This window comes from Schistocerca serialis, chromosome 3 (genome assembly GCF_023864345.2).
Source record: "Schistocerca serialis cubense isolate TAMUIC-IGC-003099 chromosome 3, iqSchSeri2.2, whole genome shotgun sequence".
NCBI classification, from domain to species: Eukaryota; Metazoa; Arthropoda; class Insecta; order Orthoptera; family Acrididae; genus Schistocerca; species Schistocerca serialis.
The window spans coordinates 389,048,161-389,192,339 of NC_064640.1; the positions used below are offsets into that span (position 1 = coordinate 389,048,161).

A 144,179-nucleotide genomic window follows, 5' to 3' on the forward strand; every position below is an offset into this window, starting at 1 on the left:
GAAGAGTGGGACAATCTGGACCAACAGTGCCTTGAAGAACTTGTGGATAAATTTGTGGTAAGGACTATAGGACCAAACTGCTGAAGTCATCGGTCCCTAGGCTTACGCACTACGTAATATAACTTAAACTAACTTACACTAAGCGCAACACACAACACACACCACACACACTCATGCCCGAGGGAGGACTCGAACCTCCGACGGGGAGGGGGGGACCACGCGAACCGTGACAAGGTGCCTGAGACCGCACGACTACCGTGCGCGGCTGAACTTGTGGATAGTATGCCACGACGAATACTGGCATGCATCAATGCAAGAGGACGTGCTACTGGGTATTAGAGGTACCGGTGTGTACAGAAATCTGGACCACCATCTCTGAAGGTCTCGCTGTTATGGTGGTACGACATGCAATGTGTGATTTTCATTAGCAATAAAAAGGGCAGAACTGTTGTTTATGTTGATCTCTATTCCAATTTTCTGTACAGGTTCCGGAACCCTCGGAACCGAGGTGATGCAAAACTTTTTTTGATGTGTGTATTTGGTGAAAAAATGTTCAAATGTGGGTGAAATCTTATGGGACTTAACTGCTAAGGTCATCAGTCCCTAAGCTTACACACTACTTAACCTAAATTATCCTAAGGACAAACAAACACACCCATGCCCGAGGGAGGACTCGAACCTCCGCCGGGATCAGCCGCACTGTTCGTGACTGCAGCGCCAAGATCGCTCGGCTAATCCCGCGCGGCTGTATTTGGTGAGTTTGACTTGACTTTCCTCTTTCTTTCCCCTTACAGAGAGACGTTTCACTACATTTTCGGAAATTACTTCATTCTGGCAATACTCTGAATGCCAATAACGCTATTTCAACATTCAGTGCACGCAAGATGTTAAGTTTATTAAATAAGAAGGGTTGCATGCTCGTATATATTGATGTACTCACAGTCCAAACATTAAAATTGGTTTTGCTCGAGTTTTATAAAAATTTACTTACTTATAAAAATTGACTTACTTGACTCTTTCCCTTGACCCTTCAAGTGTCAGTGGTGGTCAGAAAGTTTTTTGTGTATTTATTAGAGCATTATGTCGGTGCTAAGTGAACTGGGACATAGGCAAGTTGTTGATGCCTTGTAAACTATTTATGCTGCATACAGCGAAAACGGAAAAAAACATCATAACGTAAGTCACAACGCGGACGAAAGTGTGTGTTGAGTGATCGTGACAGACGGTCATTGAAGAGGATTGGGACGAAAAATAAAAGGACGACACCTGCAAAAGTCACTGCAGAAGTGAATGTTGTACTCAGGAACCTGTCACATAGAGGGAGCTTCACAAGCAGTGAATTGCCCGGCGAGCTGGAATTCCGAAACCACTCATCAGTGGCGCACAAGCCCGTAACACGGCAGCGTGATGCCGAAGTCATAAAAACTGGACTACGAAGCAATGGAAGATAGTTATTTAGTAGGCTGATTCTTAATGCATACTATTTTCAACTTCTGGTCGCGTTTACGTCCCAAGAGTGAAACATCGCGAGGGTTCGGTGATGATTCGGGAAGTCATATGGTGGTATTCCTTGGGCCCTATGAATGATTTTCAAGGCTTAATTACTGCCAAGGATTATGTGACAATTTTGACTGATCAGGGCCATCGCAAGGTACAATGTTTGTTCCCCAATGGTGATGATGTGTTCCAATACGGCCGGCCCCGGTGGCCGAGCGGTTCTAGGCGCTTCAGTCCGGAACCGCGCTACTGCTACGGTCGCAGGTTCGAATCCTGCCTCGGGCATGGATGTGTGCCATGTCCTTAGGTTAGTTAGGTTTAAGTAGATCTAAGTTCTGGGGGACTCATGACCTCAGATCTTACGTACCATAGTGCTCAGAGCCATTTTGTTCCAATACGGAAGGGCCCCTCACACAGCTCACGTCCCCCAGGACTGGTTTTGTGAGCAAGAGGGTGAACGTTCGCATCTACCCTGGTCTCTGCAGTCACCAGATGCAATATTATTGAGCTTTTGTGGTCTACTTTGGAGAGAAGGGTGCGTATTGCTATCCACTTCCATCACCGTTACCTGATCTTGACACTATTTTGCTGGAAGAATGGCATAAGATCCCTTGAAAATCATACAGAAACTGTATTTACCCATTTCTAGACGACCGGAATCTGTTTTTAATGCCAACAGGTTTCCTACACCGTATTAAGCATGACAATATGTTGTGTTTTTGGTGTTTCCATATATTTTTCCTGCCCCTGTACAATAAGTATAGTGTACATCCTGTCAAATGGGTTCAAATGGCTCTGAACACTATGGGACTTAACTTCTGAGGTCATCAGTCCCCTAGAACTTAGAACTACTTAAACCTAACTAACCTAAGGACATCACACACATCCATGCCCGAGGCAGGATTCGAACCTGCGACCGTAGCGGTCGCGCGGTTCCAGACTGAAGCGCCTAGAACCGCTAGGCCACAGCGGCCGGCCGTACATCCTGTCAAATTCAGTTCTTGGGGCATGATAAGTCTTAAGACTCAACTAATCTGGTATATTATAAATGACAAATTTAAAAACTTTCCCCGTATTGGATAAACATCTGCGAACGCCTGCCGTATGTATTCCCTCTGTCACTGAGCCATTCGCAAATGGTGCGTGAGAGGGACGACTATCGGTAAGTCTTTGTGTGACCTTGATTATCTCCTACTCTACCGTGATTGTCATTTCGTGAGTTAAACGTGAGAGAAAATAATTTGCTGCTTTGTCCGTATTGGAACGTATACTCTCGGAATTTTAACAGTAAATTTCTCCAGCATGTACGACACCTCCCGTGATATAACTGCTGTTGAAATTGGATGGCTCCTTCGCACGTTTTCAAGCTCATTAAATGAAACCTGTTGCTCTTTCTGGATCATCTCTATCTTCTAAAATTATGCTATCAGGTAAGGTTCCTAGACAAAGAACACTCAACAATCCGCCGGATGACGGATTTATAAACCTATTTCGTGAATGAATTACATTTACTTAGCATTCTCCGAAGGAGGCTCAGTGTAGCACGTGCGCAACCGCAACACAACAGTTTCTTCGCTTGGCACAGAAAATGTAAAACAGCATTTACTTATCGCTGATTGTAGAATGATGTTTAAGGTGTCATAACAGTTTAAAGTTACAAGTAAACATAACATTCTGTCATCTAACAATATACCGAAAAATGTGTCATTACCTTTTATAGAAGAAAAACAACGTTGAAACAAAATGTATCCTTACCTCAGAAAAAATGGCGTGCGAAAACTCTGTTCTTCTATAATGGGCGATCAAAACGTTTTCGTTTGAGGGCGTTGCTGCAGCGTATATGCAATGTAGCACGACTCCGATGCGGGTATATAAGCACCGACATGTAGGAAATGGATTAGTGCCCCATTCGTGCCTTTCCGAAATGCGTGCGGTAAATGCGGACGTTATTACCGAATGTGTCCAAACACGACCAGTGTGCTATTTTTCAAATGTGTGAATTCCTAAGGGAGGAACTGCTGAGGTCATCGGTCCCTAGACTTACACACTACTTAAACTAACTTATGCTAAGAACAACACACACACCTATGCCCGACGAAGGACTCGAACCTCCGGCGGAAGGGCCGCACAATCCGGGACATGGCGCCTCTAACCGCGCCTCAATCCGCACGGCTGCTTTTATTCATTTCTTGGCTGGCGAAAGATAAACACCGGTAGACATTCATCGGATAGTGAAAAATATGTATAAGGCAGTATGTCTGTCAAAAGCCACTGTTGCGACATGGTGTGTGACAAGGGATGATGCTGCCTCGTGACAACTCACGTCCCCATATGGCAATCGTCTTAACGCGGAAGTTACGCCGGTGGGATGATTGCCTAAGTGTTCATGGCTATCTTGTCTGATTGGCATACCGATTCTGGACTGTATGGCCTTCGAAGGGAAACGATAACTACCTTTGTAGGACTTACTTCGCAAAGAGAAATATATGAGAAATTAAAACTTCGGTAGGAAACTAGGCTGCTCAAAATCATGCTAATGTTTCGTGTCCCTATAAATAGTCAAACAAGTAATTTTTCGGTAGTGTTAAGAAGAAGCGCTGTTCAAAAGATCAAGTGCGTTCAACGGCTCTCCCGGAACTAGTAACGCACAGTCTGAACGCTCAACGAAAAGTCAGGAAACTAACAAAATTATTCTGACAAATATTAAGCTACAAGGGCAGAAATTTGGGTGAAATTGAAACCGATAATTTTCAGTACGTTAGAAGTAGAAAACACTTTCAGCTACTGGGCAGATTTTAATAGTTTTAGAGACTGGATTAAGCTTACAGCTGTCAACTGAGGTGGCTACAATGGACTGCGGCGTAAAATCCTACGACTGTGAGTTCAAAGCAGCCGAGCGTTGCACAAAGGAAGCCACTTACTCCGTATCTCCTAAAATGTGCTTCTTTATGCTGCTGACCGAAAAAATCGAACCTTTAAACGTTAAAGTCCCAGTCTCTCCCCAAATAAAACGCGTGTGTTATTTTCCCAGCATTGTGAGGCCTGTGTTCTCCTCGTGGTAACAGCGCAGTTACTGTTCCTCTGATAGCCTCATCCATTCTTCTAAGCAACCAGATGTGACAAATTTGAAGCTTCTATTATCTGATGAGCGCTATAAAAGCCACATCCCCTTCTGCCTGAGCTCGCGCTCGTACGCAGAAACACACACACACACACACACACACAGCGCACATTGGCTGGCCTCAGCTATATCGCAAGAGTTGTGACGTAGCGACTTTTGTGAATCACTGTTGATACAAATATTAATTAACTATCACAATCACTGCACACACTATACACACATTGTTTCATAACACTTCACTCACTACACGCACAAACACACGCACACGCTGATGATCTCTGGGCCATTTTCTGTACCGCAGCTTCCCATTTGTTATCCGGAAAAACTGAGTCAGCATTCCTCTATAATGAGTGAGATTTTGAGCTCAGAAAAAGGAAGAGGTGCTACATCCACATCTACATCTACATGGATACTCTGCAAATAACATTTAAGTGCCTGACAGAGGGTTCATCGAACCACCTTCACAATTCTCTATTATTCCAATCTCGTATAGCGCGTATTCTAACGAACGATTACAGTTTCGGAAAAAATGTATGGTACATTCAAGAGAAAGAGCTTCACAAACTGAGCAAGTGAATAATGCGTTGATCCACCTCTGGCCCTTATGCTAGCAGCTATTTGGCTTGGTATCCCACCACTATCCAGGGCGTCTCCAGACACATCTTCGCTGGTCATCGAGACTCAGTTCGAAACGGGACTCATCACTGAAGACAATTGCACTCCAGTCAATGACATTCCAGGCCAAAGAGTGTCTGGAGATGGCCCGGACAGCGGTTGGATACCAACCTGACTGTCGTCCGCCATACAGCCTGACAACCAGGAGTGATGGTCTGGAATACCATTTCTTTTCACAGCAAGACTCCTTTAGTTGTCATCCGTGTCACCGTTGCAGCACAGCAGTACGTCGACGATATTCTACGCCCCTCTTTGTTACTCTTCATGGCAAGCTATCCGGAGCTCTCATTCCAACAAGATAATGTCTGCTCGCACACGGCGAGAGTTTCTACTGATTGTCTTCATGCTTGCCAAACCCTACTTTAACCAGCAACGTCACCGGATCCCTCCGCAGTTGAGAACGCTTGGATCATTATGGGTAGAGCCCTTCAACCACATCGGGATTTTGACAATCTGACGCGACAGTTGGACAGAATTTGGCACGATATCCCTCAGGAGGACATCCAACAGCTGCTCAGTCAATGTCAAGCGCAATAACTGCTTGTCATGGGCAGACTAATGCGTAATTGAGTTGCTCAATCTGTGCAACTCTTTCTCTTGAATTAATCATCCAACTTATCTGAAGTTGTAATCATTTGTTTGTCTGTATATGTACATCACATCTACAATTTATATCCCATTTTGATAATTCCTGTGTGGTGCACTGTTTTTTTGTCTCATAGTGTATCTATGAGCAACTTGAAAACATAATTACGGTACAATCTTCTTCCTGTCAATGTACTACAGCTTTTCACTTAAGGGCGGTCTTTCATGCTTTATGAGGCGCCATAGGTATTACGGCGAGACAGTAAATTAGGAGCATCTTGCCACAATGATATACCATCTGAGAGGAAAGACATGTCAGCAACCAAAAGAAGGAATTTAGTTTTTCCCGAAGACAAGAATTTCTTCATCGAAAAGGGTCCAGTAAGAGAGGAACTCCGAGGCAGTGAAGCAGAAAGTGTCACGGGTGTCGCACACCTAACACAGCATGGCCGCACCTGCTCATTCCGGACACTTTCAGGCCTTTGGGGTATCGTACGTCAGTCTGCAACGCACTAGGGTCGGCCACATTAAAGCAAGGCGCCGATTCCTACAGTGCATTCGTATTAATTTTTCTTTATTTTATTAATGTTACATCTGTTAGTTGATCAAAAGAAGTAATTTAAGTTGCCCAAGTGATTCAGTTTTCAATCATTTATTTCATACCTGTTCGTTACTGTGGGTATGAGGCGTCAGCGAGTGAGGTGTCTCTGTGGTTAGCACACTGGACGCGCATTCGGGAGGACAACGATTCAAACACACGTACGGCAATCCTGATTTCCCTAAATCACTTCAGGTAATTGGCGGGATGGTTCCTTAGAAAGGGCACGGCCAACTTCCTTCCCCATCCTTCCCTAATCCGATGGGACCGATGATCCCGCTGTTTGGTCCCCTCCCCCCGAATCAACCAACCAACCATTTAGGTAAAATCAGTTTTTATTGAAATTTAGTAGTTGATTGTTGTCTGTTTGCTGAATAAATCGAGGTAACAGTGACTGAGTTGAAAATTCAATATTGTCATTAAATGGTGGGCGAGTTTATTTGTCTCGAAAAGGTTTAAAAGCACTTGTGCGACATAGAAACGAGTTTTCTTTTCATTACACAACATATCCTAAATTGGCTTTTGTGAATATTAAGTTCATTCATGTTTCTAAAGTAACTCTTAAGGAAGTTTACGATTGGTCAATAAGCAATAAAGTGACATTGACATTGAACATGAAGAAAACTGATGCCATGAATTTCAGTTTCAAGAGGGGAAAATGACAATGTTAAATTAAATATAGATGGTACCTCTATAGATTGTGTAGCAAAAATGCAAAATTTCTGGGAATGAATATTGATTCTCAGTTGAAGTGGTGTGAACTCACAAAAGTATCTGCAAACAGAATGTAATCAGCATGTCATGCCCTTATAATCCTATCATCAGTGTGTAACATGCAGTGATTTTTAGTTACATACTATTCATATGTACACTCAATTCTTAGCTATGGTATTCTTTTTTGGGGAACAAATGCACAGAATATGAACACAATTTTCAAACACCAGAAAAGAGCCATAAGAATAATAACCAAAAATAGTAGTCGAGCTCATTGTAAAAATCTCTTCAAAACACTGGGGATTTTAACTACTCCGTGTGAATACATTTACCAGTCAGTAGTACACATCAAAAATAACATTGGTAATCACTGCACAAACAGCACTGTCCATGACCATGGAACAAGAGCTAGACTCAACTCACATTTACTAAGAAACAATAAACATAAAACTCAAAACAGCATTTTCTACCAAGGAATAAAATTGAACAATAAATTACCAAAAGAGAGTAAATAAATTGCAAAAATACACTTATTTACCGGCGGAGGTTCGAGTCCTCCCTTGGGCATGGGTGTGTGTGTGTGTGTGTGTGTGTGTGTGTGTGTGTGTGTGTGTGTGTTTGTGCTTAGGATAATTTAGGTTAAGTAGTGTGTAAGCTTAGGGACTGATGACCTTAGCAGCTAAGTCCCATAGGATTTCACACACATTTGAACATTTTTGAACACTTATTTATAAAGGCAGCTAAAAAGTACCTGTTATGCAATACATTTTATACTTTGAAGTATTACTTAGATAAAACAGAGTAGAGGTTTGGTAAAAAAATTTATACAAATAAATAATAATAATGATTATAAAATATCCAACATTCCACATAACACCTTCACACTATGTTTTTTCCTTCTTTTTTCCTTTACTAGAAAAACTCACCCCCAAGCTATGCATAGCACAATACTAGCACGATTTGGGAGACAATCTGAGCAGCCGTCTTAGGTTGTTTGCAGATGACGCTAACGTTTATCGACTAATAAAGTCATCAGAAGATCAAAACAAACTGCAAAACGATTTAGAAAAGATATCTGAATGGTGTGAAAAGTGGCAGTTGACTCTAAATAACGAAAAGTGTGAGGTTATCCACATGAGTGTTAAGGAACTCGTTAAACTCCGGTTACACGATAAATCAGTCTAATCTAAAAGCAGCCGTAAAATCAACTAAATACCTAGGTATTACAATTACGAACAACTTAAATTGGAAAGAACACATAGAAAAGGTTGTGGCGAAGGCAAACCAAAGCCTGCGTTTTATTGGCAGGACACTTAGAAAATGTAACAGACCTACTAAGCAGACTGACTACACTCCGCTTGGCCGTCCTCTTTTAGAATACTGCTGCGCGGTGTGGATCCTTACCACATAGGTCTGACGGAGTACATCGAAAAGTTCAAAGAAGGGCAGCACGTTTTCTATTATCGCTAAATATGGAATAGAGTGTCACAGAAATGATACAGGATTTGGGCTGGACATCATCAAAACAAAGGCATTTTTCGTTGCGACGGAATATTCTCACGAAATTCCAATCACCAACTTTCTCCTCCGAATGCGAAAATATTTTGTTGACACCGACCTACATAGGGAAATCAGAGCTCGTACGGAAAGATATAGGTGTTCGTTCATTCAGCGCGCTATACGAGATTGGAATAATAGAGAGTTGTGAAGGTGGTTCGATGAACCCTCTGCCAGGCACTTAAATGTGATTTGCAGAGTATCCATGTAGATGTAGATGTGGTCTGTACAGGTACATCATATCTACCGATTTCCGTCCCTTTCGGATAATTCCTTCATGGTGAGTCTTACGTTTATCAAACTATAGAGCATTATTTCATGTACAGCATCTCAAAGAACATTGCTGCTTAGAAGTCTTTGGGAAACATTAATTACAAGTAAAGTTAATTTGCATGGCACTGACTGCGAGACCCGAAGAAAAAAATTAGTCGCCTACCTTCCTTCCATGACACGCTGGAGCTTAACACGGGGCATTGGAGCGAAGTGTGGTGATCAGGATCCTTACGCTACCAATTCTTGTACACTTACCGGACAAATAAAAGTGGTAAAAATTTCTTGTGTCTCTAGGTCACTGATGAAGTGTACGTTACCTGTCAAGATTACGAAATCGAGTTTAGTGTCCAGTACTCATATGAAGGGGTTGTGATAGCCAAAGATCGAAATTTTGGCGAACTTCCAGGCCTGCATTTCGGGGATGGAATCTACTGACTGAAAAAAATTTGGAAAAAGTTCATTGACCTAAAAGGGGACTACATACAAAAAGTAACTCAATGCTTTATCTAAGAAAAACTGTCTTTCACCGCCATGATAAAGATGTTCTCCTTGCCCTCGAAAGAAGCAAAACAGACACTGAGAGTCTTCCTTAAAATAACGCCATTCTTTACTTTTCTGAATGACATATATAGCAAATGGACGGCCAGATGCCATGAATTTAAATAAGTAGTACAGTTCTTCAAACACGGAACGAAGTGACGCACTAGTTAACATCTTGGCTTAACATAATAGATGTTCCCACTGCCATCCAGAGTTACCTGTTTCCCTACATCACTTCAATGAATGTTGAGGTTCTTTCTTCGGTTGGTCAATCACCGTTTTCGTTTATCATTCTTTTTCAATTGAGATAGTAACAGGCCTATAAAATATAATCTTCATTCTTATTGAGCCTCACGTTGTAATCATGATACAAGACTACTATAAATGATACATTCGATGTCAAACCTCTATATTTTCAAAATTATTACGTGTACAAATATGGTTGATGCATAAATAGAACTGTACACTCAACAAGTTTTCGGTTTTGCGCTTTGCAGGTGTTCTATGAGTGCCCCTCTGGCCGCACGACACACGTCCAAGAGTCCGTCAAGTTCGTTTCATACCTTAAGTAGTGACATTTTGTCAGTGGTCATGGGCCAGCGCAGGAGGGTTGTCTCTTTTACGTAACGTACGAGTGTGTGTGAAACACCATGCGATCCTCGAAATTCGCAGCTATCGTAGCACGAAAAGTAGTTCTTCGGCCCCCGCCTCGCTCCAAGTAAGTGGGCGGGTCCTTGAATTGATATCGCAGCATTGTGTTTCGTCGTGTTTCGATTTGTCATGACAACTGCTTGGTGCGTTCTCTGAGTTGTTCCAGTGTTCTTGGCAGTGGTTGTACCTAAACACGATCCTTCATGCACCTCAAAAGGAAAAAGTCAGAAGGTGTTAGGTCAGGCGACCTGGGGGGCCGAGGGAACAGAGCCAAATCTTCACCTCTACGCCCAATCCATAGATGTGGATGGTGGTGGTGGTTAGTGTTTAACGTCCCGTCGACAACGAGGTCATTAGAGACGGAGCGCAAGCTCGGGTTAGGGAAGGATTGGGAAGGAAATCGGCAGTGCCCTTTCAAAGGAACCATCCCGGCATTTGCCTGAAACGATTTAGGGAAATCACGGAAAACCTAAATCAGGATGGCTGGAGACGGGATTGAACCGTCGTCCTCCCGAATGCGAGTCCAGTGTGCTAACCACTGCGCCACCTCGCTCGGTCATAAATGCGGAAATTCGTCTTTTAGGTAACTATGAACATCGATGCTCGAAAGATGATGCCCCGTCTTTTTGGAAGACAAAATTCTCGGAATCAGCAGTCAGTTGTTGAAACAACCACAACTGCGACATTTCAAGATAAGAGTTATCCGTCAGAGTTTTCTGAAAGAAAAAAAACGGCCCATAAAGCTTCGTCAGTGACATTATACAGAAAACATTAAACTCCGGTGAATTTCGTAAATGTGCCACAATCAATGAGGCTTTTCACTGCCCCCCACTCTCACATTGTGGATATTAACCCTTTCAGACCCGAAACTTTTCTGGAGGAAGAAAAATTTTTCTTTATGTGGCAGAGGTCTTAGGTGATTTTTTAATGATTTTAGGAGCAACATTTATACAAAAATATGTACCCGTTTCCAAAACATACTTTGTTCACTTGACTTCACTTTAAGGACCAAAACAACTAATTATGAAATATTCTCTATTGTAATAAATAGTAAAATCATCATTCAATAATTTCCATGTAAAATAATAATAACATATTCAATTATATACTGGACTATAGCGAACCATGTATTCTGGTGGTCACGAGTTGCTGCGCACTGCTACATTGACTTGCTGATATTTTTATAGTGATGCCCAACGGTTGGCAGCACTTGAGCGTGATGAAAAGGTTGAACATTTACAAGTGTGTAGCTCACGTTCACCCAGGGAAGAAATACTTTTGTTGCAGCTAACAGACTGTAAAAGTTAATGTACACAATTGTAGCCAGAGGGTCTGAAAGGGTTAACCATTCCAGGTAACGGGAAGCTTGCTTCGTCGCTGAATATCATCTTGAAGGGAAATGTTCATACTCAAGTGCTTCCTGCATTGTTACATAAAATTGAAGGCTTGGATCATAATCTTCCTTTTTTAAGTGTTGCATGAGCTGCAGAAGGTACGGTTTGAAATGTAAACTACGTAAGACGAACGGTAACGGAAATACACTGCGCAACAGAATTAAAGGATCTCTTTTTCGAAACCCTGAAATTCTCTCCCACTGTCACGCAGAAGTCTGAAATTTGGCTCAAACGTACCTAAAATCTTCCTCTGTAATGTAAAAAATCGTGGCACCCTGTGACCTCACCGCCTGGCTCCATGACGTTTCAAATAGCAAGGTCGACATTTGCGAAGAAATGCCCACATCTCAGACGTTCTGTGACGTGTAATGTCACATTGGCACCGAATTTCACCACAGTTCTGCCCAAAGCCCCCGTGGACGTGTTACACGATGGGACGAACGCCACAGCCTCTCTTACCCATATTTCACTCCATTCTTCTGATGCCCCCGAGTGGCCGAGAAATACATTTCAAACACATCGCCGCTCTCAATAGACACGAAAAGCCTCAGGAGGTTTCATGAAGAGCGTCAATGAAACCAACTTCTTCCTTGGGCGTTGATTCCCATACATTTCGCGGTTGAAAACGATAGTTCGCAGATCAGTGACCAGCAGGGCGTCGTTCTTGACAAACTTCGACACTGCTGACACCGCTGGACGTTTCACCTCTTTTGTAAGAACTTTATCACACCAGTATGGAGTGCAGCGTGGCCACCATTTTTGCTCTTGGGTACAGGTTATAACCACTCGGAACCATTCAAAACCATTAGACGAAATATGAATGTGATCTGAAGCAGCAAAGGATGCTTCTGCTTTTTTAACCCTGCTGTTTCATGTCCTCCTCCAGCCTGATCACAGGGGAAAGGGGCCGGGGGAGGGGGGTTGCGAAAGTCACACATGAGTAAATAAAATGGTGAAGGTTCCCTCTCCATCCCCCCAGTTCGGGAAAGCTCTCGGTGGCACCCGCCCACCTTCATTGAGAATTTTTTAAATGAACCTGTACAGAGTCAGTAACCCTGGGCGCCTACAGGCAGGTAATCTCGTGACATCCTTCCAGTTCCAGTTGCCCGACACTAGATAACTACTCCGTTGCCTCTTTTTTCTGTTCGTATGTGAAGGCTAATCTCAGAAACTACTGTAGGGACTTTGATATGGTTTTCATTAATAGACAGACTGATTCATCAGGAAGTTTTATGAATGTAATTAATCGCTCCTATCCAAACAAACCGTCTGGTCATAGATACTGAATGCTACATGTGTGAAGTTGGTACAGGTTGCTGACCTTCTGCAAAGAGCAGTTCTCTGTTAACAAGGAGAACTTTTGTGTCAGGTTTCTAAACGTTTTCCTTGACAGTCTTATTTGGGCTACCATTTCCAGGACACTTTTTAATTTGGCCACCTTGTAGGATGCTGGAAAATCGCAATTAGTCTACAAAATCGTAAGCATACGACACATTTTTACTGCACTTACTTAAATATTACTCAACTATAATGACCCTATCAGATTGAACCAAAAGTTGACATTGAACATATGCAAAGAAGGGTGGTGGAAATGCTAAGAGTTTGTTCGAACGGCGATAGGGTGTAACAGATATGTTGAAAACTTTAACTTTCAGACATCCTGATGAATGACTGCGTACACTGCACGAGAACCTGCCTAGAAAACTCGAAGGAACACTTTTCATGACAGAAACTACGCGTAATTTTCAGCATCCTGTGGAAGTATTTGTAGTGATAATGCAAATAACAGCACACATAGAGGTGTGCAAGAAACCATTGTTCCATCTGTGAATGGATCGGGAAGAATACCAGATATATAGTATTATAAGAAGTACCATCAGCCGCGCACTTCACAGAGATCTGCAAGGTTTAGATGTAGATGTGGGGTGGCTTCTAGGCTATCGTTATTAATATGGAAGAGAAGGAAAGGACTGGAAGGGAGAACTGATGAAGGTCGTGAGTTAGATGTAATTGGAAGGAAAACAGTCAGGATAGATTTTATCACCTGGAAGTGGGAAACTTATGCTTTCTCCTTCTTTTTCCTGGCCTTCATCTTTACGGAGTCGGCATGTTAATTACTGGATTTGGTAATCTCAGTGGTAGAGGATGGCTAGATACCCATCCTCTGTATGTCCATTTTTCAGAGATGGTTGAGGGACTCGGCTGTTCAGTACAGAATGTCAAATCAAACGCGTTTCAGCCTTAAAATTTCCAAACTGTTATTTTGTTTGGCAACCAGTTTCTACAATTTACTGCGCCATCATCAGGCCCCTGTGTACAGACGACAATGGTAACAGTATGAAACAGACACCAAAAAGTGGGATGGTACACGTCTTGTATGCATATTACCACTGTATATAAGACTTGCAACACCTCCTTTTTGTGTCTTATTTTACACTATTACCATTGTTCTCTGTATACAGGGGCCTGAAGATGGCGTAGTAAATCGTCGAAACTGGTAGCCAAATAGAATAATAGTTTGGAATTTATGCGGCTAAAGGTGTTTCATTTCACAAATACCCTCCGTGTCGCCACTGGGACACAGCTTGTGTGCCTTAACTGTATGCACTTAGTGTTATCCCATATGAAAGTGTGTCAGTGGTTTTTAAATGTTTGTGAATCGTGTAACTGACGCGGAAAGTGTGTACCAGCTACATATTCACCTACTTTGAAGTGGGAAACATCACATTACAACATTCAGGCTAGCCAGCACACCGTCCCTCGTCATTAATCCGCCGGGCAGATTAGATCCGTGACCGGCGCTCCTTCACTAATGTGTGTTGCGTTCTGTAGATCGGGATGGCCAATTTAGCCCTCAAGCCATCTATTATGTGTGACGGGGGGTACAGAGTGATTTTCGTCTCCCCATTCATTCGCGGGCAGTACGCAAGAACAAACACTGTCGAGAGCCTTTTATATGAGCCCAAATTGCTGGAATCGTATCGTTGTGATGATCACGAGAAAGCCGGCCGAAGTGGCCGTGCGGTTAAAGGCGCTGCAGTCGGGAACCGCAAGACCGCTACGGTCGCAGGTTCGAATCCTGCCTCGGGCATGGATGTTTGTGATGTCCTTAGGTTAGTTAGGTTTGACTAGTTCTAAGTTCTAGGGGACTAATGACCTCAGCAGTTGAGTCCCATAGTGCTCAGAGCCATTTGAACCATTTTTTTGATCACGAGAAATGTATGCTGGAGAAGGCAGTGTGCTCCTGATGTTGTTTTAGAATGTGGGCTCTCGAAATTTGTAGGTCTCCCTGCGATACACGCTGTCTCTCATGTAACACGGCACACTGCAGTTTGCTGAGTATTTTCTTCATACTCTCACACTGACTGAACAAATCTATGGCGAAATCACCACAAAAAATACCTAGGTTCGTTGTCATCATGATCAACGCATTTTACACGATGCGTTGATTAGTTCTTTCACCTGTGTGTTTTGTATTCAATCAGATCCCAAGAAAAAAAAGTTCGACTTGGAGCTGTCTTTAAGCTGTAAGCTGTTGGCATGTATTAGATTATGTAGAATACATCGCAGAACTTCCAGAAGCTCTATGATAAACGTCGCTGATAATGTTTTTTCCACTTAGTTAAGTATTTTATCTTATTGGCACAAAAATTCCTGTGGAAAGAAATAACCGTTGGTGTTACGCGAAATACTGCTTGCGAACAAGACCTCAACCTGTCCTCCATTTCCGGCGCAGTGTAAGACGTCTCCATAACCCCGGCTGGCAGCCACACGCTTACATACCTCCGACGTTGATACGATAAGGTGTGGAACTGAACAAACTTTGTATTTAATCCAGAATTAAAGTTGCGCGCACTTGCAAGTTATATACTCCTGCCAACAAATATTTTGAAACGGCGGCATCTGGAGGCTTGGGCCGTACCGTTAATTTTATGTCTGTGACCAATCAGGTTCTCGGGCACACAGAAATGTGGAATGGAACCACATCTGGGGAAAATAACATTGGTCGTGTGGCTATCATATACTGCTAACCTCAGATAACTATCTCTGCCAACAGGGGTAACATATCGAGCAACGCATACCACATACCAACATGCCGGCAAAATGAGGCGTCATCCATTGTAACTAATTGTCCTGTGATAAAATAATAGAGAAAGCTTCTCGTGGAAAATCGGTGTTCTGGTGAAAATTTCCAGCGTTGCTGGTTGATGAGCATGCAAACGCCAGCTCTGCTGACACCTGTCGGACAGTCAAACTATTTATCCTACTGATACTGTTTCAAGGTCGCTCACAATCGCTCCGTTACGATTCAGCAGTTGCTTCCAGTACTATCTGGCGTTGACCTTCGAAGAGGGCAAATCGTTTTCATTTAAATGCGCCATTTTGCTGCAGAGTGCAAGATACACTCCTGGAAATTGAAATAAGAACACCGTGAATTCATTGTCCCAGGAAGGGGAAACTTTATTGACACATTCCTGGGGTCAGATACATCACATGATCACACTGACAGAACCACAGGCACATAGACACAGGCAACAGAGCATGCACAATGTCGGCACTAGTACAGTGTATATCCACCTTTCGCAGCAATGCAGGCTGCTATTCTCCCATGGAGACGATCGTAGAGATGCTGGATGTAGTCCTGTGGAACGGCTTGCCATGCCATTTCCACCTGGCGCCTCAGTTGGACCAACGTTCGTGCTGGACGTGCAGACCGCGTGAGACGACGCTTCATCCAGTCCCAAACATGCTCAATGGGGGACAGATCCGGAGATATTGCTGGCCAGGGTAGTTGACTTACACCTTCTAGAGCACGTTGGGTGGCACGGGATACATGCGGACGTGCATTGTCCTGTTGGAACAGCAAGTTCCCTTGCCGGTTTAGGAATGGTAGAACGATGGGTTCGATGACGGTTTGGATGTACCGTGCACTATTCAGTGTCTCCTCGACGATCACCAGTGGTGTACGGCCAGTGTAGGAGATCGCTCCCCACACCATGATGCCGGGTGTTGGCCCTGTGTGCCTCGGTCGTATGCAGTCCTGATTGTGGCGCTCACCTGCACGGCGGCAAACACGCATACGACCATCATTGGCACCAAGGCAGAAGCAACTCTCATCGCTGAAGACGACACGTCTCCATTCGTCCCTCCATTCACGCCTGTCGCGACACCACTGGAGGCGGGCTGCACGATGTTGGGGCGTGAGCAGAAGACGGCCTAACGGTGTGCGGGACCGTAGCCCAGCTTCATGGAGACGGTTGCGAATGGCCCTCGCCGATACCCCAGGAGCAACAGTGTCCCTAATTTGCTGGGAAGTGGCGGTGCGGTCCCCTACGGCACTGCGTAGCATCCTACGGTCTTGGCGTGCATCCGTGCGTCGCTGCGGTCCGGTTCCAGGTCGACGGGCACGTGCACCTTCCGCCGACCACTGGCGACAACATCGATGTACTGTGGAGACCTCACGCCCCACGTGTTGAGCAATTCGGCGGTACGTCCACCCGGCCTCCCGCATGCCCACTATACGCCCTCGCTCAAAGTCCGTCAACTGCACATACGGTTCACGTCCACGCTGTCGCGGCATGCTACCAGTGTTAAAGACTGCGATGGAGCTCCGTATGCCACGGCAAACTGGCTGACACTGACGGCGGCGGTGCACAAATGCTGCGCAGCTAGCGCCATTCGACGGCCAACACCGCGGTTCCTGGTGTGTCCGCTGTGCCGTGCGTGTGATCATTGCTTGTACAGCCCTCTCGCAGTGTCCGGAGCAAGTATGGTGGGTCTGACACACCGGTATCAATGTGTTCTTTTTTCCATTTCCAGGAGTGTACTTCAAAACACTATTAATTGCTCCCTTTTGTAATGTTTTTCGTGCCTATAATTAAAAGTAATATTAGAACGTATATTTTCTCATGACGAACACTCTTCACAAGAGCAAGCAGCACAGTAAGTGAATTTTTTTCTGGCGACTAAGTTGTTGCTCGAAATAAAACAATTGTTTCACACAGTTTTAAACTCAGTTTATGTTATTCAACAAATATTTATCTGATCTTAGTTTCAAACTGTTTTTACAGCCATCCGACTGCCAAGCAGTCTCTAAAGACCAAAGACCTCGTCGACGGGACAAGGGTTAGCTTCCTTCCTTCCCTCTTACGACAGCTTAGCGACCCAAACATGATGACGTCTCCCCGGTAGTTACCTCTCTGTCGGGGCTAGCAACTTACGAGGGTAATCCCGAAAGTAAGGTCTCCTATTTTTTTTATAAGTACAGAACTCTGTTTGTGTGGCAGTTGATCATATTGTTATGAAGAGTGCTTCACGCGCTGTGTGTAAACATGCGCACGCCGCGCTGAGGCGCTCAGCAGCCGTTGAGAATGGAGCTACCATTGGATGTTACTGCCAAGTGCGAATTGCGCGCAGTTATTCGGTTTTTGAACGCAAAGGGCACTGCGCCGATTGAAATCCATCGCCAATTGACGGAAGTGTATGGTGAGTCGTGCATGGATATCAAAAATGTTCGTAAGTGGTTTAGAGAGTTTGCAGCTGGTCGGACCGAAATTCGCGACGAACAAAGGAGCGGGATAGGTTGAGCAAAGCATGCGTGAAGACCACGATTAACGCTGACAGGTACTATGAGACTCTGAAAAAACTCAAACGTGCAATTCAGAACCGGAGAAGAGGAATGTTGAGCAAGGGCGTACACATTCTCCATGACAACGCTCGCCCACACATCGCCCGGCAAACCGTTGCTCTCCTGCAACAATTTCAGTGGAACATAATCACCCACCCACCCTATAGTCATGACTTGGCGCCCAGTGACTATCACCTGTTCCTTAGGTTAAAAAACATTTAGCCGGAAAGCGATTCAGCCCCAACGACGAGGTGAAAGAATAGGCTCATAACTATCTGAATAGCATGGCGGCGAGCTGGTATGACATGGGCATACAAAAACTGCCACAGCGTCTACAAAAATTCATCGAAGCAATGGTGATTATGTCGAAAAATAGCTAAATGTTCAAGCTGTAAACTGATGTAAACCATTTTAGAAATAAACAGGACTATGTACTTATAAAAAAATAGGAGACCATGCTTTTGGGATTACCCTCGTAAAAAGAATTAACTGCTACACATTGGAGCCAAAGCCATATTAGCTTCCTGCATTTCTTACTACCTTAAATCAACACGGTCTGCCGCTACTCTCTATGAGCACAGCCCCTTTATGACTTGCCTACGCTAGACAGGTGAAAGCCTTGAAATATACGCATTAAAATTATTTTTGTACAATATATACAATCTTTGCAGCGTAACATTAGAAAATATCTTAAATACACTACTGGCCATTAAAATTGCTACACCACGAAGATGACGTGCTACAGACGCGAAATTTAACCGGCAGGAAGAAGATGCTGTGATATGCAAATGATTAGCTTGTCAGACCATTTACACAAGGTTGGCGCCGGTAGCGACACCTACAACGTGCTGACACGAGGAAAGTTTCCAAACGATTTCTCATACACAAACAGCAGTTGACCGGCGTTGCCTGGTGAAACGTTGTTGTGATGCCTCGTGTGAGGAGGAGAAATGCGTACCATCACGTTTCCGACTTTGATAAAGGTCGGATTGTAGCCTATCGCGATTGCGGTGTATCGTATCGCGACATTGCTGCTCGCGTTGGTCGAGATCCGATGACTGTTAGAAGAATATGGAATGGGTGGGTTCAGGAGGGTAATATGGAACGGCGTGCTGGATCCCAACGGCCATGTTTCACTAGCAGTCAACATGACAGGCATCTTATCCGCATGGCTGTAACGGATCGTGCAGCCACGTCTCGATCCCTGAGTCAACAGATGGGGACGTTTGCAAGACAACAACCACCTGCACGAACAGTTCGACGACGTTTGCAGCAGCATGGACTATCAGCTCGGAGACCATGGCTGCGGTTACACTTGACGCTGCATCACAGACAGGAACGCCTGCGATGGTGTACTCAACGACGAACCTGTGTGCACGAATGGCAAAACGTCATTTTTTCGGATGAATCCAGGTTCTGTTTACAGCATCATGATGGTCGCATCCGTGTTTGGCGACATCGCGGTGAACGCACATTGGAAGCGTGTATTCGTCATCGCCATACTGGCGTATCACCCGGCGTGATGGTATGGGATGCCATTGGTTACACGTCTCGGTCACCTCTTGTTCGCATTGACGGCACTTTGAACAGTGGACGTTACATTTCAGATGTGTTACGGCCGGTCGCTGTACCCTTCATTCGATCCCTGCGAAACCCTACATTTGAGTAGGATAATGCACGACCGCATGTTGCAGGTCCTGTACGGGCCTTTCTGGATACAGAAAATGTTCGACTGCTGCCCTGGCCAGCACACTCTCCAGATCTCTCACCAACTGAAAACGTCTGCTCAATGGTGGCCGAGCAACTGGCTCGTCACAATACGCCAGTCACTACTCTTGATGAACTGTGGTATCATGTTGAAGCTGCATGGGCAGCTGTACCTGTACACGCGATCCAAGCTCTGTTTGACTCAATGCCCAGGCGTATCAGGTGGTTGTTCTGGGCACTGATTTCTTAGGATCTATGCACCCAAATTGGGTGAAAATGTAATCACATTTTAGTTGTAGTATAATATATTTGTCCAATGATTACCCATTTATCATCTGCGTTTCTTCTTGGTTTAGCAATTTTAATGGCCAGTAGTGTATATTACCTTTTCCTGTTTTCCATATATCCAGTACTTTACTTGTTTGTCAGTATCAGTTCAAAGTGCACACAAATCTCCAGTATTGCATAATATCTACCGAGCGAGGTGACGCACACTGGACTCGCATTCGGGAGGAAGACGGTTCAGACCTGCGTCCGGCCATCTTGATTCAGATTTCCCGTGATTTCCTCAACCGGCTTCAGGCAAATGCCGGGATGGTTCCTTTGAACTGGCACAATCGATTTCGTTCCCCATCCTTCCCTAATCCGATGGGACCGCTAACCTCCCTGTTTGGTCCCCTCCTCCAAACCAGCCAACCAACCACTTAGCGTGATGCTTCTGTACTCTGCATTTATTATATTGCTTGCAACTACTCTGGAAGTTCTCAGTATCGATCGGTCCAAATTTTCTTGTGCAATGTGGAAGAAAGAACAGGAAATAAAATAGTGTGCAATGTGAAACTAAGACTCTGCAAGATAGTGTTCAAATAACACGTTTAACAAAATTAAAATTAACTTCTAAATAACGAAACCATTTTAAAAAGCACCATAGGCTGTCAGTTTTGTTACGCATGATGCCTTTATTGCGCTATGTATATATACATAGTGCAATAAAGGCACCTATTATAGTTTAGCACCATGTATAGTGTACCGTAAGGCATATTGCATAATAAAACTGACAGCCTACGCTGGTTTTTCAAAACTGTTTCATCATTCAGAAATTACATTGAGACTGTGGACTAACACAAGAAATTAATATAAACTTTCTCCTGCTAATATTATTCAGAAACGACATCCAGTTTTCGGAATCGAGATTGCCTTTGAGTGGTCTTACATTTCTAAATTTTATAAGTAATTTAAATTTGATGGTTAACTTACTTTTTCTATTACGGTACTGTGTTTATTTCCCGCTGATGTAATTATCAAGCGAAGAAAAATAAGCTGTATTCTCCCGCCGCTGCAACAGCACTCGAAGTGCAGGTCGTATAGTCCAGTGGCGTTACACGGCGTTCAGCAGCTAGGCTCTTGTTTCCACAGGTGCTGCTTCTCACTCCTTGGCTGTTGCTGCTCCGATGGGTGTGAAATATTGCAGCAGATGCAGGCGAGCGCTGTCCAGGACAGCGTGACGGTGAGATCAAAGCAAGCCAGGAGAACGTGGCCGTTGAAAACCCAGAAGCATCCTGCAGCACGAGGTATGCCTGCCTTCACCCTGACTCTTCGCGACGGGCGTTATACGTACCTAGACCAGGGTTTCCCAAATTTTTCCTCTGACGGGATTCTGAGAAACTTGGTACGCTGATGGAACACCCTATTTACTTTGAAGGTTAATAAAATTCTTAAAAATGAGAAGAACTTATTTTATTCGGGGATTACATCAATTCTAAATAATAAATAATAAGACAGGAAACATAGAAAATTTTTTAAAAAACAGTATCGTCAAAAAGTCGAAGAAACCGCCATGTTATTAACATTTCCGCGGAGCATTTATTCACTTCCCGCAGAGAACACGGTTTGGGAAATGACGACATGCGATGACCAGCGGCAACTTATGTCCTATTGCGTCACAAACGATTGGATCTGAGTCGTATTTGCAGCATTTGATGTGCGAGTATTTACCTTAAATTTCAGGTATATTAACTACTCTAGAAGAATCTGTGCAGCATTGGATTTCTGTTGGGGGTGACATTATCTAGATATTTGCAAGCAGGAGATATTATTCCATGTCATTCGTAGAATCCTGCATGAAAACAGAGGTATTCCAATTTGGACGCAAGGAAGGATTGCGTGGTAATGGACCAAATTTGAACCACATTCGTTTTGAGGAAGTCATTAAACTGAGCCAGTTATAACAAGACTAAAATAATTTACAATTAACACGTCGAAGAGAAAATACCTAAATTCAAGGCATAGCACCTACAGTCGAAGAATTTGTACATCGTTCTATTTCTACTAGGGTAAATACTACCTTGCCCAAAAGTTTTCAAGTTAAAGATATTTTAGTTCGAGGAGTTTTTCCATCTTGTCTGAAAGATCTTACATGAAAACAAAGACATTTAAGTTTTGTTATGAAAAAGGGATGCGTGTTAATGGGATCTGCAGATGTGCAGAAGACACTGAACAGTATCAGTTATAATGAAACTAAAATAATTAACAATGAGCATGTCGAAGAGAAAACATCTACATGCAAGGCATACTAACTACTGTCGAAGACTGTGCTTTCCATTCTGTTTCTACTAGGCTAAAACCTGCCGATAATTCTCCAGTTTGGCGCTTTTCCCATCTTGTGTAGAATCATAGATGTAAAGAGAAATGCGTGTACGTGGAACATATCTGAAACACATTCCTTTTGTGGGTGGCACTGACCTAAATCAGTTACAACTGAAATAAAATAATTTACAATGAACACGTCAAAAAAATAATTAACAGTAAAAATGATCTGGTATGCATATGAAAAACTAAATATACAAGCTCTAGTCACATTAAAGTGACCACCTGAGGCCGGCCGGAGTGGCCGAGAGGTTCTAGGCGCTACAGTTTGGAGCCGTGCGACCGCTACGGTCGCAGGTTCGAATCCTGCCTCGGGCATGGATGTGTGTGAAGTCCTTAGGTTAGTTAGGTTTAAGTAGTTCTAAGTTCTAGGGGACTGATGACCTCAGGAGTTAAGTCCCATAGTGCTCAGAGCCATTTTTTTTTACCACCTGTCAGATTCCTTAATAACTACCCTTTGCAGTGTCAACGTGCAGGAAGGAAGTCAGTGGCGTTCTGGAAGGTACAGACATGAATGGGGAGACATGTCGACTCCAAAGCCGCGGCCAGCTGCGCTACTTTTCTCGGTTGAGGATCCTTAGCGCGAACAGCCCGATCGAGGTTGTACCATAGATTGAGTTTAAATCCGGGGAGTTTAGCCGCCAGGGGAGTACGGTAAACTCATACTGGTGATCTTCGAACCACGCAAGTATATTTCCAGCTGAGACACGTTGCATTGTCGTGCTGGTAGATGCCATCGTGCCGAGTAGAAAACCAACTGCCTGTAGGGAACAGCCCGATCGAGGTTGTACCATAGATTGAGTTTAAATCCGGGGAGTTTAGCCGCCAGGGGAGTACGGTAAACTCATACTGGTGATCTTCGAACCACGCAAGTATATTTCCAGCTGAGACACGTTGCATTGTCCTGCTGGTAGATGCCATCGTGCCGAGTAGAAAACCAACTGCCTGTAGGGATGGACACGGTCCTCAGTGAAAGATGTATACTTGTGTTGATCCAGTGTGCCTTCAAGAATGACAAGATCACTCAGGGAATGCCTCGAAAACATTTCCCAGACGCAACGCTCACTCCTCCGGCCTGAACACTTGTTACACGGCCGTGAAAGCCAACGGCCATCTGCCCGATGGAGCATAGAACGTGATTCATCTGACAGGGCCACCTGTCAACACTCAGTGGACGTCCAGTTGGGGTACTGGCGTGCAAATTCCAGCCATCGTCGCTGATGAACAGTTGTTAGCATAGGAGCATGAACCAGGCGCCTGCAACGTTCGCTGAACGGTCGTTGAGGTGACACTATTCGTAGGCCCTTGATTCATCTGGGTTGTCAGTTGCTCAACAGTTGAACGTCTGTTCGCCAGTACACATTTTCACAGGTATTATTCACCCCTGTCATATATGGCCCGTGGTGCATCACAGATGGTTCGGCGTTGGTTCTGGATAGCGCTATTTTGCCATGCATGGTGTAATTTAACCAGGGCGGCAGGCGAACGGTTTACTTACTTAGACGTTTCAGAAATGCTTCCATTCTTGGCCCGCAAGCCAGTGATCATGCCGTTTTGGACGTCAGATAAATCGCTTCTTTTCCAGATTCCGACAACACCTGCACTGTTTTCCGCGTCTCCTGGGCCCGTTTTACACACCCTACACTGCTAGTGCTGCCACCTGCCGTCTGTCATTGGTTATTGCACGTTGACTTCGAAGACGTGAGGCAGCCACATTAATGTGACTGCACCGTGTAGTTTTGAAAACTATATAAAACGAAGGAATCGGAAAGGAAATCGGCGTTGCCCTTTGATGGAAACCATCGCGGCATTCACCTACTACTGGATGATCGGACGTAAATTTGAAACTTAGATTACAGTGTGTTTGGAATGACTTGTAGCAGTCAGACACAGACGTTCTGTGGGAAAACCATTGCAAAAATTAAGTCAGTGAGTAATGGAGTGATGTACGACGGGAATTATTAAAGGAGGCAGGAAAACAAACCAATGGCTCAGGGAATAGATTCCAACGGGAGACTTATTATAGCTGTAATTAAAATCAAATAGGAGTGAGTGGAACAGAAAAATATAAGGTGCAGTCAAATGAAAATAAGACAGATGGAAAAAAATGAGTAAACTGCTTATAACTTCAAAAGTAATCACCATAACTGTTAATACATTTATCACACTGTGAGACAAGACCGTCAGTGCTTTCATGGAAAAATGTTTGCGCTTGCCTACGAAACCATGATTGTACCCAATCTAATCGACGGCCAGAATGTCTTTCTTCAGAGCTCCAAAACTATGGAAATCGAATGGGGGAGAGATCGAGACTGTATGGAGGATATGTAAGGCTTCCCAGCGAAACTTCTCTAGCGTACTCAATACAACCTTGGCAGCATGTTTACATTTGGCTGTCCCTTATAGATGGTAGATGGACCATGTAAACGCTCTCTTGACTTCAATGGATGAGGAAGACCAAGGACAAAACGTAATCAAACGTAGATAGATGTCATTAGGAAACATTAAGGAGCAATATGAGTGCCTTCAGCTGATTATAGAAGGCCGTTATCCAGCAGAGGATGTCGAAGGACTGGTGATGATGGTGATGATCATGATAAAACGCAATGATCTGAAACATCGATTGTACTGTATCTGATACTGGTTAGACAGCTAGGGAAACATACAGTTTTAAGTATGCTTAAGGAAGACGGAATTTGATGTGGTCCACGAAGAATATGACAGATTTTAATTTTTCCTATTGTCCTCAACGAACAAATAATTACATTTAATTATTCCGTTTACAGATTCAGTTTTGTGCCTTCATACCACTATTGCCTGGTGAGACAGACAATTAGTAAAACGACCACATTTTACGGTCATAATTTCATCAAAAACATAAGATCTCAAATAGCGGATGCGCCCTGGAGATCGAAGTCATTTCAGACGAAAAACCCAGTTGCACAGTGTGGGGAAGGAACTGGACCGTAGCCTTGTTGAACAAAACAACTCGACATTTGCCTGAAGTCAATCAGGGAAACGACTACTCGATTTCCAGGTATCAGATCACCTATCCGTATGCATTCACAGAACTCTCCAAAACTCACATGGACACACAGATGAGCTTAGTAATATCTGTATTATATCGCGTGTTCAAATAGACCCGTCTAGACGTGAGACACATTCGAAAGAACAGTACTGTAAAATTAAATCTATGAAAAGTATGTCAGCTCTCCCTAGACGGTAAATTTGGTGAAGTTTATGAATGTGACGACGACAGATGTGAATATTACCGAAATATCAGTTTAATAATTCATAGTTGCAAAATATCAATTCAAATTATCTACAGAAGAATAGAACGACTGGTACAAGCCGACCCATGGGAAAATTAGTTTGTATTCCAGGGAAACGTAGGGACAAGCAAGGCAATGCTGACTCTAGAAATTATCGTAGAAGGTAGGTTTAAGAAAGACTAATCTGCACTTATAGAATTTGTATATTTAGAAAAAGCTTCCAAAATTGTTGACTTGAATATATTGTTTGATATGTCTAACTTATCAGGGACTAGCGATGTGACCGACTTCGTATCCACTAGACTTATCTGGCATAGCGGTAATAAATTATATTCACAAACCTTCCTAGGGAATCAGTCTGTCTACACTTGTGTCCAAACCTTAAGGACAAAACAAATTTTCACATGATGTGCCACTGCCAAGTAACACAGATCAATTAAACCTGGACCATACATAGAAAGAACTGCTGAAATATAGTACGGTGCGAAAGGTGATTGAAATAAGCATGTGATAAAACGGAAACAATTAACAATTCTATATATAGACAAGAATTACAAAGTCACGACGATTCGTGATGGTTCCCTGGACATTAGAAAAGGCGAGACATGGTTCTTAATAGGATACGTGATCACCAGAACGGTATGCATGCTGTGCCCAGCCCTCCCACGCCGGCCACAGGGTAGGTAAGGAGTTCTTGTGGTGGGGCTTTCCAAATGTCTCTGAGCACTATGGGACTTAACTTCTGAGGTCATCAGTCCCCTAGAACTCAGAACTACTTAAACCTAACTAACCTAAGGACATCACACACATCCATGCCCGAGGCAGGATTCGAACCTGCGACCGTAGCGGTCGCGCGGTTCCAGACTGTAGCCCCTAGAACCGCTCGGTCACTCCGGCCGGCGGGGGATTTCCATTTCTCCACCATCGTAATTGACAACAGCTTGATGGTCGTTGGTGCATGTGGACGTCCTGTAATACGTCTCTGTACGTAATATATCGCCGAAACTCGTAGCCCAATAAAGTAACACTGAAAATTAGACGGCTGAAAGGTGTTTGATTGATATTCTGTCTCGTAATACGTGTCCCCAACGCTTCCCACACGCGCTCGATGGGATTTAAGTCAGGGAAACAGGGATGCCAATCTATTCACCGAATATACTCCAGTTCCGAGAGCTCCTCCACCTGCGCTGTTCGATGCGGTCGCGCAATGCCATCCATAAAAATGACATCAAGGACGGATGCACTTCGGGAAAGAAGTACATGGGGAAGGAGCAGAGTGACACAATAATGTCGACTGGTCAGTGTAACGTGTTCAAAGATTTGGAAGTCAGTACGTCCGTGCAACATTATGTCTCCCACCACCATCCTCACCATATGATGGTACGTCCATCATAGCCGAACACGATTGTTTTGCTGGTCCAGGTGTCACAGCTTGTGAAGGCATAACGTTGTATGAGCGTAATGACTTCCAAATCTTTAACCATCTTTAAACACGAAACAATCACCATTCAATGCGTGTGTGAAATCTTATGGGACTTAACTGCTAAGGTCATCAGTCCCTAAGCTTACAGACCACTTAACCTAAATCATCCTAAGGACAAACACACCCACCCACGCCCGAGGGAGGACTCGAACCTCCGCCGGGACCAGCCGCACAGTCCATGACTGCAGCGCCTTTAGACCGCTCGCTAATCAAATGGTTCAAATGGCTCTGAGCACTATGGGACTTAACATCTGTGGTCATCAGTCCCCTAGAACTTAGAACTACTTAAACCTAACTAACCTAAGGACATCACAAACATCCATGCCCGAGGCAGGATTCGAGCCTGCGACCGTAGCAGTCGCGCGGCTCCGGACTGCGCGCCTAGAACCGCTAGACCACCGCGGCCGGCGCTCGTCTAATCCCGCGCGGCACCAGGCAATGTTACTGTGACACTGTACTCCTTTCCCTGTTATCTGCATCGATTAAAAATCCTAAAAAGTTTTCTTTGTATTTTACATCCGAATGTAAACGCTTTTCCCCATCTCTTTTCCTAAAAGCTAAAGCTCCACATCCATATAAGATTACCAGTATTAGCGTAGACTAATATATTCGAATTCTGGATTTTTTTTCATTCAGGATTTTGGTAAAACTGTAAAGTGTTTCTTTGACAGCTGTCAAGCAATTATTTACGAGAGAGTGCTAAAAAGTAATGCCTCCGAATTTTTTATGTAAAAATTCTTACTGTTTTTTCAATAAAAAACGCCATTAACATTCTACATCTTTATTGTTCACGTATACGTATTTATAGCCCTCTGCCACTAGAGAGTTCCGAATTGTAGCGAGTACCATGGCACTTTGTAACGTAACATGAGAAACAGCGCGCTGCAATCGAGTTTCGAATTCGAAGAGCTGGTGTCGCAGGGAACACCCTCTCCTTCAGCACGACAATGTCAGACAGCAAACGAGCGGTGCCACATCTGCATCAATCTGACGCCTTGGTATCGCGTCATCTAATACACTCCATACGAATCCCGACTTGGCACCATCCGATTTGCACCTGTTTCTAAAACTTAACGAACAGCTTCGAGTACTTCAAGTCAAATTGGTCTTTTGTTGGGAGAAATGTGTGCGTCGGATGATGGATGAGAGTGAACCCAAGGCGTCAGATTGTTGCAGATGTCGCAGTTCTCTTGTGTGGTCAGGCATTGTTATGCTGCAGGAGAGGGTGCTCCATGAGTGAACGAACTCTTCAAATTCGAAACTCGATTACAGCGTGCTGTTTCTCATCCAGCGACATATTTAAGTTACACGCTGCCATGTTATAGGTTACAATTTGGGGCCCTCTAGCGTCAGAGAGCTGCAAATATGTAGATATGAAGAACAGAGACGTAGACTGTTAATAACGTTTGTTTTATTTAAAAAGTTCTAAGAGTTTTTACATAAAAAATTCAGAGTGTAATACCAGAGCTCCATAGATCTACTGATATAAATTTTTCTGTTTTTGTCTGTTCTACCTTCTATAATTAAGATATTGTAAATATTCTTTGATTACATTAATAGCACAAAAGTGTTCGCTCTTTCCTTTGCAAAAACTTTGATGTCATGGTTTGATTCTATGCAATGTAGTGTATCTATCATCTAAATTCTTTATCTCATTTGGAGGGAGACAAAACTTACTGTATGTATTTGGAATTTGGGTGAATAATTTTTTGTAGAAATGTCAATATGTGCAAATGTACTGTTTTATTTAATATGTTTGATTGCTGTTATGTAAACTGCTGACCTTCACTTAGGGTTCTTAGTTATTTTGTATGTAAAAGGCGGTGTGGTTCCCCTCGGGAACGGAACCGTGTAGCGCGCGCAAAATGTGGTTGGCATGGACAGAAAGGTGGAACAAAGAGTCAATCGGGGACGAGCTACCAAACTGTCAACTGCTCATGTAAAAGTTATATATTGTGCTGCTGCCTAGAGAGGCTTTCGGTGCCGCTTTCCAATGCCTCGGATGGATGGTTATAGAGCTGGAACTATTCAGGAATTGATATCTATCATCGCCACCAAGAAATGACAGAGTCCAGCAGTTCTATACGCAAATCCATCTACCAACATGCAATCGCCACCACATTATGCAATCACTGAAAAGGAATAGTAGAAATGTATGGTGAAGGATCAGCTCATTGGATGTTTTAGTGTGCGCAAATATAAGGTAACTTATACTGGAACTCTTGTACCTACCTTTATTTTTTATCCCTAGTCACACAACCACTTAGGGTCCTTCCCATGTCAAAATTGCTTACCGAGTGTCCATGTTGTGAAAATAGGAAATCCCAGTGTTTTACTAATTAATGCCACTTGAACAAAGTAAAAAGGAAGTGAAAGTTTATGTAGCAGAATTGAGTAATATAGTAAATAATGCTTGTTGAACATAATTTTCTATTAAAACTGCGTATTAATATTTGTTGCCAACTCCTAAAGTGAATGTTTTCAAAACTGTGGCTTATAAAGTTTTGTTTAGTGAGTGATCATAGTGCTGCCTGTCGTAAATTGTAAAAGGTGAGTCCGTTTTTTACAAATATGTCAATATTGTGTCTCACTGCAGTAAAAGTCATGAACTGCATTTGTGGAAAGTTATATACTCATGTTTGTTAAGTGCTTGTCTCTCTTGTGTATTGGAAGAGCATATTAATTGTGTAACAGGATCCACAGTTTGTCTATTGTGCTTACGCTATGTAACAAGTAACAGAAAAACCACTATCTATGAAAACAGTAACTTCTTTATTAAAAAGACAGTGAGAGGTAATTTGTTAGTGAACTCTATTTAATTTTCATTCTAAGTAGAAAGGTGTTTGGTAGTGAGAGAATTAATCTATGGGCAGTAACTGAATTTGCTGTGAACCATATCCATATTTTATGTCAGATAAGAATTTGTCTGAAAAGTAATACTAAACCTATGTCCAATTTACGATTCTACAGTGAATATTAATAGTAACGTTATTGAGACCATTCAGTTTGACTAAGTCCTCAAGGTAATAGTGTGTTTTGTTATCTGTTATATTTATGCAAATAGTTTGTTCTGCTCTAGCTGTCAGCTCCAACCTCAACGTTAACATATGCAGGTGTCAGAGTTCATTGCACTCGCGTGTGGCAAAGTATAGGTTGGGTCTGTTCGTTTAAGTTACTCATACCTATTTTCTTGAACAAGAATGTCAATCATTCTCTGGCCTAATTAGGCTGGCGACCGTTTTCTTTATTCTTTGAACAGTGTAGATAGGTAAAATATTGTTTGTTACCTTTTAAATATTTACGTAATTCTGACTTTCACTTCCGATAAGCCACCTCCGTTAGGTACAACACGGTCAACATAACGAAATTCCTCTCAGGGGGTAACACTGCTTTGATGTTTTAAACCATAATTGCTTTAACCAGATAGTTTTATTTCACAACCTGCCTCCAACTTTAAGGTTATGGCATAGCAGACGGTACTGTTATACGTGGCTTTTTCGCGACAGGACTATTTGTTCTGTTGGGGCATACTACGTAATAAACCAAATTTTGTATTTGATTGCACAAGCTACGTAAATGCAGTTGCAGTGTTATAAAAGGTTTTTCTTTTCATCATATCTTGCACTTCTACACATGTTCTAGCGTTCTTTCTGAAGAGACACCATGAAAAATTGAAATATTCAGCTCCCTTGAAGATTAATCTGTTAACAACAAAGTTTGCATCAGTTCCGTTATTTTATTTACTTCCGGATTTTTGTCCGTTCACCAATAACACTAATTTCATCGTGTAATTGCTTGTCAACGCTACACTATCCGCATATGCGAGTTTAGTAATTGTTATTTCCTATACTAGGATTCCTCTGGGATCAGTTCTAGTAAATTCTCTATAATCCTTAAGAGGAAATTAAGTAATATCTTGTCTCAGTCCAGTGTGCGCCTCAACATTTTTCGTTTTTCCTACCAGAGACCTGACTCGGACGTGATTCAGCACACTGTTTCCTCTATACACTGAGAGAACTGTGATTCTCGAAGGCATTTTCTGTATGGGACTTTTGGATCTGTCCCCCTGTGTTTAGTGCAGTAGCTGTAGTCACTTTAAGAATCCTCGAGCTGTTGAAATTTGATCCTCCCTTCGCCTTCAGTGGTTGTTTCGTATGTGACGAAACAATATGTGTAGAATACCGACTTCTCAGACCATGCTGTTTATGGACTACAGCAGGTAATCTGGCCGAGGAACCTCGTCCTGGAAGTCATTTGTTTGCCGGAGGGCAAGAGAGTCTGTGATAACAGGCTGGCCACATGGAGGTAATGCTGGTGCTTAGTCGCAGAGAGCGACCCCGCCCTCGCGATACTCGCAAAACAGCCATTGAAAGGTCACGCAGTTACGAAAGCACACAAGCATATAAGCACGCATACGAGATACGAGAGGAAACACACATACGCTCAACAGGCCGTGATCGGCATGACTGCACGCGTATGCAGCCACATACATAGCTTTGAAATTCAATTTAAAATTTGCTTTGATACCTGACAGATAGTGTAGGTTATTGGGTAGGTAATCAAATATGTTTGGACTCCACATAGAACTCTTTTCTGATCCATTGACTTAGTAATCAGTGATGAACAATTTGGTTTCTTCTAATGTAACAAATGTGGACAGTATTATTCTCTTCAAACTGTATTGAATCATTTGTTATGGGTTTCATTAACGTTTGCCTGCATTTTGAAGGTTTGGTTACAGGGTCTAATTCCTTGAGGAGGCGCTTCCAAAATGGCTATCTACCTAAAAGAAGAATTACCCCACAAAATTATGACATTATTGAGTAAGAGTAAAAATGCAAAACTGTTAATTGTGAGAAACACTCTCACCATTTAGACCCTTCGTTGACTACCTTCTTTACGCAAAATAGATGCACTAACACATTTAAATGTATGCAGTGTAGAAAACCGGATTAAAAAAGAAACGAGTCGCTAATTCTAAAGTTGGTTTGTAATGTGAGAACTTCACCAGGTATGGTCTTACTGAAAAGTAATATGCTCTCGCCATGCTATGCCACGAAATCTAAGTCTACAAGCTCATTACTGGCGGAACTAAAAATGTACCTAGAACCTGAGCTACAGCTCTAATTAGAATTTTTTACCCGTACTACGTTTCACCAGACATGAAGTCTGGATTGCCTGACACAAGAAAATATTGTAGTTTTATATAAGCGTGGACCATTATTCGCATTTTCAATTAATTCTTTAACATTTAACTGTCTTTGAAACCACAGATTATAAGGGACAAAGTAAAGTCGGTGAGCGGAGTTAAATTACTCTCGCTTTCAAAATCATTCAGAAATAATTGGATAGTGTCAGAATGGGACATAGTGTGTCCGCAGCTCGTGATCGTGCGGTAGCGTTCTCGCTTCCCGCGCCCGGGTTCCCGGGTTCGATTCCCGGCGGGGTCAGGGATTTTCTCTGCCTCGTAATGACTGGGTGTTGTGTGCTGGCCTTAGGTTAGTTACGTTTAAGTAGTTCGAAGTTCTAGGGGACTGATGACTATAGATGTTAAGTCCCATAGTGCTCAGAGCCATTTGAACCATTTGGGACATAGTGTGCTCTACAATGCCGAGCTTTGTAAGGCTGACATGATATGGTTAACGTTAATAAATGGTAGATCGTTTGATTAAGCTTTCTTCCCGGTGTACTGTATAAGATAGTTATTTGGGCAATAAGGCGCCGATAAATACATTTTTTTAAAAAAGAATTCGAATTTCGGAACGATAATCTATCAGTTCTGATTAAGACTTTCTTGACATGGAAAATATTGCTGAGGTGCTCAGATTATGAGCTAAACACTATCAGAAATCTATTTCCTGAAGAGTTGGGTCATTATGAAGTATCAGAGATACTACTGCATGCGTCACACTAAAAACAAATTTTCGTTTTATCTTGGCATAATCCAACTATGTAAATATCGCCTGCCTAACTGTTCCATGTGGTTCATTCTTTCTGACGCTAAAGTCGAAAGTAATGTTAGAGTTTAGCCTCTTGTTGACGTAGTAGTCTAGAGAGAGAAAGAAAGAGAGAGAGAGAGAGAGGATGCAGGGACAGTGTGTGAGAGTGAGAGGGTGAAGGGAGGGAGAGTGTGAGAGAGAGAACACTGGCTCATTTGAAGAAGGACAGAACAGAGAATCGTCGCGACATTCACTTAAATTACGAGAGGCGTTCACTAAGTAGCTTAACACTTTTTTTCTGAAAGCAGGTTGCTTTTACACTACTGGCCATTAAAATTGCTACACCACGAAGATGACGAGCTACATAACGCGAAATTTAACCGACAGAAAGAAGATGCTGTGATATGCAAATGATTAGCTTTCCCTCGTGATGACTGGGTGTTGTGTGCTGTCCCTAGGTTAGTTAGGTTTAAGTAGTTCTAAGTTCTAGGGGACTGATGACCTCAGATGTTAAGTCCCGTAGTGCTCAGAGCCATTTGATTAGGTTTTGAGAGCATTCACACAAGATTGGCGCCGGTGGCGACACCTACAACGTGCTGACATGAGGAAAGTTTCCAACCAATTTCTCATACACAAACAGCAGTTGACCGGCGTTGCCTGGTGAAACGTTGTTATGATGCCTCGTGTAAGTAGGAGAAATGCGTACCATCACGTTTCCGACTTTGATAAAGGTCGGATTGTAGCCTATCGCGATTGTGGTTTATCCTATCACGACATTGCTGCTCGCGTTGGTCGAGGTCCAATGACTGTTAGAAGAATATGGAATCGGTGAGTTCAGGAGGGTAATACGGAACGCCGTGCTTGATCCCAACGGCCTCGTATCACTAGCAGTCGAGATAACAGGCATCTTATCCGCATGGCTGTAACGGATCGTACAGCCAAGTCTTGATACCTGAGTCAACAGATGGGGACGTCTGCAAGACAACAACCATCTGCACGAACAGTTCGACGACGTTTGCAGCAGCATGGACTATCAGCTCGGAGACCATGGCTGTGGTTACACTTGACGCTGCATCACAGACAGGAGCGCCTGCGATGGTGTACTCAACGACGAACCTGGGTGCACGAATGGCAAAACGTCATTTTTTCGGATGAATCCAGGTTCTGTTTACAGCATCATGATGGTCGCATCTGTGTTTGGCGACATCGCGGTGAACGCACATTGGAAGCGTGTATTCGTCATCGCCATACTGGCGTATCACCCGGCGTTATGGTATGGGGCGCCATTCGTTACACGTCTCGGTCACCTCATGTTCGCATTGATGGCACTTTGAACAGTGGACGTTACATCTCAGATGTGTTACGACCCGTGGCTCTACCCTTCATTCGATCCCTGCGAAACCCTACATTTTGTCGAATGAATACCCGTTTATCATCTGCATTTCTTCTTGGTGTAGCAATTTTAATGGCCAGTAGTGTATTCAGTATTCCAATAAACCATATTACTCCCCACTCTTTTGCCTACAAAACCCTAGTTTTCAACATAATCTCCGTTTTCGCGACGGCCTTACGCCACCATACTGGAAGGGCCCGTATGCCCGCACTGGTCGACGTCGGAGCCAACGTCTTGCGTCATCAATAACCTCCCCATCATTCAGTTACTGTTTCTCGCATAGTGCGTCCTTCATTGGGCCAAACGGATGGAAGTCGGGAGGTACGAGATCCGGGTTTTGGGGCGGATGAGGAAGAACAGTCCAGTGGAGTTTCGTGAGAGCTCCGCTCGGGAGCGCAGACTTGCGTGAAGCCTTGCCTTGTCATGGCGAGGGAGAAGCTCGGTTGCATCCGTCGAGCACCTCGAATGAGAGTGTCCGCACGTTCCTACAATACAGGAGTCACAGTTGCTTGCGGCTGGCCGGCACGCGGGAGATCGGACAGGTTTGCGAGACCTTATTGCGATGTTGATAGACGCCTCGCGCAACGACTCACCGTGCTTTTGTACAGTGCCAGGTGTCCAAAGACATTCTGCAAACGCCTGTGAATATTTGAGATGCTCTGGTTTTCCGCCAAAAGAAATTCAATGACAGCTCTCTGCTTGGAATACGCTTCTGTTATAGACGCCACTTTTAATGCTACAGATAGCGCCGCCACCTCTCAGAACTTCATGAAACCATAGTAGCTGAAGCGGGAATATTCCATGACGTACTATAATAAAGTCCACAATTTTTTCAAACGAAACTGACCGAGAAAAAAAAAAGTGTTGCGTTTCGTGTGAACGCTCGTCGTAGTTTGAGAAATGGTACATACTCTATTTAAGCATGGCCAGAGAGGGGACTTTCTGGTGATAACGGACCCAAGTGTGTTGACCACAGCGTCATTTTAGTGCAAAGAGGCACACTGCTCTGTATCATCGTTTTCAATCTTAAGGCTTCACCTCAGCAATTTTGCCTCGTGTCATCTACTTACTATCTGCAGCTCTAATGATCCAATCTACGGGCGCAATGCGAAGTTGATCCGTTATCATTTTATACCCACCACATTTGATCTTTGCGGTGACTCCACCGACATTCCACTAGTGCTGCGAAATCCATGAGCTGAGCGGGGTGAATAATTTCTCTAACAGAACAGCGGTGCGTTTATTATTTTAGTACGTACATCACAATTTTTTCTTACAGTTTCTCAAAAGTGTAATAACTGTTCGAATAGCCGGCCGGAATAGCCGAGCGGTTCTAGGCGCTACAGCCTGGAGCCGCGCGACCGCTACGGTCGCAGGTTCGTATCCTGCCTCGGACATGGATGTGTGTGATGTCCTTAGGTTAGTTAGGTTTAAGTAGTTCTAAGTTCTAGGGGACTGATGGCCTCAGAAGTTAAGTCCCATAGTGCTCAGAGTCATTTGAACAATTTTTAACTGTTCGAATATTTAAAAATATCTCAGAATGGAAATTAAGAAGTGTCCTCAATTTTAATGTGTTTTTGTGCATAGTCATTATTGCTATTTGCGTGTCAACACGCAGATGGCACTACTGTTTCCGCATGTGAAATGTTCTCATTACTCAGGTGATTTTTGCGTCACTCTCTACCTGTTCACTTGTTCGAAAGAACAACACGCTGTTTCATAGGGTTTTAGCACATTTTGTGGACAGTTTTGCATTACGGAAAAGAGGGATACAAATGAACTTCAAAGCTGTAAGGCAGACGTGAAATAGGAAGAAAACCGTTACTATCACCAAACGTTGAACAGTTTCTTAACACGATTCTTAGGAGCGGGCGAGTGTGAACATAATCATTATCAGACATTTGACAACCACTACGGGATAAAAGTCTCTTTTAGATCTTTTAATGCATTACGGACTTCAACGATGCGCGCTCTCATGTTTTTTCATGTCCTCTACACATCACCCATCAAGTGTAAGTCCCAGTCTTTTATTATCTCTTGGATCCCAACAAAGAACTTCCTTGATCCATCTACCATCCGTTCACCTTCCTATATGTCCCGCAAATCACCATTTCATTTTCATTACAATGACAATTACGCCTTGCGCTGCAGGCTGCTCCCTGATCCATTTGTTTGACTTTTTGCCTCTCATCTTTTATTCCCAGTGTGCATTTGTCCATTGTTTTCGCGCCCAATTTCCATGTCTCACTGCCGTAAGCCAAATTTGGTTATACAGGATGTAACGAAATGTATGATCAGAGGAATAAAATATATCTAAATGGGCCTCGAGACTCCTTAGTCCCATGCTGGAACTCATTTTGTACTTGTTTTCACAATCCCATTTATCATGGGAAACACACAGAAACAGAACGAACGAGCATTACCTGAAACGTTTTCTTTCATAACATTTTCAAAATATCCTCTTGGTTACGACTGGTCAGCAAATGTAGTAAGCATAATTCTTAAGTTCACTGCCAGTATTTGCTGTTCCAATTCAGCCAAGGTAATGTTAACAAATTACTCACTTTATTGCTTGTATTGACATGCAGCTAACTACAGTGTTCTACTAGCATCAAGCACGTAGCATCAGCTGTTTAGATTTCAACACTCACTTGGTTTCCGGTACGGTGCAATGAAAGTGTACTCAGATGCGGACTTGGCAGCTGCCCGTTTGCTGTAAGAATTATCGTATGGTAATGGCGTAGGTGCTCTACGTTTGTATCGGGAGAGATTTCCAGAACACCGGTGCCCCGACAAGAGAACGTTTGAAGCAATTGATCGTCGTCTTAGGAAGCATGGGGCGTTTAAGCCTTCCACTCGCGATTGGGGAAGGCCTAGAAGGACGAGCGCACCTCAATTGGAGGAGGAACTTCTTCGTAAAGTTGACGACAGTCCTACTGTCAGTGTAAGACAGTGGAAACAAGTAATGTCGAACATGACTGTCTGGAGACTGAGAAACTGCTGTACACGTAGCACGTACATCATGTGCAGGCGCTATGAGCAGCTGATTTTCCGGCACGGGTACACTTCTGTAAATGTTTCAGTCATCAATGTGTCAACCCTCACTGTAGTTCAAATGTATTGTTCAGGGATGATGCTTCCTTTCACAGTACATTATTAATGTGTTGAAGAGTTGTCGAAGCTGAGCTCTAATATGGAAATGAAGCGTTTCCCGACTCATGTCTGATTGCGAACTTACCGTCTCAGACAGGCTGTAAGTTTAGTCTGGAAACGCTAGATTATCGAAAGAATTCCAGGCCATAATTACTCTTCTGTTTATTTATTCTGCTGTCCGTCCAGTCGCTGGCTTCCATTACCCTAAACACAGAACTATTAAGTTCCTCAATTTGTTGCCAAATTTGGTGTGCACTAAAGACAAACAATATAGTAACATCAGCGAAAGCTAGGTACTATAGATGTGTTTCATCAACACGTAGGCCGGCCGCTGTGGCCGAGCGGTTCTAGGCGCTTCAGTCTGGAACCGCGCGACCGCTACGGTCGCAGGTTGGAATCCTGCCTCGGGCATGGATGTGTGTGATGTTCTTAGGTCAGTTAGGTTTAAGTAGTTCTAAGTTCTAGAGGACTGATGACCTCAGATGTTAAGTCCCATAGTGCTCAGAGCCATTTGAACCATTTCAGCACGTATATTCTATCGTTGTTTTCTCGTTTTAAGAATTTGAAAAAATCTTCTATGGTTGCTGGGAATGGGTTTGGTAGTGGAATCTACTTACCTGACACCTCTTTTGATTTGCCGCAATCTCGGTAGAGTCTAATGGAAGCTGTTGTATTGATAAATGTCTGTTACACTAACGTCTTTTTTTAAAGGATTATTAGAACATATTTTGTCGAAATAGAATTCAAAGTTTTCTCAAAATATACTATTTCCAATCCTGCGATTTATAAAAAAAAATGTTCAAATGTGTGTGAATTCCTTAGGGACCAAACTGCTGAGGTCTTCGGTCCCTAGACTTACACACTAGTTAAACTAGCTGATGCTAAGAACAACACACACACACCCATGCCCGAGGGAGGAATCGAACCTCCGACGGGAAGGGCAGCGCAATCCGTGGCATGGCTGCTGTTTATATGAAGTTCACATGCCATACACATTGTAGTCGCAGTTTTCCACAAAAAATAGATAACTGTACATTACATCAAGATGAAGTCCGTATTTCGAATATCACGTCAAAATCTGTCCAAACAACTTACTCGTATTCCGACGGGTGAAGACTTCGACAGCCGCCGATAGTTCGAGAGGTGCACACCGTGCCATTTCCAAGGCACAAGTACAACGAGAGAGCGCTGTACAAGGAAATTTAATAAATAGAAATTTGATATGCCGAAAGACAACACACGCACAACACACACTCTCTCTCTCACACACACACTGTAAATACAAGCGCCACCACGCAACCAAAGACGATCAACATCAGAAATTGTCGATAACGAATAGAAATTACGGTTGAAACAGCATTAACTCTGTTCCTCTGTTGTTTGACTATGAAGAGAGCAAGATTCCAATCAGAATTTAAGCAAAAATCTCCATCCCTACTTATAAAGTCACTCGCTAATATAATCTCAACTGCTTCCTTATTAATAAGATACCAATAGCCGGAAGTGTACGCCAGAATCTCCAAGTTTTTATTTGCCATTGCATGACCGGTGCCAAAGTAATGTTCTGCAATAGCAGATTTACTAAGCTGCTGTAAGCGTGTGATGTTTATGCTCAGCCCACCGATCCACCACGGTCGTGACAGCCTGACCAATATATGAAATGCCACAATTGCAAAGATAGACACCCACCTTACACAAACCAAGATCATCCTTTACGAAACCTAAAGATGGTGGTCTAAGAACACATTTCACATCGTACTTTAGCAAAATACGACAAATCCTGACGAAAACACTCCCTACGTAAGGCAAAATGGCCTTATACTTTGATGCCACCTCGGTAGTATCATCACTCACCTGGTGCACGGTTGGCCGATAACGCAACGCACATCTGATCTGTCTTTCACTATAAACATACCCAAGACGAGTTAGCTCAGATAACAAACTCTCAGCGTCTAATACGACGTGGGCCCTGTGAACCAAGGTATGAGGTACCCCTTCAGGCGGCACAGTATGGTGGCAACTATCAGCCTGTACATATAAGTCAGTATGAGTTCTGTTGTGGACTGACAAGACAGCCAGTCCACAGTGACGGGTAACAGAAAGGCACGCGCTTAAACTCACGCAGGCTGGCGTGAGGTCTGAAACAGGATACGTAATGAATGCTATAAAGAAAAGTACGTAGCTGCTGGAATATTTAACTTTAATCCACAATTGGTGAACATTGTTCTTGTTACTGTACATACTTCATTAGATACATAGCAAAGGATAAATGGCGCCTTGCTTGGTCGTAGCAATTGACTTAGCTGAAGGCTATGCTAACTATCGTCTCGGCAAATGAGAGCGCAATTCTCAGTTAACCTTTCCTAGCAACGTCGGCTGTACAACTGGGGCGAGTGCTAGTAAGTCTCTCTAGACCTGCCGTGTGGCGGCGCTCGGTCTGTAATTACTGACAGTGGCGACACGCGGGTCCGTCGTATACTAGCGGACCGCGGCCGATTTAAAAGGCTACCACCTAGCAAGTGTGGTGTCTGGCGGTGACACTACAAGTTCGCTATCTACAAACAGCATGTCCCAACTCACCATCAACCTTCCTCCTGACCAACACATCAAGAAATGGAAGGCAACCATCTTTTACCACCTCCATAGTGAAGCGAATATTCGAGTCGATTGAATTCAGGTGTTCTAAAATGGCTCTAAGCACTATGGGACTTAACATCTGAGGTCATCAGTCCCCTAGACTAGACCTACTTAAATCTAACTAACCTAAGGACGTCACACACATCCATGCCCGTGGCAGGATTCAAACCTGCGACCGCAGCAGCAGCAGCACGGTTCCGGACTGAAGCCCCTAGAACCGCTCCGCCACAGCGGCCGGCGCCGGTGTTCTAAAAAGGTGTTTAAGTTCACACTTCAGTGAGGCCAAATAATAAAAGTGGCGTCTACATATCTGAACGCAGGTTTCAATGCCGCTGTCTATAGTGCTTATTCCTCAAAATTTTCCATAAACAGATTGGCAATAATAGGTGGAAAAGGGCACCCCATCGGAGCTCCACCTGTCTGTTTATAGAAGTGCTAACTAACCTAAGGACATCACACACATCCATTCTCGAGGCAGGATTCGAACCTGCGACCGTAGCGGTCGCGCGGTTCCAGACTGTAGCGCCTAGAACCGCTCGGCCACACTGGCCGGCGACAGGGTGTACACCTGTCGAAATATCGGCGGTTGTCGAAGACGTCACCCGGCTGAATTCTCATAAACTGTTTGAACATTTTGTACGCCGAATAAACTCAAGCTTCACACGTCACGGACTTTTTCTGAAATAAAGCTTCTGTGCAGCATGACAAAGAGCGACCGCATTGTAGTGTCCGCTCTTGAGAAATCGTGGTTTTGAGATACGGAGCATCCTGTGAATAATTCCGGTCCCATTCTTTCGCGATACCACAGGTTTTATCCTCTTAAAAGCGCCCTTAGTGGCTGTTGGTTCAGCTCTGACCAAGACGTGAAAGGAACACTACAAGCGTGGATTGCACCTCAGTCGAAAGTGTACAGAAAACTGCGCAACGCTGGCAGGTGCACCGAGAAGCAAAGGTAATGCCCAGAAATATAGTGCATAGTTAATTCTCCTGTTGATATTATAGGTAATATAAATTGAGTGATAATTCCTACTGATCCGGCCTCCAGATTTAGCGTGCAAAGTACAATACCAAAGGCGATCAGTGAAGATTTACACAGCCTGCTATAGTGTTTGAAATTTCGAAGCTTCGGAATAAAAATTCTCGCAATGTTTAATAGTTTCTTTATTCCTAGACTTTTTAATGAGCCATAATACGTCCGTAATCAAGTTCCTTAAGGAAACCTGTGAAGAAGTGAATACATATATTTGTGTTTCGCATTGTTGCTCATATTTTACCTTAAGCTTCATTTCACATTCCACAACATCGAAGTTGATAATGCTTACACAAACAACACGCCTTCAAAAGCTGTGATGAACCTGGTTTCGTTACCTGCATGAGGCTTAAATAGGAGATTTCGTTGCTGAGACCATTACAAGTGTTCGCCCTTAGGCTACCTTTCAGTACAGGTTATCGTTTAGGAGAGTACTTTGTTCCTCGCGAACCGTTACTATAACAACGAAAAAAAATTCAACCAGCTGCTCTTGGTTATCTGTTTCTTTTTCTGTTGTATTCAATAAGTGGTCTCCGGCTTGTACATAGCTCCACGCGTCTGAATGCATATTGATTTGATATACATATAATGCTAACCTGAGGCGGCACGCAGAACGGAGCGTACCTATTGTTTTTACCAAGCGGTGAAATAAAACATCTGTGCTTACTTCTTGGTCTTATTGAATGTAAAACTGTAGATCGTGATGTTACGGTATCATGGACATATTGGCGTGCAATAGGAGAGCGATGTTTTTTCATTATTAGTTCGTAAATTTATTATTACACTTAGGAAAGTACTGTGTGAGTTTTACTTAAATTGGAAATATAATACACAAATTTTACACTAAAAAATGACTATATTCGTGGTGAATATCGTTCAAAATTTTTGAAGTGGTGGTTCTCGATACCTAAATAATCAGTTCGAATCGTCAAACGATATTTTCGGTGATGTGGGGGACGATATTTCTGTTTACATGTATTGAGTACCAAGGTGTGCGCTCGATATCCACGCTATAATTTTAAACCATTCTGCAATCCCTTATTGTGAGAGAGGATAACGTAATGTTGATGTTATTCAGCAGATTGGTTAGGGATGTTGAGGTCGATGGCTCATTTTGTTTCTTTCGCAAAGTGTATACTTTGTTCTAACACAACATTTGACTCTTTGATTCTTTCCCCGTGTTCCACTTCGAACTGATCCGTTGTCACATAAACAGGACATTGCACAACAAAACTAAAAATAACAGTTACTCATACAATACAGTTGTACATGTGTCCTTCGTCGCCAATAGGTCGAAGGAAAGCAATAACAGACCTCCGCTACTTAAGACCTTTACTCATGAGGGTAATCGAGATTCGCACATTGCCGTAGCCGTCACGGTTTCCGTGATTTAAAGCATCGGACATTTCGCCGTTACCTTGTAGGGAGAAAAGAGAGATACATATTACTCTGTGACAGTTATGATTCAATGCTGACACATACCCGATGACTTCCTATACCATGACGCCAAAAATGACACCGTTATGCCGCTTCAAAATATTGGTAGAAAGAGGCCTTTCCCCAGGTCGCCTCCATACTCGCAGACAGTGGTCATCCGTGGTAGTCTTGAACTCAACACGACACTATTGATCAGCAGTCCACGCTTCCCATTCACGGCACAATTCGAAACGCAGATGTTTGTGTTGTGGTGTTATCGGTAGCCTACGCGTGGGATGGTAATTCTCTAGTCTGGCTGTGGCTAGTCTCCGACCAATGGTCACGATGACACGGAATGATGAAGAAAATACATTATTTGTTCTCGGATGACAGACATAGATGTGAAGGGGTTACAATGTAATATGGCGCTCCATTCTTGTGGTGGTCAGACGTGGTCGACAGGAAGTTTGACGATAAATGTAGCTGCTCTCATGTCGGCATGCAGCCCAACATTGGGCCACTGTTGCACCCAAATGCCCCTAGAAAGCGGCATATTGCACGATTCGACCATACCCACAATGAGACCCCTTCCAAACTCTGTTAGGAGCCGATAACGCTGTAGAGGCTTATCTCACTAGGGGTAGGATAGATACTGCCTACAGGAAAATTAAAGAGACCTTTGGAGAAAAGAGAGCCACTTGTATTAATATCAAGAGCTCAGATGGAAACCCAGTTCTAAGCAATGAAGGGAAAGCAGAAAGGTGGAAGGAGTATATAGAGGGTCTATACAAGGGCGATGTACTTGAGGACAATCTTATGGATATGGAAGAGGATGTAGATGAAGATGAAATGGGAGATACGATGCTGCGTGAAGAGTTTGACAGACCACTGAAAGACCTGAGTCGAAACAAGGCCCCGGCAGTGGACAACATTCCATTGGAACTACTGACGGCCCTGGGAGAGCCAGTCCTGACAAAACTCTACCATCTGATGTATCAGACAGGCGGAAATACCCTCAGACTTCAAGAAGAATACAATAATTCCAATCCCAGAGAAAGCAGGTGTTGACAGATGTGAAAATCAACGAACTATCAGTTTAATAAGTCACAGCTGCAAAATACATTTCTAGCATTTGTAGACTTAGAGAAAGCTTTTGACAATGTTGACTGGAATAGTCTCTTTCAAATTCTAAAGGTGGCAGGGGTAAAATACAGGGAGCGAAAGACTATTTACAATTTGTACAGAAACCAGATGCCAGTTATAAGAGTCGAGGGGCATGAAAGGGAAGCAGCGGTTGGGAAGGGAGTGAGACAGGGTTGTAGCCTCCCCCCGATGTTATTCAATCTGTATATTGAGCAAGCAGTAAAGGAAACAAAAGAGAAATTCGGAGTAAGTATTAAAATCCATGGGAAAGAAATAAAAACTTTGAGGTTTGCCGATAACATTGTAATTCTGTCAGAGACAGCAAAGGACTTGGAAGAGCAGTTGAACGGAATGAACAGTGTCTTGAAAGGAGGATATAAGATGAACATCAACAAAAGCAAAACGAGGATAATGGAATGTAGTCTAATTAAGTCGGGTGATGCTGGAGGAATTAGATTAGGAAATGAGGCACTTAAAGTAGTAAAAGAGTTTTGCTATTTGGAGAGCAAAATAACTGATGATGGTCGAAGTAGAGAGGATATAAAATGTAGACTGGCAATGGCAAGGAAAGCGTTTCGGAAGAAGAGAAATTTGTTAACATCGAGTGTAGATTTAAGTGTCAGGAAGTCATTTCTGAAAGTATTTGTATGGAGTGTAGCCATGCATGGAAGTGAAACATGGACGATAAATAGTTTGGACAAGAAGAGAATAGAAGCTTTAGAAATGTGGTGCTACAGAAGAATGCTGAAGATTAGATGGGTAGATCACATAACTAATGAGGGGGTATTGAATAGAATTGGGGAGAAGAGGAGTTTGCGGCACAACTTGACAAGAAGAAGGGACCGGTTGTTAGGACATGTTCTGAGGTATCAAGGGATCACCAATTTAGCATTTGAGGGCAGCGTGGAAGGTAAAAATCGTAGAGGGAGACCAAGACATGAATACACTAAGCAGATTCAGAAGTATGTAAGTGGCAGTAAGTACTGGGAGATGAAGAAGCTTGCACAGGATAGAGTAGCATGGAGAGCTGCATCAAACCAGTCTCAGGACTGAAGACCACAACAACAACAACAACAACAACAACGCTGTCTCACACGAGAACATGGCATCTCAGTGCAGTCATAGTGATCTCTCAATATCTGACGCCGTTAACACCCCTTGTACCTCCACCAGACCTTGTAACATCACTAAACTCGAACAACACTAATGGACTAATGTATCAGACAGGCGGAAATACCCTCAGACTTCAAGAAGAATACAATAATTCCAATCCCAGAGAAAGCAGGTGTTGACAGATGTGAAAATCAACGAACTATCAGTTTAATAAGTCACAGCTGCAAAATACATTTCTAGCATTTGTAGACTTAGAGAAAGCTTTTGACAATGTTGACTGGAATAGTCTCTTTCAAATTCTAAAGGTGGCAGGGGTAAAATACAGGGAGCGAAAGACTATTTACAATTTGTACAGAAACCAGATGCCAGTTATAAGAGTCGAGGGGCATGAAAGGGAAGCAGCGGTTGGGAAGGGAGTGAGACAGGGTTGTAGCCTCCCCCCGATGTTATTCAATCTGTATATTGAGCAAGCAGTAAAGGAAACAAAAGAGAAATTCGGAGTAAGTATTAAAATCCATGGGAAAGAAATGGCCGAGCTACCTGTCGTAGAGAACTGCAAATCTAATCATTTACATTCCCGCCGACTGTAAGTACGAAATTACATTGACATTTGACCGTGTCTTCTGAGTGCGTCACATTGTGTTTCAGGCAATGGATTTTCCGGGCTAGTTTCATTTTTCTCACCCTGTATAAAGTAAATGCCAGGTATGATTCATTTTCGGAAACTACTGCTTGTCTGCAAAAGAGATAGCATATAGTACATTTGTGCGGAATATATGTGATAACTGTTGATTTTTTTAGATTCATATCACGTCGAATTACCAGCAAAAATGGTTCAAATGGCTCTGAGCACTATGCGACTTAACTTCTGAGGTCATCAGTCGCGAATTACCAGCAGACATCAAGAGTATACAAGACAGGGTGTTGTGAATGGCCGCAAGCTAACCTGACTGGCGAGAGAATGTAACGGAGAAGTAAAAAATTTAACTTGGAGACACTCGAAGAAAGAAGTCTTACATCTTGTGAGAACTTGCTTAGAAAACCCAAAGAACTGCCTTCCCGGGCAGAAACTACGAATATCCGTCAGCACCCTACCTACCTATCCCATCGAGATTGCGCAGATTAAAAAATGAAAATAACAGTTCCCACATGCAGTCATTCTTCAGACGCTCCATTCGTGATTGTAACTAGAAGAAATGGCACAGTAAAAAGTATCGTCTTGCATGCACTCAACAATTATTCTCAGAGTATCGATAATTTAGATTTACTTAGAAGCTGTTACATAATAAAGTCTAGTTACTGTCTCCGGAAGGGTGACTACAAGAAGATTGTCAATGACAACTAGCAACATCAAAGCTCCTTCTCCATTATTATTTAGTGCACTGATTTAGAACTGCACTACTTTAGAACGTCTCAGGCCGTATAGCCATAAATAATTACAGAATGAGATTTTCACTCTGCAGCGCAGTGTGCGCTGATATGAAACTTCCTGGTAGATTAAAACTGTGTGCCAGACTGAGATTCGAACTCGGGACCTTTGCCTTTCGCGGGCAAGTGCTCTACCAACTGAGCTTCCCAAGCACGACTCACACCCCGTCCTCACAGCTTTAGTTCTGCCAGTACCTCGTCTCCTACCTTCCAAACTTTGCAGAAGCTCTCCTCCGAACCTGGTAGAGCACTTGCCCGCGAAAGGCAAAGGTCCCGAGTTCGAATCTCGGTCCGGCATGCATTTTTAATCTGCCAGGAAGTTCCATAAATAATTAGTGCATCGATTTAGAACGGATAGGAGAAATTTACAAAAAAAATACAGGCAAGTATGTTACAACAGGCTGTCTAAGACCGCAAGTGAAGCAATAACACTGTTTTGTGATATTTGATAACATTGACCTACCTTCTGGTTCTGTGTCCATCCACACATCCTCTACCTGTTAAAGCCTATCTGCGGGTACCTGTTCAGCAGTCGTACTGCGCTCGAACGTGTGTTGCATAGTTACTCCCTGCATTAACTCGACACAACTCAGGAAGGGGGTCGTACACCAGCAAATAAATAACACACTTCTCTGATAAAAACGAACTTTATTATTGCAGCCCTATACTCTCTGATTAGTTTGGCGTACAGTAGTAACAAGACAAAAGCAAAGGTACAATTGCCACACAGTGGAATCCCCAGAACATATACGGTAGCTGCTAATACCAGTTGACAAGAACCACTTTTAAATTTAACTCACTAGTGACTCGGATCTGAGACCACAATAATACTGCTGCCACGGGGGACTATTGAATTGAAACACCAGGGTAGTTCTGAATCTGCTTGGTATTGAAACCCACCCATATTCTCCAGGACGATAAAGGTAGACACACACACAGTCCTGACCAAAATTGTTGTCAGCGACCTTTCAACACAACACTGAGGAAGTTCACCACCGTCATCGTTGTACTTACTATCAACAAGGTGAAACATCACATAACGACGCGACATAAAATACGCTCGTTTAAACTATGGCTGTAGATATCGTCACAGTCAAAAGTATAACTTCAAACAACCAATTAAAGTCACTTACTACATAGATTGTTCATAGTCTGACTTTTCCAACATAATACGAACAATAAAAAAGCTAATTGCACAACTGAAGTGTAACTGCGATCAGCTATAAGTCAACATATGTCGCATTCTGCCCTGAGCAAGGGCCTGCAATCCCTACTTATCATTTTTAGCCGATTGTGACGTTAGACACAACACGTCCCCTAATACCGTAATTTCCCTTGATACACACAGTTTTGATGGGATTATGCTACACACGAGTTCCTACAGTACAAGCCCTCTAGCAATAATGACTGAAATAACTTACGATCAAACTATCTCCTCAAAAAAGTATTTTTCTGGATGGACTATTTTTGCATCTTCCACCATTAATGGCCTGAGACAGGTCCCACCATCTATTTTTGATGGGTATATGCCCCTATAAACTGCATCTCACTTGAGATTTTCCGGTAGTATTCCTGCTCGAAGATTCTAGGTCCCTCCTATTCCTTTGTTCCAGCTCCCCCATGGGTGACTTACATTTTTACCAGACGCTTGGCTGCCCTCAGCGTTCCGATGGTCAGAAGTGGCAATCATACAACCCAGCGAATTCTGAGACAAGTGCTCAATTAAAAGTCAAACATCTACCGATCTAAAGGTAGGATTAAATGGCGTTTTCATCAATAAACATTAAATTAAGCAGAGCACGTACTAAGAATATGTTCTACTATCATTTCTGCGCTTACTCTTCTGACTCGGTTATGTAACTTAACCATTAGGAAAAGAGTATGGTCAGTTATTCAGTAGATCACTCCCACGTCTCAAACTCTGCAACTGTCAAATCAGTCTCCAATATATCCACTCCCTGTCAGTGTTAGTCGCCCAGCATAATATGAGTGCCTCTGTGGTATTTGGGATGAGTAGAAGGAAGGTTTGAGTTGGTCTGCTGAATGGGTCAGAGCTATCCATAAAACACTGGCACTTAGGGTCGAGAGCAGTTGTTCTACATAGTTACAACTTATCACCCTTAATGAGAAAGAAGGAAAGACTATTAAGATTTAATATTCTGTCGACAACGTGGTTAAGTATCGAACTAGACAAATGGAAGATGATTTAGGATAACTTTAAAACGGTTTCTGTATCAAAAGGAGGATGATTTGGCATGCTAAATGACCACCCAGATTTACATTCTTTTCAAATCTGTTGTCAAATTAATGCAGGTTTAAATTCTGTAGTGCTTTTCTAGTCATGTTCCTACTGTAAGTGCTATTCCCTCGCCTCCCTCCAATCACTCAACTGACTTACCCACCCATTTCCAGGGGGATCTGCAGTTTAACACAGATTCCAAACTGCACTGCAACTTAGCATTTTTCCCATTCACTAATAAAATGCCTTGCAAAAAGTGAACAATGCGTAAGGGGACGATAAAACTAAATGAAACTTGTCGGATTGAGAAGGTACCGTATATGATTCTCTCTGAGTGATTACAAAATTTAATGAAATTAGCAAATAAGTGCTGTTATCGGTGGAAATGGGGCCACACTGTGAGCAGAATGCGGGGCTTATATTGAGGGTGAGTTCACATGCGGAGGAGAGCTGGCCGCACACCACTCTTCTCATCCACGGTGTCTCAGTAGACAGCGACGGCAGACCTGCTATGTATCACGAACGACAAAAGTGTTAAACGTGCTTCCATGCTTGCCACAAAGTTGGCAAAGTGTTTTCGTGGTGAAGCGTTCCATTGTTCCATTAGCACGCTTGGCAACTGCTGTATGGTCGCTGGTGCCTGTGAACGGACTGCAGAAGGTCTCCCCAACGCTTCCCAAATGTATTCGATGAGATTACGTCGCGGGAACGGGTAAACCAATCCATGAGCCGAATATCTTCTCTTTCCAAGAGTTCCTCCACTTGCGCTGTTCACTGCGATCGCGCATTGCTATCCATAAAAAAAGTAGGGCCGAATGTACCCATGAAAAGACGCACATGGAGGAGTACAGTGTCACAACTAAATTGATTGGTGAATGCACCATGTTCAAAGATTTGGAGTTCGGCACGCCTCCCCGCGCCTCCCCACACCATTAACACCTGGATCGCCGAAACGATTACGTTTGACAGTGTTCCTTGCGTTCCCATCTCTCTTCATATTAAGATACGTCCAAAATCACTACTCAAACTGAATCTGCTCTCATCCCAGGAGAGCACGTGACCTCACTCCTCGTTGGTCTAGTCTCTATGCTCTTCGCACCATTGCAAACAGTGCCACCTTTGTGCGTGTGTCAATGGAACACAATGTTGTGGGCGTCTGACAGAGAGACAACTCCCATGCAGTCACTTTGCCACTGTGGAACGAGAAATTGTGCGCTCGACAGTCCCTTTAAATTTGGTTGTAATTGCAGCCGCTGTTTGGCTTGGGTCCCTTCTTTCCTGATTCACGACGTAACTGTGATCCGCTGCTGTAGTTGACTATGGTCGACTACGTCCTCTCCTTCGGCCAGCAGTGCCTATCTTTAAAAACGCTCCCCATGCAAGTGAAACAATTCGGTGGACAATACCAATCTCCTGGTCTACATTCGTCACACTTCATCATTTTTCCAGTTTTCCGTGGATTCTTCCCCTGTGGGAGCATGCTACAACGGAAAACATCATAGTGTACAGTATCTCGTCGCCGACTGACACACAGTGTCTTTGCCCATTCCTTCAACTGCATCGTGTTCTGGGGCCAGCTCCATTTGGCGATATGGTCCCGCCATGTGACGTCCAGCTTTCTGTGCACGATTGGGAGAGTCTGGCAACATGCTCCCGCACTTTCATGTATTTCCACAGACTTGTTAATGTGTTACTTTAATTTATTTGTCTCGTCTATAATTTAGCAGACCAGTGTACTACTTTTTGGGGCTCTTGTTTTCTGGAATTATATTTCTTCCTGCATGTTCTTACTACTGGACTGTTACACGTGGTTCTAGGCGCTACAGCCTGGAACCGCGCGACCACTACGGTCGCAGGTTCGAATCCTGCCTCGGGCATGGATGTGTGTGATGTCCTTAGGTTAGTTAGGTTTAAGTAGTTCTAAGTTCTAGGGGACTGATGACCTCAGAAGTTAAGTCCCATAGTGCTCAGAGCCATTTGAACCATTTGACTGTTACACTGTTTCGTATATCATTAATAAATAACACATTAAATTTCGACGCAACTTTCTGTAATAAGAACCGACATTTCTATGTCGTAGGCTCGCTTACGAGTAAGTGAACTGATATAAAAATCAAATACAGGTGCCGATGGAACAAAATGACTGAAATGCATTCTGTACGATAGTAAAGCACCTATATTCGTATTTGTGGCTGAATGCGAAGGTTATTATAATTCCAATAAATTCTATATAGACACAGCAGCAGCTGTGAAGCCGGCCGATGTGGCCGAGCGGTTCTAGGCGCTTTAGTCTGGAACCGCGCTACCGCTACGGTCGCAGATTCGAATCCTGCCTAGGGCATGGATGTGTGTGATGTCCTTAGGTTAGTTAGGTTTAAGTAGTTCTAAGTTATAGGGGACTGATGACCTCAGATGTTAAGTCCCATAGTGCTCAGAGCCATTTGAGCCATATGCAGTTGTGAATTATGGATAAAATTAGACCCTTACTGGTCACTAATCGAAATAGCCTACTGAAGTGCTAATAAATGTATAAGTCAAGCATTCAACACCTCTTGACTAGTAAACGCTGTCTGCGACCTACATCACTGTCGATATCTGGGAGTTAACAGACGGTAAGCAATCTGTTGCAATCTCAGAAACACATAAACAGTTGCAGAGCATTTATAGCTGGGAGATCCCAAGAGGTTGTTCAACCGTCAATTCGGGAAGGGTTTTCTTCCTCCTCACACAAGGGCCTCTTTCCACGTGGTGTACAACCGTTGTGTCTCCGGTGTATCTGTTGAGTGTGGGTGGCTGTAATAAGTATGTGTACAGTGCGGCGTCATGTTTGACTTGTAGGATATTGAGAGAAGAGAGATGGTGACATCCTGTGCCAGTATGTATCTTGCTCTTCACGAATAGAAATAATCGGATCAGCAGAATCACATGCCCTCCCTTCGTGAGACGCTGCGAAGCGGTTTGTAATTTTATGCTTGACGTGGGCATTAAGTATGATGATCGTGAACTTAACGACACCACCTCCGTAACGATCTCCGTGTGTCTCCTACGCAATCTTTCGCATTCAAAGTAATGGAGGACGGAAAACTATCGTTTACGCCCCGTCGACGACGAGATCATTAGACATGGAGGGTATGTGGCATAAACAAGTATGACGAAGAAAATCGGCTGTGACCGCCTCAAAGGAACCATCCTGGTATTCGTCTTTATCGATTTATGAAAACTACGGAAATGATAAATGTGGATAACCAGAAGTTGTTTTGAACCCTACTCTTCCCGAATGCGACTCTAGTGGCTTAACCGCTTTGATTCCTCGCTCGTTTTCAGCATACGGTACCATTCAACGTTTTCATTAATACCTCACATGGCAGCATCAAGAATTCTGCTTGCAAATTCATTTTTGCAAATAACGTGAACGGCAAGTTGAATGCTATCGTGATAACAGTACACTGGGTGACAAAAGTAATGGCATACCTCCTAATACCGTGTCGGACCTCCTTTTTCCCGGCGAAGTGCAGCAACTCGACGTGTGCATGGACTCAACAAGTCGCCCCCTGTAGAGATATTGGGCCATACTGCGTCCATAGCCGTCTGTAACTGCGAAAGTATTGTCGGTGCAGGATTTTGTGCACGAACTGACCCCTCGTTTATGATCAATAATGTTCGATGGGATTCATGTCGGGCAGTCTGGGTGGCCAAGTGGCCCGTTGGCAACGCGCATCGTCATCCATAAAAATTCCATCGTTGTTTGCGAACGTGATGTCCATGAATGGCTGCAAATGGTTTCCAAGTAGCCGAACGTAACTATGTCTAGTCATTGATCGGTTCAGTTTGACCAGAGGACCCAGTCCATTCCATGTAAACACAACCCACACCATTATGGAACCACCACCAACTTGCATAGTGCTTGTTGATAACTAGGGTCCATGGCTTCGTGGGTTCGTGGGGCCTGCACCACATTCGAACGCTACCATCAGCTCTTACCAATTGAATTCGGGACTCGTCCCACCAGAGCACAGTTTCCAGTCATCTAGGGTCCAACTGATTCGGTCATGAACCCAGGGGAGGCACTGCATGCGATGTTGAGCTGTTAGGAAAAGCACTCGCGTCGGTCGTCTGCTGTCACTGTCCATTAACGCCAAATGTCGCCTCGCTTTCCTAACGGATACGTTCATCGTAGGTTCCACATTGTTTCCGAGGTTATTTCAAGCAGTGTTACTTGTCTATTAGTACTGACAACTCTATGCAAACGCCACTGCTCTCGGTCGTTAAGCGAAGGCCGTCGGCCACTGCGGTGTCCTTGGGGAGAGGTAATACGTAAAATCTTGTATTCTCGACACACTCTTCACATTGTGAATCTCAGAATTTTGAATTCCGTAACGATTTCAGAAATAGAATGGTTCAAATGGCTCTGAGCACTATGCGACTTAACTTCTGAGGTCATCAGTCGCCTAGAACTTAGAACTAATTAAACGTAACTAACCTAAGGACATCACACACATCCATGCCCGAGGCATGATTCGAACCTGCGACCGTAGCGGTCGCTCGGTTCCAGACTGTAGCGCCTAGAACCGCACGGCCACTCACGCCGGCAGAAATAGAATGTCCCATGCATCTAGCTCCAACTACCATTCCGCGCGTAAAGTCGGTTAATTTCCGCCGTGTGGTCATAATTACGCCGGAATGCTTTTCACATGAATGACAGCTCCGCCAAAGCACTGCCCTTTTGTACCTTGTGTACGCGATACTACTTCCATCTGTATATGTGCATATTGCTATCCCATGACTTTTGTCGCCTAAGTCAATTGTTTGTATTGTTTCGTGGATGTCAAGAGGTCAACGTCAGAAACGTAGTACGAGGGTGGATCAAAAAATAATTCCTACTGTGTCATAAAACTTTAATAATGAACGTACAACAGCGGAATTAGTAAGGCTCATAGCCTGAAATGTACTCCACACAACACTAGCCTTCAACATAGTCACCATGCATTTGTACACATTTGGGCCATTATTGAACCCAGGTATCAAAACCAGTTTGGAATAATTTAGGGGTCTACTTTTTGATCCACAATTTTAAAGCTAGTTTAACCACATCCATGAATAAAGCGTATGAGGTGCTGTAATGGACATAAGCAATTTGCGAAGTTGGGTGAAAAAAATTGGTAACGGAGAAATGGGTGTTGCAAGTAAGCCGCGCAGACACCGGCCGACATCTGTTACAGATACCAATGGAGGACTTGGTGATGAAGTGATTCGAGGCTAAAGAGGTGTTAGAGTTCATGATTGTGATTGCTTTAAAATCATTGTGAGAGTCAAGAAACAAAACTCTGAATTTTTCGAAGTTGGTTTTCTTGCCTGAGTTCAACGATGGTGCAGATGTGTACAAATGTATTGTGGCTACTGTATTTTGAACGGCAGTGTCGGGCAGACGACAGTTAGGTTATGATCTATACGAATATCGCTGTTCAAAATGGTTCAAATGGCTCTGAGCACTATGGGACTTAACATCTGAGGTTATCAGTCTCCTAGAACTTAGAACTACTTAATCCTAACTAACCTAAAGACATCACACACATCCATGCCCGAGGCAGGATTCGAACCTGCGACCGTAGCGGTCGCGCGGTTCCAGACTGAAGCACCTAGAACCACTCGGCCGGCAATATCGCTGTTATGTGTTCATTATTAATTTTATATGACACAGGAGGCTTTACGTTTTGATCCAACCTGGTATATATCTATGACTGCCACGTTTTGCTACTAATAGTGAATAGGACGTACCATACTCATTTTCTTATAATACTGCACGATTATGGAGTGAATAGAACACACAAATGATTTATGCGACTTTATCGTACTACTTAGGAATAATGATCGACTAATCTGGCTGTTGCATTTAACATGCCGGCCGGAGTGGCCGAGCGGTTCTAGGCGCTACAGTCTGGAACCGCGCGACCGCTACGGTCGCAGGTTCGAATCCTGCTTCGGGCATGGATGTGTATGATGTCCTAAGGTTAGTTGGGTTTAAGTAGTTCTAAGTTCTAGGGGACTGATGACCTCAGCAGTTAAGTCCCATAGTGCTCAGAGCCATTTGAACAATTTTTTTGCATTTAACATCGCTTTATTCGGAGACTTGAAACTAAAGAAGACTGTGAAATGACTGGGTATCGTTACACTAAAAGCATTTGGTGCTTATCTGGTTTAATCTGTTGCAATAAAGACGTTAACACGAGTACTATCCCACCTGAGTCAGTACCCTGGTCGCCAAACAGCAATATAGTAATAAACCGACAATAGATCTTGTCAAAATGTTTAATGTTCGGCGTCGGGACATTAAATGTTCCGTATAATGCGATAGGTCACGGATGTCCTAAAAGGAGAACACAGCTGGAAATTTGCGTTGAAAATTACAAAGACCGTTTCTCTATGTTAGCGCGGACATTGGATGGAAGCAGAATAAGGAGATACCGGCGCGCATATTAGTGGTGGCGCAGAACTATGTTGAAACATGCTGATTCGCGAATGCCGAGAGCCACCCCGGCCGGCCCGGATTGGCCAGCCGCAGAGCGGCCGTCCAATGGGGACGCGCGAATCTGCGGACGGGCGGAAGGCGCGGTCAATGCGCTGCTCGGGGAAGGGGAGGCACAGTCCTTTTGCAAAAATCGTCTCGCTCTCTTCTTCCTTTTCTAATTCTCTTCCTCTCTCATTCTAGCCAGGCGGTCGTCTTTTTGCGCGCAGGGGGTCCGGGGTTGACGCACCCGCGTATATAAGGCGGTAGCGCGCGGCCGTGACATTGCAAGGTAACGTCATGAGCCGGCGTGTGCAGATGTGTTTCCTCCTGGTGCTGGCGGTGGTCTCTGCGGCCACTGCTGCGTACCCGCCCTACCACAGGACCGACGCCGCCAACCAAGGTAAGGGACCGAGGCCGCATGCGCTCCACAGCCAGCCTGCTCCAAGTCTCTAACGCAACATCTACCAAGTACAAACACTTCCTTGCTAACACTACTCCTCCCGAGATGATCGGGTGATTAAACTCACGTGAAGATAAATAATTTGTGAACATCCTAATGCAACTTGACATATAATATTTCGTATCACAAGAGAGTTCTGTTACGAAGGAGCACCTAGAGTGTATTTCTCACTGCAATGTATAAAGAACGGCATCAGTAGCCCCTGAAAATTAGACAGCAGAAACTTAAAAGTTGTAAGCTAAATGCAGTGCTGGCTATTTTCGACATAAAAGGGAAACATTTAACTACGCAAACTTCAAGAAATTGTTTCTTAGTTAATTTTCTCAAACGATAACATGAACACACGCATTGAAATCAACCATCCCCCAATGGCTCCCGTATGAAGGGTTCAACAGTGATAGGCTTGCAGTCTCCAAATAATAGGAAACTAGAATATTTTGCTCCTAACAACAACCAAGTAAAATATATAAGGTACTTGGTTGATCTGTTAGAAGACTATTTCAGCTACATTTGGATAGTTTTGTTCTGGTAGTCTTATGAAAAGTGGTTTCAAAGTTACCTATCTACTAAAATTTTCTAGGTTTCATTATTTCGACTTCTGAGTACCGTTTGTTGTAGTTTCGGTAGCTGGAACTGGTAGCGTTTTGGAACTGTTCCCTGTAACACGGGCCTGCTGCAGACGCTACGGGATAGGCTCCAAGTAGTCAGCTAAGAGAAGGAGGAGCAACCGCTGATTGCTGTAACAAAACAAGAACCTCGTCGGCGCAAACGACCGCCTTACCGACCACGAAATATTACGCCCTGTCACGGCCGCAATCTTTATTACAGTCGTCGTCGTACTGGTTGCTTATTTGAAAAGCGATAACTTAACCTCTCATTCGTTCTATGCACGACCCACGAATTTGATCGAGATGGCCTGCAAAGAAAAGGAAGCAATTTCTGTGATACGGTAACAGACTTTGCCATCACTTCAGCTGCAAGGCAATATATTTAACCATCGGACGGTATCATAACAGCCCTATGTAATAGCACTGCTCTAATCCTTAGGTGTAGGCTAACGCTCCCCCTTAATTTTCGTCAATTTTCTTTTGATTTTTAATACCTTGTCGACAGCGAAAGCAATAGAAATTAGTCAATTAAACTGCCATTACATGTGTCTAGTTAATGTCTCACTTAATATTGTAAAAGATTAACAGTGTGACGTCACCAGAAGGTGTACCACATATGTTAGATTGATAAGTAATCAGTGTTGTGTGTCTTGTGAACTCGCGCTGCACTTGACTAGAAGAATGGAAAAATTAGTAGTAGAGTAAGCTGTTATTCAGTCGAGTTGAACTGGCTCACCCTGCCCGCTCTAAACCTAGAGAATGCCTTTATTTAGCACAGGAGAACCTACCAACTGTTCGGTGCAGATAAAGAAACACTAGTAACGTACTGCAGGATCAATTGTTTTTCAGTCTTCTGCGTCTCACACTGAGTGTTTTCAAAGAGCGTAAAGCGCTAATTTTTAGCCTATTAGGGTTCTGAGGGTGTCTGCGCTTACGGCATAACAGAAAAGCATAGGAACAGTACTCGAATACAATGACGTGAACTGGAAAGTGAGCTGCTGACTGCTCAAACTGTTAGCAAGACTGTTCCCTAACTTTGCGGTTGGCTTCTCCTGGAAAACGACTGGAGGTAGATTCCTGCGGCCTTGCCCTGTGCTTGCATATTCCTGGAAGCACTGAGCCGCTTCCGCCGGCGGGTCATACCAACTTTCTGAGTAACGTGACCAAGATAAAGTTGCTTTGAGAGTGATTCGAGACTCAGCTTCCAAGATTCGCGAACACGTCTCTGTTTGTCTGCCAAATAGTGACGTGGTTGCTGCTCGATTACAACATACGTAATGAAAACTCTAACACTTACGTATTTCCAATAAATATTTTAGTTTACTTGTACATTGTAATCTGAATAAAATTCTATTCCAAACTTTCGTTTGACAATTGTTTCTTTCGACCTATTCAGGAGCTAGCAATCCAATCTATATGATTTGTCTTTTACACCCCGTAATAACGTCACTAAGAGCTACAATAGATACAGTGTCCACTCGCCCAGCAGTGTTTAAAATCGACCACTAGAAGCATATCACAGATGATTACGCTTTATAGTTTGCTTTCGGACATGATCGAAAGGTTAAAGAAATGGCAGATTTTAACGCCTTATTGACAACGAAGTGATTAGAGAGGGAACACTAAACGAGAGGATGTGCTATGACTCTTCCGAAGGAAAAATACGAGAATTCATGTAACTTAATTTAGGAAAATCACGGGTAATCTAAATATAGAATTCCGGACGGTGATTAGAACCCTGCTCCTACCGAATGCGAGTGAAATGTGGCCCAAACTGTCCTGTATCTGAGACGCCAATGTGAACATATTCTTTGGTCGTGAGGACCTTGCCCCAGAAGAATGTAAATCCCATTCCATCCTCCTGAATATGTTGCTTGTTCTAAAAGAAGATAATGGATGCAGGCTTCGAAAGCTACTGACTGCCCCACATTTGAACATTCAATCTAAGGATGCTGCGACGAACCAGTTGGTACAGATGACGTGTCCCAAGCCTCTAGGGTCAAAATTACGCCGATCATTGAGCGTCATAAATTGAATTATTCGAGATAAGGAGAATGAATCTTTAGTTCTTTATCAATTATAAGCAACTTACTGTTCGTAGCAACAACTTAAGCCCACAGCTATGTTCAACCGCCAGTTTGAAATCTTTCATTATAACGGTGCATAACATTTTGTCATAATCTCAGATCTTTGTGTTGTTTGTCGTACATAGAAACAGACAGTTAAGATCCTAAACAGCAGTTCCTCTTCTGTTTCTACTAAGAGTTTATACACCAATAACTTCACGCAACCCCTACAGGGAAATATACAGCGTGGATACATCACAGGCAACCGTGTATCGTTTATTAGGTTCAAATGGTTCTGAGCACTATGGGACTTAACTTCTAAGGTCATCAGTCCCCTAGAACTTAGAACTACTTAAACCTAACTAACCTAAGGACATCACACACATCCATGCCCGAGGCAGGATTCGAACCTGTGACCGTAGCGGTCGCGCGGTTCCAGACTGTAGCGCCTAGAACCCCTCGGCCACTCCGGCCCGTTTATTCGGGAAGGACAGTTAACGTCCATGCGAAATCCTGGCGAACATCCGGAGCAGGTCACATTGTATAAATATCTAGGCACAGTTCTAGCAAGCGATATACATACACTGGTGTGCAAAAAAAATATAAGCACGCAAGTAACTTTCGCATGATGTGTCAAAGTCAAGTATCGTATTAGACGTAGCCCACACGTGCAAAGAACTGATACAGTATAATACAGAATGTAACGGGAAGGACAAAGCAATGAGACGAACAGAAATGCCACTTCTATTCAAATAACTACATTGAAGTCTCAGCGATTCATGATGGTCCTCTGGACATTACAAAAGGCGAGACGTGGTTCTTAGTAGGGTGTGTGATCACCAAGGACGGCACTGCACGCTCTGCAATGTGCTCCCATCATGCTGCCCACAAGTTCAGTAAGGAATTCTGACCGTAAGGGGTTTCTTTCCTTCACCAGCGCGGCTGACAATTGCCGGATGGACGTTGGTTCATGTGAGAGTGCTTAAATATGTCTTCCCAATGTGTCTCATACGTGTTCGATGGGATTTAAGTCGGAGAACGAGTAGGCCAGTCCATTCACCAAAATATCCCCTCATTCCAAGAGCTCCTCCACCTGCGCAGTTCGATATGGTCGCACTTTGTCATCCATAAAAATGAAGTCAAGGCCGAATGCACCGCAGAAAAGACGCACATGGGGAAGGAGTACATTAAATGTACCGTGTTCAAAGATCTGGAGATCAGTACGCCAGTGCAATATTATGCCTCCCCACTCCACAACACCTGGACCAGCAAAACGATCGTGTTCTACAATTCTGAACTTACCCTCATATGGCGAGAGGGGGAAACACGTAATGCACCCAGGGACACTGTCAACATTAACGTTTAGCTGGTCCAGGAGTTATGGCGTGGAAAGGCATAATAGTGCATTGGCGAACTGACTTGTAAATCTGTGAACACTCTGCAGTCACCGGTCAACGATACTGTGACAGTCTGCTCCTTCCTCGTGTTCGTCTTTTCGGGGTTTCATTCAGCGCTAACTTCATTTTTTATGAATAACAATGCACGACTGCATCGAAACAGCGTAGGTAGAGGGGCTCCTGGAACTTCAGGATATTTGGCGAATGGACTGACCTGCCCGTTCGCCCCACTTAAATCCTTTCGAGCACTTATGGGATGGGATGCATTGGGGAGACGTATCGCACCAGATCTATACGAACCAATGACCATTCAGCAACTGTCAACCTCACTGGTGGAGGAATGGAACGCTTCACCATAAGAACCCTTAACCAACCTTGAGGAAAGGACGGGAACACGTTGCAGAGCGTGCATCGTCGTCTGTGGTGATCACACACTCTATTAAGAACCATGCCCCACCTTTCTGAATGTCCAGGGGACAATCATGAGAACGGTTACTACAGTGTAACTACTGTCTTTGAATAAAAGTGACATTTCCATTCGTTGCCTTGCGTATTACTTTCGGTTATCTTTTATACTGTAGCAGTTCTTTCTATGAATGGTCCAGTTTTCATAGCGCTGTGTTACTAGGTAGTGACACATCATGTGAAAATTACTTTCTTCCTTAAGTGTAAAAAGGAACATAAATCCAGTGCTACGGAAGGCGAATGGTAGGCTTTGGGTAATGTTCTGGGAAAGTGGAATTCATGTTTAAAGAAAATCCGATACAAGACAAGACTGCAACCTGAGTCCTAACCAAGTACACGTGATAGTGGACATGGAACGAATTCAGAGATGCACTGCTAGATTGCCGGCCGTGGTGGCCGAGCGGTTCTTGGCGCTTCAGTCTGGAACCGCGCGACCGCTCCGGTCGCAGGTTCGAATCCTGCCACGGGCATGGATGTGTGTGATATCCTTAGGTTAGTTAGGTTTAAGTAGTTCTAAGTTCTAGGGGACTGATGACCTCAGGTGTTAAGTCCCATAGTGCTCAGAGCCATTTGAACATTTGCACTGCTAGATTGTTATCATGTCGGCAGAGCCCTCAGGAAAGTCTAGTAGAGATGTTCGGAGATCTTAAACGGAGATCTTTGGAGGAGAGACGACGCTGTTGCCGCCGTTGAGCAAATTCAGAGTACCAGCATGAGAGGGCGATTGCATGACCGCCAGCGATAATCTCGCATAGGACTCATGAGAATAAGAATAGCGACATTGGGGTACATACAGAGGCATATAGTCAATTTTATTTGTTCTCGCTCAATGCACGATTGGAATAATAGAGAAAATTGGTAATATTGAAACGAAGTAGCCTCCACTATGCGCTGTGTAGTGGCTTGCGGAGTATATACGCAAATTTAAATGCAGATGTAGAAACGTAACTACCTCTCCCTTCTCCTTCCAAAGCAGCGACGAGAGAATCTATGTTCAGATGCTCATGGACATCGATCTCGAAGTGGGAAGGTGTTTCGAAACCACAGCATCTTCTCGTACAACGAGAGGTACAGTCTCCGACAGCAGTGACAGCACGTCTCGAATGACCAACTTAAATGCGGCAGGCAGCTATTTGTTACTATAAAACCGCGCCTCACAAGCGTTGTTCGTTAAAGAGTTGCTACTGCCTGAACTGTTAATTCTATTGATTAACGACCCTAGTCTTTCAACAGGCGAGTCGACTTGGGACTGAGAAGATGCGGCCAGCGTCCGGTCTCGGAGGGCAGGTGGAAGTGGAGCGCGGCGTAACCCGAGAGGGCGAGGCCGATGGCCGGCGTGGGTGCTCCCGTTATAAGCGCACCCGCAATTTCGTCCTCGTAGGTGGAGCCAGCAGGTACGCTGTCGCCGTCCCTCCGGAATGCCAACTCGTCCGACCGGCTCCCGCGTGCGTGTCCAGCCAACGCGTCCCGCGTTAGGCCGACGCACTGCCACCGCCTGCCTTCTCACGCTTCCGGGAAGCCTTACGACCTACGGTCTGCAGTTCTGGGTTTCGTAGCGGAGGACCAGTACATTTACGGGCTTGACATTCGAACTTCTTCGCGGTCTCGAAATTGATGTAGCGAAGGCCATATTCAAAGACGGAAGGATGATCACAGTTTAACGTCCCGTCGATGAGGAAGTCATTAGAGATGGAGCACAAGTTCAAATAGGGAAAGGATGGGAAAGGAAATAGGCCTTGTCTCTTGCAAAGGAACCATCCCAGTATTTGCCTCAAGTGACTTAATGAAACCGCCTTTGATTTTGCAACAGTGATCCTACAGATAGATATCTGTGATGAATTTTCAGCTGCGTCGTTCGGTGAATGGTTGTACTGATTATCTCTTATTTATCGTTGATACTGACGCTTAAATAAATGAACAACTAAACTACTAGCCGTACGATGATTCGTTGGCCACTTAAATGGAAAACGAGGATAGACTGTTAGTGTTTAAAGTCCTATGGACATCTAAATATTAGCACGTGTTCGTTCTGACAGGAATGGAGCAAGAATTTGAACATAGCGTTCTTCAATGGCTTATCCTCGCCTGACATGATTCACTGAAACCACTGAAAAGATCAGTCAAAATCTCAGATTGCAAGTTTGCAGTTCACTCCCACAATACACGAGTTCAATAGTTTAAAGTGACCCAATTCGTTCAGATTGTTGCAGTAGCTAGGACATTTCTTAAAACTTGACATTGTGCGGTATCGAAGTGTAGTGTATCCTCTATTTGCTAGGATCTCCATAAATCAGAGCTACTGTATGACTTTCGAAACGTAACAAAAACTTCATAAATACGTTATCGTGTGGTATAAGTACACTGCCCGCTTCCGTAGCCCAGGTCGCTGACACGTATGTACGATGGCGCTCTACTCTTAGGTAGTATCGTCACTAATGATCTTGATGTCGACGGGTTATTAAACCCCAATATTCCTACCTTCCTTCGGAGATAGTCGATTAGAGTCAATGTGGAGGTAGAAATGGTCACCGCTAGTATCTGAAGGCGCCAGATTCCTGATCACTAGACTTTCCACCACGGTATGGGACTCCAAATCTTTCTGCAGTGTCTAATTGAATAATGGCAAGTGATAATGTTAATAGTAAACCATCATTCGGGTAGGACGTTAAAGTCGGCTGCCGACATTGTGGTATCCGAGGGAATAGGCTAGTGCAGGCTTCGGCTTTCATCCTCTCCATTCCCCAAAGCTTTAAAAACACAACGCTAAGCTGTACAAGCATTATCACAGTCATTCACATGAACAGGTACGCGCTTGAAATTCTTATCACGTTTGAGGAAGGCAACGGAAAACCTACTTCACGAAGAACTTGCTACGGGCGCCAACGAGAGATCCCTTAATCTGTCTCCATAGCCCTTTTCCTGAGTTTGGGAAAAAGAAAGAAGTAAACAGTCTTCAATTGAATGAATAGTGGGTAAAATCAGGAGCACGCTGCTTCATGTAAATGTGTAGTGGTAACAATAACAAACGATACGCAACCGCAGGGACACTAAGATCAAGAGTAACAAAGACTAATAGAAGACTTCGATTTGTTGCAAGGTTTCTGCGAGAGTGTATCTGTGAAGGAAATTACATACAAAAGCAGTTGTAGAGCACTGCAGAGTTTGGCGTATTTATGAAGCTAGGGTGATAGCAGAAATAGACCGAATTCAGAGAAGGGCTGCTGGTAGCGTAACAGGTGGGTGTAGCCCACACGAAAGGGTAAAATAGATTCTCGGGGATCTTTAAGGGGAACCTCTCGACGAAGAACGGCTTAGTTCTCACGAAAGCGTAAGGTAAATTTAGAGAACCGATATTCGGAAAGAATTTTCGACAATTCTGCTGCCTCTACCGTGTATTTCGCACAAGGACGTGAGAATACTAGACACATAAGAGCACCTAGCAAGACTCATTTTCCCTTGTTCGGTTCGTGAATGGAATATAACAGACAAATGCTAATATTAACACGAAAGATGCTCTACCATGCATGGTTTGCGGACTACGCCGGGTGTAAACGATAACGTTTTACAGTGTACCACCGTGGTCTGGGGGAAGGCAAGACGAACAGTTTGATATGGAACACTTGCGCTGTATCAAGCCAGGAACAAAGTTCAAAATGGCCTGTAAAAGCCACCAAAGCTACGTGCCGCGCGAAATTTTCAATAACGTCTTGCTCTCTTGCGCCACTATCTTAGTCAACTATTTCGTTGGCATTATTAATTTGAACTTTCCCGTGAGGATAATGAAAGAAAAACGCGTTTGTAGAGGAAATGCAATAACTAATTACGTTTACAATACAATCTCAGCTTAACCCTCATAAGCACAAGAGTTTCGTAGTAAGAAGATTTACATGTTAATTCTTAATGTTAATTTTTAATGTTAATTTTATGGTGTTTAGATTCACAATACTTGGAGGCAGAATTTACACATGTCAATTTAACATTTTCTGAGTGCCAGAACAAGAGGCTGTTAATATTCAAAGACGATTTTAGCCAGCATCTGCGTGGCGTGCTTGCGCTTCAGCTCAGGTGGATTTTGAGGGCCAATTTGAGGCTTTTCCCCAGCTTGATGGACCGCAAGTGTCCTATACCAAATGGTTCAAATGGCTCTGAGCACTATGGGACTTAACATCTGAGGTCATCAGTCCCCTAGAACTTAGAACTACTTAAACCTAACTAACCTAAGGACATCACACACATCCATGCCAGATGCAGGATTCGAACCTGCGACCGTAGCGGTCGCGCGGCTCCAGACTGAAGCGCCTAGTACCGCTCGGCCACACCGGCCGGCTACCAATTTTTCAGTCTCGACTTCACCTATACCACTGTGGTGCTTTGAATACAGTATCATTTACACACTGTATATCTAGATGTAGGTATCGATTAAATACGGAGCATAAGTTTGGACTGGGGAAGGAAAAACCACTATCATTTGCAAAGGAGCCATACCAGCATTTCCCTTAAGCAATTCTGGGTTACATACAAAACCTGAATGTCGGTAGCTGGACAAGGATCTGAACAGCCGTCCTTCAGAATACGAGTCCAGCGTCTTAACAACATCGCTCAGTGTCAGGTTCAAATCCTGCTAACGAATGCACTATACAGTGGCTTGCGAAGTATAAAGATGCGACCTGAAGCGAAAATCGGTTCCGAATACCGGATGCTGGACCAATCCCGTAATAGCGTGACTAATGCTGGAGCACTGATAACGACGAGCGCATTATGAAAATTGTACTATTATCGCAACAACTGCAGAGAAGCGAAGCTTTACGACGAGTTCGTGATCTGCAGGCGAACTATGTCCATTATCGATGCGATCGTATCCACGTTGACGCGCTACAACTTTGTAAACTACTTCACCATAAAAGGGAGATAGCCGATACGGAAGGCGCGCCCGATCTAAAGCTAAACAAGGTGGCCGGAGGCCAACGGCCTAGCCCGCACGCATAACAGGAAATCGCCACGTCGGCCGTTGCTTTACGATTAGCTGGAGCGCAGCCGTTGGCCAAGGAAAACGGAAAAGAAAGAAAACAAAGCCCGCTGCCTCGACCCGGCCACCTCCGCGAGGCAGTCATATATTTGGGCAGGCGGCGGAGGTGCAGAGAGGCCGCGCCAGCACACGATGGACCTCGCGATACGTTGTGGCGCCCGCTGCATACCAACAGCCAACTGCCTCTGCTACCGTACTGCGCCGCTTCTTCACCGCTTTTCTTGGCATTCCGCCGCTCCAGTCTTAGTCACCACCTACAGCTTGTGCAGGACTTATGACATCGCGTTTCGTGGAACACTAAACTGAGGCAACCGCTAACTTGGCATTTCGCTTCCTGATACATGTGGGCAAGAGGACAATTTAAATTATTCCAATATTCTTATTCAAGAACGAGTGTATCTTGCCATCTCCAGCAGCCTCAGATAAGGAGGCGATACGCCTTAATTCTGCGATAACCGCTTCGTTATCGCACTACTGAAAAAGAGCATGGGATTCATGTACATGATGTTATTTGGCACTGGTTCAAAAGTTTTATAAACAAATTATTGTTGTGTTTTTTTCTGTAGTAAATAAGGACCCTGGGAAGTCATTGCATCCGTCTACGTAGCTGATTTGTCGCCGTGTCTGACTGCCACACAGTGGAGCCGGATTCGATTCCCGATACTGCCAGGTACCTTTCCTCGGTCGGGAGACTGGAACGGGTACACTTAGCCTCGTGGTACCAGCTGAGGAGCTACTAGACCGAGTGGCAAGGCCTAGAGGTCACGAAACTTGACATCGGCCGGGAGAGCAGTATGTCGACTCCCTGCCCTCCATGCTGCACCCAATAACACCATTGGCAGAGGATGATACGGTAGTCGGTCGGCACTGACGGGACTTCCAGGGGCTCTGGTCTGAGTTAACGTCACAAATTTAATGAACTATTTATATAAACACGCTTTAATTTATTTTACAAAAATACTATAGTGCCTAAAGTACCCGCCAGGTTAGCCGAGAGCGCTAATGCGCTGCTTCCTGGACTCGGGTAAGGCGCGCCGGACCCGGATCGAATCCTCCCGGCGGATTACCGTCGTCGGTCGGTGTGCCGGCCAGCCTGGATGTGGTTTTTAGGCGGTTTTCCACATCCCGCTAGGTGAATACCGGGTTGGTCCCCACGTTCCGCCTCAGTTGCACGACTCGCAAATATCTGAACACGCTCGCACTATTCCATTAATTACACTCGACGCAGACAGTTGGGGTACACTAATTCCGTCCTGGGGGGTACGGGGTGGCGGCAGGAAGGGCATCCGGCCGCCCCTTTCCACTAGCCTTGCCAAATCCGTTCCTAACAAATCCGACCCTGCGTCAGCGAGGGACATGGCACCAGTGAAAGAAAGAAAGAAAGGCTACAGTGCTTAAAGTATTACTCTATTTTTCTGTGAATCGGCTGAACGTACTTGTATAAATTTTATTCAAGTGAATTGACAAATCCTGCGGGAAACTTTTCCCTCGTTTGCAATGAAACAAACAAGTATGAAGCACTTGCCGTCCTGCAGATCACTTAATATGTGCCAGCTTGTAACAAATTATTGCGCTGCACAGGTAGGCACTACCAATTGTGCGTAATCAGTGGGTCACTATGAGCAACAATGCCAGTTAAAATGAAGTTGGACCCTTTAGTGCTCGTACAGTGGGTACTGTAAACAAGTGCTTCTTGAGAACAAGACCATCAATTAAAGGGTTAAAATTTCTTATATCCCTACAGTAGAATTCCAATCCTCGAACGGAGCGAGATGGCGCAATAGTAAGACTCTTGACTCTCATTCGGCAGAAGCAGGGTTCAGAGCCCCGTCCGGGCATCTATATTTAGGTTTCCGTGGTTTTCCCGAGTCACACAAAGCAAATGCCGAGGTAGTTTCTTTGATTGTGAAGTTCCTTCCCCATCCTCATTCATTCCACCCTGTGTTCCTGTGTTTATGGACCTCGTCGCTCACGAGACGACAAACCCAGTTCTTTCTATCTTAGAACTTCCATTATCTCATGTATGTTTTATCTTTCGCTCTATATCATAATTTCCTTTGACTCTGACGTACGGCACGACAGAAACGATGCCACTTGTGTTGGTTGATGTAGCCGGACACCGCTTATGAAAGAACTAACTCGATATCCATCAGAAGTTTATTTAAGAAATTCACGAAAAACTTTAACCGAGATGACTGGACTAGTATTCGAATTCGTCTCTTCCCGGTCGTTATTTCAGTGGCTTTACCAGTGGACAAACTCGTCCCTTCACTATGTTCCTTAGTAATGCATTTAACCCTACGCCACAACGTCTTCTGATGTGGATCCTCGAAGAAGATCAAAAGTCTTTTCCTGAGTGCAACTCTGACCAAAATATATTCATTTGGACATCAGCCACGGAACTAAATCTATGCGACTCGTAACAAAGTTCACTACCTGTAGTTGCAATGTTTGTAGTGCTGTGGTCTGAAGATACCGAACCAGTTACTAATGACTGTTCCTAAAAGAGACAATTTTTTACGAATCCGATCCCTACACTACATAACAGACCTAGGACTCTATCCCAGATATCTCGCATCTACACACAGCGTTCTATTCTAGCATCTCTTATGATCTGCTGTGATATTTCATACTCCCACATCTGTTTCCCCGAACAGTTCGAGAATACTTGGTCCGAACGATCGCAAATGCCAGAGTCTAGCTTGATTCCCAGACGGGACATTAAAGACGCAAAAACTAAAACTCGTGTTTACCCACGTGTTCTGACAACGAATGACAGCTATACTTCCACAAGTGTGCCTTACAATACAGAAAAGCTTTATTCTCCTCTAACTTGTGTCCCTCCAAAGAGGACCTGTGTGAAGTTCCGCTCAAACTTACCTACACGTAAACCTCATGGTTTACGATATTAAGACAATAGACTCACATTTGGTTGGTTCGAAGTTCAAATCCTAGGCCGACCATCAACATTCACGACTGCCCTTGATAAATCCTAACTAATTCAGTAAAATGCTGAATGGTATGTGCAGGAGGTTCAATTTCTTTTGCAACCGTTATACAACTGAGCTAGTGCTCCTTCTCTAACGGCCTTGAAGTTGATGATATGTTAAACATCAATCTCCTTTCGGTACTATGGGCCAGTAGGCAGATATTATTCGTGTCAGTCTATATTCGTAGTATATCAGACAGCTGGCGGACCAAGATGGGTGCTGTCTTAAAGCGATGGTTGTACTAAATTCAACAAAGTTTGTTGTCATTATTAGTATTTTATTGTTAATATTGCATACAGAAGAAAGTCGTAAAGGGTGGCCTTAAGTGCCAGCAATACAACCGCATGTACCTTAAGCACAGAAACTGAATGGGGGGGGGGGGTATTAAGCTAGGTAGAGAATCACCAGTGAACAACTCTGTCTGATGGAGCGAAGACGAGTTTCGATTAGTCGCATGCAGATGGCTAGAGAGAAGTGTTTTTGGCTGCCGGCCTTTAGACAATGGGAAGCAGGTGGGCCGTGACGCCGGCTTCCCTGGCGAAGCGGCCACCCGAGGAAGCCAACTGTATCGCCAAACAACGGCACAACTGTGATCTAGCTTCGTTCTTGCATCTCAGACTCACAGTCTGTTCACTGGACCTCAAAATGAAAATGAAGTACCTATCCCTTGACGCGCACAAGATAACTTTTGCAAATATTATCTTTCTCTGTTCTTACCAGTGCTTGTCACTTGTACAAATGAACATCTTGAGATCATCAAAATGCGAAACACAAACCATATACAGCAAGTAGAGCATAAATTTGTTCTGTTGAAACTATCTAATATATGACTATGGCACTAGGTATCACTTGATTAGCATGGTTACTAAAACTGATGCAGTTGTAGCTGTCCTACACCCACGTCCTGTAACACCAGTTTACAATAATTTGATTTTTGGAAAACTCTTAATTTTTGTTTGCAAATCATAAATCTTACCATTTTACTATTAGCAACGTAAAGTGAAGCACGCATGAACTCTAAAGTAGGTTCGAAACCGCAGTATTTACTAAGCATGGACGCACTGGAGATGATATACTCTTGCCTTATCGTGGTCCAAGAACAGCTTAAAAATACTCTTATAGGAGGATCTGTCACTAAACATGGAATACGAATGTTGTGCATCATACCATATTTGTTATACGCACAAGACTAACATATAAGGGCAGTCAAACGAAAACGAGACATACGGAAAAAAGTAAGTAAACTGTTTATTATATCAAAAATAACCGCCACAGCTGTTAACACATTGCCGGCCGAGGTGGCCGTGCTGTTAAAGGCGCTGCAGTCTGGAACCGCAAGACCGCTACGGTCGCAGGTTCGAATCCTGCCTCGGGCATGGATGTTTGTGATGTCCTTAGGTTAGTTAGGTTTAACTAGTTCTAAGTTGTAGGGGACTAATGACCTCAGCAGTTGAGTCCCATAGTGCTCAGAGCCATATTTTTTTTTTTTATTTTTTTTTTTTGTTAACACATTTACCCGACTGTGAGATAAGAAGGTCAGTGCCGCATGTTTGAAGAACCATGATTGTACCCAGGCGTGAACTTCTTCGTCCGAAACAAATCGACCGCCACGAATGTCTTTCTTCAGGGCTCCAAAAATATGAAAATCGCATGAGGAGAGATCGGGACTGCGTAGAGGGTGTGTAAGGGTTTCCCAGCAAAAGTTCTGCAGCGTAGTCGAAACGAAGGTGAAGAAGTTTCGCTGGGACGCCTTTACGCATCCTCCAGACATTCCCGATGTCTTTCCATGCGAGTTCCATATTTTTGTGCCCTGTAGAAAGACAAGATTGACCATCGATTTGCTCCTGACGAAGAGGAGCGTGCCTGGATACAACCGTGACTCCGTAGGTAACCGTAAAGATTTTTCCATGAAGACACTAAGCGTCTTGTCTCATAGGAGGGTAATGTATTAACAGTTATGGCGATTACTTTTGAAACAATAAACTTACTCGTTTTCATTTGACTGTTAGTTATAGATAAAAGACACGTCAGGTGTGTCAAGTACTTGCGCCTTGAAATCAAACTATCACTCTTTGGCGTTGTAATCTGATGCAAAGAATGACAAAAGCTGCATTTATGTTCAAGATCAAAACGTAGGTAGCAGTATCACACTTTCTCGTAGTGACTACAGTCTCACCAGAGATGTTGCAGGGATTTTCTGCCTCCTGGACGAGACTCGTCTACAGAAACACCAGCTTGTGGAATAATATAATATGTCATACAAATACAACCTCAAGCATTTGTTTGCCAATGCACTCTAATCACAGTTGTTGAATGCACAGCATAACACAGCCCACCATAGTCTATTTCACACTTGCAGTCCTCAAACCTTAATAATACTTTTATATTTATCAACAAACCACTCTATTCATAGATTCGTTTACTAACTGGTAAATACATAATGTGATATGATAAAAATGAAAAGCAAAAGAAATAGCAGCTTTTTCCAACATTTGAAAGTTTTATTTCATATTATAATATAAAAATAAAATGGAGTGAAGTTTAGGCAACACTGTGTTACTAACCATAACAGCAGCAGACTCATGTTTACGCAGAGCAAGTCATCTACTTCAGGTCTTATATATTTTCATAACTTCTCCATATTCGTCCAAAAATAAGTCAGTTTAGCGCAATTAAATTGGAGTTTTTAAATTTGTATATTAATTCCACTGAAAATCTCTATAACTTATCCCAGGAAGACCTCTCCAGCGAAGGAGACGAGCCCGCTGCATTAATTATCGACCTCCAGTATTGCTACAACCACACAAGAGATCCTGAGGCTTTGTCACCAAGAAATTTTTATTTTAAAATTATACGATGGTGAGAATCGTCCAGTCCTTTAAGCACAAGCTTCCAAGATAGTCTTTATCAAGCCACATGCCATAGGCCATATATATGCACCTCTGATACCAGACAGTACTGGATTCTGTATCTATAAACAACAGACCATAGATACACTTTTAATTGCGTCCCTACTATCTTATACTTAGATTTATTTGCTGATACGAGGAAAAAATGAAGATTCCAAAATCCTCTTCCTCCAATTCTCCTAGTGGTGGCCAGTGCTATCAAGTACATACCCTCAGATAACATAGCTGAAGTTCCTCAGTAGCCTAAATGAAAACATACAGAATAACAGCTATAAGACTGTGATTTATAGCATAGTCTAAAATAATATTGTTGTCGCAGGAGCTCCCGCATCAGTGTCAGATGAAGACCAGCAACGCCAAGTACAGATCGCCGTCGTGCAGCAGGGAGTAGGCCCATCAGCACCCCCTCCACCACAGCCCGGAAATGTGTGGATTCAGGTTCCTCAGCAGCCAGGTGGTGGCTACCCACAGCAGCCAGGTGGTGGCTACCCACAGCAGCCAGGTGGATATCCTCAACAGCCAGGTGGTTATCCTCAGCAGCCTGGCAGCTACCCTCAACAGCCAGGTGGCTACCCACAGCAACCAGGTGGCTACCCACAGCAGCCAGGTGGCTACCCTCAACAGCCAGGTGGCTACCCTCAACAGCCTGGTGGCTATCCTCAGCAACCTGGTGGCTATCCTCAGCAGCCAGGTGGCTACCCTCAGCAGCCAGGTGGCTACCCACAACAGCCAGGTGGCTACCCTCAACAGCCAGGTGGCTACCCTCAACAGCCAGGTGGCTACCCTCAGCAGCCTGGTGGTTTCCCACAGCAGCCAGATGGTCAGCCACAGCAACCAGGAGGCATTCCTGAGCAGCCACAGCCGCAGCCACAACCCCAGCCACAGCCACAACCCCAGCCACAGCCTCAGCCTGGTAAGATTCCAAATTGTATCCATATTGAACAATATTCTCACACTACATTGATTGTCACTGACTGAGACATTGTGGCTACACATTCACTTCTTCAAGCTTCATTCGACGTACTAGATTTATCCAGGGTAGACAGATAAAGAGTAAAATTCACTGAACTTTCTGCGACCAACCATTTGAATAAGAATTCAGTACTATCAGGAATCACAATATCGTTAAGTATCTGTAGTGATATCCAGATTTTATTCTTGAACTGTCTTGTGGCAGTAACCTTTAAACTATGGTCTTAGATCATAAAGTTAATAACTATGAGAATGATCAATAATTTTTCTTAGAGATAGTGTATTTTTGAAACACGGCTAGTTACTACTTCACCCTTCTCTGATCTTATAATATTAAACCTATTCTGAGTGATATATTGAATCCAGTTTTTATCCATGGAATGATACATTTTACAAGTTTTTTTCTTGTGGGGGTCCACAACCTCACTATGTTTTAAGAAAGAAAACATGGTTCAAACAGCCTGAAATATATTTATTGTCTGTGTTGTTAGCACATTTCAACTGATAGTCATTTTCAAAAATGTTCAAATGTGTGTGAAGTGCTAAGGGACCAAACTGCTGAGGTCATCGGTCCCTAGACTTACACACTACTTAAACTAACTTATAATAAGGACAACATACACACCCATGTCCGAGGGAGGACTCGAACCCCCGGGTGGGAGGGGCAGCGCAATCCGTGACATGGTGCCTCAAACAACGCGGCCACTCCGCGCGGCAAGTCATTTTCAAGCACTTATCACGAGCCTCAGTCTTCACATCACATTTGAATAAATAGGAAGGTCATACGTAAAGGCACACATCGCTTTCACGTGCGTCTGTAGCACAAATACAGTCCAATAGTGCACTAAATTACATCCATAATAATACGCATACACTGTTTATATAGTAGTGATATTCCTTAACACCGTCACCTCACTTCTGGTCCCTATAAGATTACTTTTGAGACATTAATTACAATCATCTAAGTGCCAGTTGTTAGCTTCACATCTATTTTCTCCATTAAAATCCATTTGATGGCTAAAATCTACTAACACATTTTAAATCATGCGGAGCTTGCATACCAACAACCAAATTACTACATCAAAACGTAGGTCGCCAATAATGTCGTGCGAAGGTGAGCCCCAAAATATCTCCTGGAGCACAAGTCCGCTGCACATAAATTATGGTAATGTGTCTGTTCTCCCCAAAGAAAATCTGGATCAAACCAGTTAGACAGGTAATCTGCACCTACACTGGAAAGTGCCTAGTATTTCCATGTGAGAAGGATGAAACAGTTTAAATACTTGTAAGGAAATAACATGTCACACTGGCAAACAAATGAAAATTTAAAGATATTTTATTCAGTATGCAATATGAGAAAACTGGAAGGTAACGTAGTAGTTAAAGTCTAATGATTAACTGTGTCAAGAACTATAAGTTGGAATCTAGGATCACACTCCCAGAGATGGAGCGTAATGTGTATTGTCTGATATTCTGCGCACAGAGCCAGCGACGGAGAGCCCCGAGTTGGCAGAGCTTCGCAAGAGCTGCAAAGCTCCCCGCGGACAGTTCCCCACCAAGGACTGCCACAAGTTCGTCAACTGCTGGGACGACGTCGTCATCGAGCAGGAGTGCCCTGCCGGGCTGGCCTTCAGTGAGGAAGGTTTCTGCGACTACCCTTACAACGTGGATTGTGGCTCCCGTACTACAGATAGTAAGTCAACCTCAGTACCTTGGCATAAATATAGCCTTAATAATGTTGAACCTTTATGTTTATGTCTACCATTTAATGAAAATTATATAATTCCCTTGATGGATTCTCATTCAACTCAGTGTGGCACAATAACTATAGATTTTGATCTTTATCTACTTCAAGATGTAATTCACCTCTTCTCAACTGAAATAATGCGGAAAAATAATCTTAATTGCTACACATTTGTAATTTGTTCATGTGGTTCTAATCACCGTATTGATTCAGGTCGAGTAAAACCGATAGAATGGGTCTGAATAGATCAACTGCATCGCTACAGCAATGTAGCTTGATATATAAATGACCTGTGTTAACTGTACGTAACCCGACATCATTGCTCTGAAGAACTCACAAGATTTTCTTCAGAACTGAGAAGTAGCATGTAAGATTGTTTCTGATTACTCAGTATCGATGAGTCGACAACTCTGCCATTGGGAACCAATCTGACTTTTACGGGAGATGAACCAGAGGAACCACAGTAGCATAAAGAATGGAACTCAAAATTTCCCTCGCTTATCGTTAGTATGATCAACCGACATCATCAGCGCCATATAAAAGATTATAACTTCCATAATCGAAAATTTTGAATGATAAATGACATTTGAACCACACGACATAGCTGTTCGACTAGACTTGAAAACCTCTCAAAAGCGTGGTAACCAAGGATCAATGTCTAAGAGGCTACGGACAGTTCATTAACGTGACATTCTTTCCTACCCAGGTTCCTGCGATCGAAACAAATCAACGTTTACAGATAATTTCAGATGAAATAAACTATGGCAGTAAAATAGTATCAGGATACGACATTTAAAATTTGTTCCATATACACTGACTACCCAACATTCAAAATGTTTCAACGTGAGATCGGGAGTATAAAAGTACAGCAGCACACAAACTGTAAGAACTACCTGAGAAATGGAAAGGAGAGATCTGTTGGATTCATTACAAGGTAAGGATCCCGGCAAGATTGTAGGCTTAGTCTCCTGCTTTTAGTAATGTAACTGGAAAGAGCAATGAAGGCATATAGCTGCAAAGTTAAAAAGCTTATCATTGGAAACTATCACATGAAATCCGTTCAAATGACAAGATTTGGCTTTAGCCGACAGCTTCGTGACAGTAGCCGCTAGTGAAGAAAACTTCCAACATACTATCAATGTCTCGTGAGAAGAGTTGAAGAAATAGGGAATTGATTTAAATGTCGAAAAAACAAAAAATATGATTGTAAACCAAAGAAAAGAATGGTCTAACATCAAAGCTGAAAAAAGGTTCAAGAACAGGTTTGCATATTTCAGGACTTGCGCTCTATCATCAGTGGTAGATGAGAAGAAAAAATTAGGGAAAGATTAAGAGTGACAGGGTGTTTAATACAGTCAGACGAAACTTCCTGAAAAAGCCGAGAGACATCAAAGAGACAAACATAGCTTGGTATAGAATTTTCTACATCCAGGCATTGATATATGGTTGCGAATCTTGGGTAGTGAACGTGAGAAGAAAAACCTCAGATCCAAGAAACAGACATTAAATACCCCCATAAAACAGAAAAAAAGGTGTAGGAGAGATAGGATCCGAAGTACATCCACTCACAAAAAATTAAATAGAAAAACTCTAGAGAAGACTATCCAAGAGCCATAAATGGAGTTGCATGGTCAAGTCCAGCGAATATCGAAAGGTCGCCTGCGAAGGTAAACGAAGGGGGTGTGGGAAGATAGGGTAGAGAGGAAGAGAACAGTCAATAAGATATGGGAGAAGGAAACAGAAGAAGCGCTGCAAGAGAAATGGCCGAAGGCGAGAGAAGCAGTACTGCGACTGCAGACGCCGAGGTATGGAAATCGTAAGTATCCCCCACACAGAGAGGTAGATGTTGATTAGATTAAATAAGAACACTTTCAACCTATTTCTCAGCACTGTTCCTGACATGCCAATACCTGAAAATTCGTCGATTAACACTGTCCACACATATTGATAAGGCTAACTCGTTGTGTAATCCTGTAATTACTTAATGCTCCGTGAGAGTGGCTAGGTAAGTGTGAACTGCGAGAAACGCTATGTAAGTAAGGGTATCACAGCCACCGTACGCCCCGGAGGGTGAAATGGAAAGCAGCAGACGTGGACTGTAGCACGTCCAACAGCAATGTATGTCCGTTGCAGAGCCAGCGCCGCTGGGTGACGCGTCGTGCCCTACGCCGTACGGCACCTACCGGAGCGACAAGAACTGCAGCGCCTTCGTCGTCTGCGTAGCCGCCACTCCGTACCTCTTCAACTGCCCCGAGGGCCTCGACTTTAATGACGTAAGTCCACATACTATCTAACAGTAATATGCAGCACATCGCCTAAAGACACATAGGACAACGTAGTGTCCCAAACAGCTATGAATCAAATCGTACATATTGCAGCGTATCCTAAATGAACGCTTGGAGATAAGGAACTAATCGTCAAAATGAATATTAAGCTTTGTTCCCATAATATCCTACATCTTATAGCAATGACTTACGCTAATAGAGATTGTTCTCAGTAAGGACAACCGGACTCAGTGCACGCTTTACATCAGCCCATAAAATGTTGCAGCGCTCTCTCAGATATCCAAATGGCTCTGAGCACTATGGGACTCAACATCTTAGGTCATAAGTCCCCTAGAACTTAGAAATACTTAAACCTAACTAACCTAAGGACATCACACACACCCATGCCCGAGGCAGGATTCGAACCTGCGACCGTAGCAGTCCCGCGGTTCCGGACTGGAGCGCCAGAACCGCACGGCCACCGCGGCCGGCATCAGATATCCCTGTTGTCTTTTGTACAATGAGACAGATAGATAGGACCCTGAAAACATTTTGTCTCTAGTTTCTGCTCGGGTTTCTACAGCAGCAGCTTCATGTAACCTTATGTGAAAAAATTTTTACGAGTGACATGCACCAGTCGTACTGGCCATGTGACATGATATCCCCTTTCAATTGAGAATGAGAGTACCTATTGCTCAGGTGCTCACGGACATTAATACCAAAATGAGAAGGGGTACTGCCGTGCTCAAATAGTACCCTCTAGCAGACAACAGAAGGCAGGCCTACAGTCTACAACAAATGTGGTGGCGCATTTCGAATGAACAAATATATGCCGCACGCAGCATTTGTGCGACATTAGTAGTTCATAAAAACGTGCCTCACATGCATAGCTCATTCAAGGCTGCCTAAAATATATATTTCCGATCACTGGTTTCTTATCTCAAAATACACAGTTTGGGATTCTCAACAGGCTGTATAACTTTGATCCTAGGGTTTTCCGACACCCTGCGTTGTGTGTGTGTGTGTGTGTGTGTGTGTGTGTGTGTGTGTGTGTGTGGATGTGTGTGTGTGTGTGTGTGTGTGTGTGTGTGTGATAACGACAGATACCCGTGGTGCTAGCTACATGATTCGAAATAAACGAAAAGCGAAGATACGGACTTCGTCCTATACCGCGCGCATTCCGCTGCGGAGTGAAAGGCTCATTTTGGAAACCATCTGATTTCTTCTACATTTTACATAAATTTGAGTGAGAACTTTAGAGAATGCGCTTACGTTCACTGAAACTACGTTAGTCATTGATTTAGTCTTGAGTTTCTTCCCACGAGTCTGATGGAAATAAAACACTGTACTATCACACCGTTGTCGTTCTGTGATACTTAAATGATTTCTAAGTTGACTTCTTGGATATACGCTCGTATTATTGCTTGTAACTATATGTCTCTCCTGTACTCCTGCGTTTTTATAGTACATATTACTTCTGCTGGACGTAGTTTCACTCATGGGGAGGGGTGAGGTAGAAGGATAATGATGTATCCAGCACGTATAAGCCCTTTAACGCCAAACACGAACAACTAATTGAAAAACTTCGATGTACGAAGTAACTAAAAACGCCAAACACGCTTTCAGAGCCCAAAGGTTCACGAAGGAGAATATAGGAAACAAGGACTGGTAGCAAAATATCTTATCTGTACCCACGGACCGTTGTACATTAGGTAGTTCATAGAGATATCCACACGCTACAAATAGGCACTAGTTACGAGACTGTAGCATAAAGGTATCCTTATAATCCTAGGTGACTATTCTCGACAGAGCGCCATTTACATTTCGGGGGAAAGAGAACTGAGCGATGCGGAGGAACACGTAGCGCAATGTTGACTTCTGTATTGACCTTACGATGGGCTGAGTACAGTGTCGACGTAAGCCGCCAAGAATGTGGGTGATGATGGAGACAGTTGGCTGACCTGTTGTTTGCGCGTGCTGTTGGGCAGGAGCTGGGCGTGTGCGACTACCCGTACCGCGTGGACTGCCGCGGCCTCGCCTCTGCCGGTGACGCCCCCGCTGCCGCCCCCGCCCCCGCACCCGCTCCTGGGCCCGACGGAGCTCCAGCGCCGCCGGCCGAGGGCGGTTTCTACGGCAAGCGCCTGCCTCCTGGTAAGTTGGCACGCCTGCCTCCAGACCTTTGATGACGGCTTCTCCTTCTAAAAACTCCTTCATTGTCCTTAAAAAGGAAAAATTCCCATTCGGTGAAGGGGATCGAATGTGGGCCTTTCTTGTGGTAGCCAGTTGCGCAGATTTGGAGGTCAACTATAAAGCTCTAAAGGAACTGACACACACTTTTGAAAAATATAGGGGCATGGATGCAGTTGGACTGAACCAGAATGGTAGATACTATTACTTTCACACATACAATATCTTCCGTGCAATGTAGTATAGTATTAGGTACCGAAACTGAATAACTGCACATTACTATCCAATCTACAGCAAATATAGGTCATGTTTGGACGTAACTGTGACTTACTATAAATACAAGGGGACTTCAAATAGTAAGTTACACATTCTTATGACAGGCCAAGTCACTTCTGCTGAATGCTGCTCTACACTTCAGTGTGAACCACGTATATGAGACTATTTTTCAACACAGTCACCAAGTCGCTGTAAACAACCGTCGAAAAGATCTACCAATCGTTCACTTTCTCGACGACAGAAATCCGCTCCTTAGTTACAGCGCCATTCCAGAACAGCTGTGTGAGCGTTCTCGTCGTTCGGAAATCTCTTTCCCCTCAGGTGTCCTTTCATCTTGACGAAAAGATGGAAATAACATGGTGCAAGATCTGGGCTTCCTGATCAGTGTCATCCTTCTTATTGCGTTCCTCGTCAAACTGTTAGCGCTATTTAACTACAGCTGGACATGAAGATGCATTCGGTCTGTACACCAGCAGAATTTCATGGTGAATCTGTATGCTGTTTAGACCTTTTCCCAGGAAGAAGCGTAGTGTACCGCGTCCTACAACTTTGGAGTACGTTCCCAGTTGCCACGCTACTTCAAGCGCACACTGCCATGCACCTGTTACCCTTACCACAGTAGAACTGTGTGTGCAGAAACACGAAATATCTGCTGCCGTGTGACAAAGTGCCACTCATCTTGCCTAACAGTCTTATCGTGGGACGACATGTGTAACTAACTTTCTGAAGCCCCCATGTGCGTGTATAGAAATACTTTCAAAACGGAAAACAATGTGCGTGAAAACCAAAACAGAGAAACGTCACATTTGTCGAAATCGATGCTATGTGGTCAGAAGCAATCTGAAAAGCAATAACTGTTAAGAACTGTTAAGAAAAAATTCGATACCTTGCGCCATTTTAGAGTTAATTAGCGTCGAAGTCCGCCAATCAGGCCTTTGCGCGCGCAAATTCAAGCGGCCCGCCAGTTACAATTAGTGTCAGTTGTTCTCTTACTGTAGATGATAGGGCACGAGAGTGCTCAGCCTTTGGTTAGGTTTCAGTCCTTACTGCAGTCCCATGGCCGATTTTTATGTCGCTCTCTTGCTCGGTTTCTGGAAACCAAACGAAGATCACACTTGACGACACCGCGGAAGGGCCTGATTGGCTAACTTCAATGCTAATTAACTCGGAAACGGCGCAACGTATCGATTTTTTTCTTAGTTGTTCCTCAACAGAACCTACGCTGCACACCTTTATAACGGACTGTTTCTGACCATCCAGTACAATGTACTTAGGGTGTCTCATAAGGAGTGAAGGCTGTTTTCCGAACATAGTAGTCTTACAGTAATAAAGAAATGGTTTTAGGGCCTACTTACACCATAAAAAAAATCCGAAATGTTACTCCACACAACTGTTCCACTGAAGCTTCGTGGCTGGAGTAAAATTGTGTGCGGGACCCCGAAGCTTACCTTTCGTGGGAAATGCACTATTGAGGCATGACTCACAACCCGCCCCCAGAGCTTCAGGGTTCGGCACAGTGTTTTACTCTACCACAAAGTTTCAAAACAGCGTACACTGCAGAGTGAATGATTTTTTTCTGGAATATTTCCTTTGCTTATAAGACAATTCAGACTTCCTATCTTTGTTTGATTACATTTGGCCTGGTTTTGCAACCACTCCAGAAACACCACGTGCTTCGAAATACAGTTGTACGACATGACACCCGAAAACTTTTACTCACTGCGTGCTGCGTTTCCAGCCGTTTGAGCTGGAGGCAGCAGCCGTAGTCGTTGCGACCGGACGTTTTCACCGTGGCCCTCCTCCGATGCTTTAGGCCGCGTGCTGTCTGGGCAGCCCCCATCAGAACGGAATATAGCTGTTTTTCAAGATAGTCACGTAGTGTCAGTTGCTGCTGAAGCGTGTGTGTTTGGCAGGCATCCTGACGGCGGGCTCGTCGTGCAGCCACAACGCAGTGTTCCGGCTGACGGCGAGCTGCAGCTCGGTGTCGGTGTGCCGCGCCGGCCGCACCGCCATCGTCAACTGCGCACCCGGCTCCGCCTACGACGCCTACTCCGGCGCCTGCCTGCCCGCCTACAGGGCTCGCTGGTAAGTCTTCTCTCTCTCTTCTCCTCTCAACTAACTTACCCTTTCAAAAGTTCATCTAAAACTAAACTAAACTCCGTCCGAACAGGCCTCGGAAGGCCTAGCGTTACCGACCTGCCGCCGTGTCATCCTCAGCCCACACGCATCACTGGATGCGGATGTGGAGGGGCATGTGATCAGCACTCCGCTCTCCCGGCCGTATGTCAGTTTACGAGACCGGAGCCGCTACTTCTCAGTCAAGTAGCTCCTCAATTTGCCTCACAAAGGCTGAGTGCACCCCGCTTGCCAACAGCGATCGACATACTGGATGGTCACCCATACAAGTGCTAGCCCAGCCCGACAGCGCTTAACTTCGGTGATCTGACGATAACCAGTGTTATCACTGCGGCAAGGCCGTTGAAATTCAAGAGTACATCACCAGTGCCAAAACACTCACCCACCTCCGTAGCCCCGAATCCCAACAGTACAAGACAGTTTCATCGCTAGTATTTGGCCGGCAGCCAACGGTCTTCCCGCAGTAATAACACTGGTTCCCTTCAGATCAACGAAGTTACGCTCTGTCGGTCTTGGCTAGCACTTATACGGGTGACCGCCTGGGTATGCCGAGCGCTGCTGGCGAGCGGGATGCACTCCGCCCTTGCGACGCCAGTTGAGAAGCTATTGATTGAGAACTAGCGGCTCCGGTAATGGACATGACAACGGCCGGGAGAGCGGTATGCTGAACACATGCCCCTCCACATCAGCATCCAGTGAGGCCTATCGTTGAGGATGACACGGTGGTTGGTCGGCACAGTTGGGCCTTCCGAGGCCTCTCCGGACGGCGAGAGTTATTTGGCCGGCAAGGGGAGTAGAGATGTTGGCGTATAGTTCCTGATCACCTGATTTTGCGCCATTGTGCTGAGGTGAACTGCAAACCTCGCGGTGCAAAACTGTTGATGATTAGTCAGTCGGATGGGGATGTCAAACTCTGCGGCCACCTTGGAGCTGTTTGAAAGGTGCACACATAGAAATGCACCAACATTAAGTTCGATTTAGTATCGATACCTAATGTGTCGACAGAAGTGCCGACACAGTGTGATTTGAGGGGACCGCAATGCACGCTATAAACACACGAAGGATGGCGTGAGGTCTGAAACAGGATACGTAATGAATGCTATAAAGAAAAGTACGTAGCTTTTGGAATACTTAACTTTAATCCATCCTTGTTGTATACATCGTTCTTGATGAGACATGCTTTATACGATAAGTATCAATTGCTATGTAAGGCTAATGGCGCCTTGCTAGGTCGTAGCCATGTACTTAGCTGAAGGCTATTCTAACTATCTGCTCGGCAAAGGAGCGAGGCTTCGTCAGTGTAGTCGCTAGCAAAGTCGTCCGTACAACTGGGCGAGTGCTAGTCCGTATCTCGAGACCTGCCTTGTGGTGGCGCTCGGTCTGCGATCACACAGTGGCGACACGCGGGTCCGACATGTACTAATGGACCGCGGCCGATTTAAAGCTACCACCTAGCAAGTGTGGTGTCTGGCGGTGACACCACAATACCAATATCTGAAATTGTGTCGATAAGGGCCTAATGTTCGGTGAAACGAAATAAAAAAATTGAGGTTTGCTGACGACATTGCAATTCCGTCACAGACAGCAGCTGAACGGGAAAGACTGTGCCTTGAAAGGAGAACTTCAGCAATAGCAAAACAAGGTTAATGAAATGCAGTCAAATTAAATCGGACGATACTGAGGGTATTAGATTAAGTAATGAAACACTAATAATAGTAGATGGGCTTTGCTATTTAGGCAGTAAAGTAACTGATGGCCGAGGTACAGAGGATATAAAATGTAGACCAGCAATGGTAAGAAATGCGTTTCTGAAGCTGAAAAGTGTGTTAATGTGTGATATAATTTTAGTGTTAGGATGTCTCATATGAAAGTATTTGCCTGGAGTGCAGCCTTATATGCAAATGAAACGTGGACGATAAACAGTTCGGACAAGAAGAGAATAGAAGCAAATGATATGTGCTGCTACAGAACAATGCTGAAGATTAGATTGGTTGATCGCGTAACTAATGGGGCAGTACTGAACAGAACTGTGAAGAAAAGAAATTTGTGGCACAACTTGACTAAAAGAAGGGATCTGTGGATAAGACACATTCTGAGACATCAAGGACCCAGCTTAGTACTGGAGTGAAGTAAGGGGGCAGGTTCAAATGGAAGCAGGTTGCAGTAGTTATTCGGAGATGAAAGGTCTTCCACGAGCTAGGGATGCGTGGACAGCTGCATCAAACCAGCCTTCGGACTGAAGACCACAACAATAACAACTTCGGCAATATCGGAACTAAAGTTTGTATGTCGACAGTATTTCAAGGTATTGAATTCGCATTTTTATATATTTTTGCTGTCCTTAACCCCATAGGACCTGTTTAACATACAAGTAAAAATGTGGAAATTTTGTTATGTTTGGAATAACCAACTATAGACGTATGCAGTAAAGGATGAATATTCCGAACACTCATCAGATGCACTCAACAAAACAAATTCACTTATGCTCAGTCCAACCCGTGTAGACTTTCTCAGATTACAGGATTTGCGAAATGCTGCAACTCCCCTTGAGATGAGTCGAACTGCTGGCTGACCGTTACTGGGGAGCAGGGTTGCTCAACAGCTGGTGACTATAGAATGTCGATTACCTGATTCACAATACTTTAACAATCCACAGCAGAAAAAAGTGCTTGAAAATAGAGTTTTGTTATGTTATTAACGCCCTCCTTGAACAATATTTACCTCACATACATCTGAATGCTCGAACCATTTTTACGAGGTAGTGGGTACGTCCTTAGTATTACTGGTATATGCTGCTAAAGTCTGATATGTTGATTATAGTTCCACACAGTATTTTATTTTTAATGCTGCACTTTCGGGCCTTGTTTACCTCAGTGGGACTGTGTAAGTCTCATTAAACTACTAGTGACAGATTCCACACCATTCGCTACCCCCGATACCGATATTCAGTTATTTTTTCGATGTTAACAAACTATCTCTTGATTGGTACAGATCTCTGCACTACATGTATCGAAACAAACGTATTGATAATTACTTACGTCAATAATATCGGAACGTCATTAGGCAGGTTACGTAGCAGCTCTTGGTTTCACCTTATCCCTCCATTCTTAATGTCATCTGCAACAGTATATTCTCTAATTACAGTCGGATTGTTGACGCGTACTGTCCCTGTTCGGTACAAACAGCAATATATTAATTTTTGTATCACCGAGAGCACTAAAAATATGGAAAAATTACCACCGTTGTGAAATATTCGAACCGTTCGCGGTCCTCAGTGGTATTACTAGGAAACATAAATAGAATTTTTACTCCCTCCGGACGGACACAGGAAAGGGAACTATTAACTTCGCTGTCTGGTACCCAACGGGCCACAGAGAATAATAGGTTGTGCTTGGAGAAACAGATACCGGCGAATATAAGTAATTTTCCAGTAGTGATATTCGGGTTGTTTGGCGAAGTATGGGGAGGGATTACAGGAGGGGGCGACGTGCAGAGGTTGAGGGATGCGAGAAGAACAAATTGCTAACGGAACGAAGGGTAGGGTTTCAAGTCCCGTCTAAAGGAGGTCTTTGCAGACGGAGCAAATGCTCGAATTGTGGAAGGAAATCAGCCATATCCTATTGAAAGAAATCGGATTTTGCCTTAAGTGAATACAATTCCACCGCACGTCGACAGGCAAATAAATTTAAAAAATAGTTTAAAAGTGTCCCGCCCACACAGCGTGAGAATTCGATTCGTGTCTTGCTCATCTTACCGCCTCATGATTAAGTGCTTAGTCCAATCTGAGTAAGACTATTATGCAGCCGTCTCCCATAAAGAAAAGCGAAACTCTCTGTTTAATCTAGGAAAGGAACGCTGGTTTCCACATGTAACCGCACATGTGGCGACTATCCACGCTTCTTATCTCTTGTAAATAAACACCTCGTATTTTCTGTCTATAGCCACAAGCAACACAATTTTCTTTCCATGCGACTTTACATGTCGCAATTCAGCTCTAAAGGGTGGGAGACGCTCTCTCACTTTAATTTACTCTTTCTCGGGTTCCATGAATAATGTGAGCCAAAACTAATTAGTCATGAGATGAACCAAAACTGGATTCACAGAAAACTGACTCCAAATTTTGAAAAGCTGTAAAGGTTAAAATATGATAACAAAATATTTATGCTAAAAATAAGTATTGTTAATGCATGTAAGAAAAACATTCCTATACCAACGCGTACAATTGCTTTGTTTTTGTTTCAGCTGAGCTCTTCACGACAGTCGGCGCTAGGAAGAGGAGTAACACAAACGGCTTTTATCTAACATTCACATCATGGCCTGAAGGAGAAACATCTGTGCCACCGTAACACTTATTTATTTAAAGGCAGATATGCTCGTTTATTAATCCAGTAATTGATATCTGAAGTTCATTTCGCATTTACGGATAATTGCCAACGACAAAGGTCGGCAACGTCCGCACGCACATTTTTCGATTTATTTCCATAATCAGAGATGTGATTCTGAGGCATTATTATGTCAAACAGTGCGCTGTGAGGACGAGAGAACTCTTTGACCTGATAACAATACTTAAATGCGACTAGCTGCTTCAGAATTCGTGCCATATTTCTCCTTTACACCTACTGAAGAAAGAATTTGTCGTTTTCTTAACAGCTCCTCCGAAGAAGCACTTTCTAGTAGTTGAGCAGCTTTCATAAATTTGTAGCATCTTGCAGAACGTTTATCTCAGACAGCTTAGATTTACTGGTTTCATGGGTTTTCTTTTGAGTGTAGAGGAGCGACTATGAATTCGACAATATTTTTCAGTAGCATTCTAAGCTGAACTGGAGTACATCACGAAATAAGTGCCTTACTTGATGAAATGTTTCCTTTTGTATGTATTGCACTTTGAAGTTTGATGCTAGCATGTACTAGTAACTGTCTGCGAATTTGCAGAAAATTGTACTGCAGAACAGCAATAAAGTTTATTTATTTGATTCTCATACTTGTGAAAGCTTTCATTGTTCGTAATGACCTCCACAAATCCACCACATTAATTTGAGTGACTAAGGAAAGACACCATGCAATCATATTACTAACAATTAACGTCTTACAGCGTTATTTAAATTATTATGTTGAAAATACTCTCCTATGATCAATTTCTTGAACATATAACTTCATTTTCCAAAGTAATTGTTCCATTCCTCCTTAAGAATGGAAAAAAATGTAAGTCTTCTGTTTTTATTTAGTTATTTTATGTTCATATCTGGCATGTTGTTGGCTTAGAACATAGTGAGCATACTAAATTTGACTACAGAGGTCAATGCCGAGCGGGATTAGCCGAGCGGTCTATGGCGCTACAGTCATGGATTGTGTGGCTGGTCCCGGCGGAGGTTCGAGTCCTCCCTCGGGCATGGGTGTGTGTGTTTGTCCTTAGGATACTTTAGTTTAAGTAGTGTGTAAGCTAAGGGACTGATGACCTAGCAGTTAAGTCACATAAGATATGAACATTTGAACATTGGCTGAACTGGTTTCGACATCTACCTCATTGTCGATACTCCATTTCACTTCTTAGCCAATGGCTGCACCAGAATGTAGCAGGGGCAGGCATTTCCTCAAGGCCCCTACCAGAGGATGGTGCATATTGGCCTTCAGACTGCAAGACAATCATTAGGTAAAGCTAACCATAATCACAAGAAGAGGACACATTGCCATATTAGGATGACGAAAGGATTACTGAACAAGCCACCTTAATTACATGTCGGAATGATTACTCAACAAATGTCCAAATGTGTGTGAATTTCTAAGGGACAAAACTGCTGGGGTCATCGGTCCCTAGACTTACACACTACTTAAACTGACTTATGCTAAGAACAACACACACACATGCCCGAGGGAGGACTCCCCCTCCGACGGGAGTAGCCGCGTGGTCAGTGACATGGCGCCTCTAACCGCGCGGCCACTACGCACGGTCGAATTACTGAACAAGCCACAGCTTAATCACTAGACATGTGACATACAACAGTTCGCGAAACGTAGTATTGGAAATGTTCTGAAAGCTAAGACACACACCTGTAAGAAAATAGCACAACTAGGAAATCTCCTCTACAACAAAAGAGACTGTTAATAGGGGATATGGTCACCCCTAATAGCCTCACATGCTGCACAGCGACGTGACATGCCCTCTATGAGATGATTCAGGAGCTCTCTCGGCAGTCGATCCCATTCTTCGGCAGGGGCTGTGCGGAGGTCTGGAAGTGTCGTTCGTGGAGATTGGCTGGATGGAATTTCCCTCCCTAGTGCATTCCAGGCATATTCTATACGATTCAGATCTGGGGACCTTGACCGCCAGTCCATTCGACAGACATATTCACCTTCAAGAAATTCATCCACCAGAGCAGCTCGACTGGTCCGTAAAGAGGAAGTCTGGACTAACTGCGCCTCTCAAAAGGCGAAAATATGTGTAGAAGTACCTCATCCCTGTACCTCTGAGAATTTACAGTATTCCTCCGATCAACAGTGAAGATGTGCAGCTCCATACAACCATTCAACATGATGCCTCCCCACACCATGGCGCCATTGCCACCAAACCGGTCCTTTCCACAATGTTCCTGGGGTTGTATCAGCTACCAGGATCTCTCCAGAGCAATGTGCGACGAGAATCACTTTGTAATCTGATACGGAATTCATCTGTTGAGAGCACATTCCTCCAGTCATTCGTGGTCTAACTTTGATGCTGCCGACTCCACAGTACACGGTCCCCTCTCTGAGGTGGAGTGAGCGGAATACACAAGGCCGGACGTTTGGCAAACAACCTTTCTGCTCTGAGCCTCAGATACACAGTTTGTCGGGGAACGGCAACTCCTGGGGCAGCTGCAAGCCCTCAGCCAGTTTTGTTGCAGGTGTGCTCCGATTTCGTCGGGCAGTTACGGCCAGATATCGGTCCTGGTGTGGGGCAGTTATTCTTGGTCGACCTTGTACTGCCCTACGCCAAACATCGACTGTGCCTCAAACCGCCGCCAAACCCTCGAAATGACACTTTGTGAAACATCTAAGGATAGTGTCTCTGACCTACTTACAGGCGGCCGAGTATTCTACCCTGCAAAAGAGGTTACAAAAATGGCGTCGTTGTGCCACTACGTTGTCAACTTCACCAAGAGACTACACTTTGCTCACTATGAATGGACAAACAAGACAGAGATAAGTGATCTCATGGACTGCTGATGTCTATCGTTCGGTTACGCCGCTATTCACAGTGCGGGGTACTCCCTTCCTATACAGACGAATAAATAGAGTTCGTAGGTAAATATTTACGGAGACGTTAACTGATTGCTCATCTTTTCTTTCCATTTTCGTATTTTTGTGCTTATGCTTAACTTTTGCATACTAGCGTACTCCCTATCGTAAGCGAACAGTAGAGTATGTACGAAAAAGGTCAAAATGAACTTTTTTCAAGTACGGATAGTATGACAAATTTTTTAAGTCCGACACAAAATGAAAAAAGAACTGCTTTACACGGTAGATACTGGAAATAGGTACCGTTCATATCAAATGCAGCTCAGTGAGCGATTTATCAAATCGTGAGACAGGCTTAGCAACTCTGCCTAACGAGTGGCAGCACTGGCGTTTTCAGTGTCTTACTGTAGATCTTTCAGTGTGTGGTGATTATTTGATATACCTCACCCTCCAACTTGCTGCACAAATAAAAGTCACAAGGTGAGAGATGAGCCGATCTCGGAGGCCATGAGTCCTTGCTGACCGCCCTGTACTTACATAGCACCTTATGCATCGTGGCACTGTTACATGTGAGACGTGTCCGCCCCGATAGCTGAGTGGTCAGCGTGACGGATTGCCGTCCAACGGGCGCGGGTTCGATTCCCGGCTGGGTCGGGGATTTTCTCCGCCCAGAGACTGGGTGTTGTGTTGTCTTCATCATCATTTCATCTCCATCGGGGGCGCAGATTGCCCAATGTGACGTCGGATCTAATAAGACCCGCACCAAGGCGGCCGGACATGCACCGCAAGGGGCCTCCCGGCCAATGACACCAAACGCTCATTTCCATTTCCATGTGAGACGTGTGCTGTTGCTACACTACTGGCCATTAAAATTGCTACACCACGAAGATGACGTACTACAGACGCAAAATTTAACCGACAGAAAGAAGATGCTGTGATATGCAAATGATTAGCTTTTCAAACCATTCACACAAGGTTGGCGCCGGTGGCGACACCTACAACGTGCTGACACGGGGAAAGTTTCCAACCGATTTCTCATACACCAACAGCAGTTGACGGGCGTTGCCTGCTCAGACGTTGTTGTCATGCGTACCATCGCGTTTCCGACTTTGATAAAGATCGGATTGTAGCCTATCGCGATTGCGGTTTATTGTATCGCGACATTGGTGCTCGTGTTGGTCGAGATCCAATGACTGTTAGCAGAATATGGAATCAGTGGGTTCAGGAGGATAATACGGATCGCCGTGCTGGATCCCAACGGCCTCGTATCATTAGCAGTCGAGATGACAGGCATCTTATCCGCATGGCTGTAACGGATCGTGCAGCCACGTCTCGATCCCTGAGTCTACAGATGGGGACGTTTGCAAGACAACAACCATCTGCACGAACAGTTCGACGACGTTTGCAGCAGCATGGCTGCGGTTACCCTTGACGCTGCATCACAGACAGGAGCGCCTGCGATGGTGTACTCAACGACGAACCTGGGTGCGTGAATGGCAAAACGTCATTTTTTCGGATGAATCCAGGTTCTGTTTACAGCATCATGATGGTCGCATCCATGTTTGGCGACATCGCGGTGAACGCACATTGGAAGCGTGTATTCGTCATCACCATACTGGCGTATCACCCGGCGTGATGGTATGGGGTGCCATTGGTTACACGTCTCGGTCACCTCTTCTACATCTACATCCATCTACATCCATACTCCGCAAGCCACCTGACGGTGTCTGGCGGAGGGTACATTGACTACGCCGGCCGGGGTAGCCAAGCGGTTCTAGGCGCTTCAGTCTGGAATCGCGCGACCGCTGCGGCCGCAGGTTCGAATCCTGCCTCGGACATGGATGTGTGTGATGTCCTTAGGCTAGTTAGGTTTAAGTAGTTCTAAGTTCTAGGGGACTGATGACCTCAGATGTTAAGTCTCATAGTGCTCAGAGCCATTTTGGTACATTGAGTACCTCTGTCAGTTCTCCCTTCTATTCCAATCTCGTATTGTTCGTGGAAACATGGATTGTCGGTATGCTTCTGTGTGGGCTCTAATCTCTCTGATTTTATCCTCATGGTCTCTTCGCGAGATATACGTAGTTGGGAGCAATATACTGCTTGACTCTTCGGTGAAGGTATGTTTTCGAAACTTCAACAAAAGCCCGTACCGAGCTACTGAGCGTCTCTCCTGCAGAGTCTTCCACTGGAGTTTATCTATCATCTCCGTAACGCTTTCGCTATTACTAAATGATCCTGAAACGGAGCGCGCTGCTCTCCGTTGGATCTTTTATCAGCCCTATCTGGTACGGATCCCCCACTGCTGAGCAGTATTCAAGCAGTGGGCGAACAAGCGTACTGTAACTTACTTCCTTTGTTTTCGGATTGCATTTCCTTAGGATTCTTCCAATGAATCTCAGTCTGGCATCTCCTTTACCAACGATCAACTTTATATGATCATTCCATTTTAAATGGAATGCATACTCCCAGATAATTTATGGAATTAACTGCTTCCAGTTGCTGACCTGCTATTTTGTAGCTAAATGATAAGGGATCTCTCTTGTTCGCATTGACGGCACTATGAACAGTGGACGTTACATTTCAGATGTGTCACGACCCGTGGCTCTACCCTTCATTCGATCCCTGCGAAACCCTACATTTCAGAAGGATAATGCATGACCGCATGTTGCAGGTCCTGTACGGGTTTTTCTGGATATATAAAATGTTCGACTGCTGCCGTGGCCAGCACATTTTCCAGATCTCTCACCAATTGAAAACGTCTGCTCAATGGTGGCCGAGCAACTGGCTCGTCACAATACGCCAGTCACTACTCTTGATGAACTGTGATGTACCTGTACACGCCATCCAAGCTCTGTTTGACTCAATGCCCAGGCGTATCAAGGCCGTTATTACGGCCAGAGGTGGTTGTTCTGGGTACTGATTTCTCAGGATCTATGCACCCAAATTGTGTGAAAATGTAATCACGTGTCAGTTCTAGTATAATATATTTGTGCAATGAATACCCGTTTATCATCTGCATTTCTCCTTGGTGTAGCAATTTTAATGGCCAGTAGTGTACATCTTGCTGAGGACATCCGTAAATTTCCGATTCCTAATTAGCTCTTTCCTGTTTAGATTGCAGTGTCACAATGTTCATAAAAGACATTTCATATCAGTTTTATTTTGGCCCTTTCTGTGTTATTAAATCACTTCTGAGGAAATATGGATCGTCGTGGTACTACACGCAGGACATATTGCAGTTAAATTACAACGCATCACCCTCAGAGATATTTTATATATTGCTTATAGCATGCGTCACTAATTAACGTGGAACGTACAGTATGCTCAAGACACACCTAGCAGGAATGGCCCGATGCTGACGCAATTCCTTACACATACGTGCCAGCAGTGGGTTTGTACGAGGTCTATCCACAAAGTACATTACGTTTTGGAATTAAAAATAAATAAAGTATTGGAAATTTTTTTTATTATATACATATGAAAGCCACACTTAAATACTGCTTTTCTACATAGTTGCCATTTAAATTAAGGCACTTATCGTAGCGATGGACGAGCTTGGAAATTCCTTCGTCGTAAAATTCGGCCGCCTGCGCCTTCAACCACGTGGTTACCTCTTCTTGAAGCTGTGCGTCGTCATCAAAACGCTGCAACCCAACCACTTCTTCATTGCTGGGAATAAGTGGAAGTCGCTCGGTGCCAGGTCGGGACTGTACGGCGGATGAGGAAACAACTCCCACTTAAAAGATTCGAGAACTTCACGAGTGGCATTTGCCGTGTGGGCCCGGGGATTGTTGTGAATCAGAAAGATCTTTGAGCCCAACTTTCCCCTGCGCTTGTTTTGTATTGCTCTTCTGAGGTTGTGCAGAGTTTGGCAATACCTTTGAGAGTTTATTGTAGTGCCTCTTTCCAGGAAATCCACAAAAATCACACCTTTTCTGTTGTTATCATCTGTGATGCCTAGAGCAGCAGAGTGCATTTATTTTGTCACTACGTGACCATGTAATCAAGTTTGTCGTGTACGCATGGTGTTTCACAACAACGCGTCAGGTGATTATATAATATTACTACAATACACACTCCCCCTTCCATGCCAGTGTAACTTCCCCACTCCTCCCATTACCTGCTTCCTTCCAGTTCACCCAAATCGTCAGGTTAGGCTCTATCTGTATAATAATCTGCCAACTTGTATTGCAGCATGGAATTAGACGCTTAGTATGAGAATAGATCTGAAAAGAAACAATGTCTGCATCCTCCAGTGTGTACGGTAGGGGTGATTCAACTGCACCTACCGATGCCGTTTTACCCACCCCGCAATGTTATATCTGGCCTTCAAAAACCACGCGGGAGATTTTCATATTCTCTCCTTTGCTACCCACAAACTATTAGCCCTACATAAAAAAGAACAGGATCTTTTTGCAGGAAATTTAACGTAGTTAAATTTTGTATCGGGATACATTTTCGCTAGAGGCTTTCGTATTCGAGTTATTCAAGACAGACGTGCAACAGTGTCCTTAAAACGCATCCCACTCCCACACTCGGTCCCCATCGGTCAGGTACAAATGGTTCAAATGGTTCTAAGCACTATGGGACTTAAACATCTGAGGTCATCAGTCCCCTTGACTTAGAACTACTTAAACCTAACTAGCCTAAGGACATCCATACCCGAGGCAGGATTCGAACCTGCGACCGTAGCAGCAGCGCGGTTCCGGACTGAAGCACCTAGAACCGTTCGGCCACCGCGGCCGGCCATCGGTCAGAATTTCTAATACGTTGTTCATGGCACTGCCTCCTACCGCTGTGCAGATATTTGCGGCTCCACGAATTATTTCCCACAGTCGACTGTTTTTGGTGTTCATTGACTGGCCTCATTACGCCACTGGCTTAGTCGAGCACATACAAATTGTAAAAATTGACGTTTTTGTAAATTTAAACTAATAATTTTGTGAATTTTAACAGCAGAAAATAAACAGTTACATAACTGTATTCGATAGGCCTTCTGACTATGAAACCACTGTGATTTTAAGGGTTAAGTCAACGTAATTAGTTTTGCCGTAACGTTTAAAAAGGTCTTTTTATTTCATACCCTCATGGGCACGTTTAAACTAATAATGTTAACGAAATAGGCAACTATGCTCTTGGCGCAATGGCCCAGTCAATAGAGACCAAAAAATGTCGAATATCGGGAATAGTGCGTGTAGTCGGAAATTTTTGTACAGTGGTAAGAGGGAGTCTCACGAGCAATTTATTACAATTCCTGATCTGTGAGGGTGAATGTGGGGGTGTCGTGCGTTTGAAGGTCATTTTTTTATATTCTTCTTGAATAACTCGACAAAACGTGGCATCCAGCGAAAACGTATCCCAGTATAAAATTTAACTGCATTAAAGTCCCTACAAAAAGTCCTGCTCACTTATTCTGTAGGACTAATACCTTGCGCGTAGCGAGTGAGATGATATGAAAATCTCGCGTGTGGTTTTTGATGGCCAAATATAACATTATGAGCTGCATAAAAGGAAATCGGTAGGGGCAACTGAATCACCCCGTATAATTTCAGAAACAAACTGACATTAGACGACGTTGATAGCTGTCAAAGAAAATCATACAATTTTTTGCATTTCGAGGAAAGAGGGATAGCTAAATATAGAAAGAGAAAGAACAGAAAACAAAAAAACAGGTTCATAAAAAGCAAAATCCTGAGATACTGACAACGCTCTCACAAACAAGTGAACAGTTAATAACCTGAAAACAGAGGGGTCCATTACACGCAAGAGGCAGCTACACGGGTAGCGGGGACTGCGTTGCCTGGACTGGGCGACTTCTTATGTTAGGGGGCCTCGGGGAAACACAGAAAGGGCTGAAGTCTCAAAGGGTGTAGATTGAACAGAGGAGGAACGTAGCTCTAGGAACCATCGCTATCTTCTTCTTCTTCTTCCTTAGCGTTTGTCCTATGTGCTGGCGCGGTCCGATATGAAACATCGCTATAACAGCTGTAATAAATTGTCTTAGCTGTGTTGGCCAAGTACCAGATTTCCAAACGCTAATAGAAAGCACTGATGCTCAAATCACTATAGACACTGAAAGCTGGCTATAGCCGGATGTAGGTTATGCCGAATTTTTTTGCAAAGAACCTAACGATGTTCAGAAAGGACAGGCAAAATATAGTCGGCGGTGACGTGTTTGTTCCTGATAGAAGTAGTTTATCTTGTAGAGAAATTGTAGCAGATAGTTCCTGTGAGTTAGTATGGCTAGATATCATTCTTGGAAACCGGAATGAAATAATAACTGGATCCTTTTACTGGCCTCCCAGCTCAGATGATAAAATTGTTGAAAGGTTCAAAGAAAACTTGGCTCCAATTTTACACTCGTACCTGACTCATACAATTATAGTTGGTGGTTACTTCAATTTACCCTCGATATGTTGACGAAAATATATGTTTAAATCCGGAGGTACGTATAAAACATCATCTCAACGCATTTTAATTCAAAGACTCTCGCCCAGTGTCGGCAACTTTCAATTAAAATGTCCATCCTGTACGGGAATATACATTGACGAGCCAAAACATTATGTCCACCTGCTTAATAGCTTCTTTGTCCGTTTTTAAAGCGAAATACATCACTAATTCTGTGTATCAGGGACCCGACAGTTTGTTGGTAGGTTTGTGGAGATGTGTGGCATCAGATGTAATTCGCATAAATAACTGACAGCTGATTTTCGTGCGCTGTGAAGGCGCCTGATAGTGACCCAGATGCGTTCCATAGGATTTACATCAGACGAATTTGGTCGCCGAACATCAACGTGAGTTCACTATATTGTTCCTCAGTCTACTGTAGCACGGTTCTGCCTCTAAGACACGGATCGGGAAAGACAGCTAGCATAGAGGGATGCAGGTGGTTCGCAACTGTCAGATTATTACCACAGACCCCAAGCAAATGTAAAAGAATGTCTCCCATAGCATAATACTGCTCCCACCAGACTGCGTCCGTGGCGCGCTGCACGTTTCGAACCTCCGCTCACCTCGACGACGGCGTTTGTGAAGACGACCATCGACACAGAGTAGCAAAAATGTGATTCACTCGAAGACCTGACACGTTTTCATTGATCGATGGTCGAATCCCAATGGTCCCGTGTCCACCGCAATCGTAACTGACGATGTCGTTAGTCCAAAATGTGAATGCCTAGTTGTGATCTGCCGCGGAGCTCCATGTTCAACAATCTACGATAAACGGTGTGCGCCGAAACACTTGTGCGTTCAAGAGCATTGTGCTCTTTCGGCAGAGATGCCACAGATCACAATCTGTCCTACTTTATAGAGCAGACAAGCCACTGAACCCCTTGTTCTGCGAGGAGCCGTGAACGTCCAACCATTTAGCGCCTAGTGGTAGTTTCAGTGTCCTTCTACCTCTTTTCGTAGATGAATACGAAAGTAGCACGTGAACATTAGACCAGCTCCGCCGTTTTCAAGATACTCGTCCACAGGCTCTGCGTAATAATAATCTACTCTTTGTCAAAGGCACTTATTTTAATGGATTTCCCCATTTTCAGTCCACATCTTAGCTGGGATGATCCCCCGCCCGTGTCTGCTCCGCCTAGATACTTTTGTTACAGCGTCACGTGCCCGCAACGCCACCATGTGGCATCCAATGGCTCGGTGGACAGTGGTCATAATGTCTTGCTTATCAGTGTGCATAATGGATGTACGAGTGCAGGTTGTAGACACATGGTTGACGACATATGGAAGTTTGGGTCTGGCTATGAAGCGTGCACGGATAGCCTATGGTAAGACGACCGCTTGCGATAAGTGGGAAATCCGGGTTCTAGTCCCAGTCTGGCAAAAATTTTCACTGTCGTTATTCCATTACACAGCTGATGGTTCTCCGTATTCGCAAATGCGAATACTTGTCATGTAATTAAATTGTTGATATATGTAACGTCTGCTGTCCAAATTACTGTGTGAAGTAGAGATGATTGTCTCGCATGCCCAATGGCACCCACTACCATCAAGCCACGTGCTGGGACCCAATGACGACGACAGATACGGTGCTACTAAAATTCGTTTTCAGATATACGTATTTTCTAAAGTATTACGTGTAAAAATATGACTAATGTATGAACAAAGCCGTAAACTAACCAATTCTGCAGTCTGCAAATGTTCATCCCTCTGGGCAGATGGCACACGTCCAAGTGGCAATCATACCCGCCAGTACCTTATATAGCAAATTTCATTAATGGTCGTCACAGCAGCAGTGATGCGTTCTTTGAGCTATTCCAGTGATCTTCGCAGTGAGATTACGCGAACACAGCGTTTAATGTACCACCAAAGGAAAAAGGCACAAGTCGTTATACATGTCAGGCGACCTGGAGGCCAAGGGAACAGAGCCACATCATCTTCACCTCTACGCCCAGTCCAGCATTGCGGAAGTTCGTCGTTTAGGTACCAATGAACATCGATGCTCCAGTGAGTCGATGCCCCGTCTTGTTGGAAGACGAAATTCTCGGAATCAACATTCGGTTGTGGAAACAACCTCAGCTGCAACATATGAAGGTAATAGGTACACGTCACAGTCTTCTCAGAGAAGAAAAACGGCCCATACATCTTCGCCTGTGACATTGTGCAGAATGCATTAACCTTCGTCGAATTTCATAAATGCGCCGCACTCTCACATTGTGGTGATTATCCTTTCCAGACAGATGAGAAGTTGTTTCGTCGCTGAATATCAGCTTAGAGACGAAGTGTTCATTCTCAAGTGCTTCCTGCAGTGTGATGCACAACTGAAGATTTTTTTTTACCTCTTTTCTTGCTTTGTTGCCAGTTTTTCAAGGTGCTGCACTCGTAACTCCAGCAGGTAGGCACAGTGAAAACTCGGTGAGTTTATGGTTCTGTTCTCGCAACAATCATACTTGTGCATGTACGAGGGACGTTCCGAAAGCAAGTTCCGTCACTGTCTTTATCATGGCATCATGAACTATACACTATGCACTATTTTCCAACATAGTCGCCACCGGCATTGAGACGTTTGTCATAGAGTGAATCAGTTTGAAGAGACGACTCTGGTAAGACTCGGTGCCCTGCGATGCAAGAAACTGTCGCACAGCGTGCTCCACTTCAGCATTGGTTCGAAGTGATGTGGAGGGACGCCCATTTCTACCTTCATCCTCCACACTCTGTCTTCCGTCTCTGAACATGCAACATCAGCGACCAACCATTTGACAAGAAATGACCTCTTCACCGTACACAGTCTGTAATCGTTCATGAATGGCGGACTCACTAGTCCCACGTGCCCATCCATACCGGACAACAGCACGCGCTTCCATTGGAGACCACGTTGTCATTACACGTCTGCCATCGTGATGCCTAGTCGAATAATCTCGGGCACGCCAGTCTGCTGCTACTCTCTCTTCTTTGGCGCTCAGCGCATGCGTCTTTCCTCCTCCGCTGACGCCCCTTCCGCCGTTGAACTAGGAACGGGCGTGGATTCGTATGGAGTTTCTTTATGTCACCAGGTGTACCACCTCCTCTTTCGAAAACAACGGCGATACTTACTTTCCGAACGTCCCTCGTAATACTTTAGAAAATGTAGAACTTTGAAAACGAATGATTCATTTATAATAGCCGTTCCCCTCGCAGCCTTCAAACACGGTTGCGTCCTTCGTGATACTGTCCACAGAGCTGAGCCTCGTCTGACATGACGAGGTGGTCCCGCTTCCGTATCGAGTGTTGCCGATGGGAGCACGATTCTCAGCGCGCCTCCCTCTGCTGCTGCATCGAAGGAAACCGCAACAATCCCCCTGCTGACTGCTTCTGACATCGCCATACTCTCCATGTAGATACTTGTGCTGCAAACACTTCCAATTTAATGGCTGCACGATGGTGCGCGACCGACCGAATTGTTCTTTATACAGGGTGTTCAAAAATTCAGTACCCAAAGAAAGAGGGACGATACAGAAGACCAAAAAAATGCTTTTCGTGAAGCAACAATGTGTTGGAAACGCATATTGTTGACGTACTGAGTGTGCAGGAGGTTATTGTGTGTTATTGATTCTACACTGAGGTGACGAAAGTCATGGGATGCCTCCCAATAAGGTGTCGGGCCTCTTTTGCCCGGCTTAGTGCAGCAACTCGACGTGGCATGGACTCAACAAGTCGTTGGAAGTCCCCTGAAGAAATATTGAGCCATGTTGTCTCTATAGCCGTCCATAATTGCGTAATTGTTACCAGTACATGATTCTGTGCACGAAATGGCCTCACAGTTATGAACCACGTCGGGCGATCTGAGTGGCCAAATTATTTGTTGGAACTGTCCAGAATGTTCAAACCAATCTGGAACAACTGTGGCCCGGTGACAAGGCGCATTGTCATCCTTAAAAATGTCAACCTTGTTTGCGAACATGAAGTCCATCAACTGCTGCAAATGATCTCTAAGTAGCCGAACAAATACTGAGCGAGGTGGCGCAGTGGTTAGCACACTAGACTACCATTCGGGGGACGACAGTTCAAACGCGTGTCCGGCCACCTTGATTTAAGTTTTCCGTGATTTCCCTAAATCACTTCAGGCAAATGTCGGGATGGTTTCCTTGAAAGGGAACGCCCGACTTCCTTCCCCATCGTTCCCTAATATGATGGGATCGGTGACCTCGCTGTTTGGTCCCCTCACACAAAATCAACAAACCAACTAGCAGAACATAATCATTTCCATACAATGATTGGTTCAATTGGACCAGAGGACCCAGTCTATTTCATGTAAGCAGAGCCCACACCATTACGGAGCCTCCACCGGCTTGCACAGTGCCTTGTTGACAACTTGGGTCCATGGTTTTGTGTAGTCTGCGCTACTCGAACCCTACCATCAGCTCTTGGCAATTGAAATCGGGACTCATCTGATCAGGTCACCGTTTTGCAGTCGTCTATGGTCCAACCGATATGGTCACGAGCATAGGAGAGACGTTGCAGGTGATATCATGCTGTTAGCAAAGGTACTCGTGTCAGGCGTCTGCTGCCATAGCCCATTAACGCCAAATTTCGCCTCAGTGTCCCGACGGATACCTTATTTGTACGTCCCACATTGATTTTTGTACTTATTTCAGGCAGTGTTGTTTTTCTGTTATCACTGACACCTCCACGCAAATGCCGCAACACTGTGTCGTTACGTGAAGGCAGTCGGCTACTGAGAGATAGCGGTGAGAGGTAATGTCTGAACTTTTGGTGTTCTCGCCACGCTCTTGACACTGTGGATCTCGGAATATTGAATTCCCCAATTATTTTCAAAATGGAATGTCCCACGTGTCTAGCTTCAGCTACCATCCCACGTTCAGACTGCGTTAATCCCAGTGATGCTGCCATAACCACGTCGGGAACTTTTTCACATGAATCACCTGAGCATAGCCGGCCGGGGTGGCCGAGCGGTTCTAGGCGCTACAGTCTGGAACCGCGCGACCGTTACAGTCGCAGGTTCGAATCCTGCCTCGGGCATGGATGTGTGTGATGTCCTTAGGTTTAAGTAGTTCTAAGTTCTAGGGGACTGATGACCTCAGAAGTTAAGTCCCATAGTGCTCACAAGGGAACCTCCCCATCGCACCCCCCTCAGATTTAGTTATAAGTTGGCACAGTGGATAGGCCTTGAAAAACTGAACACAGATCAATCGAGAAAATAGGAAGAATTTGTGTGGAACTATGAAAAAATAAGCGAAATATACAAACTGAGTAGTCCATGGGCAAGATGGGCAACAACAAGGATACTGTGAGCATAGGTGCGCCGTGGTCTCGTGGTTAGCGTGAGCAGCTGCGGAACGAGAGGTTCTTGGTTCAAGTCTTCCCTCGAGTGATAAGTTTACTTTCTTCATTTTAGTAAAGTTATGATCTGTCCGTTCGTTCATTGACGTCTTTGTTCACTGTAATAAGTTTAGTGTCTGTGTTTTGCGACCGCACCGCAAAACCGTGCGATTAGTCGACGAAAGGATGTGCCTCTTCAATGGGAACCGAAAACATTTGATCGCAAGGTCATAGGTCAACCGATTCCTCCACAGGAAAACACGTCTGATATATTCTATGCGACACTGGTGACGGCATGTGCGTCACATGACAGGAATATGTTGTCGACCCACCTAACTTGTAAACTTGGCGAATGGGTAAAAAGATTCTTCATCCTATCCCGATTTAGGTTTTCTTGTGGATGTGATAATCACTCCCAAAAAAGTGATGAAAACATAAGAGTTTGTAACATAAACTGAAAACAAAAATTAAAATTTCCACTCGAGGGAAGACTTGAACCAAGGACCTCTCGTTCCGCCTCTGCTCACGCTAACCACAAGACCACGGCGCTCCTGAGCGCACCTTGTCCTTGATGATGCTTATGCAGCGCATGCACTACTCAGTTTGTATATTTTGCTTATTTTTTCATAGTTCCACACAACTTCTTCCTGTTTTCTCGATTGATCTATGTTCAGTTTTTCAAGGTCTAACCACTGTGCCAACTTAGAATTAAATCTGAGGGGGATGCGATGGGGAGGTTCCCTTGTCAGAGCCATTTGAACCTGAGCAAAAGTGACAGCTCCGCCAGTGCACTGCTTGTGCACGCGATATTACCGCCATGTGTATACGTGCACATGGCTATCTCATGATTTTTGTCTCCCCAGTCTAAAACCGCGTTAAATGTTTTTAATTGCTCTATTGTTCTGATTGCTATTACATTGCAATTAATGTTCAAAATAATCACCATTAACCTCATTGCAGGACCGGTATGGACGTAACAGGGAGTCCCGTGTTCGCTGAAAAATGCGTGGTGTGCTCTGCATTTGTACGGCTGCTGCAAGAATTCTTGCAACCAAGTCCACCTCCGAGTCAACGGGGCTACAATACACATCGGCTTTCATGTAGTCCCAGATAATGAAGTCCAATGGGAGGAGATGCGGTGATCTTGGAGGCCAATGTACCGCCTCTCCCTGGCCGACCCATCGATTGCAAAAGTACTGATTATTACTGCTCAGACTAGTTCTGCAAAGTGCGTTGGGGTCCAATTATGCTGAAATCACATCCCCGTCTGTTTCCTTGAGCCACACTGTAAACGAAGTGCAAGTCTCGCAGTCCTCCCTATGTGCAGCGTTTCATGTTGACACTGTAACTGTCATTCGGCAACTAGCGCTACCCCATGTTTACTGACTGCAGTGTCGAAGGGCATGACTTTACAGTGTACCACATAACTCAGAACAATATTTGGTGTAACAACGTTAGACACAGCGACTTCTATCTGCTCCACTCGAGCGTTACCTACGCATGCTCAGCGCTCACGCAATATGGGTTTCCGGCACGTAATTGCTTTACGAAACGTATTTGTTTTTGTCTCCTTTATCATTCCTGTTCGTTAGGGCACCGAATTTTTGAGCACGCTGTAGACAGTATCTAGATAGAGTTACTCTTACCTACCGTGCGCGGTTGCGTTGAAATGGTTCAAAAAATGGTTCAAATGGCTCTGAGCACTATGGGACTTAACATATGAGGTCATCAGTCCCTTAGACTTAGAACTACTTAAACCTAACTAACCTAAAGGCATCACACACATCCATTGCCGAGGCAGGATTCCAACCTGAGACCGTAGGAGCAGCGCGGTTCCGGACTGAAGCGTCTAGAAACACTCGGCCACAACGGCCAGCGCGCTGAAATGCTAATCATTTGCACGTCCAAGAATGTGAGACACGTCATGCCAGTTTCACGTTTGTGGTGTGACGCCTTCATCGTGCTGCAGTTTCAACGGTCAGCAGTGTAGTGAAGTTCGGCGTAACATATGGAAGAAAAATCAGTTTGATTAATTTCAGCTTAAGCTGAATAATAGAAAGAAGCTGTCTCAAATACATAAACAATTTTTTTTAAAAGTTAAACACCATGGAAGTGCAACGTTTTTGTAACACCACTGTAGATGTTGATGAAATAAGTGTGAAACGTACACTCCTGGAAATTGAAATAAGAACACCGTGAATTCATTGTCCCAGGAAGGGGAAACTTTATTGACACATTCCTGGGGTCAGATACATCACATGATCACACTGACAGAACCACAGGCACATAGACACAGGCAACAGAGCATGCACAATGTCGGCACTAGTACAGTGAATATCCACCTTTCGCAGCAATGCAGGCTGCTATTCTCCCATGGAGACGATCGTAGAGATGCTGGATGTAGTCCTGTGGAACGGCTTGCCATGCCATTTCCACCTGGCGCCTCAGTTGGACCAGCGTTCGTGCTGGACGTGCAGACCGCGTGAGACGACGCTTCATCCAGTCCCAAACATGCTCAATGGGGGACAGATCCGGAGATCTTGCTGGCCAGGGTAGTTGACTTACACCTTCTAGAGCACGTTGGGTGGCACGGGATACATGCGGACGTGCATTGTCCTGTTGGAACAGCAAGTTCCCTTGCCGGTCTAGGAATGGTAGAACGATGGGTTCGATGACGGTTTGGATGTACCGTGCACTATTCAGTGTCCCCTCGACGATCACCAGTGGTGTACGGCCAGTGTAGGAGATCGCTCCCCACACCATGATGCCGGGTGTTGGCCCTGTGTGCCTCGGTCGTATGCAGTCCTGATTGTGGCGCTCACCTGCACGGCGCCAAACACGCATACGACCATCATTGGCACCAAGGCAGAAGCGACTCTCATCGCTGAAGACGACACGTCTCCATTCGTCCCTCCATTCACGCCTGTCGCGACACCACTGGAGGCGGGCTGCACGAAGTTGGGGCGTGAGCGGAAGACGGCCTAACAGTGTGCGGGACCGTAGCCCAGCTTCATGGAGACGGTTGCGAATGGTCCTCGCCGATACCCCAGGAGCAACAGTGTCCCTAATTTGCTGGGAAGTGGCGGTGCGGTCCCCTACGGCACTGCGTAGGATCCTACGGTCTTGGCGTGCATCCGTGCGTCGCTGCGGTCCGGTCCCAGGTCGACGGGCACATGCACCTTCCGCCGACCACTGGCGACAACATCGATGTACTGTGGAGACCTCACGCCCCACGTGTTGAGCAATTCGGCGGTACGTCCACCCGGCCTCCCGCATGCCCACTATACGCCCTCGCTCAAAGTCCGTCAACTGCACATACGGTTCACGTCCACGCTGTCGCGGCATGGTACCAGTGTTAAAGACTGCGATGGAGCTCCGTATGTCACGGCAAACTGGCTGACACTGACGGCGGCGGTGCACAAATGCTGCGCAGCTAGCGCCATTCGACGGCCAACACCGCGGTTCCTGGTGTGTCCGCTGTGCCGTGCGTCTGATAATTTGTTCGAGGTTTTCCTTACTACAGTTGTAAAACTATCTTAGGCATCTGTAGACTATCATAAGTAAGCGTAGACTAGATAGTTTCCCTAGTAGCATTCCAACCTCGTTACTTTTACCTTAAATGTCTTTCATACCTATTAGGCGTTACCTCATTTCGATTGTTTTGTCAGCATATGCGATCAATGACTCACTAGATTTCCCTAGAAACCGCCTGGGAACTGAGTGAGGATATATAAAAGGCAACATAACCTATGGAACATTTTCATTTTACATAGTTACCCTCCTGTCTGTTACTTAAAAATAAACAGTATTTATAGCAAACCTAGAATTCCAATTTTTAGTTCAGGTTTTATTCGAAAATTGTTGATTTTTAACGTGAAGCAGAAGGATGTTGTAGCCAAAATAAAAGGTACAGTGCTTATTTATCATACAGCGCTAGAAAAAATAATTTACTGAAAAACGTAAAATTTAAAAAACCGTAAAAGAAAAATATGTCAAACTTCGCTTCAATACTTCTTCAAGTTCACATAAAACATGTTTCTGTTATTCATATACAACTTTAACACATATCAATAATAATAGGAAATTCTTGCCCTTGAACCTAATGAACAACGTTCTATTGGGTACGAAACAACAAGATAATTATACAGATTTATTACATGAAAGCGCAGAAGTTACGCGATCAACTATTTAAAAATTGTAATTTATATTTTGTAAGGATATAAAATACACAATGGACTAAATTGAACAATACATGGTTCTAATTATGTGCAAAACAAGCAAATAAAAACCAGATAGAAGTCATCGGTTCCTAGCTTCTCTCTCACACATTCCCTTGTGTTTTTTCACTACCAATTCTACCAATACTACCGGTAATCCTACCATTTACTACTTAAATTATGTACTGTACGAAAATTACCGAGCAGTAGTTTTGGTACACGCTACTAGAAAGATATATGCTATGAATTGACGCATATTCAAATAATTTACGAATCCAACTAACTACGTAGCTTAGCTAGCATATACGAAAAGCTAGCACCTTTACGCTCGTCCTATGCGTGGTTCGTTTAGATCACTACTCCTAAGTAAAGGACGTCTGTCTCTGATTACATATGACAAGAATGGAAATTATAGTAACAAGAGCACACTGGACAGCTTCGTGACACATTTACGTACTTCGTCCATGTATGTGCACTATGACGTCAACGTTTCAGAAACTCACTCTCGTTCCTTAAATGATCCCAGTCGTGTAACAAGAAGCGTGTAGATTCTCCTTTCTCTTCGGGGAAGGCTTTTCACCACATTCTCATACATCAGAAACAAAACTAGTTCCTGTTATTCACAGCACGATGACCAGCTGTTTATGTGACTTTGGCCAGATTATGTGGTGCAGGACTACCTCGATGTGAGAATGGTTATGGTCTGTCACAGACAGAAAATCAGGATGGTACTATTCGCTGATAACATAGCAGTAGTCGCCGGAAGCAAACAGTCACTCATGAGAAGAACACGGCAAGTGGAGGGATCAAAATAAGCGAACACACGTGTCGGCTTATCCGTAAACACTTGACCGTTTCTGAGAAAACGATTGTCAAAGATTTGTATGCACCTTGTGTGCCTGTTAGCAGCTGGTACGCTCCGTCGAACTGGCGGCAGAGGGGCTAGCGTCGCGCTTTCAAACTTTTGCACCCCATGTTTGAAATCCGATTATTGCTATTATTTTATTTTATTTCATTCTGTTATTTACCTACCAATGCCCGTAGAAGATTACTTTAAGAATATGTAAAAAATAAACGAATGAGGAAATCTTAAAATAGTTTTCAGTGAAATTCCTGTTGTGTATCTTGTCAATAATATTGGTGGTGCATACATTTCCCGGAAATAGCGTTTCGGTCGACCAGCAAGTATACCCATTTATTCCTGCAGCCAGCAAGATGAGTCTTGTATTCAAGAAATTCTGACCTGACGAGCTGGTTTTGACCTCTTTAGGGGAATCAGTAAGGGAGACACATCGTTTCCTAACTAGTTCTCAAAGCTAACACACAGCAATGTGCCGTACACACATATATAACAAATGTACACCACTTGTTGCGAAATCGATTTGCAATTTTAAAATTTATATAACGCCATTTTATCCCCTAAGTTCATAAGAAACATTCGTCTACTAACCTCCTAGGACATGGCTAAATAAATTACAAAGGAAAATAGGAAAACAATAATAGAAATCCGAACACGAAGCACAAAAGCCACGACGGTACCCACTGTACCAACGACTCAGTTAAACTTACAGCGCGATAAAATGCATCTAAATTGCTTGGAAAACTTTGATCGTCATTTTCTCAGAAACTGTCGAGTATCTACGGAAAAGCTTGGACACCGTATTTTGGATCCTCTTCCCTTGGATGAAATTCCTGGGAAATCGGGTTATGGCACTTGCCGTATTCTCCTTGTCAGTTGAGTGTTTAACTAAACGGAACGAGTGGTACCTAATGCCTGTAACATACACGTAAAGAAAAATAAAACTAACGTAATGGTATGCGCAGCTGGTATATATGCCGAATAGACAAATATTAACTTTAGACAAGAGACACTGGAATAGATGGATCCATTTCGCTATCTGGGAAGTAGAAGAGATAAAGATGAAAAATGCTAGAAAGACGTGGTACAATGGGACTTCGAAAAGTAAGTTACACACTATTAAGTGAGGCCAAGTAATTTTTATTGAATGCTGCACTATACTTCAAAGTAACACAAATATGTGATACTATTTTTCAGCAAAATCTCTGTAAACAGTTGTCGGAGAGTTTTGTCAATAGTTAAGTTCTTCGACGATACATGGTTCAGTTAGATTAACGTGGCCACAGCCTATGCTGGACGACAACGTGGGATAACCACTAACAGATGGCAGGTAGCAGCACTAGCAGTCGAGGGTATATAAAGAGTGTCAGGGAGCCGCGGAAAACAGTACAGTCGTTGTCATAACGCGGAAACGAAACGATTTCCCTTACGTCAGAAAGGGCATGATCATAGTCTTTAGACCCAAGGATGGAAGAAGCATTTCAGAAATGGCTTAAGATTTTTAACTGTTAACGTGCTAGCGTGGTTAAAGTATACCGTGCATAGCAAAATAGTGCTATCCGAACCCATTGCCGAGGTAACTGCGGAGAACTACGGCCCATAGATAACAGGGATGAACGACAGCTACGGAGATGTGTGCAGGCGAATAGACGTGCAACTCTTGAACAACTGAGAGTCCAGGTGAACATAGGGGCTGACATCAGTGTCTCCTCAAAAACCATTCAGCAAATGTTGCTGCGTATGGACCTCCACAGCAGGCGTCTGGTTCATGCACCCATGCCGACTACCGCTCATCGGCGGGGAAAGTTGAAATTTGCGCGCCCATACCGCAACTGGACGTCTGCTTAGTAGCGACTGGTGGCCTTTTCTAATGAATCGTTTTTATACTCCAACGTACAGATGGCTAACACCCTGCATCAATCGTCGGAAAGATCCAGGCCGAGCCGGCCTCTGTGAGGGAGCGGTTCTAGGCGCTTCAGTCTGGAACCGCGCGACCGCTACGATCGCAGGTTCGAATCCTGTCTGGGGCATGGATGTGTGTGATGTCCCTAGCTTAGTTAGGTTTAAGTAGTTCTAAGTTCTAGGGGACTGATGACCTCAGATGTTAAGTCCCATAGTGCTCAGAGCCATCTGAACCACTTTTTATCCAGGCCGAAGGAGGAACCGTTATGCTCTGGGAAATGTTTTCGTGGCATTCTCCAGGTGATTTCTGTAGGGGACAATGGATCAACAAATGTAAGCATCTATCCTTGGGAACTACGTCCACACTTACATACAGTGTACTTTTCCTCAGCACAATGGCAGCTACCAGAGAGACAGTGCAACCTACAGTACAGGTCTCAGTGTACATGTGTGGTTTGAAGAGCACCAGCACGACTTTAACATATTCCCCTGACCACCAAACATCCCTAATTTAAATCCAATCGAAAATGTGTGGCACCACCTCGATCGGCCTGTTCGGGCTACGGATCCCCAACCGAGAAATCTAGCGCAGCTGGCCACGACACTGGAATCGGCTGGCTCCACGTCTCGTGGCGGACCGCGCCGTAAAAGGTTGTTATTTAGGCTTGTTACCGGTGGTCACAATAATGTGACTGGACAGTGTAGAAATCCGCTCCTTGATCCAGAGCCATTCGAGGTCCTCTGTATGAGCGTCCTCATCGTCGGAAAACCTGGAATTACTGTCCATCAGTTCCTGGATTGCCTGGGCGTCGTCGTCTGTGTTCGACGGCCTTCTTTCGCGATCAGCATCAGCCACGTCCTTGTGGCATTGGTCAAATTGTTGACACCATTCCAGTACGGCTGGACTCAGCACTGCATTTGGTTCATACACCGCCAGAATTTCAGGATGAAATTCTGTACCATTTAGACGTTTTCCCAACAAGAATCGTACTGTCCCTCGTACTTTAAGTTTGGACTACATTTCCAGTTGCTGTGTCATTTCATACGAAACCTGTGAATCATCTATAATCCGTACCACAGCAGATCTGTGTCTGCAGAAAACCCGGAAAACCTTCTCTCTGCTGACAATACGACACTCTTGTTACGTAATGGTCTCAGCGTGGGATGACATGTGTCATTTACTTCTCGAAGAAGTAAACCAAGAATTGCACAAAGCAAAAACTGTTTCTATAAAAGAAAATAGCTGCTTGCATACAAACATATTTACCTGGAGACCAGAAAATATTTATGATAAGCTATGTATTGATGCCAAACGGGAACAATGGGCAAAGCAAAAATGAAATTATTCCTAGTGTTTAATATGTAGCTGAAGAAAAGAATGGCAGGGGACGTACAACACATGACTGTGTAAGGAAGGTCGTAAGTGATGTGGGATGCAGCAGCTATGCTGAGATGAAGATTATAGCGGGCAATAGGAATAGACAGCTGCATCACACCAGCCTATCTATGAAGACCCAGACAAATACACCGACGCACTGTTTACACTACCAGGCAAAGAAAGTGAAGCACCGACAACACACAATCGGATGTCAGTGCAACATCGTACACATATACACCACTGGCGGTTATGTAAATTAGTGTTATTCAAGTTTAGTGATGTTACCAGGGCTGGTAGGACGTACAGGGGTGTTAACAGTGTCAGATGGACAGGGAGATACCGCATAGTCGTGTGAGACAGATTTATTGGGCACCTGTTAGGTTTTGAGAGGGACTTCATCGTGGGTAACCATTTGGACGGCAGGTTGAATAGCGCGATATCCAGATTTCTGCGGCGTTCAGATGTTATAGTGCCCTGATGTTGGGCTGTATGAGAAATGGTTCAGATGGCTCTGAGCGCTATAGGACTTAACATCGGAGGTCATCAGCCCCTTGAACTTAGAACTACTTAAACCTAACTAACCTACGGACATCACACACATCCATGCCCGAAGCAGGATTCGAACCTGCGACCGTAGCAGTCACGCGGTTCCGAACTGAAGCGCCTAGAACCGCTCGGCCACCGCGGCCGGCGGCTGTATGCGAGCATGGAGGCAGCTATACTCAGAAAGATTCCGGTCGACCAAGTCTGACCACCACAAGGGATGTTCGCCGTATTGTGCACCAAGGACATGGTAGCCCCTTCACAGCTGCGCCTGCCATCCGAGAGCAGGTAATGGACTCCACGCGACATTCTGTTTCATCCCACACCATTGGTCGGGGATTAGCAGCAGACCTACAGGGTAATTACCATTCCATACCATTGTATTATATTGTGTTGTATGTTAACCGGGGGCCTAGAAACGACGGAGAGGCTCCGTCCCAGCCGCAGCCGCAGTGGTCCACAACCCCACGACGACTACCGCAGTCCACTTCAAGCCTCCGCCGCCCCACCCCGAACCACTCTTTCAGGGTTATTGTGTGGTTCGGCCCCCGGCGGACCACCCAGGGAAAGTCTCACACCAGACGAGAGTAACCCCTATGTTTGCGTGGTAGACTAATGGTGGTGTACACGTATGTGGCGAACTTGTTTGCGCAGCAATCGCCGACATAGTGCAGCTGAGGCGGAATAAGGGGAACCAGCCCGCATTCGCCGAGGCAGATGGAAACCGCCTAAAAACCATCCACAGACTGCCGGCTCACCGGACATCGACACAGGCGCTCCTTCCCAATCCGGAAAGCCGTGCCTCAGACCGCCCGGCTATCCTGGCGGGCACCGTTCCATACTAAGTTGCCGTCAACACCACAACACAAACGGCTGCGTTTGGAGTGGTGCTGTGACCGGGAAGCATGGACTGCTGATTAATGGAGTCGCACTGTGTTTAGCGATGAATCACGGTTCGGCACTATCCCAGATGACCGTAATCGACGAGCTTGGTGGAGACCTGGCGGGAGGTCCCACTTTTCCAATGTTTTAGTGGCACAGCGGTGTTACTCCTAGCGTCATAGTGTGGGGACCCATCGGGTATGACTTCAGGTCACGGTTGGTGGTGACTGACAGAACTCTGAAGGCACAACAATAAGTCACAGACATCATGTGTTCGTATGTTTTACCTCTCATATTTTATCGTGGTACCATTCTTCAACAGGACAACTGTCGTGCACACGGGATGTGCTATACTCGTTGTTGTGGTCAGTGGCTTCTGGTCATAAGAATTATAGTGAAAACAAAGCATTGATCCCTTTCGAACGATCATTCTGCCGCTGACCTCTGAGGTGCAGAAGAAGTTCCAGCTTTTATTTCATAGAATATTCTATAGAGTTCCGTAGCAACTAGTAATTAATTTCTTGGGCCTATCCGAGGGAAAACTTGGTTTAGTGCTTCTTAACATTTCTATTTCACAGAAACACCACTAAAGTTAACCTGTGCATTTCTATATTCTGCAAAATTTTTCACCGCAATCAGCGTACGTCGCTCGGAAACAATTCCTCGCGATTGACACGTTTCAGCATAAAATAGGAAAACAAACAAATGGTTCGGTGAAAAAAACCAATGTTGTATCTATGTGACTGGACGTAGTTGCGTTGAATATCGAACCCATAGTGTGGGCAGTAACATCGCTAATTCAATAACAAGTTCGTTGATTAGCTTAAAGTCTTTTTTAATAAAAAAGAATAAGATTAGCTGTTCTAGCTATTCAATAGCCCATGTGCAATCTGAAGAAGAAAACACCAATGGGCACGAAATTATAATTCTCGCAAATACATTAAGGACAGAGAACGAGAAAGAGACAGGCACGCAGGTCAATTATTGTTGGAAAGGAGATGGGCGCCAAAAATACTGCAATATTTACATGCTGTAATTCGTATCTATATTCATCATATAGTTCTGCTGCGGTGTGTCCTTACACAGTGTTGCCATTAGCTATGGAAGCTACAAGTACCTGCATTACACTTGAGCTGGTTACAGAGCCATTTTGTTTGCAGGTGGAGGAAAGTGTTTGTTGATTTCTTGGAAACTTTCTGTTAAAACCGATAAATTGAAGAGTTGACTAGCTGAAAGTAAGCTAATATAAATGAGATACATTTGCTGACCATTCTGTAGAAAAGTTAAATTTTACAAAAATTTTCTTCACCCACTGGAAAGCGGAAAAGTTACTTCGTTAAATTATAATGGTAACTTCGTGACAGTACACATGTCTGCAGAAACAAGTGTGACAACTGAAATTGAAAAAAAGAATTAATGAAACCAGGGACATCTGTGAATTTTCTAAAAAAGACAGCGTTCAATTTCGCATTATACCTAAGTTTCTAAATATAACATATAGTTGCTCAGATTATTGTATTAAATGTGTCATGAGTTTGTTTTTCTCATACCACTGTATTGTAAGCAGGTGTTCAAAGGTTTAATTATTTTCCCAGAATTATGTTGCTTAGAGGATATACAGTGAATGGACAAAAATACGGAAACACCAAAAACAAAACGCCTTATCATGCCTAATACGGTGTAGGAAACCCACTGGCATTCAAAACAGCTTGCAGTTGTCGGGGAATGGATCATTATAGGTCCTGCATGATTTCAGAAGGAATCTTATACCGTACTTCCTGCGATAATGATTGAGTATGTGGATAGCGATGACGCAGCCATTTTTCCAAAGTAGACCACAAAGATTGATATAAGCTGACTGTGATGTGCGGGGTAGATGCGACATTTCACCTCCGCGCTCAGAAAACTAGTCCTGGACGATTTGATCTGTGTGAACAGGGGCCCTCAGGTCTTGGAACACAGCATCATCACTGTGGAACAAGAACTCTGCCCGCATCTTGTGGTCGTGCGGCAGCGTTCTCGCTTCCCACGCCCGGGTTCCCGGGTTCGATTCCCGACGGGGTCAGGGATTTTCTCTGCCTCGTGATGGCTGGGTGTTGTGTGCTGTCCTTAGGTTAGTTAGGTTTAAGTAGTTCTAAGTTCTAGGGGACTGATGACCATAGATGTTAAGTCCCATAGTGCTCAGAGCCATTTGAACCATTTGAACAAGAACTCTACCATAGGATGGACCCGACAGCCAAAACATGCCTGCCCAAATCAACTAGGTTTCACTCTAGGGACGAAAACTCAGCCGGTAGTTGAATCAGACCAAATGAATTTTTCCCATTGCTTCAAAGACCAGGTTTTATAGCTTCGGAACCACGTTTCTCTGTTACGGACATTTGCATCACTGATGAATGGTTCTGTTCCCTGATTATGTAGCTCCTTTCGTGTTGTTTTCATGCTGACAGGGTTAGTCAGTGCGACATGTGCTTCTGCAGTGACTTTTGCAGCTGTCATCCTCTTATTTTTCGTCAGAGTCATCTTCAATGGCCTTGTGTCACGATCACTCAACACACACTTTCGTCCGCGTTATCATTCAGCTGATGATGTTTTTCCGTTTATCCTGTATGGGGTACGAATCTTCGTTACGGTTTCTCTAGAAACACTAAACACATCGGGTACCCTGGTTACGGAACCACTCACCATATGAGCACCAACAATTTGCCCACGTTCGAATTCACTTGACTCCGACATGATGCACTCACACATTCACGGCTGGCAAAACACTGTTCTGGCCATGACTGTTACTTGCAGTGTAGTTAGGACGTTGTACGGGTGCCGTTCGTTGTGAAAAACACCAGCGCAACCTGCAGGATTGGCTGTCATCTGCGTTTTTCTATCATGTACTTCTCGCGATGTTTCCATGTTTTTATTTAATCCCTATAGTGTTAAATGTAAGCAATCTGACCTGTGTTTTTTTTTCTGATACGGTTCTACTGATCAGACGAGTAAATATGTGGGTAAAAGTTTTGTTTAATTACCCTACTTAATGCAGTTTAGGTCTTTTTTTGTGTCGGTGAGGATAGCTCTACAACTAGTTGCATTTTAACTCTTTGAGCGCCAAAAATATGAATACAAGCATAATTTTAAAATTTTTCCAGAAAGTAACCTATATTATTGCAGTAAACAACGAATACAAGAAGCAACTGACAAAATGTAAACCCTAACTGTCTTCGAATATAAGAAAAAATTGGCAGAAAGTAAACAATCAATTGCCTTAAGGAGGTTGTTTCACTTTCAGATCACTAGGACCAGTGCTCAACAACCCTTCACTTCATGTGATATGTTTGAAGAAAATTCACGTTTTTCCTCGACACAGTTCTATATCTCGAAACTTCCATGAACTTATAATGCCTAAAACAAATTGTAGTCCTAAATGACAAGCAAAAATTGGTATAAAATTTAATAAATTTTGTATCAAAACTTACATTCTGCTTCAGTGTGTGTGTATGGTATGACAGAAAGGGCCGTGAGGGTGGGAAGACTATGTCGTCAGCAACTAATGTGAACAGTGCAATGTCTAAATCATTAAACTGTAAGTGTCACAGGGTGCTTTTCATTGCACGTATTTTATGAGCTCTTCCTGTTTCATCCGTGACTGGAGGCGAAATAAATAGCCGCTTACATGCATGCTTCCGTGCAAGCTGTAATTAATGTAATCTTATATTTATGGCCGCAACGTGAGCAGTGTAGCGATGCACAGACGGCCTCGGGCTATTCCTGGACTCCCTACTCACAAACCGGTTCTTGAAATTTGTAGATAACTTTTCTTTAGATAATCCTTGTCTTTATAATGTTAATATCGTTAATCATTCTTCCTCAGTTGCTCTTTAAGTCTGTTTATCTTGTAGATATGAGTAACTTTAACTCGTGTTTTATTATTATTATTGCTGTTAGCGAAACCTTTTTCACCCATTCTTTCTTAGGTATCTTCAGTGGCGTACGAATAAATAAAAAAATAATTATTTATTGGACTATAAACAGTTGGTGCTCAGGTACGCAATGTTTCATAGCCGCTCTTTTAGGTTAAATGCGCAAGGTGATTGTTGTGAGCCTCGACTTAACCTTGTCTGTTTAATGCCTGATCACGTCTGGACTTTCCGGAATCAAAACGCTCCCCATCAGTTCAGATACGTAATATAAAAATTTCATGCAACTCATAGGACAGAATGAACCATGAGTTCCGTTTTTACAGAAATTATCGAATGAGTGGGGTAGGGATTATCTACATACAGAACAGATGCAATATCTCCAGATTTTCCCAGTTTAAAACGTCTCATGATCACAGAAATGAAAAAGTAAATATGAAGGATATGTACTTTTATGGAAAAGAATTACAACCATAAATATGGGAAATGCTTACTCTGATAACATATTAAACACTTGACAGTGGGCCTCAGGAAACTGGTAAAACAAAATGAAAATCTTCACCCCTAAGTATCTCGCTCAAATTGCGTGGGTTATTTTATATAAAGATGATGTCAATCAGACATGCAATACGTTACCGTTACGCACTTGGTACTGTATGAGCAGCTTTGCGAAAACCTGTGGACTTGATTCATGAAGCTAACGCCCACTCGCCAATCAGAGGAACTGAATAATGACTAAGTAACTCACGCGTCACCGTAAAATCTGTTAAGCATTAATGATGCCTACTCGAAATGCGCAAGCGGATATGTGTGTGTGTGTGTGTGTGTGTCTACTTATATTCTGTTGGTGTAAAGATAATACGCTCATTGACCAAAGAAGTCTGAAATGAAGAATAGTCTTCCCGTATAATAGGAAGTAATAAACACAGAAATATAAAATAAAATACATAAAATGAATATATATACAGGGTGTTACAAAAAGGTACGGCCAAACTTTCAGGAAACATTCCTCACACACAAAGAAAGAAAATATGTTATGTGGACATGTGTCCGGAAACGCTTACATTCCATGTTAGAGCTCATTTTATTGCTTCTCTTCAAGTCACATTGATCATGGAATGGAAACACACAGCAACAGAACGTACCAGCGTGACTTCAAACACTTTGTTACAGGAAATGTTCAAAATGTCCTCCATTAGCGAGGATACATGCATCCGCCCTCCGTCGCATGGAATCCCTGATGCGCTGATGCAGCCCTGGAGAATGGCGTATTGTATCACAGCCGTCCACAATACGAGCACGAAGAGTCTCTACATTTGCTACCGGGGTTGCGTAGACAAGAGCCTTCAAATGCCCCTATAAATGAAAGTCAAGAGGGTTGAGGTCAGGAGAGCGTGGAGGCCATGGAATTGGTCCGCCTCTACCAATCCATCGGTCACCGAATCTGTTGTTGAGAAACGTACGAACACTTCGACTGAAATTTGCAGGAGCTCCATCGTGCATGACCCACACGTTTTGTCGTACTTGTAAAGGCACATGTTCTAGCAGCACAGGTAGAGTATCCCGTATGAAATCATGATAACGTGCTCCATTGAGCGTAGGTGGAAGAACATGGGGCCCAATCAAGACATCACCAACAATGCCTGGCCAAACGTTCACAGAAAATCTGTGTTGATGACGTGATTGCACAATTGCGTGCGGATTCTCGTCAGCCCACACATGTTGATTGTGAAAATTTACAATTTGATCATCAGAATCGAGGAAGTACAGTACATACTGACGAAACTAAAATGAGCTCTAACATGTAAATTAAGCGTTTCCGGACACGTGTCAACATAACATCTTTTCTTTATTTGTGTGTGAGGAATGTTTCCTGAAAGTTTGGCCGTACCTTTTTTGTATAATCATATATATATATATATATATATATATATATATATATATATATATATATATATATATACAGCCCTGTTGTTCACTGTTAGGCCAGCTGAGGGATACCGGGATATATATATTCCTACAGTTCCCGGCATCCCTCAACTGGCCTAACAGTGAACAACGAGAACTATGAGCGCTCATTACAAGACCCAAAGAATAAACTGAAACAATGGAAAAATGAAAGCAAGGGCTCATTCTACATCCTTTAACTGTAAATAATGTGAGAGTTAAGTTAACTTACAAGCGCTGGTAGGAATCACAACGTTTCTCACAATGGAAGATACGCGGTAGTTCACTTTTTTTAATTTTTTATGTGGTTAAATAAATCGTTTTGAATTTTGGCTTAAAATGTAGAATAATAAACCAATTTCTTTCGACAAATAAAGTTTTCATATTCTAAACTATTATCTCTTCTACGTGCTTCGCGCTCTACAACACCTATAAATGTTACGCTTGACCAGTACGCCAGAACAGGACTGTTGACAAGAGCATGCAAGACAACACATTCGGAGCTGTAAATTAATTACGGCTTGCGGGACGAAAATGTTGAACAGCCCGCTCTCGCGATCGAACAACTGCTGAGTGGCGAGCTCCTGATAACTGCTTCCGAAGGGACTGAATAAGCACCAGGCACGATAATGCTGGGTACGCGGAATTGACTGTGCGTAACGGGTTCCCAGACGGAACTCTGAAATGCCTGTTACTGCCATAGTTCGTATTGTTTTGTTTTAGGGTGCAAAACCAACGGAGGTCATACAAGCCCATGCCATAACCTTAGAACACTAATACGAAAAAGAAGTTAAAAGCGACTACAAGTTAAGCCCAATCGACGGAAGGAAAGTGGCACAAATAGTACTGATTTGTTTTAAATTATTGAAACTAAAACGGTAGCAAGAAAGAGTTGTAATGAACACTCAATGGTTTTCTGTTAACTTACCATAATGGAAGTCCCCCTCGGTAGCTGAGTGGTTAACGCGGCTCACTGCCATGAGAGGTGGTAAATCTTCAAAGTTTCAAAATTTCGCTGGTAACGTGCTCGCTGACGAGGGAAGAAGGCGGGCTGGGTTCGGTAGCCATCAACACAAAGTGTGCGTTTCTGTCGCTCCACAGAGAACTCAGAATGGAAAACCGAAATGTGGGCAGCATTACGAGCAACCGAATAAGTAGCTGCAAACCGGGTCGACACCAGCCACATTCCTTTCAAGCTACGGCACCACAAACAAATAACGCTAGACAAGAGCTACGCAATCCCCACTATGGCTAATCCACAACACAAGACGGCTAGGAAAATTTACGGTGTGCTAAGAGGGAATAGGAACTGAACGAAAATAGAGATGAAACTTCAGGACCGCGACCGGCCACAGGTCTGGAAGAACATCTCACAATGGGCTGTATCAGTGCACATGCTAAACATACGTAGTACAAAGTTGTACACGAAACTGTACCAATAGATGAGAGACTGGCCAAGATCAACATGCGAGAATCGCCAGACTGCGAAATCTATAGCAAAAAAGACACTGTAGGACACCGGATTCCATGCAGAGGAAGCAACTAAATATGGGCTACATGCAAGAGAGTTTCAGTTCCGTAACTCGCCTTCTCTGATACGAAATTCATTCCAGGACGAAAGCTCATTGCCACGAGGTGAGCACTACCTATGACGCGTCATGCAGTCATCGCAGAAAGACAAACTGACAAAGTACAGTTCCTTACGAACTTATAGGAAGAGCACAAGAGGGCAAAACAACGCAACAGCTTGGACGAGACCTTCTAGAACTCCCTGGGGATCCCACTGACCGCCGCCTTCAGAGACGTAGTCCGCAACCCGTGACCGCTGCCGCCTGCTCAGAACACCTACGGCCCCATCGTCGCTGTACCGACTCCTCCCATCGCTCCAACACCGAACAAAGCGATCCATATTAGTGAACAGTGAAAGTGTCAGATCTCTCTTCAGTTCAAAGTGTAACTCGTGTTCTGAAGTGTTTTGTATCTCTTTCCATGTGAAAACAAAACGTACGAAGAAACAAAGATCACTTATCATCATTGCAAAGTATTAGCTGTATTTAAATTGTTCTTTGTATAAATGTGTAATCATTATTTGTAAATTTACGGTAGAGGGAGGGAGGGGGGTAGGAAAGGCATTACTGATGTCAGTTGCATCGGGACATTACTTGGAATCAGCAGCGATGAGTGAAAATGTGTACCGGATCGGGATTTGAAGCCAAGATTTCCTGCTTACTCTTTTTATCTCATTTTGTTCGTTACATGGACTCAGGGTGGAACTCCCCTGACACCCCTTAAATTTCAACATTGATCCATTCACTCAGCTCATTTATTACAGAGGACAGCTAATCCTCTGACCGAACACACTTTTTTATCTCATTTTGTTCTATATTGTTTGTTGAATTCGTTCGGGGCGGACGTCCGATGACACTCGTTCAGGCTCTTCGTTGATCCGTTCACTCAGGTTTTTTATTACAGACGGTAGCTAACCCTCTGACCGAACACGCTGAGTCACCGTGCCGGCATTTTTCTCGTAACTTATCGTTGTACTTGTTTGGGGCGGACGTCCTATGACACTTGTTAAAGTTCAGCGTTGATCCATGAACTCAGCTTTTTTATTACAGAATGCAACTAACACTCTAGCCGAGCACGCTGAGCTACCTTGCCGGCGTACACACTGAGCTACCGTGCCGGCTGTGCTTGCTATAGTGCGCTTAAAATTAGTTGCAACTTCTGACAGTTCAGTGCGGAGCGAGTCGAGGGTAGTATAGTTGGCAGAGTGTGGTGAACGCGTCTGCACCCGATTGTAGCGCCAGGCCTGCTCGGGGCGCAACCTGTCAGTTGCGCAAGCTGGCCGATCTGCAATCTTTCTCAATCGATTTTAAAGAAACTATACGGTAATAAACTCTGAGTCTCACACATCTTATACCTTTATTCGTCAGTTTCATGGTGAATTACCTGTTATTTCATTAATGGTCATTTTTTGTGATAATTCGGTTTTTGCTAAACTACTGCAGGAAATTCTTAAAGTTCGCAGTGTAAAATAGTGGTCGCCATGAATTTGCGTTTAATGCGTGTTAAGTCGTATGTTGCTGCATATGAAAATTAGATAACATATTAAATTTTTGTAGCCTGCCTGTGTGGCCGTGTGGTTCTAGGCGCTTCAGCCTGGAACCGCGTGACCGCTACGGTCGCAAGTTCGAATCCTGCCTCGGGCATGGATGTGTGTGATGTCCTTACATTAGTTAGGTTTAAATAGTTCTAAGTTCTAGGGGACTGATGACCGCAGATGTTAAGTCCCATGGTGCTCAGAGCCATTTGAACCATCAAATTTTTGTTTAAAACTCTAAGGATATAGCTACCTGCCTCCAATGTTGAGAAAATGGAATGTATGTTAAGGGCTCCGTCACGAACGCACTTGCCAGTGAAAAAGCCAAAATGAGACATTCATAAATTCCTCGTATCTCACAAACGGTCTGAGATATCGAAACAAGATTTTGGAAAATGATAGTTCGCAAAGAGAAGAGTATTTTGTCTTATGAAGTACGGTATATGTGAAACTTCCATATCTACCTCAATATTCAAGCCACTGCAGATTTTTTTTAATGAAGTAATGTAATATAAGTGAAGAACCTGCATATTTATGTTTATACTGAAAATGAATTTCCTCATAACTATTGATATGTCCCGCTCTCAATCTCTAGTTTAAACATGCATTGTTTTAGGATTCTGTCACAATTTCAATTGCATTAGAATGTTAGTGAGAAAAATACTTGTAAACTCTGCTGTGTTTAGGCAAAAGAAACGATGTTAACACAGCGACAAGAGATGTAGCGCATTACTCAAAACGCGACACAGTCCTTTATGAATTCATGTCTCCTCAGCTACATTCTTGGTATGGCTGACAACTTGAGACCAGTCCTATGATATAACATTTGCAATGACTTCTTTTCTCAGCATTTCAACCTTACTGAGTGTAAATTTCTTGTTGTTTTTTGCCATATTACTTTTCGCCTAGGCCTATATATTCTCTGTCGGATTTGAAGGAGCATGATACGGAGGAAGTATGATTTACCTACGCTCTTTAGCGTTAGCCATTTCGACGACCTGGTAGCGTGGAGGTTTTAGCTTGTACAGTACTACAAGTTCCATTAACTTCGCCTTACACACCCTAGGTTCGACTTTATCCAGACAATCATTTCTTTGTACCCAGAGAAAAACAGCCGTATTCCTCCGCTGCATCGTCGGAGCTTTATACATCACAACCGAGTGGTATTGCGCGTTATCCGTTACTATTGTCGAATTGTCTGGCCCCGGTAGCTGAGAGGTCAGCGCGACAGACTGTCAATCCTAAGGGCCCGGGTTCGCTCAGGGACTGGGTGTTGTGTTGTCCTAATCATCATCATTTCATCCCCATCGACGCGCAAGTCGCCGAAGTGGCGTCAAATCGAAAGACTTGCACCAGGCGGGCGGTCTACCCGACGGGAGGCCCTCGTCACACGCCATTCATTCATTCATTATCGAATTCGGAGGAATATTTTGCAACAAAACATTATATTTACAGCCGGTGCACGTGTTCTTGGACGACCCCTTTAATTGCGAATATCGTGTTCATACGTGCTGCAGTGCTGTTGTTAGTGAAACGCCAACACGAAACACTCGTTCACAATACCTGGCGACTGTAGAACAATTCAACGCCAGAAAATATCACTTTACTGCGAGAGCTGATGAAGTTAGGTGCCTCTAATGCGGGACACCACGTGGTACTGTTTATCCATGACATGGCAACAGGGGTGCTTAACCAACCGAACTGCTGGCGGCGTAGCAGGGAAAGCCTTGACGTGGTTTCTCTCTTTACCAAGGTGCCTCTTGTAGATTCATTACACCTGACCGGTAATATGTTTGATGCAGATATTACAACGTTGTTTGAGCATACTCTCTCTTCTACATATTTTACATTCAACAATAAATTTTATGAACAATCTGACGGTGTCGCCATGGGGAGTCCTTTGTCTCCTCTGGTGGCAAATCTTTTTATGGAAGATTTTGAAGGGAGAGCTCTCAACTCTGCCACTTTTAAACCGACAGTGTTTTGGCGTTACGTGGACGACACGTTTATAGTATGGCCTCATGGTGTGGACCGTCTCCATGAATTTTTACAACATATGAATTCCATACATGAAAATATTAAGTTCACTATGGAAACTGAAAAAGATGGTTGTTTGCCATTTTTAGATGTTCTGGTACGGCGCAAGAATGATGGCACACTTGGTGATTCGGTGAATAGGAAACCGACCCATACTGATTTGTATCTGCAAGCTACCAGTTGCCACCATCCAACACAAACAATGGGTGTCCTTAAAACTTTAATCCACCGTGCCCATACTATTTCTGACGTCGACAGTCTTCAAGCGGAACTGAAACACCTGCAAAAAGTATTCCTGATGAATGGATTTTCAACTAAGCAAGTGAACAGAGCTATGCAGTCCTACAAACGACGCAACAAGGAAGAAGAAGAGGTCCTCAGGTCAATGGTTTATCTACCTTTTATTGGAAATATCTCGTCACAGATAGGTAGAATATTGAGGAAGCATCAAGTTAGAGTAATCTTTCGCCCTCCTCCTAAAATATCGTCACTGGTGGGATCCGCTAAGGATGACCTGGGCCTACATAAATCAGGTGTCTACAAGATTCCGTGTGATTGCGGCAAGTCATATATAGGGCAGACAACAAGAACGGTGCAGGAACGTATTGTGGAACACCAGCGGCATACTCGCCTTCTCCAACCCACCAAGTCCGCAATCGCTGAACATTGTATTTCTACTGGCCACTCTATGAATTACAATGATACAAAAAATTGTGGCTCAAACACCAATTTTCTGGAGTTCAATTATAAATGAACCTATAGAAATAAAATTGTCAGACAGCGAGACTCTTATCAATCGAGATAGCGGTTACCAGTTAAATTCCGCTTGGAATCCTGTTGTAGAGAAACTTCGTAGTCAACGTAGTTATCGGTATATAACGATGAAGATCGATCTGATATCGAAATGCCAAGTTTTCACCGCGGAGGGCGCCAGGCGCATCGCACGGAGTTGTGAACGCGCACGCTAAACAGTACATGCGCAGCGCATGCGCAATGCAGCCCCCTTTGGCTTTAAGTAGCAGAGCTCAGCGCGTATATCCTGTATACCGCAGACATGTCGCGAGTACCACAGAGGCTACAGCGGGATAGTGCTACTAGACGTAGCCAAAGCCTTTGATTCAGTATGGCATATAGGGCTACTCTACAAGTTGTACACACAAGGGTTTCCCGGGAGCATAGTTCAGCTCATCAAGAGCTATCTCACGAATAGGACTTTCTCCGTCAAAGTAGAAACTGCCACCTCCACCAGAAGGCGTATTCGTGCTAGGGTGCCACAGGGATCGGTCCTGGGGCCCGTATTGTACAGTTTGTACACTGCGGACACTCCAACGGCCCCCCTGGTGCACACCGCACAGTATGCTGACGATACAGCCTTCTACACGAGAAACGCGAACAAGGACCTGGTCATCCGTAGGCTACAAAAGGTTTTAGATGACACAGAAACTTGGGCCCGTCGCTGGCGCATCACCATCAACTCTGAGAAGACGCAGGCAATGCTGATTAGCCGCAGGCTCGGAAGGCGCGATCCTCCTCAACGTCCCCCCCTCCACCTTCACCTAAATGGAACCCAACTCCCCTGGCGCAGAACCGCGAAGTACCTTGGCGTAACCTTGGACTCTCGTCTTACGTGGAAACCCCACATAGACGAGGTCCACAGGAAGGCCTGCGCCAGAATTTCCATCCTATATCCTATCCTGAACACAACCAGCTCCCTTCCCTGCCCAGTAGCAGTAAATGTGTACCAGGCCCTGATCCGGCCAGTAATGGAGTATGCGTGCCCTGTCTGGGGATACGCGGCAAAGCAGCACCTGGACAAACTCCTGAGGCTGCAGAACCGCGCCCTCAGAAGGGCACTGCACTTACCTCTTGGATTCCCTACAGACGACTTGCACGCCGCAGCCGAAATCCCACTCCTGAGAGAGCGTTTCCAGGATCTGGCAAGGGCCTTCTATGAGGGTTCTTCCAGATCCGGAAACGCGCTCATCCACTCCCTAGGTCGGTATGACATGTCCCGCGATAAGCATAAGCGCCCTATGACGATCTTCGACGATTAAGCCGAAGAGAAAATCCCAATACCCAATCCCTAATCCAGTTCCTTCCCATCTAACACCAATCTTTTCGCCTACCTCAGGCAAGTACCAGACTCACTCACAACAAACATCACAAGTCACAGACACCAAAAAACTATAGAAAAATCACACACACACGTTCACAGGGGAGTAAAAGCCGAAAGGCTACAGACTCCCCCTCACACTTCCCCAAAGAGGGGAAAGTAACAGATGTGAGCAGCAGCATGTCGCGAGTGGACAGGGTCCACCTCGCCCTCTACGCGGATGATACGGCGATGTACACGCGCAGCATGAATGCAGCTCTGCTCGAACGACGCATGCAGGCAGCAGCTGACACACTTAGTCAGTGGGCCAGGAGGTGGCGCCTCAGTTTCAATGGGGCTAAGACGCAAGCCCTCCTCATCACCAAGAAGCATATCCCAGCCGACCTACCGCGGATCACCATCAGGGGAACCGCCGTACCTTGGGGCAATACCGCTAAGTACCTGGGTGTGACGCTGGATAGAGGGCTCACGTGGAGACACCATATCGACGACATCGTCAAAAAGGTCAGGGGTAGAATGACTCAACTCTACCCCTTTCTAAATCCGACACCTGCACTCCCGCCAGAATTGGGTGTTGCGCTCTATCTTACGCTCATACGCCCGCTTATCGACTACGCTGCTGTGGTTTGGGGCAATGCTGTAGCGACCCTCGTCGACCGACTCCAGCGACTTCAGAACCGGATTCTACGTCTGCCATTGCACCTCCCTCGGGACTTCCCGTCGGACGACCTTAACCGAGTCTCCAACATCCCTACTGTTCGAGACAGGTTTCGTCAGGCTGCACGGCTCTTTTACGATAAGAACGCGCGGTCCGAAAATCCGCTCCTTTGAGCACTGGGCCACCGGGTGCAGCGTCTTAACGCAAACAGATGGTCCCACCTGCTTCGCGACCACTGAGTTGCCAGCACGTCCAGAACACCGTCCCAGCAGACTGACAGGACATCAAACACGAAGTCAGGCCACATCACACGCTCCGTCAGTTTGGAGGAATAGCCTTCCGGCTTAGACTCCACCGACCCACAGGGGCTCATCTGTCCCTGTCAGGCAGCAGCAGCAGCATCAGTATTCGCCAGTACTTCTACAGCTGTACTCACCTGAAGATGGCCAAAAGACTTTGTGCCGAAATATCGTGGCAAGATGTTACTGACTTACGGCAGTTCTCCCGTGTTTTTATGGAATAATCTAAAGTCTTAATGTTTCTTTTTCAGTAATATTTCAGTTGAAGTAACGAACCCCACAAGCAAAAATGACTAATGAATTTAAAGAAAAGAAAACAAGTGAAGGCAATCGACAAATAAATGACTTTGTCAACTGAGATCTACATGGGTCACAAAAAACGATAATTTTGTTTCTTTCCTTTTGGAATATCAAAGAATTACTCACTGTAGCTGTTAAAATTTGTTATTTAAAGTTTGTATACGTTATAAAAAAAAAGGGAAGAATGTTTCGACTCCCTACCGGGTTGGAGATTTTATCTGCTCTGGGATTGGGTATTGTGTTGTCTTCATCATCATCGACTCGCAAGTCGCCGAAGTAGTGTCAAATAAAAAGACTTGCACTAGGCGGCCGAACAACCCTAGATTGTGTCTTCCGGCCAATAATACCGTATCATCATTTCATTGTTTTCTTTTTTCTATGGTAAGGTAAGTGATGCAAGATTTCACTTTTTTGTTGGCGAATCCTGTCTTATTTATAGTTTTATAGGGCACTGCGTGGGACGTATTATCTGCGTAAAAGGTATGTATCAGTAACACTTTTATTTGCGTGGCTACGTTAAATATGGCGCATTTCTACTCATTGTCAGACCACTGAAAACTGCAAGTGAGCCCACATCATCTGCTCCATAGGAGTTGTATTAACAAACTATAGAGAGATGAGGTTTGAACAGTCGAGCACTCACAAAATAATTATTATAAACAAATAGACTTGTGGCCATCTCGAAAAGAGCAAGATTCAGTCAAGTTAAAACTGGTTCTTTATTATGTTTTGAACAGCATTTAGAACTGCGTAAACGGGATGTATATGTGAATAGACGTATGAAGCAATACTCATATTAACACTGAGAGAGTGTTGGTTCATAACACTGGCCAGTGAAAAAGTAGTGCTCAGAGAGAAAAGTATAAAATATATACTCTGTTCATCATAAGAATAAACCTGACGCAAACAAACACAAATGCGATGATTGGTCAGAAGTCGTAGAACGGGTACACTGGTGTTGTTACGCTCTTGAAATAGGTCTTACTTACTGTTTGTGTTAATATATCATTACTAAGTTACATTAAATGAAACTTCAAGATATTCTAACGTATAGACAGTCATCAAGGTTTTTCTTAATCAAGCTTAAGCTATGTAGTTTTTATTTCAAAAATCGAGTGCAGCCACAGTGACCGTACTGTTGTGCTCTGATTGTCGTGCTGTTAATACGTAGTGTGAAAATGCCTGAGGCTGCTTACTGTTCTGTAGTAAAAACAAGTGTATGTAACACGGTTAAAAGAGAGGGAGAGTACCTGGAGTAATGTTTACATCAGATTTATTCTTATGATGAGCAGAGTATAGTCACTTTGATACATTCCGCGCTTCCTGCAGTGTATGCCATATTTCCTTTCATTTTAATTTTTTCTGCTAAATTATATGTAATACGTACATTGTTACTGCTGTGTGGACAAAGATGTCTCAGGTTGTAGTTTACGCCCTCTGCAAACAAAAATGGTTTATGCCTCACTATAACAGAATTATGCCTATGATAATTATGTAACTTCTAAAATTGTAGAGGCTTTCGAGAGCACTGCTTGACGTGTTGCCTGTTGGCGATTGTATCTGGAATTTTGGTTGACCAAACTACCGTCTGTCAAAACTCCCAAGAAGAGCGTCACTTTATAATTCTCATTACCAGCAGTTGAACTGAGTCTTTGTCATGTTCTCTTCTTCTCTCCTTTTGAGAATAACTAAAACCTCTGTCCGTATATTTCGAAACAAGGCAAACAATAGGTCACCTCCGCATGTATTTCACAAGCTCTTCTTCGTTACATAAGTACAATTATCGAAAAAAATGAACAATATATAGAATGAATTAGGAAAATGACTTGAGTCAGATCTGAGGAGCAGCTGCATACCTTTAAGCTAGTATGAAGTACAGAGACAACGGTAAACAGAAATGAAGGTACACTGTTGTGTCAGTGATACGCTATTCGTAAGGGGCACTGCAGCCAAATAACTGATAAAACAGATAAGCTGTGTAACATGAAATGAGTTCAAGACAAAAATAACCTTATTACTGTGAGGAAGTCAGCGACAAATCGCAACCTTGCAAGAAAAGTGACACATGTCAAAAACCGGCAGTTTTAAAGGTTACGTCTCTGAAAAATACGTGTGAAGTTCCCCAAAGTGCGAGACATCTCTATTTCGTAATTTGTCAACTTCAGGCCAGTTGTGTCAGTTTTGTTGTAGGCTACGTCATGACTCGCCACGGCAAGAACAGTCTCGCTTCATCGTTGCTACTGACGAGTGTGCATTGGCCATTAAAGAAGAACGGCACGTTTCGAGTTGTGACCCCTCATGTATAAGGTAAGTTGAATGTAATTTTTAATATCGTTAATTATTACAATGTCCGTTCTTATATAGCGGCTGTATCTTGCATTACAGTCTCCTTCAGACGTCCATGCATGTCTGAAGGAACAGAAACTGTTTTGACAATTATATCTGCTGAAAATATTGCGAAATTGCACTGCTGGCCACCGTAAATGCAACACCAAGAAAGACAAGAGGTAGCACAACAAAGTTTATTTTGTAGATAACATGTTGACCAAGTATCAAATGATTACGTTTACAGACGTCTGTGACATGTGGTTGCTGCCAGAATCAGTAGCCAGAGTAGCCGCCATTGTTGGAGATCACCGCTGCCACACGTCTCGGCATTGAGTCAAAGAGACGTTGGATGTGTTCCTGGGGTACAGCAGCCCAAGCAGCTTCCACACGTTGCCAAAGATCAGCTGGTGTGGCAGCTGGGGATGTAATCTGGGTCACTCGTTGAGCAACCATGGACCACATGTTTTCTATCGGCGAAAGATCCGGAGAGCGAGCCGACCAGGGAAGCAATTCAATCTGGCTATTGACGAAGAACCTTTGGACAATGCGTGCCACGTGTGGTCGCGCATTATCCTGTTGAAATATGGCTGTGGCCGAGCCCTGAAGGTAAGGAAGGACAACTGGCTCCAGCACCTCGGATTTGTAGCGCCGGCTATTTAAAGTACCGGCAATGCGTACTAGAGGCGTGCAAGAGTAATATCCAATACCGCCCCATACCATACTACCATTGCAAGACCAGTGTGGCGGTGCATAATGCAGCTGTCCAGCATCCTCTCTCCACGGTGTCTCCACACTCGAATCCGACCATCGTGGTGCTGCAGACAGAAGCGTGCCTCGTCAGTAAAGACAACGTCATTCCATTCTGCCGCCCACATCCGTCTGTCATCACACCATGGGCGACGGAGACGTCTGTGGTTCTGCGTCAATGGTAGACGAAGCAATGGACGTCTTGCGGACAGACCACTCTGCTGTAAACGGCGTCGAATGGTACGCGCAGACACTGGATGATGCGTTACAGACGCAATATGCTGTGCTATGGTTCGGGATGTCACTGAGCGATTCGTCACTGCCATGCGCACAATTTGCCTATCAGCACGTGCAGTGGTGCACCGAGGTGAATGCGATCGACCACGTCGGTCCGTCGTACCCTCCTGCATCCAACGGTCACATATCCGCATTACAGTTGTTTGGTTTCGTCCAACACGACTAGCGATTTCTCTGTATGATAATCCACAATCTCGGTAAGCCACTATCCTTCCTCTGTCGAACTCGGATACTTGATCAAAAGATGTTCGCTGTTGTCTACGAGGCATAACTGATCGTCTTGTGAAACAACCACAAGGTAAACACACGTGCCAAACGTACACTCGTCGAAATCGCCAAGCCTTAAATGGCGTTATGAGGTGGCGCCACAGGCGCGCGTGATGTGCGTCTGCGCTGAAATTCTAATCAGTTGCATATTTCATCGCTGCAAACTCATGCTGTAAATTTCACATGATTCGGATGCTTCCTTCAGGGTGTTGCATTTACGGTGGCCAGCAGTGTACTTGCGTTGCAGCGTACAACAAAGCTATGGAAATTTCTGCTATGAAGAAAGTTCATATCGACTCCCTTTTCTCAGCGAAAAGTACCCTAATTGTATAAGCCCATTTATGATTCTATGTTTTCGTAAATTGTGGTTCTTATACTGTACCTAACAGATGTTCCATGTTAAGTTGTATTGATTTTCGTTCATTATAATTTTGCATTTTGTGTAGGTACTGGGAGATGAAAAAGCTTGCACAGGATAGAGTAGCATGGAGAGCTGCATCAAACCAGTCTCAGGACTGAAGACCACAACAACAACAACATGTTTTTAATATAAGAGTTCCAAATTGTTTTTCATTTTTTATTCCAACCCAAGTACTAATTTTGCTTGATGAAGATTCGAATATCGTATTATGTTACAGCAAGTCAAAAAACTATGTTATTTGGGATGAAAAAGTGGCAAAATTATCACATGACGGGTCATAACAAAAACAAAAGTTTTTGGAAAAGCACGAAAAGTGACACAAATCAAAGAACTAATTAATAATTGCCTAATAACATCTCACATTCGACGAGAACAAAACTGCATGTCCTTATTACTGTTGTATAGAATATAATGGAATTTTCTGCCAAAAACACTTAGTCGAAATTTAAAGGAAACTTATATTATTTCAGTATACGTTTTATAGAATTCTGTAAGTCTATTATTCTCAATTACTGCATTTTTAAATTGTGTCACTGTTTATACCAGAGTCCGAAATGAAGTCTGTGAAAGCAGACGTTGTCTTATAAGGAAAGTGATCACAATGTGTAACCATACCCTGAACACTGCTCTGGAGTGTGTATCTCTATAAACATCAACTAGTAATGAATATCAACCTCATTTCGCAACAGGCTGCTCATTTTTCAACCGATCTGTTTAGTCACAGAAGTATAGGAAGCCCTAACATGAAACACGAAAAAGAGATAACGTCCGTCTTGTGAGAGATTACTACATAAGCGTCGATTACCAGTATTACACGGAATGTCAGAACTAGCCGTCACCTGCCCAACGCGTCATGAATAACACACGTTTTGTAGAGGAATGTAGATGCAGATGAGTGTACAGCGTGCTTGAGGAATATTTGAAAGTCATTCATGATAAAAACAAGAAATGTGAAAAGACTTTTGTGGATCCCTTTTCGTGTAGTTAAATGTAAGTTTATAGAACACTCCTTGAACGTAACCTATACTGTGTGTTGATGAAAGGAAACCTGTATAACTCGTAAACAAATGCGAATTAGCGCAGCTTCAATGTATGTAAACTACTGACGTACATCTAAAATGAATAGAAGACGACAGTCAACCACCAAACGTAGCTAACTTTTGAATTGTTAGACGTGACCCTCCCATTAAGCTTAGTTGATATCTGAAACGCTAGTTTGCATCATGGAAACAGTTGATAAAATCGTTATATAAGATACAAGTAGCATATCTACTATATCTACGCTATAAAAAAATTATGACTACAATACAGAGTAAGCCTACCTAACTTCATGGCATAAAGCAACTGTAAATGAAAAACCAAAGCAGTTACCCAATACAGAAATTTTACATTCTCTGTATAAGATACCAATACATTATCCTACTATTCCATGACGAAGAACATTCAATAAACGCAGAAGTGTTGAAGTTATACAGTTCAGTGAATGAATGCATGCTACCTAATTTCGTTGTATTAACTTCGTGATTACTTGCTGAAGTCCGGTACAACTTTCCTTTGCATTGTTACAGTTCACTTAACATATTTGTCACTCATTTACAGCATCGACGTCCTTGGTACTAATATATGCATAAATGTTGCACATAAATACAGTAGAATCAGGTGAAACGATCGACTGACAACTTTCATGGAACCATTCAGACGGAAATAACACTAAGTCCCAGTAGTTTTCTTTCCACAGCCGTAGCTATCATTAGAGGTGGTGTAGGTATAATTGATTTTCTTATTCTTCGACTTCGGCTTTTTTCTTTTCTGTTTACTATCAGATGAAGTGTTATCCTCTCAGGTCAAACTAACCCTAGCACCCACCAAATGATATGAGGCTTGTTGCTGAAATGGACGGCCTCTTATTATCACCCATATACCTACATGTTTCTTCCGCAAAGGAGTTGAGACATTTGGAACCGTTGTGAGTGCTTCATTGGGAACGTCTTCAGAACTCAGAGAAAAAAATGCCCGTTATATCGAATGCAGCTTTGTATATTCTCCATTCTTCTGAAGTGCTCCAGAAGGCTCAAACTAGTTCATAAAATCCTTTTGTTTTGGCTTGCTGCTGCTTTCCGTCTTCGAGTATTTGCTTAAAATTGGAATCATTGCGTCTGTGTGATATTCCTGGCTGTGGCAGCCAGTATTTTATCATGCTAGAAGCTCGCCTTGATTCTGCTTGATATATGTAAAGTAGCATACGGTACAAAACTGGAGTGAGGTGCAAGTAGCAGATGGTACAGTATGTACTTACTATTCCCTTGGGAGAGTCCGCCAATTCTAATTGGTCGGCACATTCGGGTGTTAGGCGCCAAAACGCCTAACTTCTCTTATTAATTATTTATATACGCTACTGGCCATTAAAATTGCTACACCACGAAGTTGACGTGCTAGAGAAGCGAAATTTAACCGACAGGAAGAAGATGATGTGATATGCAAATGATTAGCTTTTTAGAGCATTCACACAAGGTTGGCGCCGGTGGCGACACCTACAACGTACTGACATGAGGAAAGTTTCCAACCGATTTCTCATACATAAACAGGAGTTGGCCGGTGTTGCCTGGTGAAACGTTGTTGTGATGCCTCGTGTAAGGAGGAGAAATGCGTACCATCGCGTTTCCGACTTTGGTAAAGGTCGGATTGTAGCCTATCGCGATTGCGGTTTATCGCATCGCGACATTGCTGCTCGCGTTGGTCGAGATCCAATGACTGTTAGCAGAATATGGAATCGGTGGGTTCAGGAGGGTAATGCGGAACGCCGTGATGGATCCCAACGGCCTCGTATCACTAGCAGTCGAGATGACAGGCATCTTATCCGCATGGCTGTAACGGATCGTGCAGCCACGTCTCGATCCCTGAGTCAACAGATGGGGACGTTTGCAAGACAACAACCATCTGCACGAACAGTTCGACGACGTTTGCAGCAGCATGGACTATCAGCTCGGAGACCATGGCTGCGGTTACCCTTGACGCTGCATCACAGACAGGAGCGACTGCGATGGTGTACTCAACGACGAACCTAGGTGCACGAATGGACAAACGCGCCTTTTTTCGGATGAACCCAGTTCTGTTTACAGTATCATGATGGTCGCATCCGTGTTTGGCGACATCGCGGTGAACGCACATTGTAAGCGTGTATTCGTCATCGCCATACTGGCGTATCACCCGGCGTGATGGTATGGGGTGCCATTGGTTACACGCCTCGGTCACCTCTTGTTTGGATTGACGGCACTTTGAACAGTGGACGTTACATTTCAGATGTGTTACGAACCGTGGCTCTACCCTTCATTCGATCCCTGCGAAATCCTACATTTCAGTAAGATAATGCACGACCACATGTTGCAGGTCCTGTACGGGCCTTTCTGTATACAGAAAATATTTGACTACTGCCCTGGCCAGCAGATTCTCCAGATCTCTCACCAATTGAAAACGTCTGGTCAATAGTGGCCGAGCAACTGGCTCATCACAATACGCTAGTCACTACTCTTGACGAACTGTGGTATCTTGTCGAAGCTGCATGGGCAGCTGTACCTGTACACGCCATCCAAGCTCTGTTTGACTCAATGCCCAGGCGTATCGAGGCTATTATTACGGCTAGAGGTGGTTGTTCTGGGTACTAATTTCTCAGGATCTACGCACCCAAATTGCGTGGAAATGTAATCATACGTCAGTTCTAGTATAATATATTTGTCCAATGAATACCCGTTTATCTTCTGCATTTCTTTTTGGTGTAGCAATTTTAATGGTCAGTAGTGTATTTTTCATTGTATTTTACCTAGTTTTCAGTATGACAATCTCTCATGGATACCCTACGAGTCTACCGTTTTTGTTTATTAAATTTCACCAGTTTTCAGAAACATAAGAGTAATGATGGTACAACCGAAGTGCTTCAGACACCTTCGGGTCGCTTTGGCGCGCCTGGGAGACGAAGTACTTCGGCTGCACTAGTCAGTCTGTTTCGGGTGTTCTTCGGAGCCGGACGTGTGTCTGTTTCGGGCGGTGAAGTCGTACTCTATATCGGAAGTTATCTGAAAAGTTACCGTAGTATGTCGAGTGTGTTGTAGAAGACAGTGTAAAAAGTGATATTTTAAAATACAAATAAACAGGATACATTAATGAGAGGTGTCGCCTCCCATCATTGTCAGTACTACAGATCTTGCCGTCTGTAGATACAGAGACTAATCAGGACAAGCCCGCACTGTTAGACGTGCGGTCTAGCGCACTGGATTCCGGTTGGGTAGGCGTGACGTCCCCAGCACGAATCCGCCCGGCGGATTAGTGCCGAGGTCCGGTGTGCTGGTCAGCCTGTGGATGATTTTTAAGGCGGTTTTCCATCTGCCTCGGCGAATGCTGGCTGGTTCCCTTGATCCGCCTCAGCTACACTATGTCGGCGAGTGCTGCGCGTACACTGTCTCCACGTACGCGTACACCATAATTACTCTACCACGCGAACACTGGGGTTACACTCTTCTGGTGTGAGACGCTCTCGGTGGGGTCCACTGGGGGTCGAACCGCACAATAACCCTGGGTTCGGTGTGGGGCGGCTGTGGCGTGAGTGGAATGGTTCAAATGGCTCTGATCACTATGGGACTTAACTGCTGTGGTCATCAGTCCCCTAGAACTTAGAATTACTTAAACCTAACTAACCTAAGGACATCACACACATCCATGTCCGAGGCAGGATTCGAACCTGCGACCGTAGCGGTCGCGCGGTTCCGGACTGTAGCGCCTAGAACCGCATGGCCACTCCGGCCGGCGGGGTGAGTGGACTACTGTAGCTTCTCGTGGGATTTAGCCTGTTGTGGGGTAGTGTACCACTAAGGGCTATGGCGGGGACGAAGCCTCTCCGTCGTTTCTAGATCCCCAGTTCAGTAGAATACAACCTGGGCAAGTGGCATCCCACAAAAAAAGCACAAACACAGGCTCAGGTTCTAGATGACAGCATAGCAGCCTCCGCCAAAGAATATCCCACGACCGACAAGCTGTCTTTTGCGCTGGGGACACAATTTAAGATGACAGATCGGTGGAAAGAACGGTTAGGGAGTCTTATTCAATCTCTACAGATCTCTCCAGCTTCCAGATCTGAGTTCCAAGAAGACGTCGTATAATTTATATTTGGAATGGACATAAGACGTAAGAATTGTTGCCATTTTCCTAAGCGACTATTTCCGCAATAATGCATTTAAATCCTACTCTTGACTAATATTACAAGTATGTTTCTTGGCCTGTGCAACTACATATAAGTGTCTTAATAATTACTTGAACAACTTACCTTCAATCTGGAACCGCGTGACCGCTACGATCGCAGGTTCGACTCCTGCCTCGGGCATGGATGTGTGTGATGTCCTTAGGTTGGTTAGGTTTAAGTAGTTCTAAGTTCTATGGGACTGATGACCATAGATGTTAAGTCCCATAGTGCTCAGAGCCAACTTACCTTAATAAACGTGCATAATTATATAATCAGCCCAACAAACAGCGTATGTCCCTCCACACAACATACAGTGAAGCACAAATCCTGCACCCAGCCACCATTCACTCTCAGAATGTCTTTCCCGTGTGAACACAGTCCAGCCATTTGTTGAGGTGGGCGTACAATGCCTACCATACTTCAGAACAAAGAATATTCCTAGTATCTCGAAATACCGATGTCTCGGAAATAGGTATGTTTAACCTACCGTATACTACTTATTATAAGTAACATTGCAGCATTTGTCTTCGTGTTTTCATTTAATCAACAATTTAAAACATTAAAATTGGTTTTACAGTTACTTGAATTCGTTTTATTTTATTATCACGTGACTTAATGGGAGGGGTCAATAATGGTAGCACCACGGCTTGATAGATCTGCTAGTTTATAATTTCAACGTGTAAATTTCAAACTAGTGAAGCTAACAGGGTTATTAAGCGTTTCCGGGTAACAGGCTTGACTCCGGTCGGAAGGATTCAGATTATGAAATAAATGCGCCGCTGATGATTTTCAAAATTAATTTCTGCAGCCCTCTCCGTCAACACAGGAAACTCTTCTGGGAACGTAAATTCATTTCTCATACTTCTGCCAATTATAACTGCACTCAAGGCAGTAACCTGTAATCAGAGGGCTATGTGTACAGATTGAATTTAGAAAAAAAAGTTGTATAAAGATGAAACTAAATGAATAAGAAAACGGGTCTCAATAACAGATTCTGATAATTGGCACTTTGAATATCCAACAACTACCAGCGAAGATTGAAGACGTATTCCCTGAACGAAGTAGTTATCTTAGGTAGTGTAACTCTAAAAAAGTTCAAACGAGAAACGTTTGAAGATCTTGATATACAGGTAGTAGTAATGTGTAAGAGAAAAGAGAAGACATGACGCGATTTACTTATAGCAATACAGAACAAGCATAACCGCTAACACGTTATTCGGAAAGTAGAGATACAAGTTTAATAAAATTTAATGTAAATTTTTGTTTATAGTAATACAGAATCACATTATTCACAAAGTAGAGGTGCAAATTTAATGAAATTGAAAGTAAATTTATTATTTCAGAGTGCAAGGCTCTGCTACTTCCATTCTTGACTGCACAGGCTGAACCTGAACTTGACCGACAAAACTATTGGGGCTAGTCAGGGATATTTTGCGAATATTTTGGTATAAGAGACTCGTGCCTACGAGTGTTCGTCACATTGTAATTAAGTGATTGTGATGTATTCTGTGTGTTACTCCAGTTACTTTTTTTTCTATGAAAATTTCTTTCCACCTGTGAAAAAGCCAATAAAATGCATTCGCCAAAACGTACAACACAAAATATAGAGTAAAGAAACAATCCTCAGACGGAAAGACAAACCCAACTGAGAACCGAGCACTACGAAGTGCAAGCCTGAGGATGAAAAGTAAAATGAACATTACTGTTGTCAACAGCAAGAACCATGAGTGAGTGGAATAAATTTGTTTCCGGGCAAGCTCACAGCATTTACGTTGTTATGCATACATCATTGCAATACAGATTCAAAGATAAATCGGGGTAACAAGTCGAATGAAATGCAGTTACTTTTTAACGAGCCAGCGGTGGCCATAGAACCCTATTTCAAATTCCTCAGAAAATATAAAAGAACAACCTCCGTAATTTTGTGGGTGTTCATAGTTAATCAAACCGTCGTTACCGCGTAATATACTTTAAACCTGAATTCGAAATAATCGTGTCGTTTCCAAACCGCTTACATTGAGAAATTCGTGATGAGATTTGTTTTTGGCACGAGAAAGTGGAAAAAACAACGAAAAGCAGCTGTAGACGTTTGGAAAAGAAAATCGAGGATTGTATTTTGCTAAAACAGGTGCAAACCCCTTTCTATAATTATTTCTGAAAACACGGTCACTTAAGAGAATTACAAACAAAAGAATAGACAGTAGCTAGAAGTTGCCCCAAACATTTAGGAGAAAATTAACCTAAAGTGAGCACTATAAAATTAGGAATCAGTAGTTGGAAATAAAATCTTTGAAACCATAAGAGATCTAGAGGAAAGCAAAACGTGTGAGACACATGTCTGTAAACTACTTCTATTTCATAAAAAAACAACTGAATAAACGTACATTTTAGAGAACTTATGGTAGTTACGAGTATAGTGCACAACACATTTCGCAGTAAATCGACATTTGCGATTTAGTTACTGTACCACATATTATGAATAACATTGTGTAACATTTAGATTTCCCTTTCTAAAGGAATATATGTTGTCTATCGTAAATTAACGTTATTTTCCGGTCTTTTAGCTATTATATGCTCAAAAAGATTCAGGAAATTAATTACTTTATCCCAGTTTTTTCTGTTGCCGTAACAGAAATCTCGTTTTGCGTACTAATTGCCTGACTTCTTATACAGGGTGACAATTATTGAACTATATGAAAAAAAGGTAAATTAATTACAAACTATGGCGTGCGCACACTTCATTCTACATGTAAAGGCCACTACAGATATTCGGATTTAGGTTGTGACATGTTCGATATGTCTGCCATCGTTGGCGATGATGGGGCGCACACGAATAGCAAAATTTTGCATGACCAGTTGAAGTGTCGGAACTTCGACACTGTCGATGACCTCTTGAATGGCTATTTTTCAGATCCGGAGAATATGGTGGCCAATCGAGGCCCATGCCAGTGGCCTCTGAGTAGCCCAGATCAATAATGCGGTCCCCAAAGTGTTCCTCCAGGACATCAAACACTCTCCTGCTTCGACGGAGTCGAGTTCCATCTTGCACGAATCACATTTGTCGAAATCAGAGTCACTTTGGATAATGGAGATGAAATTATCTTCCATAACCTTCACGTACCGTTCGGCAGTCACCGTGCCATCAACGAATATCGCACCGATTATTCCGTAACTGGACATTGCACGCCACACGGTTGAGGACCAATTTTGCTTATTGACGAACCCATCCAAATGAAAGTAGGCTTCGTCGCTAAACCAAACCATTCATGCGCATACTAATTCCCATCATGCTCCGCGGCCAAAAGTGTAGTTTGAACGTCCTAACCCATACCGTTCAGAAGTTATGATGATTTTATTTCATACAGTTCAATAAGTGTCAACCTGTATGTAATTAGTAAAACTTTTAGCTTAACAGATCGAGAAATTAAAAGACGATCAGCAGGCTTATTTATAAAGTTATTTGTTAACTCTTCTGTAAAATATTGTACCAGTCACAATGCAGCCTCACTGCGAATGCTTTTCTCGAACACGGTAGGAGTTAGTTGATGTTCGCAAGCAAGAAAATCGCCCTGTTACTACCGAGTAATTGGAAGTTGCTGCGAAGAGGTGTCTTGCGAGAACTCGAAAGTGTAGGTTAATGATAAATGAAGGTGGTGTATTTGCTGTTGTAGACAAGAAACTGTAGTCCACCGAGAGAGAAATTGAAACTGCGTCTATCGTCTATTGTAAATTCTCTGGACTGGATTCAGTAACAAAGGTGGGCATGAAGCTATAATTAGATTCCTCTATCGACAAGCAGACTCACAACCTTTAATCATCCAATAATCAACAGGGAAAATTACAGTTTTGTAAGTGGTGCGCGGGAAAAGACGTCCTGCAAAATATTAATATGACTCTGACAACTACCCAGAACAAATTGTTTGGAAGCACATTCATGATGGAAATGTATTGGATCTAATAGGAACAAGAAGGCTTTACCTCATTGAGGACGTCCGTACTGAAACTGGTATCAGTGACCATGAGACAGTTGGAGCAAGTAAAGGGCAACCAAAACAAACAGTAGGATTTATATGTTCAGCAGACTAGATAAAATACCAGTAGTGACGTATATTAATAACGAAATTGAAACATTTAGCACTGACGAGGAACATGCAGGAGAGCTGTGGCTTATGTTTAGAAGAATACGTCACAATTTACTTGATATATATATATTTAGTAGAACAGTTGATGACGGGTGGAATCCTCCATGGCATGTACTCACTATAAAGAAACTTCTAAGGAACAGAGACTACATCATAACAGATATAAAACAAAGCAAAGGGCTACAGACAGGGAGATGCTGAATGAAACACGTTTCGCCGTCAAGCCAAGCGTGGATGCTTCAACGACTACAGCAGCAGAACATTACTAAAATATCTCTGACAAAACTCAAAGAAATTCTGATCATATGTAAAGGCTGTTGGTGGTACCAAAGCAAGTGTCCACACACTCGTGGGTGAGACGGCAAATGAAACTGAGGCTAGCAAAGCTAAAGCAGAAATGCTGAACTCGGTTTTCAAATTTTCATTTACAGAAGAAAATCCAGGAGAATTGCCCCAGTGTAATACAGGCATCACTGCAAAGATTAATGATATAGGTATTAGTACAGTGGTAATTTTGTTTCCAATGCGCTCGCAGCTCAATATAAGTCGTGTAAAGACATGAATTAAGTCCAAAAAGCTGCTTCTTTTTTGTGATGTTTATTTAATCACGACAGTCCTGTTTCAGCACTATTGCCATCATCAGGCGATCTGAAAGTAATGGTTTTTTTTATACTATTTTCTAGGGCAGACCGTAGCCTACTTGTCATATATGAGATTGACAACCATAGATTTGTGGAATTCGTAACTTACCTATAACATCACTGGTTAGTCACTTCAGCGTTTTTCTTACATCTTTTAAAGGTATTTTATGACGTAAAAAAAAAATTCTTTATTCAAAACCATTATAATTATACAAATATAACCCACTGCCTTAATTCATTAGTGGGTCCTAACAGTGATACATTTACATTAAATTTTGCAGCTTAGTGTACTTTTGGTGTGTGAGCTACAGTTAATGTTAGTAACAATGGGCATCTAATGTCTACTTGTACTACTGTTTATACCTAATTACTATTACTAATTTAATTATATATGTATTCTGCAGCGTCACATGTGTGCCAGTGAAGAAGATATAAACCTACTTTTTCACGCCCTGCTCTTCGAGCTAATCCCGAAGAGCATGCCCCTGGCACTGGGCGGGCCTCGATGTTAAATTCGCTGCAGTCCCTATCTTAATTTCCTATAACTAAGTCCTACAAACTAACCTATCCTACGTCATGTCCGGTGTGTGTGTCACAATCAGTAGTTGTTCCCCACTCCCCCTAGTCCTGCACGTGGCGGATCCCAACTTAGATGTAGTCGGCCAGTCCACGCACAGGCGGTATGGGAATAGGGCTCTTTGACGCAATTGGTGGTTATTGTCGCTTATTGTTTACTGTATCTCTCCTAAATAGTCAATTAAAACTTTTCGAGATACCTCGTTTGCCAAGGTGTTTAAAGTCTGAAAAGTCTCCTCTCGTCTAAGTAGTTGGTGTGTGTCACGGTTGGGTAGTCTGTCTCGCAGTGTGTTGGCGATATCATTGAAGAGGGGACACTCATAAACTACATGCTCGGGCGTGCCTTCCGGATCGCCACAGTCGCACGCTGGTGTTGCCCTTTTCCCAAATCGACATAGATAAGTCGGGTAGGGTCCATGGCCAGTGAGAAAGTGAATCAACCCTCGCGTAGGCTCAAAGTACTTCATTCCAAGTCGTTCCCTCAAAACGGGTAGGAACTGGAAGGTTCTTCGTCCAGTCTCTTCTGCCTCCCAAATCTCCTGCCAAAGCTCCTCCCCTCTTTTCCTTATCTCTCTTTTATCCCCCCCTCTAATGCCCATAATATCAGTAATCTTCTCATAGTTTCCCTTCTTGGCCCAGTACCAAGCCGCCTGTTCTCTTATCTTTATGTCCAGAGGGCAGAGCCCCATTATGACTAATAGGGCCCCCCCTGGAGATGTTCTATAGGCACCCACGGATCTTAATACCATGCTTCTCTGTACCCTTCTCACTGCCATGGCGGGCACAACCCTCGTGAGCCTGTGCGCCCAGACTCCCGAGCCATAGCCCACAACTGAGGTTAAGATACTATTATGATAAAGTCTAATTAGGTGTGGAGGAAGATGGAATCTTTTGTGGTCTATGGAAATTAGGTTATTTAATATCTGAAGGGCTCTCTGAGTGACAGTTTCAATGTGTTTTCCGAAGCTCCACCTCTCATCAATGATAACTCCCAGGTGACGTGTCTCTCGTCGTCGGAGAACTGGTGATCCGTCTATTCTGACAGTCGGGTTTCTAATAAGATTTCCTTTTAGTAGTAAGTAGGTGGATTTACTGGGTGAGATCGTCATTTTAGTCGCGTGGCACCACTGTTGGAGTTTGTCTAATGCTGTCTCTATTTTCGGTTCAATGTCTTCGCGGCTACGGCCGCCAACCAACAGGAGGAGGTCATCCGCGTAGGCTATCACCTCTAGCACCTCATCGCTCTGTTGTAATTTATCTAATAAAGGCTCCATATGGATGTCCCAGAAAAGGGGGCCCAAGACGGAACCTTGGGGACATCCTTTGGTAATTATCTTTCTGATTCTTTCGCTAGATGATGATAACCATACCTCCCGATCGTTACAATAGCTCCTCAGGCAACCATATAGAGGCCCTGGACACTCTTCCTCCCGCAAGCAGGAGAAGAGCGAAGGCTACCAAAGGTTGTCGAAGGCGCCATTGATATCAACCATGATGCCAACCACGTATTTGTGCGGGGTCGAGCCACAGACTTCGGCCGCCAGGGCGATTGCATCAGATGCTGACCGCCCCGGCCTGAACCCGAACTGCCTGTCGCTCACTCCACACAACACTCGATGTGCCGTCAATCTGTCAGCCAGCAATTTCTCCAGTATTTTGCCAAATATATCCAACAAGCAAATCGGCCTGTAAGATTTTACTTCCGCAGGGTCCTTGTCCGGACCTTTCTTTATAATAATTACATTTGCCGTTTTCCATCTCTTTGGGAATTTTCCCTGTCTGAGGCATTCGTTATATAAGTGTGTAAGTGGCACAGTCAGCTGAGGCGCCAGAAACTGCACCACCTCCGCCACAATGCCGTCCGGCCCTGGTGCTTTTCCTTTTTTCAATGATCTTATGTGGGTTGCCACCTCCTCCTCTGAAAAGGGGTAGACAGCCGTCTCATTACCGTATTCCTCTTGATCTTCGTCTCTGAGTTGTTTCTGTTCCTCTGTTTCCCCATCCGCATTATCGTCAGGCAACAGGGACTGGAGGAGGACCCCCGCAGTTTCCTGCCAGGACTCCGTCATCCCGCCCCCGTACCTGACTGTTGATAACTCCAGAAGAGAGCGGATTTTCTCCCTCACCAGCTTGTATGGAAGCCCCCATGGGTCCGTAACCAACTGGTTGAGCACAAAATTTTCCCAACTTCTCATCCTGACTTCGCGTAGTTCCTTTTGGAACTTCCGCTTTTCCTCTCTATATAGCACCTGCCACCTTTGGCGTTCCTGCCAGACGACACTGCGCTGGTAGTGCCTTCTCAGCCTTCTGACAGACTGACGTAGTTCACTTAGTTCAGCAGACCATGGTGACGGAGAGGCCGCCATGGCCCTCCTCCTTGTTGGTAAGGCTGCCTTCACCGCTCTTGTCACTGCATTCACCAGTTCCTCTGCTCTCTGGTCTACGTCTATGTCCAGATGCATGTCGCCTTCCGGTGATGGAGGAATGTCACACTCCCTGGCTAGGCGTTCACAGTCGGCTCTTCTACAATTTAGTTGCACCTCCCACCACGTGGCACAGCGGCAATCTCTTTCTCCCAAGGTAAAAGATATCAAATTATGGTCGCTTGTGGTGGCATTCTCTATGACTCTCCAATTTTGAATACTGTTAGCCATATTTGGTGTTACAAGGGTGACATCAATATTTGTGCCTTGTCCTCCCCCTGCAGCGTAGGTAGGAGGATTGCCGGGCCTGTTTGCCACCACAAGTTGTGATGCCATTATGAGTTCCTCGATTTTTTCTCCGTTAGCATCTCTTGTGCCACTGTACCACAGGGGGGATTTTGCTTTAATGTCAGCTGTTACTACTACTTTTCTTCCCCGCAACGCCGTGGTAACTCTCGCTAGATGGTCTATGTAGAGTTCTATATTGTCCCCATATTGGAAATACATGTTTATAAGAGTTATTGTTCCCATAGGGGTTTGAAGCTCCACGACGTTGCAGTGGCTAGTTGTGAACTGTGAGTGTGTGGTGACTCTCAGGAGTTTATTTGTAATTATGATCGCCGCCTTCGGGTCATCTCCTCTGCTGACTATTTGCCAGCTCGCAGCAGCAAAAGCTATTTTTCCAGCCAGGGAGTATGGCTCCTGTAGACAGAGTACATCTAGTCTCCTCTCTTCCACCTCCCTTCGGAGCTCCTGCATAACGAGTCTGCTGTTGTGACTGTTAAGCTGTCCAATAGTTATTTTTGTCATTACGGGAAGTATGTATGTATTCGGTCATGTGGCCACGTCTTGCTCCAGTCAAAAGCAATTCGTCCGTATGCTACTACCGATTGTTCGTATATGTCGTTAAGGTTAAATTTCTCTCCTCGTCTTTCAAAAACTTTCTTGAGCAGATCTCGCAAGGCTCCGAAGTCGGTGGGGAGATTCACTGATTTTAGCTGGATTCTGTCAACACCCTCCATAACCGAGAAGGTTATCTTTCTGCCTTCTTCGTGTCCTACTCGGACCACATGTCGTAAGGCAGTGGTAAGGGTAGCCGGCTGCTCTAATCTGGATAGTTGCATAGTGTACTCCAAGTTGGGGTACACCCTCACCGGACCGACCGGTGGGACTCTGACAACTGGTGAGCTTTGTACAGTGGGGCTCGTGCTTGAGCTTGTCACTGTATTTTCTTGAATCGGTAGTTGATTTATATGATTGATTCGATTGTCTTTTGACGTTACGATGTGATTGTCTTTAGGCGTTACCACAGTCACAGGATGCCCTTGCCGTTGTTGGTATAATTCCGGCTTTGTTACCCGGCTTCCAGAGGAGAGAGTTTCAGCCATGAGGGGGAGATTGGTTTGTATGCCAATGTCCATTGTTGGGAAATCAGTCTGAGTTGCTTTATCTTGTATTTCAGTTTTAGTGGCGCAGGAGAGCGACCTCAGAAAATCCTTGAATCTGTTTGCCCTCATGGCGTCCCTCCTCCTCTTGCTCGGGGACTTTCGTTTTGGCATCCTATTCGGTATGCCTGGCTCAGCCATAGTCGGTTCTGGAAATTAATCTTTGCTCCTACATTTTGTATGTCGGGCAATTCCTGCCTGTGGCTCCGCAAGACTTCTTTCCTCGATACTTGCATGGTATACAGACTGCCGCCGCCTTGCAATCTTTGCGGCCATGACCATGTTCCCCACACTTAGCGCACGCCGGCTCCCTGGTGCACAACCTTAAGACGTGATCCAAGTCCCCACAGTTGTGGCAACGAGGTACCACGACATAATCTCTTGTGTTGATGGCATGGAAGCTAACATATATTCTGCCCATTGTTGTAATGTTTCTCCACATTTGCGCTGACACCTCGGCGACGTGATGAACAACATCACGACCCCGTGGCCCAGTCTTAAATTTTAATTTGAAGCAGTTCTTAAGTTCTTCCTCATTAATTTGCTCAAAATTTTGCTGCCTAATTGTTTCTAGTAGTTCTTCATTAGTCATTATTGTTGGAACGTCATATAATATTACTAGAGGATTTCTTTTCCTCGGTGGTTCGCATTTGACCACCGAGTTCAGTTTTTGGTTGTTCAGCAGTTTTTCTTTATCTTCTTCTGAAGCCACTTCAACTATAACAGAATTTCTACTTGGTTTTACTTTTTTAATTCTTATTTTGTCTTTAACAGGGTCTATACTTTTTGTAAAAAGTTCTTGGATCCTCTTGACACTTGTGTCCTGCCCAGGTAGTGTCCTGAGGAAAACTGCTGTGTCTGTTCTTTTTGTGATTTTATCTATAGTGTCTTTAGTCGAGTTTTGTGGGCGCTTAGTGGGCGCTTGCGCGGCCAAGGCTGCCCACGTCTTTGCCGGTTGTTTCCTCAATCTATCGTTCTCCTTTTCAAGTTCCTCCGCCCTTCCTTCTAGTTTAGCGTGGGCAATAGCCCATGCTGCCAGCTCATTCTTAATAATGGCAAGCCCAGCTTGGCTTATTTTGCCATTTTTAATTTGTTGCTCCATAAGCGACGTGATTCTGGTATATCTTTGCATAACTGTCTCATTCTCCGCCTGTCCCTGCTCGTCCTGGGGAGAGGGATCAGGCGCAGTGGAAGCTCGTTGAGGCGCACACGAGTCACTCGTTTCGTTTGTAGGCATGATGAACGAGTGAAGAAAAAATGGGGGTGGGAGCCCGTCTCTTGCCCCGGACCGGCTCCTCTGGCATGGGGGGGGGGACTTCTGCAGCTCGCCCACCGACCTCGCCCCTTGGTCAAGGGCACTTCAGAGCTGCCAGGTTCAGCGCACCGTCGCCAGTGCACTGGTCCTCCTCGGTGTCACCGTCGTCGACGATTTCACGCGACGCTCCTCGGCAACTGCACCCCGCACTCCGGAGAGGCGGATGCACCTCTCGCCCTTCGCCGCCTACTTGCCCGACCCGAGTTTTCCACCTTCCGGCCAAGGACCCGCTCCTACTCAGGTGGCGGGCCGGTCCCCCAGACGTTCGGCGGTCTGGACCCTTCTAACCTGGCCCAGGTGATGTCACCACCTCCTGGGTTTGGCAGAACACGCCCCGGTTACCCAGGGGCGCGGCGAAGCGCCCTTGCCGACTCGCGCCGCGA

The 144,179-nt window shown here is 44.1% G+C and overlaps 1 protein-coding gene across 3 annotated transcripts; it reads left to right on the top strand.

Moving 5' to 3' along the window:
• The first annotated feature begins 41,281 nt into the window (after nucleotides 1-41,281).
• LOC126470226 (uncharacterized) lies at nucleotides 41,282-85,818 on the top strand. Of its 3 annotated transcripts, none has more exons than XM_050097912.1 (9): nucleotides 41,282-41,415; nucleotides 55,539-55,737; nucleotides 71,578-71,865; nucleotides 71,950-72,171; nucleotides 73,714-73,923; nucleotides 76,108-76,247; nucleotides 78,227-78,389; nucleotides 80,615-80,786; nucleotides 85,080-85,818. In XM_050097912.1, exons 2-9 carry the CDS (start codon nucleotides 55,635-55,637, stop codon nucleotides 85,081-85,083), a joined length of 1,302 nt encoding a protein of 433 aa, XP_049953869.1. In that variant the 5' UTR covers nucleotides 41,282-41,415; nucleotides 55,539-55,634; the 3' UTR covers nucleotides 85,084-85,818. The 3 variants fall into 3 exon arrangements, with proteins under 3 accessions (XP_049953869.1, XP_049953872.1, XP_049953868.1); XM_050097915.1 differs by having other exon boundaries at nucleotides 72,013-72,171; XM_050097911.1 differs by having other exon boundaries at nucleotides 71,578-72,171.
• Nucleotides 85,819-144,179: the final 58,361 nt, after the last annotated feature.

What these genes read in the sequence shown, in the direction of transcription:
- LOC126470226 (XM_050097911.1), top strand. Translation starts at nt 55,635, where the DNA reads ATGAGCCGGCGTGTGCAGATGTGTTTCCTCCTGGTGCTGGCGGTGGTC. An exon ending in TGGCTCCCGTACTACAGATA is followed by an intron (nt 73,924 to 76,107) that starts GTAAGTCAACCT and finishes TGTCCGTTGCAG; the next exon opens with AGCCAGCGCCGCTGGGTGAC. An exon ending in AGGGCCTCGACTTTAATGAC is followed by an intron (nt 76,248 to 78,226) that starts GTAAGTCCACAT and finishes GCTGTTGGGCAG; the next exon opens with GAGCTGGGCGTGTGCGACTA.